Source organism: Schistocerca cancellata, chromosome 2, assembly GCF_023864275.1.
Source record: "Schistocerca cancellata isolate TAMUIC-IGC-003103 chromosome 2, iqSchCanc2.1, whole genome shotgun sequence".
Taxonomy (NCBI): domain Eukaryota; kingdom Metazoa; phylum Arthropoda; class Insecta; order Orthoptera; family Acrididae; genus Schistocerca; species Schistocerca cancellata.
In genome coordinates, this window is record NC_064627.1 from 723,467,162 (window position 1) to 723,611,340 (window position 144,179).

The window sequence follows — 144,179 nt, forward strand, 5'->3', positions numbered from 1 at the left end:
GAAAATATAAGATCTTTTTGTATTCCTTGCTGTGTTCATAGCTTGAAATTGGTTGTTTGCGATCCTCTTAAATAATCTGCAATTGCGCTATATTTTTTTAGTGTAGTTCAAAGATTGTTCACATTCTTTGCTGCATCTCTGAAGTGCTGGGAAATACACAAAAATCACTTAAACCTGACAATGAGGGCGCTGTGTGATATAAGATGGGAGGCCAGGATTGAAAGTGTTCAGGTTGTGAGATCTAAGCTTAATAACATAAGACTTGCATTTTCAGAGTTGAAGAACACTTGCAAAATGGTTCAGTGCCTTTCAGTGAAGTATCTGTTCTCTTTAAAGAAACCACAACGTTTAAGTTTTCTTTGCATGATGTGATATGGCACTGTGTCCTTTGCCATGTTAACAGAGTCAAGAAGGCAGTTCAGCAAGAAGGTATGCAATTAGACACTACAGTAAAATTAATGAAATCAACACTTAGTGTTACTGAAGAATATATACCCAATGGTTTTGAAAAGGATAAGAAAGAAGCAGAGGAATTGTTTGTAGCCTTAAGAACTGTTACTTAGTTAATAAAGTCAAAACCTGCAACTGTTAAATTGGTATCACGCAACCTACCGAAGTGCTTGTACACACTAACATACAAAGTCGAGTGATTCTTCTATCTAGACAATGTCTATAGACAATCGAGCGATTTTGTATATAGACAACTGAGAGACGTTTCGTGTCTATAGACAATAAAAAATACTAGCCATATTGTAGCTGCTTCTGGATACACTGCTTCTGCACAAAAGACTGTGCAGATAAATCTAAGATAAGACAGTGGCCTCTGCTTATTGACCTAGAGATTCCGGTTTTAGTAGTACTCCAACATTTTGATGACATGATGCCAAAAATATTTTCAATTATCCTTCGTGCTCTACACAGTTTTGTAGTTGTAAATCCTCTATGATGCTGATGATTCTGGCTTGTGATCTGTGTAGACCTTCATCATGTAAATATAATTCGAATGCATTATCTGCTACAAAACGGAATGGGACAGGTTGTCTTCTCCTGAGTAACACTTCACATGCTAGCTTATTTAGGGACTGACCTACCCCATTTTTGTAGAAAGAGGTGTGCTTAAATACACTACCATCCAAAATCTGCCTTGGCATCCAAGGTCAGTACTGAAAATTTTATATCAAAAAGTATTATTATTGTTAGCCTGATGACATTATCAAAAATTATTATTATGGCAACAGACGTATGTAAATCTTAAAGCTCTATCTCTGACAATATAATCCTTATTTGTACTTTTTCTCTAAAAATTGCTAGACTCTCTAGTGAAATTTTATTACCATTGTCATAAAATCTGATATGTAGCTGTAAAACTTGTATTATGAAAACCCTTATACCGTCATATTAGTATTCAAACAACTTCTGAAATTTCGTTCTGTTGGTTGTTGGTAAAAAAATCATCACTCTTCCTATAAATGATGAAAAATCATTTCTCTTCCATCTGACTGCGATTTTGAAAATATTCTCAAACATCTCCTAACAATTACACTGTAATGCTCCTGCATGCAGCAGACAACTTACCTCATCTTGCCACTGCAACTGCATAAATATTTTGCATCCAGAAAATAATACAAAACAAAATACTGCAGTCCATGCAGAGTGAAATGCATGGCCACAACTACTGACTCATCTACTCCTCGTTTTCTTTTTTTATAGAAATTAAATAATCAGGAGGTGTTTATTCAACAAGCCTTGAGCAATGTAAAAAAAAGAAAGGAGCCAATAAAAATCTTCAATTTACTACATTCTGAAAGTTGACAATTCACACACTGACAAACTTTACTCAGACCTTTCATTTCTGTGGACAAATTGATTAACAAAAAGTTTAATTATTCCACAATGTCTTTAAGCGGAGGCACGGGTGTAATTTCTACCCAGTCGTGAAAAAAAATCACAGTCGGCTGAAAATACGTTTCATAGCTTATTGTGGCAGCTGAATTAAGTGAATAAACTGAATCTGCTAACCAAAAATTTTTTCATACATTTGAATTATAGAGTTTCTTTTAAAAATTCAATATTTTTTTCAAAGCCATACATGGAGTTGTTGGTTATCATATAATGAACTCACAAAAAAGTTTGAGCCAACAATGTTTTAAATTGATGGAGGAGTGGCATTTTTTATAGCGGCCACTTTGATTTTTTCAAGTAAGTTGAAATGTATTTAATACATCTGTTTATGCACATAATCTGTAAGTACATCTGTAATTGTGTATGTACATTTGTCTAATCTATATGCACATCTGAAATCAATGTAAATAAGTGTAACTATAACTTCATTTTTTTGTAATTTCCAGAGTTGCAGATCTATGTTTTGTGACGGACTCAGTTGTGAACTGGAAAATAAATATTTATAAATGTTTCTGATTTATGATGGGTGGTCATGGATCGTGGGGTGCTTAGGGTGAGCAGGTGATCAACATTCAGAATTAGTTCAGTTACTTTACAAAGCTTCATTCGTACCTGCATACACCCTAGTGGTCAACACCTCCGCAGACCACCAACTCCAACATTATGTGGAAGACATACGATTGATGACAGCACAGCACCTGGTGGCCAGAACATACCCACTTTTATTCCATGTGGGCAGCTATAACTGCGGCCGATGACCCACCTGTGTGGACACAGCAAAGTCAGTAATGCTTTCCGAATTGGAGTGTGATACTTCACATCCACTGCTTTATCGCTCTCTTTCACATTCTTTGATATGATGAAATACCAGTTAGGCCGGTATTACACTATCAAATTTCTTTGTCAAAGATTTGATGAAATATTTGTCAAATTTATTTTACAAAGATCTTTGACATGGTGCTAAAAAGGGGTATTACACTGCCATCATATTTTTCGTCAAAGTTCAAGATGGATGACAACAACAACTTGTTATTAACCACAGCAGTTGTATATACCACAATTGCACTGTGTCCACATGTGGAAGAGAAGCGGGGGGAAAAAAGGAAACGTACCTGGGTGAAGGCATGGGTTTTACGATGAGAAGTTAAAAGCATTCAACAAAACTTGTTGCATGAGCTTGTAGTGGAGGACGTCAAGTTGCACATAAATTACTAAAGTATGGATGAGCATACATTTCAGTATTTGCTCAGTGAAGTGTATATTCATATCACAAAGCACAATACTCACTTAAGAACCACAGTATCTCTAGACGACAGGCTCACTGTAACACTCAGATTCCTTGCTACAGGAGAGAGTTAGGTTAGATTAGGTCTCCAATCTTCTTAATCTATTTTGTATTCAGGGTGCCTGACATTGTAAAGCGCCTCATCAGCTTGATACATTTTTATTAATTTTGTAGTTGTCGGTACACACCAGTTGTAATTACCAGCCATGTTTATAAACACACTACAGATGACAGAATGCTGAATGCTCCATGTGGTAACATGTCACATTGCAGTGAACAGAAGACAAGCGACTTTTGGGATCAAATCTACAGGGAGGCTCTAGATTTGATCAAATTTATTTGATGACAGTTGTGTTTGACAAAGTGCCCTATTACACTATCAAACTTCTTTGACAAAAATATTTGACATATCAACTTTGACAAAGAAATTTGACAGTGTAATACTGGCCTTACCAATAGAATCAAACATGCCTCAATGTAAGAGACACTCAGTAAATCATAGTGAGATAGTGAGGAAGGGATGGAAAAATGCGAAAAGCAAAGAATGCAAACCTGTCAGAGACAGAAGTGAAAGTCTCAATGAAAATACAGGGTTATTACAAATGATTGAAGCGATTTCATAAATTCACTGTAGCTCCATTCATTGACATATGGTCACGACACACTACAGATACGTAGAAAAACTCTAAAAGTTTTGTTCGGCTGAAGCCGCACTTCAGGTTTCTGCCGCCAGAGCGCTCGAGAGCGCAGTGAGACAAAATGGCGACAGGAGCCGAGAAAGCGTATGTCGTGCTTGAAACGCACTCACATCAGTCAGTCATAACAGTGCAACGACACTTCAGGACGAAGGTAAACAAAGATCCACCAACTGCTAAATCCATTCGGCGATGGTATGCGCAGTTTAAAGCATATGGATGCCTCTGTAAGGGGAAATCAATGGGTCAGCCTGCAGTGAGCGAAGAAACGGTTGAACGCGTGCGGGCAAGTTTCACGCGTAGCCCGCGGAAGTCGACGAATAAAGCAAGCAGGGAGCTAAACGTACCACAGCCGACGGTTTGGAAAATCTTACGGAAAAGGCTAAAGCAGAAGCCTTACCGTTTACAATTGCTACAAGCCCTGACACCCGATGACAAAGTCAAACTCTTTGAATTTTCGGCGCGGTTGCAACAGCTCATGGAAGAGGATGCGTTCAGTGCGAAACTTGTTTTCAATGATGGAGCAACATTTTTTCTTAATGGTGAAGTGAACAGACACAATGTGCGAATCTGGGCAGTAGAGAATCCTCACGCGTTCGTGCAGCAAATTCGCAATTCACCAAAAGTTAACGTGTTTTGTGCAATCTCACGGTTTAAAGTTTACGGCCCCTTTTTCTTCTGCGAAAAAAACGTTACAGGACACGTGTATCTGGACATGCTGGAAAATTGGCTCATGCCACAACTGGAGACCGACAGCACCGACTTCATCTTTCAACAGGATGGTGCTCCACCGCACTTCCATCATGATGTTCGGCATTTCTTAAACAGGAGATTGGAAAACCGATGGATCTGTCGTGGTGGAGATCATGATCAGCAATTCATGTCATGGCCTCCACGCTCTTCCGACTTAACCCCATGCGATTTCGTTCTGTGTGGTTATGTGAAAGATTCAGTGTTTAAACCTCCTCTACCAAGAAACGTGCCAGAACTGCGAGCTCGCATCAACGATGCTTTCGAACTCATTGATGGGGACATGCTGCGCCGAGTGTGGGAGGAACTTGATTATCGGCTTGATGTCTGCCGAATCACTAAAGGGGCACATATCGAACATTTGTGAACGCCTAAAAATTTTTTTGAGTTTTGTATGTGTGTGCAAAGCATTGTGAAAATATCTCAAATAATAAAGTTATTGTTGAGCTGTGAAATCGCTTCAATCATTTGTATTAACCCTGTACATCGTATGAGAAAAACATTTGAACACAAATGGAATTTGGGAATATTTCTGGGAACAGCATTGAGAAACACAATGTTACAATTATTAGCGAATGTTTCTAGTACTAGCAATGAAAACAACATTGAAGGAAAGACAGATGATTCAGTATATCGCTACTACTCGCGATAATAATACCTCAGACTCACAGCTTGTGTATGCATGCAACAACCATCAATAGCCAAATTTCCAAAAAAAGGTATGCACGTTCAACTTTCAGTATAAATGAAATTGTAGTTAGTACCTGCAACTCCAAGTAGCACAACGTTGAATGTGCCTTTGTGATTAAAAAAGAAGTTCCCATTATGTTCTGAAGCCAATATTTATGTGTGCTTGCCATCGACACTGCCTAATCAATGAGGGAAATTCCACCTAGTATCAAACAGGTCAGCAATAGCTTTCCAAATGGTTTCTGGTTTTGGCATCTGTAACAAGAACCTAGTATCTTTAGTTAGTACATGTAGGTATGAAGGTATTACGAATTGTCTGTTCAGTGAGTATGTATCCGATGATCACATTAGATTGGTGACTGGTGATAGCAGATAGTGGTAAAAATTTTTGTTTACAGGACGGTTGTAACACATAGCCTCGAAACGAAACGCCATAAATAGCTGCAAGTGATGCATCCCAATTTAAAACACCAAACCGCAAAAATAAACGTAAAAAAAGTGAACGAATTGAAACAAATTGAGAAACTGCAATCGGCCAAAACGGGAGGTATGTATTGCTTGGCACAACATACTCAGCGCTATATTTCGTTCGGAAATGGGATTGTATGCTGGGCACTTACCAAGCATATCTTATACATCGACGTCTCCATGACTAGCGAGTTCACCTGCTCAGGAAGTTATTGCAGTTGTGTTTCCTCACCTGTATCTGAAGGAAATGATGAAAACGACGATCACAGTGTCTGAGAATATTTATACCCACTTAAACACTTCGGCTGACTTGCAATACTCTAGAGTTTGTGTGCCTTTCCTTTTACTTGATTAATTAATAATTAGTTATATGTTGTTGCTGCCATAAGTGAATGTCAGTTATCTATGTTTTTCGTACTCCATTTAGATGTTGTTGCACAAATACGTAGGTTGGAACTTAAATAGTGGCAATACTGCTGTGGAGACACTACGCAATGGAATCTACTAATGTCGCTGATAGCACACGTTGTTGACATACCTACCTTACCTCCAAGCAAATGGACTTGCCCGTCCCACATCGCCAGCGTGCGCACAATCAAGTGAAACACAGTCACTTGTGAGCGAGCGGTCTAACGCAACGGTGTCACTATGTTTTCGAAACAGGAACATCATCCTACGAGCCAAACCTGAAACTCCAGTCCAACGAATGGTGTCATTAAAGAGTCGCCGCGGAAGTCGAAAGCGCATCAGAGCCCCAGTATGGTGAAAGTTACGGTGATTTTCGTGTATGACTGTGATGGTGTTATCCTAACGCATTTAGTTCCTCCACGGCAGACTGTCAATTCACAGTATTACTGTTCGTTTTTGGAGCATCACCTGCGACCAGCTTTGCGAAAGAAACGGCGACACTTTCTGCGAACCCATCCTTCATTTTGCACGACAATGCACGGGCGCATACAGCGCAAGCTGTTGCTGCTCTGTTCAGTCGATGGGACTGGGGAGTACTGTACCATCCACCATACTCCCCGCACTTAAGTCCTTGTGAATTTAATTTGATTCCAAAGATGAAGGAACCACTTCGTGGCATTCGCTTCAGAACAGTTCCAGAGATTCGACAGACAGTAGACCGCTCCATTCACACCATCAACAGAACAGGCTCTGCTAACGATATGCTACGCCTTCCACATCGCTGGCAAGGGGTTCTACACAACATTGGTGACTACTTTTACAGACAGTATCAGGTGCAAACTCTTTTGTATCGGTTGTGAATAAGTAGTTGCCACTATTTAAGTTCCAACCCTCATATAAATGTTTATCTGTAGTTTTTATACATACGTTCACGAATCCCTGCAGAGACTATTTCTTAGTTTCACACACTTCACAGACAATCTGTGACCCAGCTTGCTTCAAGTTGTTAAACGTGTACGTTAGTCTGGTGCAGGATTCTCCACTTGCGAGATAACGCAATATCACTGCCCAACTCAGAGAAATTGTAATAATTTCTTTAAATTTATTTTATTTTTTCTCTTAAAATCTGAAGCAGTTCTTCAAAGTCACTTGGATTACATACATGCGACAGTTCCAGACTGTATACATTCTTTATCTCAATAGTTATAGATAATCCATGTACAGTGTCTATTGACAATCGTTAAATGTTGTAGACAAGTGTACACTTACCTTTAACTTTTACAAGTCAGGTGCTGGCAGTCTGCTGTCTAATAGCAGTATGGGGGAAGCTGTGAATTTAGCGGATTGTTTATTCGCCAAGCAGAAACAGGAACCACATTCTGTTCTGCTATGGATCTGTGCATGAGCTGGCTTTCTGCTTATTATTGTTTTGCTCTGTGGTCAGCAGATGATAAATATGTGAACTCTTGAGGACCCTTTTGGCTATTGTTCGAGATATTCTACACATTTTTCAGTAAGAATTTTTTTTAATAGATGCAGTACTAAAACAAATGAAAACTCTCTTTTTTGTGTTACCATTGAGAAAAGTTGTAATCTAATGTTAGCTCCTTATCATAGAAATGGAACGAAAAAAAAAGGAAGTGTAAGTATGCTTATTGAGGCATACAGCAAGGTAAGGTGCCTATATGATCCTCTAGATATGCTATGCCATAATAAGGTAGATCTACAAATGTTTAATTTTGCCTTTATATGTTTTACATGAATGCACATATAATTTATTTTCGATATGTGTGTGTATAACCTTAACTGGTGAAGGTACTACATATCCTTGATATCATTGCATCTTTGTATTATTTCAGCGTTCGAGAAAACATCATGTTGAAAGAATAGCCTCGAAATTCAGAGAAACTGTGCCGTCTCGACCAGTGAGGACTGTAGAAGCCGTTTTGCATCTTTTCAGTCTCACTACTGTGAAACAGCTTCCCTCATTTCTGTGTCATTTGTGCAAATTCTGTCATTTATAACCAACAGCGCTTGTCAAAACAAGGCATATCCATTCTGATGAAGCTCCTAAATTACTGTGGATCTTCTGATTCATTCAAAGGCAACATGTGTCCCTGCCTTCACCCCTTCTTCCCAGCCAGCGTCGAACCCAGTTCTTACTCCTGGCAGTATGTAATCGTTCTGCCATTTTCCTAACGCCTAAACTGGACACTGTCATGGCAAATGCATTGCGTCCTCCAAGTCTAAAATTCTGTTAAATGTAAACATAGATAACCATTTGCTTGTATAAATAAGACATACAAAGAACACTTCAGTACATAATTTCGTAATATCATAACGTAGTTTTTTTCTTCCTGCACAAGATAATAACCTCTGATTATTAAATACAAACCTAGATCTCTCAAAGCTTCAAAATGAGTAAATACAAGCGTTAGAAAAATATCAACTTTCACACTCAACAATTTAAATGAGTCTGCAGTTCTGAATATGGACCCTTGGGCGGCTGGAGCAGACAAGGTGTGTCAGGTAATAGGAAAACACTGACAATGGCAGTCACAGACTTATACGCTCGGGCCGCTGGTGCAGTCTTGTATGGTATACATGTGTCGTGAATACCGACTTTAAATCCACTTTTATTATGAAAGTTAGGACGAACCCACTCCAGGGGAAGAGATCCACTTAACTGTAAACTTCTTCTAAGTTGTGGTGATGATACAATACTGGCCATTAAAATTGCTACACCAAGAAGATATGCAGATGATAAACGGATATTCATTGGCCAAATATATTATACTAGAACTGACATGTAATTACATTTTCACGCAACTTGGGTGCATAGATCCTGAGAAATCAATACCCAGAACAACCACCTCTGGCCGTTAGTGGCCTTGATATGCCTGGGCATTGAGTCAAGCAGAGCTTGGATGGCGTGTACAGGTACAGCTGCCTATGCAGCTTCAACAGGATACCACAGTTCATCAAGAATAGTGACTGGCGTATTGTGACGATCCAGTTGCTCGGCCACCATTGACCAGACGTTTTCAGTTGTTGAGAGATCTGGAGAATGTGCTGGCCAGGGCAGCAGTCGAACATTTTCTGTATCCAGAAAGGCCCGTACAGAACCTGCAACATGCGGTCGTGCATTATCCTGCTGAAATGTAGGGCTTCGCAGGGATCGAATGAAGGGTAGAGCCACGGATCGTAACACATCTGAAATGTAACGTCCACTGTTCAAAGTGCCGTCAATGCGAACAAGAGGTGACGGAGATGTGTAACCAATGGCACCCCATACCATCACGCCAGGTGATACGCCAGTATGGCGATGACGAATACACGCTTCCAATGTGCGATCACCGCGATGTCGCCAAACACGGATGCGACCATCATGATGCTGTAAACAGAACCTGGATTCATCCGAAAAAATGACGATTTGCCATTCGTGCACACAGGTTCGTCGTTGAGTACACCATCGCAGGCGCTCCTGAGCTGATAGTCCATGCTGCTGCAAGTGTTGTTGAACTGTTCATGCAGATGGTCGTTGTCTTGCAAACGTCCCCATCTGTTGACTCAGGGATCGAGACGTGGCTGCACTATCCGTTACAGCCATCATCTCGACTGCTAGTGATATGAGGCTGTTGGGATCCAGCGCGGCATTCCGTATTACCCTCCTGAACCCACCGACTCCAAATTCAGGTAACAGTCATTGGATCTCGACCAACGCGAGCAGCAATGTCACCGTACGATAAACCGCAACCGCGACAGGCTACAATCCGACCTTTATCAAAGTCGGAAACGTGATGGCACGCATTTCTTCTCCTTACACGAGGCATCACAACAACGTTTCACCAGGCAACGCCGGTCAACTGCTGTTTGTGTATGAGAAATCGGTTGAAAACTTTCCGCATGTCAGCACGTTGTAGGTGTCACCACTGGCGCCAACCTTGTGTGAATGCTCTGAAAAGCTAATCATTTGCATATCACAGCATCTTCTTCCTGTCGGTTAAATTTCGCGTCCTTAGCACGTCATCCTTCGTGGTGTAGCAATTTTAATGGCCAATAGTGTAGTTTTAAGGGAGACGATCAGCATCTGACCATGATTTTATGGGAGGTTTAGGGGAGATTTAGTTGTAATAAATTTCAGTTGCGCAACTATATACCATAGCACTTTATTGGAATTTGTGACAAAGAAGATGTATAAAATGGCATATTTTACTTACTGTTACTGTATTGTGTCATACAGTGTCATATTTAGTGGTAACTTCATAAACTCTGTCACTTTCTTGTGTTAATTGTGCATTAGCTGCTGATCGGCGAGAACAGCCGTGTGTGGCCAATACTGACCGAGAACCTGTAAAGCATTCCCCCCCTCTCGATCCCTTTCGATGTTTAGGCACTGTCATTCTTCCTCAGCTCCCCGCCGTTCCCTTGAGGCAAATCATCATCCATCCATACAAACACGATCAGAAAAAGTTATATGTCAACAAAAACTTCGATTATTATATGAAATTTTTTCGAGATCTGGCTGTGAGGGAATCTGAACCATCGACAATACTTTGCAGTTAATATTTACAACAGTGGCGGTTCTCTGAGTATATTTTGATACAGAGTGCATAATTAATCTGTACTGTTTAGGAAAAAAACTTTTTTTCTTAAGTGGGCTAATATTGCCCTATTATAGGACAACTTTACCCCTTTTGCAGTTTTAGTTTTGCGAAAATATTTGTTGATCAGTTGGTCAATATTGTACATAAGTCATGAAGAAGTTGAACAAAAATATTATACATAGGAGTGTACAGAAACAGGGGAAGTATAGGGTCCAGCAAAAACCCCTGTAATATATATGGAGAGGCTACTGTGTGAGCTGTAGTCCGGATACTGATGTGGAGAGGGTATTGATCGATAACAGTATTCCGTACCTGCCATTTTCAACAGACGCAGTGGCTTGGCTAGATGAGCATCATGCTCTTTTTGTGGAGTAGTATATTTGTATGGTGGTTCTGTGATCGACACTCAGCTAGAATTTCGGATTCGGTTCGACTTGATCGACATGATTCTGTTCCTGATAGTAATGCTATTCGAGTTTGGGTGCTAGGCAATAGAGCACCACGTTCTGCACTGAAAAGAAAATCTCCTGACTTATCTCAGACTGCAATGATGCTCGAAATTGTGGAGCATTTGAGAGCGTCTGCCCAGCAATCTCCCAAGCATTCAGCACTTAAACATGCAGCTGCCCTGGGATTGTCTGATAAGAGTGTAAGTAGCGTCCTGCACAGAGATCTTCACATGCACTCATACAAAATGATGGTTACCCAAGAATTAGGTGACAAAGATTTTGAAACTCGCAAAGCTGTGTGTATGTCACAGTCCTCCTGCCCACAGTCCAGGTCATCACTTGTAAAACCATCAACACTATAGTCAGACTCTTCACTGGAGGAGTTGCTACAGTAGTAATTTTTTCATGGTCTTCCCATCTTCCTCTTCTTCTCATTTACAAATGAGTCAAGCATTTACACTTCCAAGTCTGCAGCAGTGATTCATTTTCCTGGCCACACACTTATCAATTTCTTTTTTATTCTTACAATGGGTGTAGCCGCTGCACTTTTACTAATTACAAATTCAAGAAATATGAGTGAGATTTTCCGTGATTTCCCTAACATGCTCCAGGCTGGGATGGTCCCTTTGGAAAGGGCATGACTAATTTCTTTCCCATCGATAATCCGAGCTTCTGCCCTGTCCCTAATGACCTCACTGTTGATGAGATATTAAACTCTAATCTGCCTTCTTTTTCCTTTTCAAGAGATGCTTCACTGACACATTCGACATTCGCAGACCTTACAACACCACGCAGCCTTGTCAGGACTGAATTTGCATCAAAGGAATGCCAGAACTTTTAAAACCTGATATCATGTTCTCTTCTTTGCATTCTGTCACTAGTTTCTTAAGCAATCTTGGAAACATATCCATATGCAGAGTCTCAAATTTTTTTCATTTGGGTTTTGCCCCATTCATTTAGGATACTGTACAGAACAATTCTCATGTAAGTGTATTTAATTGAAATTGGGTGACTTTGCCCCCAGACAAAGTTGTCCAAGCTAACTTATAATGGAATACCACGTGTAATTTTGAAATGTAAGAAAGAACGCAGAAATTGAACTTTATTAATGGTTGTTAAAGGGGTAATGTTATTTTATATTAAATAACATAAATAACCGATACTTCCTTGAATTTTAATAATGAAATTAAGATCCACAGACAAGAAAGTTGTTGCAAATGATTCATATGGCTCTGAGCACTATGGGACTTAACTTCTGAGCTCATCAGTCCCCTAGAACTTAGAACTACTTAAACCTAACTAACCTAAGGATATCACACACATCCATGCCCAAGGCAGGATTCGAACCTGCGACCGTAGCAGTCTCGCGGTTTCAGACTGTAGTGCCTAGAACTGCTCGGCCACTCCGGCCGGCAAAGTTGTTGCATTACTTTGCCGTGACCTAAGAGGGGAATCCCTGGTAACAATGATTACAACATGAAAAATAGTTGGAAAAAGTGTGACCAACTTACACTGAGACTGTACATACTAGCAAAGTGTATAGAACACCTGGATTTCCTGAATCTGCAGCACAACCTCTGGAGGAAATTAATTTATCTTTTCCTTGTATGTGGGACAAAGTTGCTACCGTAAAATTGACTTTACGCACCACGACGTCCCCATGGCACACAGTCAGCTCTGTTAAAAATAAAGTTTTGCTTCTCATTATGACTTTATAGTCCCTGCAAAAGCTTTACCGTTGCTAGTCTTTTGTTTATGCAGAGAGTTTAGTGATTGTTTGCTAATGTTTGGCGCGAATATTTTGTTTATAGCGAAGTAATTGTGTGTGTGTGTTTCTTATTCCACTTGAAATCAATGGAAGAAATTACGAAGTTCGGTGTTAAACAACGTTAATTTTATGGAAATCGGTTCACGAAACGGATTAACTCTGCTAATACTGAAATACAACGTGATCAACTTCAACTCCTCCAAGTGCTTCGAAGCTAAAACAGAAATATTTGGACAATAGGCTTAGCAGTATTAATGCTGGTAGTATAGAGAGGCCAACTATTGATTCAGGTTGTGTCATTGTTGAACTCTCTGCTCTGTTTGCACTAATAAATAAAGCTTTGCAGTGTAAGGGATGTGGCAGTAATGGTGTGAAGTTAGTTGAGGAGATATGTGGTAGAAGAGGTTGTGCATCAAAATTAAGAACTGTTTATAATTTTTGTGATTTAAGCAAATATGGTTATACATGCATGCAAATATATTCCAGAGAAATGTTAAATTCCCATTGTAAAACATCTCCCTGGAAAGAAAATACAAAAAACACCAGAAATGATGTACCGATATCAGATGAAATCTAGACCTCTGCCTCACAGCCAGGATTTTCTGTGGGGACACAAAATAAAAACTCACAGGTAAAACACAAGAATATGAACTTGATTCTTTTTCACCAAAATGTGGAATCGCTGACTAGTAAAACAATTGAAATCCAAATCCTATTAGAAAATGAATTAAAAAGTACCTCATTATTCTGTCTCACAGAACATTGGCTTGATGAGGACAAGTTACACATTGTGTCCCTACCTAACTTTGTGCTAGGTGGTTATTTCTGTAGAAAAATTCTTAGAGATGGTGGCAGTTGTATATTCATAAGAAATAATATAAACTTTCCAGAATGAGATTTTCACTCTGCAACAGAGTGTGCGCTGATATGAAACTTCCTGCCAGATTAAAACTGTGTGCCAGACCAAGACTCGAACTCAGGACCTTTACCTTTTGCGGGCAAGTGCTCTACCATCTGAGCTACCCAAGCACGACTCACACCCTGTCCTCACAGCTTCACTTCTGCCAGTACCTCGTCTCCTACTTTCCAAACTTTACAGAAGCTCTCCTGCGAACCTTGCAGAACATCCCCCAGGCTGTGGCTACGCCATGTCTCCACAATATCCTTTTTTTCGGGAGTGCTAGTTCTGCAAGGTTCGCAGGAGAGCTTCTGTAAAGTCTGGAAGGTAGGAGATGAGGTACTGGCAGAAGTGTAGCTGTGAGGATGGGGCGTGAGTCGTGCTTGGGTAGCTCAGATGGTAGAGCACTTGCCCACGAAAGGCAAAGGTCCCAAGTTCGAGTCTCAGTCCTGCACACAGTTTTAATCTGCCAGGAAGTTTCAATATAAACTTTGTAAATATAAAATTTTATGTTGAAATAGTGAAGGAAAAAGATATAGAGTTGAGATAGTAGACATTAGTTGAGATGGTAGACATTAAACTAGCTGTTATTTGTTTATACAGAGTTCCAACTGGTGACGTAAATACTCTCCTAAAAAGTTTGGAATATTCACTTAACAGACTAACACAAAGAAACAGAAGAGTTATTCTGTGTGGTGATTTTAATATTGACTTTACAAAGGACACAAAAGAAAAGAATGAATTACTGCATCTCTCGCAAACTTTTAACATGAAACCTACCATAGAAACAGCAACTTGTATCACAAAGACTTCACATACCATGATTAATCAGATTTTTGTAAATGTAGAAATGAACTATACAATAGAAACACTAAACACAGGCTTTGGGGATCACGCAGCTCATAAACTCTGAGTATGGAAGCCGAGCTACAGCTTAAACACTACCTAACAACCACCAATAGAAACTACAGTAATGAAAATGTAAATCATTTTCTCCATTACTTGAGCAAGGAAAGCTGGGAAGAGATTTATAAAAAAAAATACTGCACAGATTGTCCAAACAACTCACATCACCAGAATTTGACTATTATTACAAAACCTATAAGAAGATAATCAAAAATGTTTTTAAACAAGCAAAAATAATGGAAAATGACACATACATAAAAAATTCCACCAATAAGATGAAAGCCATATGGAATATTGCCAAGAAAGAACCTGCAGCAGAAGAGATAGACTTCTATAACATTAACTGCCTAATGGAGAACTCAACTGTGATAACTGAACCTACAAAAATTGCAAATAAATTTAATTCCTACTGTACACAGATAGCTGAACATCTTATAAATCAAAATTTACAATGTACTCCTATAAATCAATCCAGATGTACTATAAATAACAAATCTATTTTTCTATACCCTACCAATGAAAAGGAAATACTTAATATAATCAAAGAACTGAAGCCCAAATTTTCTGTTGGTACTGACAAATCCCTGACTATATCTCGAAGAAATGTGCTCCCCTTATAGCCAGGCCACTTGTCAACATCTGTAACTGGTGTCTATCAGAAAGTGTGTTTCCAGAAAAATTGAAGATAGCGAAAGTAAAACCCTGTTCAAGAAAGGGATAAAAACAGAAGAATCAAACTATAGGCCAATCTCACTATTATCTGGTTTTTCCAAAATAATTGAAAAAATCTAGTATAAAAGAACAATCAGTTTCATAGAAAAAATAATTATTTCTCAAATACTTAAGATGGATTATGAAAATCTAAAACTACTGAAACATCTATCTTTGCGTTCCTAAATGAAGCCTTAAATGCAATAGACAATAAAGAACATATCTCAGATATATTTCTAGACCTCTCTAAGGCATTCGATGTCATCAATCACAACATCTTGCTTCAGAAACTTGAATCTGTAGGTATTAGGGGCCCGGCCTATGAATGGATAAAATCATATCTCCAAAACAGAGAGCAATTAGTTGAGCTTACTATCCAAGAAGGGAACAAGATGAAGTCCTACTGCTCAGAAAAGCACAGCATCAAGTATGGTGTACCACAAGGCTCCATTATATTACCAGTTCTGTTTCTACTCTTTGTAAATGACTTGGAACCAACTAGCCCATGCCATAATTACATAAAATTTGCAGATGACACAAATGTGATAATAAAAGGAAGGATCAAAGAAGAATTACTACAAGAGATTAAAAATTGTACCACACACATTACAGACTGGTTTTCTGGAAACGACTTAGTAATAAACACAGACAAAACAGTTACAATGCATTTACACACAGTGCAAAAGAAATGTCCACTAGCACCTGATGTAGAGTTGTTTACTAGAACTCTCAAAAATATAAGCTCTACAAAATTTCTTGGGATATGGATCGAAGAAGATCTAAGATGGGTCTAATATATCAAATACATTACAAATAAATTAAATACCATTTGCTATACTATCAAAATACTTTCTGATTGCACATTGAAAGAGACACTGCGTTATTCCATAATCTTTTGGGGAAATGTATCTGATAGCAAAAGTTGTTTTATATGCCAGAAGAGAATTGTAAGAGCCATAAAAAATGCTGCATCAAGAAGCTCATACAAGCCCTTATTCAAGAAACTATATATCCTTCCACTACCATGTCTGTACATTTTAGAAGTAATCATATTTGTAAGGAATCTTAGAAAATGGCAACAATCTCATGTCAACTAACCAGAGTATCCACATGTATAACACAAGGAGATAGCAGGACATACATGTTCAACATACTCATACAACACTAACACAGAATGGGCCACTGCAAACAGGAAACAGACTATACAATAAGCTACCTACAAACATTAAAACAATAAATGACACTTCAAAATTTAAAACTGTTGCCCATAAATATTTATTGCAAAAATATTATTATAGTATAGAATAGTATTGAATTACTTGGGTTAAATATAATGTATGGAAGCTGAACCTTCAGTTGTGATAATTTTAAGCCTAAATCAATGTAAATATTGTTGTATGATTTAAAAACGTTTATTGTAAATCACAATGACTTGTTCAATATGATATTTTATACCTTATACAACGAATGATCAAAAGGACTAATAAAAATGTAATGTACTTGTGGTAAAACTAAACAGAGAGTGGATAACCCAGATATTAAACTTGCTTATCCTATGAGGTGTGTGGGCAAAGGGTACAGAAGTGCACAAATTTTCTGTGCTCTTGCAGACTTATCTCCCCCTGCAAGGTTTGACAGGCACAATAAAATTATTCTACAGACTTTAAAAGAAGTATCAAATGATAGTATGAAAAATGCTGTACAGGGAAATGTAGACATGAATGACAGCAATACATGTATGTCTGCAGCCCTGCATGCATCCTGGCAATGAAAAGGCCATAGTTCCCTAAAAAGTGTAGTGACACCTACCTACATACACTATGGTAAAGTCACTGATGTGGAATGTATTACCAAGTATTGTCATGGCTGTACTAGTGGAACTGAAAATCAGAAATGTTTGATTAATGGTAGTGGTTTTAATGAAAGGATGGAATCTGAAGGTGTTGTGAAGATACTTCACAGGTCAGTGGAGAAATATGGTGTGGCTTATAGATCTTACCTGGGAGATGGAGACTCAAAAGGGTACCAGGAAGTTTGTGAATCCAGATCTTAAGCTGACACAAAAATTGAAAAAATGGAATCTGTTGGACATGTCCAGAAAAGGTTAGGTACAAGATTGAGGAATTTGAAGGGAAAGAAATTAACTTATGATAGGTGCGTCAGTGGAAGTAGTCAACTTAAGGAGAGAGACAGGTTGCAGTATTATTTTGGACAAGCCATAGGACAAAATAAAAATGACCTTGAGGGAATTATAAAGGCAGTATGGGCTACCTTCCATATATCCTCCACAGAATGACAACCCATGTCATGCACTCTCTCCACCTGGCAGTGATTCATGGTGTGGCTAGCAGAGGGCTGTCACTCAAGGTGAGACCTACAACCATGAACATTCTTTGCCATTTACTATAATGGAAATTATAAAACCTAGATATATATAGCGATCTTAGCGACACAAGATTGTTAGAGAAATGTTTATATGGTAGTACTCTAAATCCAAATGAAAGTTTCAACAATTGTATATGGGAATGGATACCAAAAATTGTAGTAGTAGGACTAAATACTTTGAAAATGCGTGTGCTAGATGCTGTTCTATGTTTCAGTGATGGTGCAGTGTCAAGGCTTAATGTTATGGAACTGATGGGAGTGACTGGTGTATTAAATATGCGTAGACCTCTAATGGCCATTGACCAAAGGAGACTCTCTGAAGCAGAAAAATCAGTGTTGGAAGCCACCAAAGAAGCAAGAATGAGAAGAAGAAGTGTGAAAAAGAGAAGTGTAGAACAACACAGGAAACAAGATGAATATGGACCTGGTATGCATTAGTGGCATGTGAGTTTAATAGAAAAGCAAGTTTTAATTGTAACTTGAATTTCCCAAAAGTTAAATTATTTCATTTTCTGGTACACTTTGGCCAAAAACTATTAAAGATAGAGAGCTGAGATTTTGTATGGTACTGTCTTAAAACATGCTTAACTGTAGAGTAGGCTACTCTTGTGACTTAACTGTGAAAAAAATGCTTTTTTTGAAGAAGAACTCTGAAGTCATTCCCAAAATTTTTGATAATCATACTTAAAAATGTTTTGTACCACAATTTATGACAACACCACCTTTTCAATAGATTGTGTTAAGGATAATACTGCAAAGAACTTACAGGAAAAAAATAAATCTACTTTGGTTGAATTTTATGTAGTGTGTACCTATGATGAACATAAATAATTAGCATGGTTTATTTCACAGTTAGGTTAAAAAATCGTATTCTTTGAGTTAGGTTAAAAAATCGTATTCTTTGAGTTAGGTTAAAAAATTGTATTCTTTCAGTTACACTGTTTAGAAAACTGATAATTTTTTCAAGGTTTCCCCTGGTATTTATGGACCAGTCACCTTCAACACAGATGTTATGGAACCTCCGCTGTCCGGTATTCTTAAAACTTGAGCTTAACAGGTGATAGTCCACATAAAAAAATCATTGAATTAAAATGTGGTTTTACTCACAAGCCCAAGCGAATTAGTGGGTTTGCTAGTACTTCATAAACTGCTGGCCTTTTTGTACATAGATTAAAAGAAACCTCAGTTCATCACTTCATCAAAACTATAAAACTATTTGAGCTGTACATATACGAGAGAGAGAGAGAGAGAGAGAGAGAGAGAGAGAAGTAATTCATGATAATCATATATAATCATGAAAATCATACAAAGTGTAAACAAAATTACATTCTAGAAAAAAAAAAAAATAGGACATACACACCCACAGATATATATCACAACAATATTAAAATCATTCAGTGTAATAAAAAAACATTCTAAAAACATAGTACTGGTAGGCGATCTGAAAATCAGAGTTCACAGGGGGCTTTGAAATTTCTTAAAACAGCCCTGACTGTTTTCAGTAAAGTTGAATATAATGAATAATTTGTTTTTTGCTGTTGAGCTGCTACTGGGATACAGCTCCAATTGTAAACTTTGATACTTTATCTGATCGTTGTTCTTTTGAGTAAACTGATCTCTGTTGCAAAGTCATGCAAAAAAACTGATTTCTTTGAGATATGAGCACTGCATGTCCTCATGGATATGCTGCATGTAGCAGAGCAACGTATCTCATTATTGCCACAATAGGGTGTTAAGAAAGATGTCCAATCATGACCACATTTAATGTTTCACACTTCATGGTATGCATTATTTTACATTTCACAACTTATCGTTAAGAAATGGAACAAAAACAGTTGACTTTTATATCCAACAGAGTTGGAAGTAATGAAGATTTCTCCACTGAAATGAGACGCTAGTATCTGTCAACAAATGGATTTTCTGGATGCCCGACATACCTGTCAAAATAAAAAAAAGAACAATGTAATTCATCTAATGATTCATTAGATAAACTAATTAAACACTAGCCTGTAAACATCAACTTGTAGGTGAGTTGGTGTAAATATTATAAGACATAAATACATGGTAGCAACACAAGATGAACATAAAAACTGTTCAGAAGTACAGTTGTGAAATAAATAAATATAACTGAATGATTTAGTGAAACAGATTACAAAGTGAAAATCTTAGGCATAAGTATAACTGTGTCCCTGATCACAATGAATACTAACAAGTTTTCACAGGCTATAATGTTGCATCTAGTTCATCTGACCCTGCTGCAATCAGTTCACATTCAGTCTATAGCTACTTATACCTTGTTTCTTCAAATAACATAAAATGCTCTCTTGTAACGATGTGGTAAACTAGTTTTATATTGAGATATGCTAGGAATGGTCAGATTTACTTCTGATCATATATCTCATGGATGGGCTGAAAAACTATCTCTTTTTAATAAACTGAAGCTTTCAGTGAATCCATTATCAAGCTGAGGTGGCGCATCTGGTAGAAAATTGCACACAGAAACAGAGATTTTGGTTTGAATCACAGTCTGTCATACAGTTCACATGTTTAATGGGATAAATTATGACAGATTTTGAAGGAACCTCAAATAGAATAGTAAGAAGTGCATAAATAAATAAAGACAATATATACCATGGAGTTTATACAAGTCCATGCAACAAAATTATCACATTTTCATGAGGAGGTGGGAGACCTTAATTACTAGTTCTTCAAATAGTTCTGCTGTTATAATTGAACCTAGGTAACATACACATTTATTTTTTTCAGTAACTGTTAATATTTTACCATGGGTGAGAAGTGCAAGCTTTGTCGTAGGCTTGTGAGTAGTGGGTTACGGTGTGGGGACTTGTTCAATGTATTTTCTTTGGGGCAATGCAGTGGGGAAGCCAGTGGGTATTCTAGTGAGATCCTCTCCTTGGAATGCAGAATCTATAGTAGCAATAAATTGGTAGAGGACCAGGAGCGTAAGATCTGTGCGCTTCAGGTGCAGTTGCATGATGCAAAGAAGGAACTAGAAAGGTTGAGGAGGGTGAAGGGTGCTGGGGAATGGGAACTGGCAGTTGGTAAGAAGGCAGCTAGGAGGAGGAGATATTCAGACTGTTGTACTTTGCGTATATGCAACAGATTTGACCAACTGTTGGATGTGAGATGATGTTTGGTTTGTGATGATGTTTGGTTTGTGGGGCGCTCAACTGCGCGGTTATCAGTGCCTGTACAAACTCCCAAACTTTGCTCAGTCCAGTCTAGCCACTTTCAGGAATGATGATGAAATGATGAGGAGAACACAAACACCCAGTCATCTCAAGGCAGGTGAAAATCCCTGACCCCACCGGGAATCGACTCCAGGTCCCCGAGACCACAAGCTGCAGACTGTCAGAGGTGAGTGGAGAGGAGCCTCTTGTAAATGTAGGTGTAGGAAACATGCAGCAGTCTTCAGCAGTTAGGAAGCCTAAGTCAGTTGCAAATTCTAACAGAAAGAAGAGGGCTCTGCTGCTTCGTAATCCGCATGGTAGATGTGTGGGCCTTCAGTTGCAGAAAGTGATGGAGAATAAGTACCAGCTCACAAGCATTGTGAAGCCTAGTGTAGGGTTGTCTCAGGGGACTGTTAATGTTGGAGTTATGCAGGAATTTTACGAAAGAGGATCAGGTAGTGATTATGGGTGGAGCTAGGAATAGTCTTGATAGGAACAGAGAATATGATGTAGGTGGTGACCTGGTAAAGACAGCCACTCAAACTGTTGGCATTAATGTTACAGTGCCATGATCGGCCTCATCTTAATGCTGCTGTTAGGCATGTTAGCATGGGGCTGGAGCTGGCATTTATGTTGGAGTGCATGGGTTACATTGCATTAGTGTCAGTTGAGTCTATCAGCAGGTCAGGATTCACTAGGCATGGCCTGCACCTCAATAGGTGGGAAAGCTTGTAGTTGATAGTGTAGTGAGTGGGGGTGGGATCACTCATGGGAAAATTCCTGTAGTATTTGGTGTTAGAGCTGCACCTTTTTTAGATTGGAGTCAGCTGATACGTGTACCTGCTTAAAGGAAGTCCCTCTAACAAAGGAATCACTTTCAGAGGAGATCAGGTAACCAAGTAGAGAAGGAATTAGCATATTTCATCAAAATATAAGAGGTATTAGAGATAAAGTTAGTGAATTGCTTATAGATGTTGATTCTGACATTTTTGATGTATCGGAGCATCACTTAAATAACTTGACAATTCAGAGTCTTTTTGTACCAGGATACAGATTAGCTGGCTGTTTTCCAAGAAGTTCTTTGCGGAGTGGACGAGTGGCCATGTACATAAAATACAGTATTCCATTTGAGTCCGTAGACGTATCACGGCACGGCACTGCACTGAACAGGTATTTTAATGTTGTGCAGGGGTGGCTGAATTTAGTGAAAGTAAAGGTCCAATTGTTGTTGTTTATAGGTCCCCTAACTCTGACTTCAGGCAATTGTGCTCAAACTAGAAAGGTTCTTGGTTCACATTATAGGAAGAACCAAAAATTGGTGGTGACATCGGTAGTAATTTTGTATGTGACTGTGCAAGAAAAAGGATGTTGGTATATCTCCTAAACTCATATGATCTGATGCAGATTGTGTTTTTTTCCAACCAGTGTGCAGGGGAACAGTAGCACAGCCATGGACAATATTTTTATTCATTCTTCATTACTATATGGTTATTCTGTTAGTAACAGAATGAATGGCCTTTCAGACCATGATTCACAAATTTTAACACTAAAAGGTCTTTATACTCAAACAAATGTTTTATATAATTACAAACTATGTAGGAAAGCTAATCCAATGGCAGTAGAGAGTTTATTAAACCTCTTTAAGGAACAAGAGTGGCAGGATGTTTATAGTGCCAATAATGTAGATGACAAATATAACGCTTTCCTGAACACATTTCTCATGCTTATTGGGCATTGCTTTCGATTAGAACATTCTAAATGAGGTACTAGCAGTAAAAGGTAGCCTGGATGGCTGACAAGTGGGATAAGGATTTCATGTAGAACAAAGTGGGAATTATATCAAAATGTTAGAAGAAGTCACAATCAAGCTACAGTAGCCCGGTACAAACAGTATTGCAAGGAGTTTAAAAATGTTATTGGGAAGACAAAGAGCATGTGGTATGAAAATAGAATAGCTACTTCACAGGATAAAATTAAAACCATATGGTAAATTGTGCAGGAAGTGTCTGGTGAACAGCACAAGGTTGACGATACAAAGTCAGTTCGTAGTGATAATATTTCTGTTACTGATAAATCAGTTATACGTACAGTATTTAACAATAATTTTTTGAGCATTACTGGTGAATTAAATAAAAACTTAGTTTCTACAGGGGATCATATAACTCTGTTGGAAAATGTCTTTCTGATATTGGTGTCTGAAATACTCCTTTGTAACACTGGCAAGGGGGAGATTGAGTCAGTAATGAAATCATTGAAGACTCAGTAATTAAATCATTGAAGACTAAGGACTTTCATGGATATGGTGCAGTGCCTAGCAGAATATTAAAGTACTGCACTGCACATGTTAGCCCTGTATTTAGCCATATTCGTAATTTTTCTTTAAGAATGGTCAGTTTGCTGAACGATTAAAGTACTTGGTAGTAAAGCCACTTTATAAAAAGTGAGAGGGGATAATGTAGATAATTTTAGACCTATTTCTATGCCATCATTGTTTGCTTAAGTTATTGAAAAGGCTTTGTATGTAAGGAAGTGATCATTTTATCTCACATAATTTGCTATCAAATGTACAGTTCGGCTTTAGAAGTGGTTTAACAACTGAAAATGCTATATTCTCTTTTCTCTGGATGGATTAAACAAAAGGTTTCGAACGCTAGGCACATTTTTTGATTTGACTAAGGCGTTTGATTGTGTTGATCACAAAATATTGCTGCAGAAGTTTGACCATTATGGAATATGAGGAGTAGCTCTCACTTGGTTCACCTCTTACTTTAACAACAGACAGCAAAAGGTCATTATTCACAGTGTTGAGAATGACTGTGATGTGGAGTCTGAGTGGGGCACAGTCAAATGGGAGGTGCTCCGGGGATCAGTGCTGGGGCCATCCTGTTCCTTATTTATATGAATGATATGCCCTCTGGTATTACAGGTGATTCTAAAACATATCTGTTTGCTGATGACACTAACCTGATAGTAAAGGATGTTGTGTACAACATTGGCTCTGTTTCAAATAGTGCAGTTCATGACATCAGTTCATGGCTTGTAGAAAATAAACAAATGCTAAATCACAGTAAGATCCAGTTTCTGCAGTATGTAACACACAATTCAACAAAACCCAACGTTTTAATTTCACAGAATGGACATATGATTAGTGAAACTGAACAGTTCAGATTTCTAGGTGTTCAGGTAGATAGTAAACTGTCATGGAAAGCCCATGTTCAGGAGCTTGTTCAAAGATTTAACGCTGCCATTTTTACTTTTCATATGGTATCTGAAGTAAGTGATCATTTGACTCAAAAAATAGTGTGCTTTGTGTAATTTCGTTCACTTGTGTCATATGGTATTATATTTTTTGGGGTAACTCTGCCCATTCTCAAAGGTTATTTTTGGCTCAGAAATGGGCAGTTCGGGCAATAAGTGGTGTAAGTTTGCAAATCTCTTGTCGACCCCTGATCACTGGTCTGGGTATTCTGCCAGTGGCCTCTTTACTGTCGTTTCTTATTAATAATATCAGCTTATTCCCAAGAATTAGCAGCTTTCACTCAGTTAATACTAGGTAGAAATCCAATCTGCATTTGGATCACAATTCCTTGACTCTAGTGCAGAAAGGTGTGCAGTATACTACTGCATCCATTTCCAATAAGCTACTGCAAGAATTCAAAAATGTTAGCAGTATTCTGTGGGCTTTCAAACTCAAACTGTAGAGTATGCTCATGGGTCACTTTTATTCTGTTGAGGAGTTTCTTGAAAAATTAAGCTGCTCCTACGTTATATTGTTGATTGCGTTTACTTAAACTTATGCCTAGTCTTTTTTGTGTTCACAAACAATTTATTTTATGTGTTATTACTTTTATATTGTAATTTCATGTATTGACACATTCCATGACCTTGGAGATTTGCTCCTCAATTTGGTCCTATGGAACTAGACAAGTGAAACAAAATAAAAATAAAAATTACAGAAAGCATCACAACAGCAAATACCTGACCATGTTATGATAGGGGATTTTAATGCAAAGATAGAACAAAAATAAACAACAACTCTTCTGTAGGAAATGTTGCTATGATACAGAAATAACAGATGTTACACATGAGTAGTATTTACTAAAATGTAAGAACATATTTTATCTTCAGCACTCTCCTCCAGTGGAGAAACAAATACAAAATTGAGTTTCCAAGATCAAATAATTGACCATGTTATATCAAGGAATAGAAAAAAATGTACGGGGTGTAATGATCCCAAACTGTGTTAGAACTTCAAGTGATAGTGAAACATAGCGAGATGGAGTTCCTCCATCCATTATCATACCACTCTTAGCATAAATTCTGTCTTTTCTGATACATTTTCAGCACATAATGCTACAAGCCATAGGTTTTATATGCAGAAATAGATCAGGGAAAACAAAGGCTAAGTTGAATGACGTGTAGCTGATGAGCGAGGTGGCTGTATAAGGTGAATAAGATGTATGCTAGAAGGGATGTTGGAACAGTCGAGCCATGGTATTTACGAACCAATTAATACCAATATCAGTCATGTTACTAACGTTTATATATTGTTTATAATAAGAAATACTCATGACTTCTCACAAATGACATGTCATGTAAATGAGAATGAAGACAGTCATAGAAATAGCCTATGTGACACACTGTTACACCAAAAGAGAAATTTGTTATAAACAAAAACATTTTACTGCCACAGTCATAAGCCAAATCAAAGTCAGTCACACTTACACAAAAAGACTGGCATTTCCATAAGTAGTAGCTCATAATGTTGCTCGTTGGCGGTAACAACATAATTAGTTCGTATGAAAATGTTTTATTTAAAGAAATATTCGTAAATTAAGAGCTTTGCACACGGTGAGTACTACAAAATACAACCCTACTAATAGCTGTTTGTTTTAGGATTGGCCTACATTGTTTGAAAGTGTTCATTCCTGTCTTTCTAAAGAATGTCTTATCTTTTATGAAAAATGTGTGACTCAAATGTTACTCCTATTCAAAATTATTGTATTTAAGAATTTTCAAATGCAATCATGTCAAAATTACTCTGATAGTTTTGTAACTTCAGTTTTTCTGATTCCAAAAATGTGTAACTTTCCTAGAATAATTTAATTTAATTTGTGAAATATATCGATTAGAAAATTTGACTTTCCAGAACATTTTTGGTGGGCTTTTGTAGAGCCATGTGTGCACCAAAACTTCCACCCCATTAAACAGAACCTTTATTTATACCAGTTTAATAGGATACAATTGATGGTTAAACATAAGTACTTCGCTGCTGAATGTGTTTATATACTTTTTTTACTTCTTCTAAACCTTATGTTAACACTTGGAATGTAATAGCCTTGTGTTTCAACATTTTTGTAATATCTGACCTACTCACTTCTTAATATAAGAATGAGTCAGTCATCACCTATTGTTCATTATGTAAAGTTATGTCAGTCAATGAAATTGCTTTGTTAGTCTTTACCACTTGTAAAATTTTGTTGGACCATTCAAAGCTTATGGAGTTTACCAATCTGTGTTATTAAAGCTATATAATCCATTACAAGCAAACTGTTTATTATGTGTACAATAATAATAAACGCAAACTTGACAATGTTGTGCTAAATCATTACTAATTGTTAAAAGCATCTAATAATCGCCACAGTAACATCAGTGAAGATGAAAATCTATGGGACTTAAGAGGCATTAAAAAAGTTTGGCAAAGTTCCAACTGCAGGCTCATAAGATGAAGAGTAACACTAGACATCAATATTGAAAGAAACAAACTCATCAGACAGGAAGGCTGAAAAACAAATTATGACAATTTATTTAAGACTAGGCAGGTGCACCACTTTAAATAAGTAACAAGTATAGTGTCTCAGAAAATTGAAATTATACAGACATTTTGTACATACAAAGTCAGTTTATAATACAGGTGCTTTTGCAAACAGCAAAAGATGTTTCAGATGTGAAGAAAAGCTAAATAAAAGACAACCTCAAATAAAACAAGGCAATTATTAAACAGAAGACAACCGTTTCAGTCAAATGATAATAGTAACTTGACGGAATATGCTACATTCAATGAAACTATAAAATATCTTTCAGAGGGTGTGAGAAGCTATCATTTAAATCTGCTAAGTGTTTCAACTGAAAATAATGAGACTATGAAGAAGACCCAACAGAATCTTATGTTGGGCGGACTCCACATAGTGTTAATTAAGATAGCAGATGGCACTATAGATAACAACACAGAAAAAGTTTTGCAAAAATTCAAATATTTTTTAAAATGTTTGTGTAGTTCAAGAGATGTATTGGAAACATAGGTAGTTAACAATGAAAATGACAGAATTCCGTTACTGGTGTCCAGTGAGGTGTATGAAGACCTTTGAGGTATGCAAGTCTGGAGATGAGGGTGTTTTAATAGAAATGTTTAAAGTTAAAAGCAGTGCAACATGAATGAAAGTGTAAGAAAGTATTTATGGAATGTCTGCAGTGGAATACAATGCAAAGAAAAGTCATAATTATGGCTGAGACAAGGAATGGTTATGGAAAGTAATTGGTGGAATGTAAATTGGATCCAAGACTGCACAGATAACTGAGAAATACAAGTAATCAAAAACATACCTTTTTACTGAAAACTGCAATTTACTGTATTTACAAAATGTGCTACATGCTACTTGTGAAAGCCCACTGCATTACTTACATATTATGTATTGGAAACTGAAAATTTAATTGCAAAATCACACCACACTCTATTTCAGACCACTTGCTTTGAGTTTATGTTGGGGTAACAATCACCCAATTTTTTCAGTCTCAGCGTTTGATTTAATTTTACCTGAAGATGGTTGTTGTTTACCAGGGAGTCACAACATCAGTACAGTTAAAAAAATTTTGTTTTGCATATTCTAGTAACAGGTCACTGAATTTCAGTACTTCAGTGTGTGTGATAACGTGTTCCTCGATTGCCTTGTCTTCACTCTCTTTTTTCACCATATCCATGGCTCATCACTTAGCTGCACAAATACTGGTTCCTAGGCATCACTATTTAACTATTGTCATCTATAGCTTCACAACCAGAAATTTGTTTACAAGATTGGTCAGACAGGTAGCAGTATCACATTCCTCTCTACTATAGTCTGAAAGTAATTTTTAACAGAGGAAAAGCTGTTGCAATTTTCTTTGAGTAGTGTGCTGTGGCTGTTGCAGTAGCCACCAGAAAGATCGCGGGAGGCGCACATCGGCACGGCGCGTCACAGACAGTAGTTGCCACAAGTAAAGTCCTGTCCACCAGAGGGCATGCGAAAATTCGGCCGCGCCCTCTGCCGGCGGAACAACAACTCAGGCAGCACGGGCCGTGCTCAGTCAGTTTTACATAGGGCATGCCTAGCAGACAGTTCCCGGCCTACACTATGTGAGGTGCGATGAAGTAGCATGCATTTCAGACTGAGAGGCTAAACTTCATGTTGGAATGCGCTTACAGTACAATCCGGTTGCATCAGTATTGTAAATGTGTTCCATGGAAAAATTATTTTGTTTGATGTAACTGAAGAATCCCTCACAAATAATAACAACTACTCCTTTGTTAATTTTATGTTTAGTTTAAGTTGCTCTCCCTGAACAGCAATTTCTTGAATCCTGTAACATTGTTTAAATGAGTCAGCCATCTTGATGAAGCATTAAATTTTTCTTCCAGTCTACACAGTTTCATTAAACTCTCTTTCTCTTTCTGTTAACATCAGACCTTAAACCAGAACCCCTTTTACTCTCTTCTTCTGGAACCATCACTACATTGCTTCATCTAATTTCATCTTAATTGCAGTTTTCAGTTATTAATTCTGTAGTGGTCTGGCATATCTTTTTTTCTTTTAGCTTCTCACAGTTTGAATGCATTTTGTTACGCCCCAGAGTAGTACCCTGGCAGACACTAAAAATTTGTCAAAGTTCTACCTTGGTGCCCCCAGAAGCCGAACCATCTATGTCAATGACCAATAGCTTGCTGGCTATGGGGAAATGTTGAGTGAGTTGCGGCAGACACGGAAGCTTTTGCAACATGGGGAATGACCGAGTGCCCAAGTCTGCAAGCAAAGCATAATATCATGGAAACCATGAGATAGCATCATACTAGTGACAAAGCAGGTGGTCAGGGTACAACTCAACAATATGCATCAAGGTGCTGAACCAGCAGGAAAGAGCCTCTGAAGGGTGAAGTCGTGGAAGTCTGAAGTCGCTAGGAGAACTGACAGTGCGGGAAAACCAAGACACAATGTCACTGCCATTCCCACTGCCACAGAGCAGATAGTGAAGTGCCAAATTAAATACCTCACCCTTCTTAACAAATGCCTTATTGCTGACTGCCCAGTGTGTAGTCTCAGACTCTTAAGACCTTTTGTCAGTTGCAGCTGTCCAGTGAGACGGGATACTGAGGTGGTCGTTCCTCATCATGCCCAGCTGTCTTTGAATGTTTATGAAGCCATGAGTCCAGGTAGAAGGATACTGCTGCTGCCAGCTGCACTGCCAACTTTGAGGCAATGTGCAATGTTGATGGGGCACTGAGGCCGCTGTCACCCTGCAGGCCTGCTGACTGCCCGTAATCTGCCTTTAAGAAGAGGGCCACTGATGCTTCTGATCCTGTTCCTGAGGCTGATGATGATGCTGCCAGCTCCTGTCTCCTAAATGGGGGCTGGGGACTGAACCCAGTGAGTCAGTGAGTGCTTCAGATGAACCAAGGATGCAACTTCTGAGTGAAAATCTATTATGTCGATGACAGCACTTTGGAGATGGAAGCATAGAGCTGGAGGCCTACAGCATCTGTCGGTTGACATTCACCCTATCACATAACCACTGCATCCTGACACTTTGCTGCAGTGGTGGAACCACATTCAAGCACATACCAGCCCTCTTTTGTGGATGAGCCTATTTCTCTGCCAGCCCAGCTGTGACGTAACACTTTGGAAGATCATCCTGTATTACTGTAATAAATGTGTAATCTTCAGTGATGTTATATTGGTGCTCTCAAGCATAGTTAGGTACCCGTCACCACATTCCACCCAACTCCTATTCCTGGTTTCAGCAAGTGTTTGCCAGCAGTAGAGATGTCTACACCTGGTTCGGTACCCAAAAATCTAGGACAACAGCAGCTGACCATCTACACAGATTTGATGTGAGGTCAGCACCTACAAATTGAAGTTCATAACAATGCAGTGTGATGAGTGATTGATATTGCTTTGCTTTCTTATTCAGTATTTTGTTACGGCCTTGTCAAGCCATAGAGACGTTCACAGTATGTTAAAAGTGTCATTTGTTTGATCACGGGAACCTGTATACTTGTCTTAGTTCCATGGGAACAGTAAAAATGTTCAGCTGCAGCCAGTGAGGTGTCTGTACAGTAATTTATCTGGGCATGACAGGCCATGTGTTCAAGCTGTGTTAACTACCTGTAGTATGTGTAGAAGGTGTGTCTCAGAGAATTCTAGTGCACAGAATTTCATTGGGCTATGATACAGTTTAGATATTAAATGTTATTTAATTCATTCTAATTCATTTCTTGCCTATTGTGTGTGCAGTTTCCTTCTTTTCTTGCATAATGAGAGATGGAGTTTACATGAATGCCAGACACTTGAGCATCTACTGTGAATGAAACAGTGGAAGCTTTGAAGGGGCAGATAGCTGCATTGTTACAAACTACAGTGCAGCAGGGGCAAGACAACAAGGCAAGGACTCCACAATCCAGGAGAAAATAAGACCATGTTGAGTTTACATGCCCATTCTTCTGGTTCATCAAGGAGGGTGAGAATGGAGAACCCAAGTGACGTATCTGCTGCCATTAGGATTGCTATGCAACTGGAGGAGATCGACATTGCTACGTGAAGACAGAATGATCAGTGTTTTTTTTTCTTCTGAAGTGAAGCCTTTAGATGTGGCCACATGGACCACATCAGGAAACAATGTCATCAGCCCAAATGTTATGAATGTGGGGGAGTTGGGCCAGTAACCAGTTGATTGTTGGAAGAAAGCATAGGACAAGCAACTTCCTAGTAATTGGTCATTAAAAAACAGGGATGCCTCATCCATCAGATGGCATTCCCAGTAGAACAAGAGACTGCAGAGCTATGTGCAGAGATTGGGTGCTGCGTAGTAAGCAAAGTAAATAACGAGGAACACAAATTTCTGGTTGACACAGGGCCTCGTGTCAGCAGTCAGTCTGTATTATTGGGCAGAAAGAGATTGAGGTCACCACATGAAGTATGTGATAATGAGGTGATGTTATTGGGGACAACACTGTTCAGTTTTAACGTGGGAAATAAGTGATTTCAAAGGCATGTAGAAGTATTGCCGCTTGTTGGTGAGGGGTATTGTGTGATCCTGGGACTCGACTTTCTTGCTAAACAATGCACAAAAATTTACCTTTGACAGCGTACAGTTGAACTTGGTGGGACGTTGTTTCTGCTACGGACAACAGTTATAAGTGTTAAACTGTCCCAAGATTTTCACCTATCATGAAGGTGGTACCAAATAAGTTGCGGACACTAGGCACTAAGATCAATTTGCATGATGCGAAAGTGCAATAGTACAGGGAAGTTGATCTGGATGAGCACAGATACAGACATACCTAATGATTTATTATATGTTGTAGAGTCATTGGAAATTAACAAAAGACTGGGTGTTTAATATGCGTCAGTGACATTGATGGAGATTTTATGGTTCCTTCCAGTCTTGATGATTTTGGCAGAAATGGAGTCTGCCAAAGGGTTTACTAATTCCTAATTTTGGTATTTTGGAGGAAAACAACATGGACAGATCAAGTGAGATCTCTGCCACAAACAAACTGTTAGTGCAGCTGCATTACGTGATAAGGTGAAACATTTACAGGGAAATGAAAGAGAAGTTTTGTTTCTGCAGTTCTGGGATTTGTTTAATCTGTGTGGTTCATTACCAGCAATGCCACACATGCAAAACAGAATGCCATCAGGGAATAATGTTCCAGTGTTCAAGAAACCATGCCAAGTTCCAAGGTATATGCAACGAGTAATTTAAGCATTTATTGACCAGCAGCTAGCTGATGGTACTTTTGAGTGTAGGGATAGTCCCTGGCGAGCACTCGTAATTTTAGTCTCAAAGAAGTCACCAGATTGCTGACTACTGATTCCTCAGCGCATGAATGATTATCGATGCATATCCAATATCAAATATAACAGAGACTCTAGACAACTTGGGTCACTGTAACTATTTCTCCACAATGAATTTAAAGAACGGATATTGTCAACTAGAAGTAGCACCAGGGGATTGACTAAAGACAGGTTTTTCTGTTTCAGGGGATCATTTCCAATATCATCGAATGCCATTCAGACTCAAGAATGCACCTGCCACCTTTGAGAGATTGTTCCATAGTGTATTTATGAGACTGAAACTAAAACAATGTGTGATCTGTCTTGATCAAATTATAGTGTTTTCAAAGGTCATGGGAGAGCATGTATGACGACTGGAGGAAGTATTCAAAAGACTGAACTAGAGCTATGCTAAGCATCAGTAAATGTCATTTTGCAAGAACAGAAGTAAATTATCTTGAGAATGTAATTAGCAAGGAGGGCTTGAGAACAGATCCGTGCTTGGTCTCAGCTGTTCAGAATTTTTCGCCACCAGAAACAATTAAACAGCTTCAGAGTTTCATCACTCTCTGGAATTATTATTGTCAATTTGTAAAGGACTTCGCTGAAATTGCCAGACCTTTGAACTGTTTCTTATGAAAAAGAACAAAATTTGAATGGTTTACTGAATGTCAGATGATGTTAAGTGAGCACCAACATCAGACTCGTTTGTGATATTCCCCAATTTTGAAAAAGAATTTATTCTGTTTTGTGATGCAAGTAATAAGGTTCTTGAGGTTGTCTTAGGGCAGAATGTAGGTGGCAAGGAGTGTCTGTAATGTACACATCCTGATAGTTGAATGAAGGAGAGCAAAATTATTCCACACCTGAGAAGTAGGTGTTAGCAGTAATCTATCATATTACATACTTCTGCTGTTATTTATATGGCCAGAACTTCAACGTACTGCTGCACTCAAATGGTTATTAGAACTGAAGGACTCTTGCAGCAGATTAGCAAGGTGGGCACTTAGTTTTAGTGAATCTGATTATGAGGTAATACACAAGCCAGGGAAAAGGCATACTAATGCTGACAGTTTGTGTAGAAAAATTGCAGTTCTACAAATGCTGGACAGGAGCATTGCTGAATGGCAAAAGGCTCCAACTGCTGATGCTGACTATCAATAGTTCAAGTTTCAACCTCAGTTCGTGGCACAGAATGGCTTGCTTTGCAGAACAACAAAGTGTGGACTAAAAGTGGTAGTACATGCCGTTTTCCAGAATGACATCTTGGGACAAGCGCATGACCATATGTTGTAAGCCATGGTGGGCAAAGTGCAACTGATAGATGAATTGCCAAAAAATTTTGATGGAAAACTAGAACACAAGATACTAAGCAATATGTCAGGAACTGCATATCTTGTGCACAATGAGTTAGCCACCAATTATTTCTGTTACAACATCTACAGGAAGCATCTAAACCATTTGAAATGCTTGAGATGGACATTTTAGGTCCATTTAATAAAATACCAACAAGAAATAAATACATATTGGCTATAATTGAGCAATTATCACATTATATAGTAATGGCTGCAATTCCTTACCATAAAGTGGTTGCTCACATTTTACATTCTGAGGACACTAATTACAGGATACCAATTTCATGTCCAATATTATAAAGCAGTGTGTTAATGCTATGAATTTGCCAGCTGCAGACATGCCCCTTCCACCCTCAAGCCAATGGGAGAACAGAGAGAGTTCATCATGCCATGTCAAAGATGTTGACCTATTACATTAGCTACTGAAAATGGGATGTATGTTTCAATTTTGTAACAACTGTGAAATTCGGCTACCACTCTTACACCATATGAGGTAATATGTACATGGTGTATATGACCCGGGGCAACCGGGAGATGCAGGAAAAACCTGGGAAATTTTTCATCCGGGAGAAAACTGGGAAAAACCCGGGAATTTTTTAGAATTATGGGAGTGTTTCATTATTTTAGTTTTCAGTTAAATTTTTGTAACATTGACTGGTAAGAACCAATACTGTAACAAAGGTTCAAATGGTTCAAATGGCTCTGAGCACTATGGGACTTAACATCTATGGTCATCAGTCCCCTAGAACTTAGAACTACTTAAACCTAACTAACCTAAGGACATCACACAACACCCAGTCATCACGAGTCAGAGAAAATCCCTGACCCCACCGGGAATCGAACCTGGGAACCCGGGCATGGGAAGCGAGAACGCTACCGCACGACCACGAGCTGTGGACTACTGTAACAAAGGATATGACTGTATCTCCCTACTGCAGAATAACACTGCAGCAATAAAACATGAAGGAGAGAAAAAAAATACAAAAATAAATCTAAGTTGACAAGGAAATGCGCCATATACAGCAACAAAACACAGTGCTCACACAAGTGTCTGCCTCCGATGAGCATGATATCACAACTGCTTACATTAAGCCTAGTTTACATGATGACATTCGGTTGCTCCATTTGTTGCGTGGAATGAGTTGCACACAGATGGTTTCATATTTGACTGTAGAATGGCGAAACCAGTATATAATTCAGTATTGTCTGAAATGAAAGTTTTGGCAGCTGCACATCGCACGAGTTGTGATGGAGTTGAAGCTTGTTGCTTGAAATCGCTGCATAAGAAAAACATAAGACATGTGTTTCGATTCGTGACTGGATGAAGAAAACTGGTAGTCACTTTCAATAAAGCAACTTGTGATCATGACACAAAATTTTTGTAATCTAACTTGTAATATGAAGAGAGAACATCTTTTCATCAATCACAAGCAGATGGAAACAAACAGAAAGTTGTAAACTTGCTAGCTTTCAGAAACAGAAGTGTCTTCCGGTATTAGAGAGGAATGAGCTGGAGGAAAAGTTACCAGTATGGCTTAACAATACAGAAAAACTCATAAGAAAAGTAACCCAGGACCATGACTCAAAACACATATAGTAAACATTGTGTTGTTGTTGTTGTTGTTGTTGTGGTGGTGCTGGTCTTCAGTCCAAAGGCTGATTTGATGCAACCTTCCATTCTACTCTATCCTGTTCAAGCCTATTCATCTCTGAGTACGTACTGCAATCTACATCATTCTGAATCTACTTACTGTATTCATCTCGTGGTCTCCCTCTACAATTTTTATATGATCTACCTATCTGATATTCAGCATTCTTCTGTAGCACCACATCTCAAAAGTTTCTATTCTCTTCTTGTCTAAACTGTTTATCATCTATGTTTCATTTCCATACATGGCTACACTCCATGAACATACTTTCAGAAAGGACTTCCTGACTCTTAAATATATACTCCATGTCAGCAAATTTCTCTTCTTCAGCCATTGACAGTCTACATTTAATATCCTCCGTACTTTGACCAACATCAGTTATTCTGCTTCCCAAATAGCAAAATTCATCTAATACATTATGAGAATAATAAAAGAATTATTGTATTAGGCAAGATTTGAGTTTAGCAGACAAGACAAGAAAGAGTTTAAATTTTATTTTTATTTGGCAGTGTAAGCAAAGCTATCTGTGAAGTTCCAAGGAACTGTTATCAAAAGGGGCTCAATATGTAATCCTGTCTGTACTCCCAAACACAGCCATCTTTTCTTCATTTACCAATTTCATTCAAGTAAACTATTTTGAGAAAATTTTGTAGTTATCTGCTCCAGATATTCTCCTTGGTGGTTTATTTGAGGACTGTTTTTAGAAAACTCGCTTTATGCATTTTTAAATAATTTTTTTTTCTTAACAAATACTGATCAGATTCCTCTACAAGCTTATGCAGCAGGTGTTAGCAAAACTAGCTTTGTTCCACGCTTACTGATCGGAGAATAAAGACCGTTTTTGCAAAAGTTGCCTTGTGCATATGTAGGGGTATTTTCAAAACGCACTTTAGGCTACTTAATTTGCCAATGCTGTTAGAGGTATTCCTGAATATATACTCTGAAGACACTGTACAAGTTGTCTTTGACATACAACAAATCAATCTCTGCCAAAGCTCTCTATTGGAGAATTATTTTATGTGTGACAGTTGTGGTTCTATACCATGACCGTGGTGATATATGAACCAAAACAAGGTACTGATAACATTTCTCAATATACTTGGTGTGGAACAACAGCTGGAAGACGTGCAAATGAAATTGGATCTCCACTACAACATTTTCTCCTACATTATTTGGAAGAGAGGTTTAGAGGTATTGGTAAGATAGGATTGAAACATAAGATTTTTTCCAGCCCACTATTTTTCTAGTTGCAAACATAGTTCCTTGCTACCGGATCTTGTATTTGATACAGTTGAGAAGGAATATTAGAAGAAAGGAAATATCATATCATGTTGTGAATACTGGAATATTTTAGCGAAGTTCAGAAAGGTGCTGGTGTGGAGAAAAGTCTGGTTTTCCCATGACTTGTAATGGACTTGCCTTTCAGAATGATGGATGTATAAGCAATAACTCACAGAGAATGGTAAGATTCAATGTACTGTTACAACAATGTATTTATGTGGGTAAGAAGTATGTTATGATGTTTCAAGGAGAGCATTCCTTCATTCACACACATGAAACGTGTTGAGGTTATTCCCAAGATAAACAATGTGAATGCAGAAAAGAATAAGGACATATAGAAGCTCATGCATTTCTTTACCATTCTTAAGGATCCAGCAAGTTTGTACAGTGATATACTCTCTGCAAGGAGTATCAATATCATGAGAGTTCATGGAGAATTCATGAGTATGAAGAGTCACTAGAAGTTGCGTAGAAGAGGAAAAATAAATATTATTTTAAACTTTAATGTAAAAAAACAGACATTTAATATTTATGTCATTGATTTAGTTTGAGCATAAAGCAAGTTTTGAAAAAGAAAACTGTTTTTCTACACCCTGCAGTGGTTAAACTACAAAATTTTGTGTAGGAATAACTATCTTAAAACATGCTCAGAACTGTACAAAATTTGCTAATTGTAAAGAGTTTTTCCCTTAAAGCGAGTTTTGCAAAAATGGCCCACCATTCACAAAGCCAATTACAGAATCAAGCAACAGTCCAAACATCACATCAAAAATTCATCCCACCTCCTCCTTGGCTGTCTCACATCCATGTCTTATTCCAACTCCACTTCCTTATGCATCCACATTGGCAACCACCAACCTTCTCCTATGATCCCAATGTCATCAACCCACCCTATTTGACAAGACTAACTCCCATTCCAATGGCTATCCATCATCACAGGAACAAACAACAAATGACTGATTTGAGTCTCTCACCAATGGTCCTCTAGCCTCGTGAACTAGGTGTAGTGGCAGCCATGTTGCCCAAATGAAGATTTGCTTTCCATACAATACAAACAACTAGTACATTTTAATTACTCTTGCACAAACCTCTTTGGATGTTGAACCCAAACCTCAACCTTGTCTGCCTGTGACTGCAATTTGGTGCACCACTATTTGCATAATGCCGCTTCCTACTTACAAGCCTTACAAAGGTTTTCCAATTGTTTCAACATGCCAATTCTGCTCCGTACAACATGACCACAACCCATATGTCTGCTGCTGAAACCAAGACTCTTATTTCCCTCAAACTAGGACTCAGTTATTATCCTCAAAGCAGAATAGGGGTTTAGCACAGTGATACTTGACCGACAGAAGATCAGGGAAAGGCATGTGCCAGGTCTCACACCTGTATTTATAACATATACCATCAGGATCCCACCCTCTGGTTGAAGCTGATCTCCAATCTCTTCTTGGAAACTCAGGCCCATCCCAGCTTTCACACTTGTACCTACAAAATTTGTCTTAAGGATCACACCCTCAGTTTCAAGCTGATTTTCAGTCTCTGATTTCCCATCCCAAAGACTCACACTTAAACACATAAAGCATATTACCCCTGTAAAGGGACTCATTGCCATCTTCTTCTAAAATTCCACAGTTCTGATTTCATTTGTCATCCCATAGGTTACAAAGCCCTCGCTAAACATATTCGTGCTCTTATGGATCAACATCTGAAATCTATTACATAGATACTGCTCTCTCATATAAAAGACATAAGAAATTTCCTTGAGTCATCATTCATGGCACCTTCCACTATATCAGTATTCCCCTCATAGAAGCTTCCTTTCTTAAGTACATCTTACTTACCAATAATTTTTACATCTATGAAAGACTGATATATAGACAATCAGGAATACAACCGTGCGATCCTGGAGGGCTCCATACTAAGCAAATCTGCTTGGGAAGAGAAATCCATTGACCAGTGGTTCCTATCCTGGGAATAATTATCCCTAGAGAGGAAAAATTAAATATTCTGCCACCAGCTGTGGTACTGCCAAAATCTCTCACAAGCAGCACATGAGTGCACTCATTACCCAGTAAGTATCCTGGCCTAGAGTAGATTAACCATTTTCCTCAGCAATAGTATGATTTGCTGAAATCATACCCTGAAATGAGGCCTATCATATCTCACGTTCTCCAAAATACCACCTGCAGTAATTGTTTGTTCCCCCCCCCCCCCCCCCTTTCACAAAAATAGCACTCTAATATGCATCTTTTTAACATCCAGCACTACTTACACCACTTCCGTTACTGGCAAATCCCTGACCATCAAAGGATGAGTTTGAGCCATCCGTGAAATATTCATGTTCTATACCAGTTTGTGGGCATCCATTGTCCAGCTTTCGGATATTGTTTTAAAAAACCTAAAGTTGGATGAATATTCACAGAAAGAGGGAACACAATCCTTTATTGCAAAGCACATAGTCATGGTATGGCACCTGTTTTCTCCATACATGTTATCTGGAATCTCTCTCTTTGGTAAGTTTCCCTTGACCCATGGTTCTGTCAAACCTTTTTTTTTCCTTGCACATTAGCAGTCCCTTTGTGTGCAATCCTATTACGCCAGAAGAAGGAGTTCCTGATTCTGAAATCTGGTAATCTGAAGTCTTTCTACATTTCCACATGCTTTCACCTGGTTGGACTATTTTCAGCAGGAAAGGTTCTCAACAAGGGAAATTTTCTGCTGAATTATTGTACACCACAGTGACTATATTCAAACAGTGAATCACTATTGGCTGTCCAAAATATTAAAAGTCTGCCTTGTAAAGGTTTCCCACAGTCAACACCACCAGATAAATGCTGCTACCTACAAAACACGATTCATAAGTAATCTGAGAAGAAGTCAACAGATTTATGTACTGCAAAAATTTGGAAATTTGTGGTAAGGTCTTATGGGATCAAACTGCTGAGGTCATCGGTCCCTAAGCTTACGTACTGCTTAATCTAACTGAAGCTAACTTACACTATGGACAGCATACACACCCATGCCCAAGGGAGGACTCGAACTTCCGACGGGGGGAGCTGCCCGGACCGTGACAAGATGCTACCCCATGCGGCATTTATGTACTGCCTTTCTGGAAGTACCTAGGAGTGCTGTATCAGCATAGTCAGTGTATAACCATCTTTTTGTGATCAATTTGCCCTTTAGGCATTGTTTATGAACAACAGTACAAGTACCATGGCACCATGCTTGTAAGATAAACTGGATCAGTGACATTGGGTTCTCTTCACTGATGAGTGCAGTATTTGTCTAACACCTGATGGCTTGTAGAAGAATGTGGAGGTGGCAGGTACCAATTGACGTTTTAGGCATGAACTACTCCTACGCGTTCTTCAGGGAGTTGAATCAGTCATGTTTTGGACCAATACCCTTAACAGATAATGGATACCTCTCATCACAGTAGAGGGTAATCTGATGGCTATGCAACATCAGAACATGATCCTCCCATCTACTGTCCACCCCTGCAGTCAAGATTTCAGAAATGGCTGCCCCTTTGAAGGTAATAATGCATGAGTACACCCTACCACACCTTGTGATCATCTTCTTCTAAGATGTAGGAATCAACCAAATGGAATGGCCTGCACTGTCTGCTAACATTAACCTGATTGTTCATGGGACAATTTGAAACTTTCAATGTGGTGTTGCAGGACTGTCATGTGCTGAATGACTACAGACGTCTTTTCCCTAAGAATGGGACAGGCTTGAGTAACAACATCGTGATCACATTGCGGAGAATATGCCAGGGAGGACTGAAGAATGTTACTGTGCATGGGGTGAGGCAATACAGTTTTGAATGTTAGCCAGCATTGGATTTTGACTACACAGATGTGGAAATGTGCACTTTTGAACAGTCAGTCTTCATTTTGGCTATTGTTTTTTATTACACAATAAATCCAATTTTTGGGTTTCATAAGTGTTCTTCTTAATCTCTTGGATGTTTTATAATGTCTTTCACCAACTTTTCATTACGTTTTCATCTTGGGTTTTCTAGTCTCGTGTATTTCAATGAAGAAGTACCTTCATACATCTGTCATCCATTCATCTGGCTACAAGTTCTGCCCACTATCATTCCTATTACAGGCACAGTTAAATCTTTTGCCTCAGTCTACTTTCTGATCCATTTGTTTGTTTCCCCATTTCTTCCAATAATTCCAACCATGTATCTCCCCATTGCACACCATATCACTGTTAGTCTTTGACTTGGTTTGGAACTGGAAGTACATGCCTCATTGCCACAATCAAAACTGTTAACACACACACATTGCAAATTTTCTTTCTCAGTTTTCCTTCCATACAATCATCATCTCTGATTTCTCTATAAACAAAAACTTATAAATCGTTTTCATGAGTTCATTGTTAATTTGTGATTTTTATTTTGGATGTACTGAGTTTAGATTTTAGCAGCAGCAAGCTATACACCCTGGCCCAGACCGTGTCATCCTCTGCTGATGGCAGCATTCAAGTGCAGTACGGAAGGGCATAGGCCAGCATACAGTTCTTCTGGCCGTTGTCGGCTTTCTTGACCTTGAAGCTGCTACTTTTCACTCAAGTGGTGCTCGGGATGTTATTTCGCTATGAAATCCATCTGATTTGCTATCATGGTGCTTCAAACTGTGTGAAATTTGAAAACTGTGAATAGTTTCCTTCATCAATGGCACAACTCACTCAACAGACAATGCAGACAATGAACTTTGCTGCAATAGTTTCTATGCACCATGGACATTTCCTAGGACATTTTACATATCACATTGCTCTGTCGAGTGGCTCCTCTGTGCATGAATATTCTGTAAGGTCTTGAGATCCATTTGTTACACTTGCTAAGCCTAACCTACAATCCAGGTTGCTGGCTTTCCACCATGATGCCATATTGCCAACATATACATATAACCTTGGCCTATTTGACAACAACAACAAGTGTTCAACCCAGTACAACAGCAACAGGGCATGAACAATGAACTTTTACCACAAACTGCCTCATCCCATGCTCCTACATTAAGGCTACTTAGTGCATCTGAATCTGTAAACAATGTGCAATGCACTAAGTCAGGCATTCCAAAGTTTTGAAGGCTCCAGACATTCCTGCAACACTGCTTGTGTCTGCTACCATGCCTGCAATGCTGGTTCATATGCATGTACCTCAAGGACAGCATAAAGTTGAACACCTAGATACTGCTCCAGCCTCTACAGTTTTAATGCATTTGTCAGTGTTTGCTCCATGTATTCTGCTGTTTTGCTCTGGACATTTACCACAACTTCTACCACTTATTAACAACAGTACAAAGATATGGTTTTCTCTAGTTGACAGAATTCTGAATGTTCATGGTATCCTATCCATCAAAGCATGGTTTGTCACGTTGCTTACAGCTCTACATGAGCATATGGATTTGAAATCTGATCTCATCTTCACATAACTGACAAGGAACTGCTACAAACATGCAAAATACATGATTGTTGATAACGCTGGAAGAGGCAATTCATCACACAGTGCATGGAGTATTGTTCGGTCAGCTCACATCATCTCCACTCTGGCGAAAGATTAGAACATTAATAGACACTGCAAGCCTATCAGATGGAGTGCTATGGTTGCTCTGGATAGTTAAAATACCATCCACCCTCACACTACAACACTTATCCCATAATACTGACATGCTAGTAATGCGTTTATGGCTGGCAGACAATGGCTGCAAAATCATAAGACATTATCAGCTCATCTCTGTGACAAGTTCATCGACACTGCCGATGGTTGGCAGTTCTGTTAACACTTCAGCATGCAGTTTCACGCACAGCTGCAGGAAGTCATGCTAGTTGACAACCTTGACTGTCAAGGTGCTACCTATTGGTGGTGGTAGCAAGCCTGTTACCTTCACCACTCCTGCTCTCATGGCCTCCAGCATTGCCTCAACCACATCCACCACTGCAATGACAGATGTCTCCCCAAGTTCGCAGCTGCACTCTGTGTATCCTCTGTGTTGGTATCACATCAACCATGGGGACGCGGCTCAGGAGTGCTGCCGGCATCACTTGCGGGACCCAAACGGGCTGAATTAGGTGCATCATCTCACGAGCATTCTACAGGGCACCAACATCAACACTTGTCATCACATAATAAACAACTACCACCAGGCAGACTACGTTCATGACCTCATAAGTGATATACTCTTCTCATTTGACACTGGTGCTGATACTATTGCTATACTCCAGCATTGTCTACTACACCACCAATGCCTTCCACTATGACTGTGAGCAGTTAACAACTCATCGGTCACAGTCTGTGGCTCTCCCATTTTGGCTGCACTTCATCCATCATCACAGATCAGGGCCATCACTTCAAATCTTTGCTCTCTGACTGCTTGTGCACTCTGTGTGGTGCCAAATAATTTTGTACAACAGCTTCATCATCTACAAAGTAACAGAGTAGTCAAATGCTGGCACTGAATGCTGAAAGAAGCTTTAATGTGTCACTCAGGCTCATGATCCGACACTTCTGTGGGTTCTATTGGGCATATGCACAGTCTATAAAAATAATTTGAAAGCCTCACTGGTAGAAATCCCCTCGTACTACCTGCTGAATTTGCTGAGACTCTTAATACTACTGTTGACGAGGTACTGCCCTCTTCAGTCAAGGAAGCTTGCTCTCACATTGTGTGCATGTACACACCACAACCCCACGCACACAAATGCTTGCAAATTTTTCTCCACAGAGACCTTAGAAGCTGTGACTTTATTATGTTACAAGATGACACCATTTGTCCAGCCCTAACTCTGCCATATTCAGGGCCTCTTCGGGATTTCAGTTGATCGGAAAATACTGTGATGGTCATGCTAAATGGCAAACCACAAACAGTCTCCCTACAACGGTTCAAACCAGTGTGGGTTCTTGCTAGCCACATCTCAGATGATGAGGACTCAGAACTCAATACAAGTGTAGTTGCATCGGTGAGTGTTCAGTAGGCACCCCCATCTCCCATACCCTCCCTCCTCATACGGGCAGTGTTAATGATAGTGTTCCTAGCACTGAAAGTGTTGCATGTAATGAATTGGTTATACCTTTCCTCTCATTTCCCATGCCTTCTGCTGCCACAGCTCCATTCACTGTCAATGTCTCTGCGTACCCCATTAAGGATATTTCTTTGCAACATCATAAAGGCTATTTGTTTGTTATTCATGCACCACCTCACTCCCTCAGAGACTCTGATTGTAACTAATGCTCATCTGAGTTTTCCAGTTACCTTAACTTTGTAGATGGCTGTCTTTAAGCTTACACTGGTGAGGACATTCTACTCACACCTCATGTCCAATGTGTTCAGCCCCAGTCCTCAAAACCTACGCCTATCAATGTCCCACTCTCCCACGTGGGTCGACCTCTGTGCCAGCCAGCATGGTTAGAAGATTATGTCGTGTCTTTACTTTCCTCCACCTAAGTCCTGTTCCCTTTGTCTAACTGCTCCTACTCTGTGCTCCACCCTCTGAGGGAGGGTTCTGTGGTGGATTGATGTATCGAGTAATGTGAAATATCTGTGCTAAGATATACTTGGTACCAAGGACTCAGGCAGTCTCTTGTTTACGTTTGACTGTGTAAATGTGTTAATTATAATAAAGCATTATTCGTTGAAAGTGGTGTTCGGGATGTTATTTCAGTATGAAATTCACTTGTACCCACAAATGTAAGAAACTACCAACTTTGTAAAAACTTTACAGCTTTTATAGCAAAGAACATTGATAAACATGAAATTTTGTTTTCAAATATTCCAAAGTAGATAAGTGATCATGTGCAAAGAGTCAGATGAAGTCTCAAAAGGAGACATTAGACTTTAATGAAAAAATGGAGCATTAAAACTCAAATGGCCAGTGGTTTATGTAGGTGGGAGATGGGGTCACACATATTACACTGTGACTGATGGTTGATAAACTGATGTCACAGTCATACATATTACACTGTGACTGAAGGCTGATAAAGTGCTGTTATGGGATTACCATTGTTGGTACCAATCATCATTCATTTTTGTATTGTAACAATACATGATGATCCATTATTGGCGTCTCTGTCTTCTCTCTCATGTGAATGTGATGACATATGCTGTCTTGCCCAGCACCTGAATTGTCTTTGTTGTGTAATAATTTCAAATGCTCATTCAGTAATTATTTGAAAGTAGCTAATGTAATGAGTTAAACTAAGAATGTTGCTATGGTAGTACTTGGGGAATAATCAATAATAATTTTGGAGGAAATAGGAGAGAAGTGACTGAATTTCGTAATGTCAACATTAATTATGATTACTAAAACACTGTCTAAAAAAAGAACAAACTATTACTGAATTATTGTGGCATTAAGTAGCATTCTCAGTGATAAGTGCTTATTAAATACACATTAATTTCAAATCTTTAGTCATATAGTTATGTAAATCAACTTCTTATTAATATGGTTTATTCATTACTAACCCCTTCATCACATTTTCAGTGAAAATGCGACCTTTCCCTCCTTTATCTAATGCATCAAGCCTATCTATATCATCTTCTTTCAATTCAAAATCAAGCACCTGAAACAAACAACAGTTTTATATCACATCACAATAACTATACGAGAAATTGTTTGAAATAATGATTGATGAATAATTATAATATTTTTCATACCTGGAAATTTTCTTTTAGGCGTTTAGGATTTGAACTCTTTGGAATTACAGCAATTCCATGTTGAATTAAGTGCCGAAGAAGGATCTGTGCTGGTGTTCTATTGTACTTCTTTGCAATTTCATTCACAACAGGATCTGCCAGTGGTGACAAATTGGGTACACTGAAAAATAAGTGTTATTTTATATCCTGGCTGCTTTTTTTAAAACAACTGTCACCAAAACATATCACTATGAATGTTGATTTTTTAGTTGAATTCGTTAAATTCTGTAACATATTGTCAACATCAGAACACTCCAAATAAGACAATATTATATTGTAACCTTGCATTAGGTATTAACAAAACAGTATCAAGCTGGTCATATTATCACAATATAAAAATACTAAATGTCAATGTGAAAAGGTAATATCTTGGACTAAGTAGTTTCTGAGGAAATTAGCAAGGACATTTCACATCTGATGTCTAGTATGATCATGAATAACCCATGCATTGATCTGATTTGTTAATAGTCATGTGGTTTTTGTAATTTTTCAAATATTTACATCCTAAAATGTATCATTAGTTCCTGTTTTTTGTGGTGTTCTCAGAGTGTTCATTTGCATTTATTCACAGTTCTGTTTTGTCTTTTCCTAATGAGTAGTGATGCTCTGTCATGTGTGGATAGGAATAGGAAAGTCATGATACCATGTCTTTTAAAACAATTTCTGCACAAATCAATCTGCTTTTATCACAAAATAATCATAAGTTAAATTATTTTAATGCTGGTAAAAATTTCTTTTTTCTCGTGAATGTTAGAAATTTCCTACTGCTACAGCAAGTCACATGCATAGTCCCAAGAGCCCACAGTGCGTACAACTTGCATGTCTGTACATTGTAACAGTCACTTCATTAGGATATGTCATAAACACAGTACTTTGTTTTCATTTATGTTCATTATTCACATTCATTCATAGAAATCTCATTGGTCCTAATTTGTGGGGAGTTGGTTCATCTAGTCTGCCAGTCCAGAAATTTTCAAGATTGACTAATAAACAAAATAGAGAAACATTATATGTTTTAATGTTTCAAAAATCAAACAATGGAAAAACCAGGATGGAATGTAACAATATTGTGAAAAGAAAAGTTGCTACTCACCATACAGCAGAGATTTTGAGTTGCAGATAGCCACAACAAAAGGCTGTCACAAATATAGCTTTTGGCTAGTAAGATCTTCATCAAAATTAGACGAAAAACACACACATGCACTTTCATGCAAATGCAGCTCACACACACATGAATGCAGTCTCAGGCAAGTGAGGTCATATTGTGAGCAGCAGCACCAGTGCATGATGGTAGTGGCTACTATGTGGGACTAAGGAGGAGGCTGGGGTGGGGAGGAGGAGGGATAGTAGCATAAGGGTGGCAGACAGTGACGTGCTGTTGGGGAGTATGCCGGAATGAGGTGGAAAGAGGGTAGGGCAGCTATGTGCAGTCAGGAGGTTAGACAGAGGGCAGCAGAGAGATAGGGGGGGGGGGGGGATAGCAGAAAAGGAGAGAAGTAAAAAGGCTGGTGTGATGGAGGAATGAGGGCTGTGTAGTGCTGGAATAGGAACAGAGGAGGGGGTGGATGGGAGAGGACAATGACTAACAAAGGTTGAGGCCAGGAAGGTTATGGGAAAGTAGAATATATTTCAGGGAAAGTTCCTACTGGCAATTCAGAAAAGCTGTGAAGCAGTCATTGAAATGAAGGATGTCATGTTTGGCAACTTGCTCAGCAACATTGTTGTCCACTTGTTTCTTGGCCCCAGTTTGTCGGTGGCCATTCATGCAGCCACTATGCTGCATTCTATGTGGGTATGACAGCTAAGAAGCTGTCTGTCTGCATGAATGGCCACTGAAAAACTATGGCCAAGAAACAACCGGATTTGTGATGACATGCTGTAGTGCTTCTTGCACATGGGTTGGACAGCCATCATGTTGGTACCACAGGTTCCTCCTAGTCTGCAGAGGAACATCTTCTAGCATCTGTGGAAGATGGTCTGTTAGGAGGCTGCAATACTTGTGTGTGTTCAGTGTTCTGTCTGTGAAAAATGAGCCTGTGAGCTGATGGTTCACTATCCCACGCCACATTTATACTTCATGGACACTGACATTCCACCTAACAAAGTCAATGGGGATTGTCAATAGACCAATAGTGCATGTTTTGGCTGTTTATCTGGCCATGACTGATAAATGTGGCTTCATAACTAATAAAGATATACGATACATCTGGAGTATCCTGTCTTAATGTCCATGAACAGAAGTTAACATGATTCTCAGAATCATTTCCATGCAACTCTTGATGGAGAGAGATGTGATGGAAATGGAGCCTCTGTTGATGAAGAATGCATAGGACACTTGCCTGACTTGCCACTCATTGCAATTCCATGGGAACTAACATGTGGATCAACTGAAACAGCACCAGATTATTAATTTTCCCCTCTTCTGTCATCACTTGTTTCCCTCTGTTGTGCTGTCTGGGTGTTACACTACCACTTTCACATAACTGGTTGAAGAGGTTGATGAATAGTTGCTGAGGTGGTTGATATCTATTGGAATATCTTGCCACATACAGTGTACAAGAATGAACTGCATCCCACCTTCACTCTCCATACATTGTGAGCATGTCAGATTTTTCAGCAGTGGGAAACCCCATTTATGATTGTTACAAACTAATGACTCGAAAGTCACAACGCACTCAAGGAACACACTAGCACACTGTAAGCAAATGTAACAACATTGTACGTAGAAACTAAGCAGGTGGAATAGCACAAACAAGTGTCGGTATGGAAACTTTCTGAAACACGATATCTTGTAAACGATTTTTGCTAGAAGACTGCAATAAACACCACTCACATTCTAATTTACCCTACTTTTAATTTTTTTAAGGTCAATAGGCATTGTTCCATTTAAAAACATACATGTTTACACAAGTAATACACTTTCCAAGTATTATTATAATCTAGAATGAAATATTCACTCCGCAGTGGAGTGTGTGCTGATATGAAACTTCCAGGCAGATTAAAACTGTGTGCCAGATCGAGCTCGAACTCGGGACTTTTGCCTTTCTCGGGCAAGTGCTCTACCAAGCACGACTCACGACCTGTCATCACAGCTTCAGTTCTGCCAGTACCTTGTCTCCTACCTTTCAAACTTCAAGAAGCTCTTCTGCAAATGTTGCAGAACTAGTACACATGGAAGAAAGGATATTGCTGAGACATGGCTTAGCCACAGCCTGGGGGATGTTTCCAGATTCAAATTTTCACTCTGCTGTGGAGTGTGTGCCGATATGAAACTTCCTGGCAGATTAAAACTGTGTACCAGACCAAGAATTGAACTTGGGACCTTTGTCTTTTATGGGAAAGTGCTCTACGAAAGCACTTGCCCATGAAAGGCAAAGGTCCCGAGTTCGAGTCTCGGTCTGGCGCACTCTGTCTGCTAAGAAGACCTAAACCATTTATTTACCATCCCCCTTATTCCTATTGGTTCACGTTTATCTAGTCGTATTTTGTGATCAACTGTGTCAAACCTTTACTGAGGTCTAGAAAAATGCCAGTTCCTTGTTCTCCTGCAGCTAGTGCTTCTAAAGCAACTTTTGATAACTTTTATCTGTATAAAAGTTAACAAAAGTTCTGTTCCCTTTCCAGATCTGAAGCCAAGTTGTTCTTTGCAAAGAAGTTGATATTTATCTAAACAATCTATAAGTCTCTTTTCCATAATGGTTCCTATTATTTTTGGAAAGGAAGACAGTCATGAAACTGGTGTGTAATTCTCTACATATTCTGTATCACATATTTTATGTACTGGAAGAAATTATGCATGCTTTAGGTAATCAGGTAAGCAACCTGGTAAGAATGACTCACTTATATTGGCTGTTAGGGGTGCTGTTATGCTGCTAATGCTGTTTTTTAGTGGACACATTGGAACTTCATCTAGACCTGTGGTCATTTTACTTTCCATTGTATGTACAAAGCTACTGATTCCCCACCCCCCACCCCCCACCCCATTGATGGGTACCACCGGCATTGTGTAAGGTAATTACTTAATTGTAGCTGTATGTTGTGTTTATGGAAACTTTTGTTGCAGTTTGGTTGCTATGCTACTAAAGTAGTTGTTTACAAAGTTGGCAAGATCCTTAGAGTTTATCGATTAAACTATCTTTACCAAATACCTTTGCTTTTGTTGTTTTACTGCTGTATGGTCTTGTCATTTTGGATTCTATTTGCTTCCTGAAGCAGTTTTCCATATGTCCATTTGTTTCTGAGAAAGAATTATAGGAAGGCTGGGTCACACTTATTTACTTAATAGATCTGAGATATTTGAGAGTTTCAGAGGATTTTCTGATACCTTTCATTGCCCAGTTCTTTCTACTAGATTCCCCAACAGAATGTACCATCTTAGGCAATGCCTCCTCAAATTTTCATTTGAATAGGTTCATGAACTTATTGATTTTTTTGTTTACAGGTGTTCCTGAATATACTTCTGACCATGTTTAGCTGGTCATCTGCATTGCAAATTCACGCCTTTTTGATTTCAAAAACACCCTCTTGCTTGAGTCGGATCTCAGGCCCTTGTCATATGTTTTTTTTATTAATTGAATGTCAGTGTCTTGTAATTACTTCACATTGTAAATTTGCATTTGATTTTGTTGACTGTGATTAATTAATCTGAAAAACATAGTGTTATCCTATGCTACCCACAATAGTGACTAAACTTGAGACAGGTTTTTTTTCCCTTTATCTGCACTAAACAATTGGTACTTATTTCACTGAGGGTACTATTGCACTAAACTGCATAAAAAGAACTGTAACCAAATGCAGTGCGAAACATTCCTTTACCTGCATCCAAATGAGAACCATGAAGCCTGAACTAACCATCATCTGTTATTATTTCAACAGTGTCAACAGTGGTATTAATCCTCAGCTGACTTTTCTGAACATATACCTTGAGATGGGGTCTCTGAGACCCTTCTGTTTAAACTGAGATTTAAGGTGTAAATCAAATGAAATTTTTAATTTAAGTTTGATAACATTTTATTTTAAAATTATGTAAATGATGTTAAAATACTTGCTGATTTCTTGCACTAAATAAAACCTGCAGTATTTTACTTTTTATCACTCAAAATTTGATTTGATTTGATTTATTATTGGTCCTGTAGATCATACAATTTGTACAGCAAAGAACATCATGATATAGGACAAGTCAATTTGAAAAATTATGTTAAGATGGTATATGATGAGAGATGACAGTAGTTGATCATATAGTTTTGTGCAGTTTTTTCAAAATAATATGTATAAACAAATTGTTAGAGAACCATATTAAATACTGAAAAATTATAAAGTTCTAGAGCTAGTAAATTTTCATATAAAACTAAATTGCAAGGTTTAAATCACACATAACAGTTGCACCTGATACATACAAAAAGAAAATCTGCAGAATTGACATTCAGTGTTAGGCTCTACATTTTTCTTTGTCAGCACTCTGAACAGGTTTAATTTTAACTATAACTTTATGTATTTTATTGAAAAAACAGAAAGGTCCCCATCACAACTGTCCTGAAGTTCTTCCTCTGAATGAGCCTCCACTAGCAGAACTGTGACCACTGGCTATTGTAAAATAATTTTCTTTCTCATCTGTTTCTTGATCTATATCACTGACATCTTCCCCCATACACCACCTAACAATTTCATGACTTAGTATTGTTAATACTGACAGGTTCCAGGGAGCATATTTCACATTATAATGAAGAAACCTCCAAAATAGTGTGTGCAATTAATAAGTCAACAATTAAAAATTTTAGGGAAAGCTTGCAACACTTAGGCTAGGATCTACATTTTTCTTTATCAGCACTCTGAACAGGTTTAATTTTAGCTATAACTTTATGTATTTTATTGAAAAAACAGAAAGGTCCCCATCACAACTGTCCTGAAGTTCTTCCTCTGAATGAGGAACCTGATGCTAATTTAAAATTTCACCTCTTTCATGATATCTTTGTGAGTATATTTGAAAACAGTTTCCTTAAGAAAACTGAAATAAAAGTGTAAGTAAGCATCTAAAAATTGTGGCTTACTAAAGGGATAAAGATATCTTATAAACAGAAAAGGGAAATGTATCTTATAGCTAGAAGGAATAATGATCCAGAAACAGTCAAACATTATAAAAACTACTGCACTGTATTAATAAACGTTATTAAAAAGTACAAAACTACATAATTAAGTCTGAGATTAGCTCTCTGATAATAAAATTAAAATTTTTTGAATATTGTTAAGAGGGAAATAGGGCAACTGAGAGCACAGTCAGTCTGTATTTCTATCAGTTAACAAAATGTCAGAAGTAGAAAATGTTTTTAATAATCACTTTTTAAGTTCTGTAGAGAAAAAATGATCAAGCTGTTCATTAGAAAAAGCAAGGCTGTATATGGAAGAGGCAGTACCTATTCAGTTTGATAAAACTGAAATTCAATTTACCTCTCCAAGTGAAAATAATAAATTCACACAGAAGTAAAAGCTTGCCTGGAATTGATGGCATTTTCAACAGAGTACTTAAAGCTTGTTCCCAACAAATAAATAAGAGTCACACCCGCATATGCAGTAGCTCACTAAAATAGGGCATTTTTCCAGATAGGCTGAAATATTCTGTTGTTAAACCATTGCATAAGAAGGGGGATACATCTGATGCTAACAACTACTACCAAAGCTCACTTCTGACAGACTTATCCAAAATTCTGGAAAAAGTAATGTACTCAAGAGTATCTTCAAATATTTGTAAAAATGGAGTACTAACAAAATGTCAATTTGGATTTCAGAAAGGATTCTAAACATAAAATGCTATATATGCTTTCACTGACCAAATATTAAATGCTCTGAATAACTGAACATTACGCACTGGAATTTTTTGTGATCTCTCAAAGGCCTTTGACTGTTTGAATCATGGATTATGTAGATAAGCTTAAGTATTGTGGTATGTGAGGGACAGTGCACAAACGGTTTAATTCACATTTAACTGGAAGAATGCAGAAGAATGCAGATGGTCTGCAAAAATCTGCAGAACTCTGTGGGAAGGTATCAAGAACAGTGTACAGTGTCCCACAAGGTTCAGTCTTGGTTCCCTTATTTATTTATGCATTTATTTTACCTGGCAAGATTAGGGCCTTCAGGCCCTCTCTTACACCTAACTAGTGCACAATGGCCGCGACCAGTTCGGAAAATTTGAATACTATTTACGAAATAAGTGAGGAAGCGTGGAATAAACCGTGTTCCTGTAACAAAACACCAAGAAAAGGCGTGTGTTGTGTAAAGTGTAACAGGAAATTCCATTACTCGTGTGTAAATTCAACGAATAGAGTGAAAATCTGGAAATGCAGTGATTGTTTTCGTACTGACGGTGACGATACGAACGAAATCAAAACAGACCCGTTAAAAACGTGTGTGTGTGCGAAAAGTTACAGAATGAACTCAGAATAGTAAGAAAGGAACTTAAGTATTTGAAAACAATTATATGTTTGCTAACAAACGAACTACAGAAGTGAGAATCAGGCAAGATAGAAACGTGCAAAAACTACAGATTTGATGCACCCAAGATAAATCACGATTCACAACATAGTGTGCATACCACAACACAGAACGCAGTTCAAAAAGGAAATCAATCTATGGGTGCAGCAATGAAAATGCAAACCTTTGCTCCTGAGAGTCAGTCAGTGAATAGGAGACCCAAAATATTCGTTGCCTCAGATAGCCATGGCAGAGACTGTTCAAGAAACATTTTAAACTTAGCTTCAAATAAATATGATGTTGAAGGGAAGGTGACACCAGGTGCCCCCACTAGTGTAATACTAAAAAAATGCAATGACCTCCATAAGTTGACAAGTGAAGATTTTGCAGTTATCTGGGCAGGGGCTAATGATGTAGCAAAAAATGAAACCAAGTTGGCAATTTGTTCACTACATAAAGCCTTGTCAGCATTACAAAATACAAATACAAAGGTGATTGTAGTTGGGGTACCACATAGACATGACCTGCCTGAATGGTCTTGTGTAAGCCAAGAAATTCAATCTGCAAACAGAAAACTAAAAAAAAAAAAAAAAAATAGTGAAAGGTTCCATAACACTTGTTTTATTGATACTGCTAGTAACAAGGAGTTATACAGCACATGGACAACACCTTAATGCAACTGGTAAAGAACTAATTGCCACAAGGATTTATGAATCAGTGGAAACAAACAGGAAAGTGTACAAAACAGCAATAGAACTTAAATGGAAGGTTACTGAAGCCTCAGATAAAGAATCAGTGAGAATTGTCACTGACACAACTCCAGCACAAATAACAACAGAATCCTTAAAAGTGAACTCTGTTTGGGTGGAGAGGACAATTACTCAAGCAATAAACTTACCCAAGAGGACAGTGCAAAAGTTTGAAGAAGCAGCAAATGAGGTGGCAGGAAAGAAGGCACCATATAAGAAGAGAGACCTACTTGCAAAAAGAAGAACAGCAAATCAAGCTCAAGGGATGATAATACCAACACGTGGAGTATGGCAGTCAACCCGAAAAAAGAAACCACAACCGAGGGACCAGGATTTTTGGTGGGATCAGCAGTGGTTTCATAGACGAAAGCAGTTAACAAAGTGAGTCATCAAGTGGATGAACAGGTATGTGACTATCATAACACATATGATCACAGTGCATCAAGATTAAAGACATTAATGGAACCTACAACTTCAAATATAAAGTCAAATTGCTCTCAGAGGAATATAGACAGTGACAAACTACTTACTTTTCTACAAGTTAACATATGTTGCATTAGAAATAAAATTTTAGAATTAGAACATTTATGCAACACTGAGCATGTAGATGTTATATGTCTATCTGAGCACTGGTTAACACAAGAACAAGTAAATATGTTCATTCCCCAAGGGTATGTTGTGGGAGACATGATATGTAGAAAACAGAGAAAGAATGGTGGGGTGGGAATTTTTGTCAAAGAAGGAATAATGTTTTCCAGAATTGATGTATCTACATACTCCTCAGAGCTAGATGGGGAGTTTAGTTGTGTAAAACTAATGAATGAAAATATAGTGGTAGTTAGTCTATATAGGTCGCCAGATGGTGACGTAAATTTGTTTATTGAAAAATGTGAATTAATAATTAAAAAAATATTGAAGAGTAAAACGAGAATTGCTATATGTGGTGATTTCAACATAGAAATGGTAAACACACAGAGACCAGGTGCCAGGACATTTTTGAATATGCTAAGATCATTAGACCTCTATTGTACAAATAACTGTGCCACGCGTAAGAATGACTGTATAGACAATATTATTGTGAATTTCCATAGGGAGGATTTTACAGTTAGATTTGCAGGAAGTGGACTTGCAGATCATGAGCCACTACTCCTTACTCTCTGTAAGAGGCAGCCAGTTAAAACTGAAGAATCTAAAGTAATAGTGGTACAAAGACAGACGGAAGAGTACATAAATATGTTTGTTGATAGATTTGGAAGTGCAGATTTGGACTTTATATATAATTGTCAATCTGGAAAAAGGGAAGCTGAAATTAGCTTTGGTAACTTCTTTAAAAAGTACACAGATTTATGGTATTCTTGCTCACCAGTAAAAAAAATTAGATATCCAAATGAAATGAAAAAGAAAAGTCTGAACTGGTTCACACAAGAGCTAGTAGGAATTAGAGGAAACTTGCATATGCTGTACCAGATGCATAAACAAGCCTCTGACCAAGGGGCAGAACAGAGTGTGAACATTCATAGGTCATATCTGAAATGCAAAAAACTATAAAGCTAAGCTTCTTCTGCCAAAAAAGCAAGTAGTGGAGAACTATATAGAAATAGCTCCCAATAAATGCAAGGCAGCATGGCAAATAATAAAACAAGAGAATACACCAAAATGCACAGAAACAGCTCTGCTTGATCCTGAAGAATTAAATGAGTACTTTTTAAACTCAGTTAAAGAAATAAGTAACAGTATCAAATCAACAAATTCATCTGCAATGAACCTTGTTGGAACACCACTGCCTGTTAACCTGGCATTTCAATGGAGGGCTGTCACACCTGCTGATGTTATAAAAGCTGTATCGAAATTTTCAGGTTCTACAAGTATGGACTGTCATTGTTTATCAAATAACATAATTAAAAAGACAATACACTCAATCGCCAAACCATTAGCTTATATTTTTAATAAATGTGTAGAATTTGGAGTTTTTCCGGATGCACTCAAGGTATCAAAAGTTGTCCCAGTTTTTAAAAAAGGAGACAAATATCTCCCCCAAACCTACAGACCAGTCTCCATTGTTCCAATATTCTCAAAGGTATTTGAGGCGCTGATACACACACAAATAAGCAACTTCTTTGAAAAACACAATATCCTATGTAACAATCAGTTTGGCTTTCGAAAGTGGAAGAACACAACAGGGGTCATCTTGGAAATCATTGACCAAACCTTAACAGCCTTTGAAAATAACAACATGGTATCACTGGTATTATGTGACCTAAGCAAAGCATTCGATTGCATTCCTGTTGACATACTACTGGGGAAACTAGAATTTTATGGGGTGAGAGGGAGCACTTTATCTGTGATAAATTCTTATTTAAGTAACCGAAAACAATTCGTTTCAGTCAGAAATCAGCACAGGTGTACCACAAGGGTCTATCCTTGGACCCTTCTTCTTCATTGTCGCTATTAATGATTTACCTAAAAATAAAGCTCACCCTGTTGTGTGTTATGCTGACGATACAACACTACTTACCACACATCAGAACATTTCAGATCTGAATAACCTAACAAAAGAAACACTAGATAAGGCCCTCGTCTGGTTTGCAGCCAATAAACTCCTATGCAACCCTGACAAAACACAACAACTTCTAATGGGAACATCAAATGAAGTAGGCAATAAGTCGGTAAAACTCTTAGGTATTCACATTGACTCAAAACTATGTTGGGAGGAACATGACAATCATGTATGTGAAAAAATATCTTGGGTGGCATACCTTCTCTTGAAGCTAAGGGAGGTAGTGAGCTTGGAGTACCTCAGGGTGACATACTTTGGGCTATTCCAGTCACATATTTCATATGGTCTGATTATATGGGGGCACTCCCCTCACATCAAAAACATAAAAAAAAGTCATACGTATAATATGTAAAAGAGGTCATAGGGAGCACTGTCGTCCTCTTTTTTCCAGACTCAGAATACTTACAATTATAAATCTATACATCTATGTGTCTGTACTCTATATTAAAAATAATATTTCAGAATTTATTGCCACAAGGGAAATACACGAACACAAGACCAAGGCTAACGGTAATTTAGACATACTGCGCCACAGATTAGCGAGAACAGGAAATTCCCACAAAGTTAACCCATTCAAAATGTTCAGTAAACTGCCAGTTCATGTTCAGTCTATGGATACAAATTCTTTTAAAATTAAGTGGTACAGCTACTATCAGATCATCCATTCTATGACATTAAAGAATTCTTTGAGATGCCTGAGGAGAATATAAGCATTTAAAAGTTGTCTGTAGTTAAACAATTTATTTTGTGCTGTGGTTATTCGTGTGTAATTACAAAGTTTATACTATAAACAATAAAATACCATATTATATTAGATTATAAGATAGCTTGTCGCGTTAACTTTTAAAAGCTATCCTTTGTTATTTGGTACACTGCCATGCTTCAAATGTATTCTATAATATATTGACAGAAGTTTATTTTATTATTCTGTATGTACTAGTACATCTTGTATGACGAAGCCAATATCATTGTAAAATGATCTAAGGTGAATAAAATTCTTGACTCTTGAACCAGGCATACTCAGATTGAACGAGTTACAGTTTCTACAGAACATTAAGGACATATAATGTGTTATACAGTACTAATGTTAAAAAAAAAAAATAGAGATTATAACAGTAGTACAATGATAATTATAACAATAAAAAATTAAAACAATCAAGAATAATAATGGTAATAATAATAATAATAAAAATAATAATAATAGTAATGACTATGTATATGAAAGTAAACATATTTTTCTTTTATGAATGTCAGTCCTATGGGTAGTTGGGAATTTTCTCGTTATGTTCTTGCAGCTTGTGAGTTATTCTCATCGAGCAGAGACATAAGATGATAGAATGGGGTGAAAGAGATAAAGGAGAGGTAGATAGGTTAGAGGAAAAGAAATAGAATGATAAAATTCGAAGCTGTGATGGAGAGGAGAAAGAAAAAGATGAGAGGGGCACAACAATGGTGGCTATACCGTCCCTAATATGTAAGTTTTGAGTTCCCTCTTGAATGTTGAGTGGTTCTGGCTAAGATGCAGATCACATGGGAGCGCGTTCCGTAGTCGTATGGCTGAGATAGAGAATGACACGGAGAAAGATTTTGTGTTATGTAAAGGTACAGCCAAGATACTAGACGTATCCGATCTGGTATTGCGGTTGTGGAAAGATGATAGGTGTTTAATGTGAGAAGATAAGTATTTGGGACACCAGTGGCTAAGAAATCGATGAAGTAATCACATCATGTGGAGATCGCGTGCCTCATGTGGGCGTGTCCAACCTAGCTGGGAGTATGAAGGACTGAAATGCTCATACAACCGAATATTGCACATGTATCTAACGCAAGCATTCATCACTAGCTCGAGGCATCTCGAATTTTCACTATTTGTGCCGTGTTGAACTACATCACAGTAGTAAAGATTAGGCAAGACTAGTGTTTGGACTAATTTTTGTTTAACATGGGTTGGAAATATTTTTCGAAGTTTTTGAATTGCATGTAGGGAGGAGAGCGATTTCCGGCAAGCTGTGACTGTTTGTTCTTCCCAGTTTAGGTGTTCATCCAAGATTATTCCAAGGTCTTTTACTGTTTTTTGGTATGGTAGTTGGGTACCATTGAGGAGTATTTGAGGGACTGTTTCGCGAAAGTATCGGCTGATTAACTTTGGATGAGATATAAGTATGACCTGGGATTTCTTGGGGTTTAGTTTCAAACCTAGGTTCTGTGCCCATGAGAAACAAAGCAAAGATCTGCGTTCATACTCGCTACTGCGTCAGCAATGTTCTTGGGGCTTGCACTTATGTACAGTTGGATATCGTCGGCATATAGATGGTAGTTGAAGGAGCGAATCACTGAAGAAATATCATTAATGTACAGTGAGAAGAGTAATGGACCAAGGACGGAGCCTTGGGGAACTCCAGAGCGCACGTTTTTCCATGATGACTTTTCCGACCCACAAATGACTTGTTGACTTCTGTTTTTGAGGTAACTGTCAAACCAGTGTATTGCTCTGTTTGAGAAATTCAGCTGTTTCATTTTAATTAGTAATATATCAAAGTCAACTATATCAAAAGCCTTGCTAAAGTTAAGCTTCACGTCTGTCCATAGCATGTTTAATGTCATCAGTTACTTTGATTAATGCAGTTGCTGTACTATGGTGCTTTCGAAAGCCTGACTGATATTTGTCATGGATGTTATGAGTTTTGAGGTAATCCGTCAGCTGTTCATGGACGATGTATTCTAGGGCTTTAGATATTGCAGGTAGTATGCTGATCGGCCTGTAGTCACCTGGCGACTTAGGGTTGTCAGTCTTGGGTATAAGTTGAATTAAACTTTGCTTCCACTCAGTAGGATATGTACTACTGAAAAGAGACAGGTTGAAGATGTCTGTGATAACTGGAATAATAGTGTCTACGACGTTCTTAATCATGCCAATGCTCACTCCAACATTTCCTACTGCCTCGGAAGAGATTCTCATAATTGCCTTGTGTACTGTGCTGGTAGTGACATGTTTTAGGAAAAACGTGTCTCTCGAGAGATTGATATCTTGGGGCTGGTAATTTGTCGCTGCGTGGCAGTTTACAGCTGTTGAGAAGAAATCGTTTAATTCTTCTGCAGAAGCTTCATAAACAGCGTCAGATCTTCGCTTCCCTATACCGAAACTGCGCAGCTTTTTCCACAGTGCAGCAGGTTTTGATATGCCGCATATGACAGAGCGGGCATGTCTGATTTTGGCATTCCTCACGCTTTGCTTGGTTCTGTTACGGAGTTTCCTATAAGCTTCGTATGCCTCGGGAGTTGGGTTACGCTTGAAGGCCCTATGTGCAGCATCACGTTCATTCATTAACTGGCGTAATGCAGTGGTGAGCCACGGAGCGGGAGCTCTCTTTACCTTGACAGTGCGTTGAGGAGCATGTTTATCATACAGTGCAATAATTTTGCGACATAATTCCTGAATTTTTCCGTCTACAGTCGGTTTATTGCTTATATCATGTCAAGGGATGTCTGAGTAATCCTTTACCAGGTGAGATTTTTCTTTGGTAGTATGCATTGAGTAATTTAAGAATATCACGTCATGAGCAGAGAGTCCCGGAGCGGATGTCTGATTGGCGCGAATTATTTTATCTGGTCGGTTTGTTGCTATTAAATCTATGAGTGTGTGGTTGTGTGGTGTGTGATGAGTTGGGTCCAGCGGTGTTAAACTCAAATCATTGGAGTGGAACAGTCTCCTTAGTTTTTCTGCAGAGGGAGATTTTAACTGTAAGTCGATGTTTGTGTCGCCCATAATGATTATGTGTTCATACTGTGTCACGAGCGAGGACAGGGCAAACTGAAAGGAGGACATGGCACCGACGTTTGGAGGTTTATAGATGACTCCAATTAGCAGTTTCTGATTTGATGTATTTATTTCGAAAAACAAGAACTCTGCTTCTCCTTCGCCCTTTGCATCCGATGTGCATAGTACAGTAGGTGTCAGATCAGAGCAAACATAGGCACCCACACCACCCCCGCGTCGTGTTTCACGATCTGCCCTTAGGAGAGAGTAACCAGTGATTCGGATAGTGTCGGAAGAAATGTTGCTTTTACAATATATTAATGAATTGTCAGTCTATATTCATGAGGCTGGAAAGCAAGTTATTTTTGCTGATGTTACAAGTATAGTAATCACACCCAACAAACAAGAATTAGCTGAGAAAAGAGTAAATAATGTCTTTCAGAAAATTATCAAGTGGTTCTCTACATATGGACTCTCACTAAATTCTACATCAATATATACATCAATACTGTGCAAAACACTATGAAGTGCATGGCAGAGGGTATATCCCACTGTACCAGCTATTGAGAAAATACAGTATATACAGTTCTGTACAGTAAATGGCATAACAGCATTGATAAATATAGACTTTGAACAGAAGTTTGTTGCTAACACAGAATATTCAAAATTTCTGGGTGTGTGCATTGATGATAAATTGAATTGGAATAAACACAATGATGATCTACGGAAATGTTTGAATTCTGCTACTTACATTATTAGGGTTATTGCAAATTTTGTTATTAAACATGTCAGAAAATTAGCTTACTATGCCTATTTTCATTTGCTGCTTTCATATGGCATCGTATTTTTGGGTAATTCATCACTATGAGAAAAAGTATACATTGCACAAAAACGTGTAATCAGAATAATAGCTGGGGCCCACCCAACATCACCTTGCAGACATTTATTTAAGGAACTGGGGATATTCACTGTATCCTCACAATAAATATATTAATTTATAAAATTTATTATTAATAAGCCATTCCAATTCAAAAATAATAGCAAAATGCATAGCTAAAACAATGGAAGAAAGTATTACCTTCGCTATTATACGTTAAATCTAACTTTGGCATAGAAAGAGGTGAATTATGCTGCTACGAAAGTGTTTGGTCATTTAACAAATGGCAGTAGAAGTCTGACAGATAGCCAAACAGCACTTAAAAGCAAATTATGAATCAACAAATTTATTAACCTTCGAGCATTTTCCATGTAATTGGTGTAATTATTTACATATAAAGCTAAGATACATAAAGTACATAAAAATGTAATACAATAAGTGGCACCTTTTACAAGTAATGTGAAAATTATCTGTATAGGAAACTTGTAACTAGGAATTTATTACAACATAGTATGACAGTAGTCAGAACTTCAGTTCACTTAAATCTGATTCCTCATTCTCTTTTAAGGAGTAGTATGCTTCCTTCTAGAAGCACTCTGATAGAACATTCTTAAATGTATTATAGGGATGGGCAGCTTTTGAGAGTTTATTGAAAAATCTGGGACCTAAATATTTGTGGCTGTTGTGAAACTTAGCTAGCCTTCTGTAGGGACAATTGATATTTTAGGTTAAAATTATTTAAATTCTCTTTATCACTGAGATGGCAACTATACATATAGAGGCTTGGGACTATCATAATATTGAGCTCTCTGAAGTGATCTTTACATGGTTCTGTTGGAGTCAGTGCTATACATTTGACAGCCTTTTATTGCCACTTGAATACAATTTTTGAGCTGGGGCAGTTATCCCATAGAAGAGTTCCATAGATAAGGTGGGAGTGGAAAATGCAAAATATGCATATATTAGTAGGTTTTTGCTTACATTATTCCTTAGTTTGTAAAGCAGATAAATCACTTGAGAAAGCTTTGAGCACAAATTTTCTGTATGACTCGCCCAGCTGAGGTTCTGATCTATATGGAAACCTAATAGTTTCATTACTTATTGATCTTCATTGGAGCCACTTAAATTGAAAACAGTGTCTTCAGTTTTATTGTTATTAATTTGTAAATAATTTGCCTGGAACCAGTTAGTGCATCTGCTCATTGCTACATTTGCATTGTGTCATACCTCCTCTGGATTGTCAACCTGCATGATTAGACTCATATCATCTGCATACACTACTGCCCAACAAGGCGGAAATGAGGGTAAGTCATTTTATATATACAATGAACAGGAATGGATCCAGTACTGAGTCCTGTGGAACACCATTCATAACTGGTAATGAGTTTGACCTTTGGCTGTTTATAGTTAGGCCTACTGTCAGCTTTCTGTTGCTTAGGTATGACTCAGTAAGATGAAGAGTATCCTCTCCAGCTCCATAGTATTGGGGATTTTTTTATAGGTGTGCTATGGAAAACAGTGTCAAAAGCTTTCCTCAGGTCCAAAAGAGTTGCAAAGGTTGTTTTCTTAGTCTCAAAAGAGTAATATATTTTTGTGATGACAGTCTCAATTGCTTTTACAGTGGAAATATGTGGTATGAAACCATATTGTGAGGAGCTAAATAGATTATTTTGCTCAAAATGCTGGAACATCTGCCTGTGCATACAATATTCTATAATTTTTGATATGATTAGTTTAGCAGTTGCTTTGCCAACCTGTCTGTAGGATACACGAGTCCAGCAGAAGTTGTTATGTTGCTACTATCTAGAGCTGGAAGCAAAACTACAGCTTTATTTGAATCTTCAGTGAGATTATTATTTCTGATAAAGTGTGCATTTAACATGTTTGATTGGACTGAAATGTTGTTTTGTTCATTTTTGGAGCTTATCTCTCTTTTGATAACTTTCCATGCTGCTTTACACTTGTTTATTGAATTGAGTTTGTAAATGTCACTCGCATTCCTCTTGGCTGCTCTAATTTCTGATCTATACAACCTCCTTGCTGCTGTGTAAGCTTCCTTCTCAGCTTGATCCTGATGCAATCTGTCAATGTGCACTATCATTTCTTCCCTACGTTTGCGCAGGTGTAGCGTGTACCAGTTTCTTAGTTCTTGTAGTTTATTACTCCATTTCTGCTTTCGGTGTTTTCTGTAATGCTGCTTTCGGTGTTTTCTGTGATGTTTGGGCCAACGTGAGTTAAGGTTTTTTACTAATAATTCTAAAAGTTTCCATGTTGAATCGATGGCAGGTATGTAATTAGTACATACTGTATCCCAGTTTATGTGATTAGGATTAGTTTTTAACTGATTCAGTTTATGTTCATTGACTGGCCTGATTACTCTTCCTAGATCAGTTGAAGAACTGTCTGTTTTGTTGTTTAGAGGGTGCCTAAGCCCAGCATGACCTGAATGTCAAGGTTTACAGTATTAAATTCAGTTTTATTTGGCTGAAAGTCGCATACTATATTATCTAAGCAAGCAATGAGCCTGGTGGGTTTGTCATTTATACAGTAGAAGTTTAATGATCTTAATATGTTTAATAGATGCTTCACAAGTTTGGTTTTATATCTAATATCTTGTTAATATCACCAGATATCAGAACTGTACAATTTTTGTATTTTAAGAGCATTATTATCAGTTTATTGAGATTTTCTGTGAATTGTTCTGTGTTATTACTAGGAGAATGGTACATTTATACAGCTATTAGTTCATGGCTTGGTACACTATGTGATCAAAAGTATCTGGACACCTGGCTGAAAATGACTTACAAGTGCATGGCACTCACCATCGGTAATGATGGAATTCAATATGATGTTGGCCCAGCCTTAACCTTGATGACAGCTTCCACTCTCACAGGCATACATTCAATCAGGTGCAGCAAGGTTTCTTGCAGAATGGCAACTCATTCTTCACAGTGTGCTGCACTGAGGAGAGGTATTTATGTCAGTTGGTGAGGCCTGGCATGAAGTGGGCATTCCAAAACATCTCAAAGGTATCCTGTAGGATTCAGGTCAGGACTCTGTGCAGGCCAGTCCATTACAGGGATGTTATTGTTGTGTAACCAGTCCGCCACAGGCTGTGCATTATGAACAAGTGGTTGATCATGTTGAAAGATGCAGTCGCCATCCCCAAATTGCTCTTTAACAGTGGGAAGCAAGAAGGTGCGTAAAACATCAATGTAGGCCTGTGCTGTGGTAGTGCTGTGCAAAACAACAAGGGGTGCAAGCCCCCTCCATGAAAAACAATACCACACCACCGCCTCCAAATTTTACTGTTGGCACTACACATGCTGGCAGATGACGTTGAGCAGCCATTCCCACACCCTGCCATTGGATCGCTCATTGTGTACTGTGATTTGTCACTCCACACAATGTTTTTCCACTGTTCAATCGTCCATTGTTTATGCTCCTTACATCAAGCAAGGACTTGTTTGGCATTTACTGGTGTGATGTGTGGCTTATGAGCAGCCGCTTGACGACGAAATCCAAGTTTTCTGAGCTCCTGTCTGTCATTGTACTTGCAGTGGATTGTGATGTAGTTTAGAATTGCTGTGTGGTGGCCTGGGTAGCACAATGCACCTAATATGAAAAACATATGTTTTTGGGGTGTCTGGATACTTTTGATCACATAGTGTATCATTATTGCCGAGACTTCAAAAACTACTTCTATACATAGAGAACTTACATCTATCACTTCATATTCTAAGTTGTTTGTTTCTTTGATGAAGACTGAAACACCACCATGCTTAAAATTTTTTCTACAGTAACAGGTTTTTAATTGGTATCGATAAGGTACACTTAATTCAAGTTCACTATGATTTAATTAGTGCTCATTGATTAGCAGAACATAGCAATTTAATTCTTCCAACCAACATTCCATTTCTGTGAGTTTATTTTTTAATGACTGTATATTAATATGCAAGAAAAATGCACTTTTTGCATTATTGTCTGCTATTGTCATCCGGCTGCCCCAAGTGAGATGCATCAGATGACTTAAGCTGTGCCTCTGTTGTGTGAGTCAAAGAATTTCTGAATGACAACTTGTTGTACTCAGTAGATGAAATCTTATGTTAAACTGACCTGCTCCATATCATTATGAGATGTCATATTCTTGATCTTTGGAACAAGTATTAATGTAATGTAATGAAACCAGGTACATAGCTCAGAAGGTGCAGTCTAAGACACTCCAACACATTATTCAAACTAAAAAAATGAAATAAATGTCGTGTGGCGAGGGCCTCCCGTCGGGTAGACCATTCGCCCGGTGCAAGTCTTTCGATTTGACGCCACTTCGGAGACTTGCGCGTTGATGGGGATGGAAATGATGATGATTAAGACAACACAACACCTAGTCCCTGAGCGGAGAAAATCTCCGACCCAGCCGGGAATCGGAACCGGGCCCTTAGGATTGACAGTCTGTCACGCTGACCACTCAGCTACCGGGAGCGGACATTATTCAAACTATCCTTCCGTCACTGATTGTTTTCAGCACGTTGCAATGATCGAAAGAACAAACACCAGCTACCAAGGGCAAAAAAGCTGATAAAGTGAATTAGTTACAACTCCCTTCTCAACTATGGCTTCTCTTTTATGTCTTTTGATTCTTATAACTGCAATGTGGTTTCTGTACAAGTTGTAAATAACCTTTTGCTCACTATATGTTGTCCCCACTAACTAGAATTCAAGAGAATGTATTCCAGTCAATACTGTCACAACAATGTTTCTCCAAACTTGCAAATGCATAAACGTTTCTTCAGTCAACTTTCACCAGTTTTTCCATTCTTCTGTAAATAATTCCTGTCAGTTTTTTGGAACCATGACTCATTAAACCGGTGGTCCATAGGAGTCAGGACTGTCCTTCTTTGTAATTGAAGTTATTACATTCTTCTTAAACTGTGAGGGTATTTCATATGTCTAAATGAATATTGCAGGTGGAATAATTTTGTCATTTCTGGCTCCTCCAAGGATCTCTATAATTTGGTGGGAATCTTATCCACTCCAGTGGCCTTGTTTCAACTTTGGTTTTTCAGTGCTCTGTCAAATTCTTCTCTTTGTATTGTATCTCCCATCTTACTTTCATTATTTTCTTTGCTATTTCTTTAATGTTGATTAGAAATGCATTTTGCATTTATAACTCCTCTTCATATTTTTTGCATCTTTCAGCCTTCCCAATGCTTAGTATTGGCATATTATAGATGAATAAGTAGTGCTACTGGCAAAATCTCTAAACCACATGAGAATACAATAGAAAGTTGCAAAAGATATAAACATTCAGTCTATTTATTTCATTAATCAGTACATAACTCTCAGGTATGCTGCTGGAGCAAAATCAAAATTGTCAGCTAGAAAGAATCGCCAGTATATTGCAGTGTAACTGTCACTTGAATTTCTTATTTATCTCAGTATGTAAAGGTGGCAAGTACATGGTTCCATTTGACTCTCTAGTAAGTAGCCAAAGTGGTAAAGTTTGTAAATAAATGAAAAATTTGTATAGTGTAGGCTCTGTTCTTTGTTTACATAAACAATACAAAAGTTTTCAATTAATATCCAAACTTTAGGTCTAAACTTTCCAAGATATGGAGATAACCTCTTGAATCCATGGACTGTGCACATCAGCAGGAGACTGTTCAAGCTAGTGGAGGCTCTCTAATGGTGCGAAGCTTGTGCAATTGGAGTGGGGACCCCTGATGCATCTAGATATGACTCTGTCAGGTGACATGAATGTAAGCATCCTGTCTGATCACCTGCATCTATTCATGTCCATTGTGCCTTCAATGGACTTGGGAAATTCCAGCCGGACAATGTTACACCCCACATGTCCAGAATTGCTACAGAGTCGCTCCAGGAACATCAGTCTGATTTTAAAACACTTCTGCTGGCCACGAAACTTCCCAGACATGAACATTATTGAGCATATCTGGGATGCCTTGCAACATTCTGCTCAAAAGAGATCTCTGGAAGGATGTAAGGAACAGGTCTTGCAAGGGTGTGAGCTATGAAGCAAGTGTTTTGGAGCAAGGATGAAAAAGTGATGGACAAAAATATTGCATAGATTGGGTGGGTAGCAGAATAGCACTGTGGGAGGGATGGGGAGGATAGTGGGAAGGATATTTATTATTTCAGAGTACAATAACAGATAGTTGAAACCCTGTCAGGAAATGTATTTCAGTTTCTGCAGTCCTTGGTGATACTGAATCATGACAGTAGTTATATGGGGGATGAAAGTTGACTGGGGAGACATGGCATGAGAGATCTGTTTATGGACTTGGCTGGGAGTGTAATTTCAGTTTGTGAAAGCTCAGTGAGACCTCTGGTACATTTGGACAAGGACTGCTCATCACTAAAGATGCAATGGCTGTGGGTGGTTGTGCGTCTTGGTGTGGAATGAGTGACAGCTGGCAGATTTGATGTGTACAGAAGTACTGGTGAGGCATCCTTGAGGTGGAGTCAGCACTGAGGAAGGTGGCTTGTTGGGCTGAGGAGGACTAGGTGAAAAGAATGGGGGAGAAAATGTTGAAGTTCTGGAAGAATGTGGATAGGTTGTCATCACTGCCTGTCTGTATCATATAGGTGTCGTCAGTGTATGTGAAACACATGAGGGGTTTGAGATTCTGGATCATTGTCAAGGATTTCTGTAGATAGCCCATTTCAGTTAGCATACAGTCATGCCATGGGGTGCCAATTGTTGTACGACAGATTTGTTTGTAGATAATACCTCCCAAGGAGTAGCAATTGTGGATGAGGATGTAGTTGGTCATGGTGATGTGGAAGGAGGTTGTAGGTCTGGAGTCAGTTGGGTGTTGGGAAAGGTAGTGTTTATTAATATCAAGGCATTAGGTATACTAGTGTAGATGGAGGTGGCAGTGACAGTGATGAGTGGATTACCAGATGATCAAGGAACAGGAACTGTGGAGAGTCTATGGAGGAAATGTTTGGTGGCTTATACAGGGTGAGTCACCTAACGTTACCGCTGGATATATTTCGTAAACCACATCAAATACTGACAAACCGATTCCACAGACCGAACGTGAGGAGAGGGGCTAGTGTAATTGTTTAATACAAACCATACAAAAATGCACGGAAGTATGTTTTTTAACACAAACCTACTTTTTTTAAATGGAACCACGTTAGTTTTGTTAGCACATCTGAACATATAAACAAATATGTAACCAGTGCCATTTGTTGCATTGTAAAATGTTAATTACATCCAGAGATATTGTAACCTAAAGTTGACGCTTGAAACCTCCGACGTTCAGTTGCGTGTTGTAACAAACACGGGCCACGGTCGGCGAGCAGCATCTGCAGGGACATGTTTACGATGATGACCGTGTTTACGAGTGTGGCTGTAGTGCACTGTTGTGGCTTGGTCTAGCTGTCGCAGTGTCTGCATGTAGCGCTTGCTGCTATTGTTATTCTGCATTTGTCTCCGCACACAGACCACCTGTAGTACACCGTGTTACCAGACGTCTGTGATAGTGTACTGTTGTAGGAACTGTGACCATGGTGTATTTGAACTCTGAAAAGGCGGAGATGATACTCATCTATGGTGAGTGTCGACGAAATGCAGCTGAAGCCTGCAGGGTGTATGCAGCACGGTACCCGGACAGAGAGCATCCAACGTGCCGCACATTGCAAAACATCTACCACCAACTGTATGCAACAGGTATGGTCGTAGCACGCACACGGGTCCGAAACAAGCCCATCACAGGAGAAGCGGGTGCAGTTGGTGTGTTAGCTGCTGTTACCATGAACCCACACATGAGTACATGGGACATTGCGAGAGCCGGTGGACTGAGTCAAAGTAGTGTCATGTGCATACTGCATCGTCACCGCTTTCACCCGTTTCATGTGTCGCTACATCAGCAATTACATGGTGATGACTTTAATCATCGAGTGCAATTCTGTCAATGTGTTGCAGTTCTACCTGTTTACCGATGAAGCGGGTTTCACAAACCACGGGGCAGTGAATCTACGGAACATGTATTACTGGTCCGTGGACAATCCTCGCTGGCTCAGACAGGTAGAACGACAGCCACCGTGGACTGTAAATGTATGGTGCGGAATCATTGGCGACCACCTCATTGGTCCTCACTTCATTGCAGGGGGCCAAACAGCTACAACATACATCGCGTTTCTAGAGAATGATCTGCCAACGTTCCTCAAAAATGTTCCACTGGAAACGCGTCGACATATGTGGTATCAGCATGATGGTACACCTGCACATTCCGCAATTAACACTAGGCTGACCCTTGACAGGATGTTCGACGGACGTTTCATAGGACGTGGAGGACGCATAAATTGGTCAGACTGTTCTCCTGATCTTACACCTCTGGACTTCTTTCTGTGGGGTACGTTAAAGGAGAATGTGTACCGTGATGTGCCTACAACCCCAGAGGATATGAAACAACGTACTGTGGCAGCCTGCGGCAACATTACACCAGATGTACTCCGGCGTGTACAACATTCCTTACGCCAGAGATTGCAATTGTGTGCAGCAAATGATGGCCACCACATTGAACATTTATTGGCCTGACATGATGGGACACACTCTATTCCACTCCGTAATTGAAAATGGAAACCACGTGTGTACGTGTACCTCACCCCTCATGGTAATGTACATGTGCGTCAGTGAAAAAGACCAATAAAAAGGTGTTAGCATGCGGACATAATGTGCTGTTCCAGTCTCTTCTGTACCTAAGGTCCATCACCGTTCCCTTTGGATCCCTACGTAATTCGGTGCTCTCCGATACACACGATCAAACAGCAGAGGAGTGGTACTCAAGTGTCAACTTTAGGTTACAATATCTCCGGATGTAATTAACATTTTACAATGCAACAAACGGCACTGATTACCAATTTGTTTATATGTTCAGATGTGCTAACAAAAATAACTGGGTCCCATTTAAAAAAAGTAGGTTTGTGTTAAAAAACATACTTCCGCGCATTTTTTTGTGGTATGTATTAACCAGTTACACTAGCCCCTTTCCTCACGTTCGGTCTGTGGAATCGATTCGTCAGTATTTGATGTGGTTTACGAAATATATCCAGCGGTAATGTTAGGTGACTCACCCTGTATATAGGAGGGGACTGCTAAGGAGGTGTGATCATGAGAAACGACTGAATAACCAACAAAAGGATAACACACTACAAGCTGGGGCATGGAATGTCAGACGTTTGAACATGGCAGGGAAGCTAAAAAAATTTGAAAAGGGAAATGCTAAGGCTCAATCTAGATATAGTGGGCATCAGTGAAGTGAAATAGATAGAAGATAATGATTTCTGATCAGACGAGTGTAGGGTAATATCAACAGCAGCAGAAAATAATGTAATGGGAGTAGGATTCATTATGAATAGGAAGGTAGGACAGAGAGTAAACTACTGTGAACAGTTCAGTAGCAGGGTTGTTCTCATCAGAATCAACAAACCAACACTGACAATAATAGTTCAGGTACACATGCTGACATCGCAAGCAGAAAATGAAGAGATAGAAAATACATGAGGATATTGAATGCGTAATTCAGTACATAAGGGCAGAGAAAAATCTAATAGTCGTGGGGGATTGGAGTGTGTTTGTAGTGGAAGGAGTAGAAGAAAAAATCACAGGAGAACTTGGGCTCGGTAGTAGGAATGAGAGAGGAAAAAGACTAATTAAGTTCTGCAACAAATTTCAGATGGTAATATCGAATTCTCTGTTCAAGAGTCACAAGAGGAGGAGGTATACTAGGAAAATGCCAGGAGATACAGGAAGATTTCAGTTAGATTACATCATGGTCAGGCAGAGATTCTGAAGTCGACATTGATTGATTGATTGATTTCTTTATTAATCCATGTAACAATTTACATTGTGTGGATTTCGTCAGCAAAATCATATACAATACAATATACCTACAATTATACACATAAAATTAGTATTTACACACATTTTTGAGGTATCTTAAATTAGTTTTATATCCTTACGTAATCTGTAATTTTCTTATAGTACTGTACAATTTTGGATTTCATATTATAATTATTTCCTCATGTATTACAATGCAGGCTACTTTAATTACACTACATGTTTTAATTCAGATAGTCTGTTACTGCGTAATAACTTTTATTTAATAAAAATTTTTTTAGTTTTGTTTTGAACTGTCCGATTGTGTCAATATCTTTTATTTTTTGGGGTAATTTATTACATAATTTAACGGCATTGTACAACAAGCTCTGCTGAGTTTTAACTTTATTTTTCCTCTCTAGATGCAGATTGTATTGGTTTCTAGTTTCATAGCTGTGTACTAAAGAATTTTTCACATAGCAGTCAATATTTTTTTTTTTTACATACATAATACTTTGAAAAATGTATTCACAGGGGACAGTTAGGATTTCCAGCTTTTGGAAATGTTCAAGGCAGTGAGCCCTACTGCCACTCTTGATTATTATATGAATTACTCTGTTCTGTAATTTGAAAACTATTTGAATATTTTTACTGTTGACTCCCCAAAATATTATTCCATAGTTAATAACAGAGTGAATATAAGAAAAATATACAGATCTGACACATTTAGTATCACACACTGCAGTCAGAATTCTAAGAGCATAGCGAGCATAGCATGCTGTAGCGATTCTGTTACTAAGTATTTTAATATGTTCTTCCCACTTTAACTGACTGTCAACATGCATACCAAGAAATTTTGTGTAGTCTACACATTCTATAGTTTCATCGTTTAACTTAAAGCTGTTATAGTGTGGTTCTTTGCAGACATAGAAATTAACAGCATTTGTTTTTTTAAGATTTAGTGTTAGTTTATTATTGGATGCCCACTCACGTACCCTGTTTAGTGTTTGTTTGGATTTTTCTTTTAGTGCATCTGGTGATTTGTCACTGATTAGAAAATTTGAGTCATCTGCAAACAATATTGTTTGTCCATGCCTGATGCTCTGTGGGAAGTCATTTATGTAAATGAGGAATAGTACTGGGCCAAGGACACTACCCTGTGGGAGACCTATATTTACATAATTTGGATCTGAAGTATACTTTACAATATAGTTTGAGCAACTTGAAATATGTGAGATTTCAGTTATCTGTCTTCTATTTTTTGGATATGACTGGAACCACTTTTTCACAAGTCCCCTTATTCCCAGTTCATCTAACTTATTTAACAATATGTTGTGGTCTACTGTATCAAACGCTTTTGTCAGATCAAGAAATATACCTGTTGTGTAGTTCCCTTTATCTAATGTTTCTAGAATGTGTTTTGTGAGGTGTGCTGTTGCTGATTCTGTGCTTTTCCCTGATCGAAATCCAAACTGGTCAACAGACAGTAAGTTATATTTATTTAAATAATTCATTAGCCTATCTTTCATAATAGTTTCTAATATTTTTGCAAAGCATGATAGTAGAGAAATTGGCCTATAATTTTCAATTTTTCCTGCATCGCCTTTTTTGAAGGGAGGTAGTAATTTCGCATATTTTAAATAGTCTGGAAAGTAGCCCTGCTTGAAAGATTGATTTATAATATCAACTAAAGGTGGAAGTAGGCTCTTGATGCAGTCCTTAATTATAAAAATGGGGACTTCATCCAGACCAGCTGGGTTTTTGTTTTTCAGTTTGCTGACTGCTTTATAGACTTCTTCCTGTGTTTTAGGGAATAACACCATTGAGTGTGATACACCATTATTTGGCTTTTTGACCTGAGGGGCTGTTAGAAAATTTTCCTGTAATTTTATTCCTATGCTACTAAAATAATCATTTATACAGTTTGCCAAATATATTGGGTCTTTTATTAGAGTCCCTTCCTCTTTGATTTTCAAGTTTGACACATTCATTTTCCTGGTACCAGTTTCCTGCTTCACAATCTTCTATACTGCCTTATTTTTGTTTTCAGCAGAGAGCACCAGTTTGGAGTTATGAACTCTCTTTGCTGCAAGCAATATTTTCTTATATGTTTTCCTATATCTTTTATAAAAGAGTGAGAAAGCAGGATTAGTTTGGCTGTGTTTAATGGAGCTCAGGTACTTTAGTGTTTCAGACGATTTTTTGATTCCTTTTGTGACCCACCTGCTTTTTCCTGCTGTTGATAATGGACATAATACTTTAGGAAATGTTTCTTCAAAATTTAGTTTAAACAATGTCATGAAATTTTTGAATTTTTCATTTGCATCTATCTCTGAGTATACTGAGTCCCATGTTTGTCCTGCTATCTGTTTGACAAACTCATGTCTATTTTGTTTAGAAAAAATTCGTCTGTAAATATGCATTTTCTTTGTTTCTTCTGGAACCACTTTTAAATTAATGATTTGACCTGAGTGATCAGATAATCCTAGCTCTGCTACCACCACCTCACGGTTTTCTTTGCCTAAATCTGTTAATACTTGATGAACAGCTGTCTTTGAGTATTTTGTTATTCTGGTTGCACTGTTAACCATTGGAACTAGATTGAAACTTTGAGCAAGACTTTGTAATGAGTCCCATGTAGAATCAGGATTCAGTTTGTCCACATTTAGGTCTCCACATATGAGAATGTGGTTCTTTGGAGTGGATATCTTGTCAAGAACATGATTAAGTTTGGAGAAAAAGATGTTGAAGTCTCCACTAGGAGATCTGTATATACATAAGATAATCAAATTCCTACACCTGTATTGGTCCCTGATTGGATTGTAAGGTGTGCGTAGGGACAAATGCAGACTCAGAATACAATTTGGTAATGATGAAGAGTAGGCTGAAGTTTAAGAGGACAGTCAGAAATAATTAATGCACAAAGAAATGGAACACAGAAGTCCTGATGAAAGAAGGGATACACTTGAAGTTCTCTGAGGCTGCAGAGACTGTGATAATGAATGGCTCAGTAGGTAGTTCGGTTGAAGAGGAATGCATATCTCTAAAAAGGCCAGTAACAGATGTTGGAGAGACAAAATAGGTACAAGGAAGATAACTGTAAAGCAACCATGGGTAATGGAAGAAATAATTCAGTTGATCAAAGAAAGAAGGAAGTACTAAAATGTTCAGGGAAATTTAGGCATATAGAAATACAAGTCATTTTAGATATGAAATAAGTAGAAAATGCAGGCAAGATTAGGTGAAATGGCTGCATGAAAAAGTGAACAAATCAAAGAAGACATGATTGTCAGATGGACCAAATCAGCATATAGAAAAGTGAAAACAACTTTCAGTAAAACTAGAAGCAAGGGTGGTAACATTAAGAGTGCAATGGGAATTCCATTGTTAAATACAGAGGAGAAAGTGGATAGGTGGAAAGTGTACATTGAGGGCCTCTATGAAGGGGAGGACTTATCTGGCAAAGTGACAGATGAAGAAACAAGAGCCAATAGGGAAGAGATAAGGGCTCTAGTACTAGACACAGAATTTAGAAGAGCTTTCAAAGATTTAAAATGAAATAAATCAGAAGAGATAGTCAACATTCCATAAGTAGTGGCAACAAAACAATTGTTCATGCCAATGAGCAGAACGTATGAGACTGGTGATATACCATCGGACTTTTGGAGAAACATCATCCAAGCAATTCCCAAGATTGAAAAATCTGACAAGTGTGAGAATTATTGCACAATCAGCTTAACAGCATATACATCCAAGCTGCTGATAAGAATAACATAAAGAAGAATGGAAAAGAAAATTGAGGATCTGCTAGATGACAATCAGTTTGGCTTTAGGAAAGGTAAAGGAACCAGAGCGGCAGTTCTGACATTGTGGTTGATAATAGAAGCAAGACGGAAGAAAAATCAAGAGACCAGTAATGTGAAATAATGCAAGACCTTCAAAATCCTGAGAAAAATGGGGGCAAGCTATAGGGAAAGCTAGGTAATATACAATATGTACAAGAACCACGAGGTAACAATAAGAGTGGAAGACCAAGAATGGGGTGCGCAGGTCAGAAAGGGTGAAAGTGTGTGAAACAGGAAAGTCTTTTGCCCCTACTGTTCAGTCTAGGCGTTGAAGAAGCAATTATGGAAATAAAAGAATGGTTCAAGAGTGGGATTAAAACTCAAGTTGAGAGGTTATCAGTGTTAAGATTTACTGATGACATTCTTATCCTCAGTGAAAATAAAGAAGAATTACAGTATCTGTTGAAAGGAATGGACAGTCTAATGAGTACAAATATGAAATGGGAGTAAGCTGAATAAAGATGAAAGTAAAGAGAAGTAGCATAAATGAGAACAGTGAGAAACTTAACATCATAATTGGTGATCACTAAGTAAATGAAGTTAAGAAATTCTGCTACATAGTCAGCAAAATAACCCATGATAGATGGAGCAAGGCAGACATGAAAAGCAGACTAACACTGTCAAAAAGAGCATTCGTCGCCAAAAGAAGTCTACTAGTATCAAACAGGGGGTCTTAATTTGAGGTAGAAATTTCTGAGAATGTATGTTTGAAGCACAGCATTGTTTGGCAGTGAGATATGGACTGTGGGAAAACCAGAACAGAAGACAATATGAGCATTTGAGATGTGGTGCTACAGAAGAATGTTGAAAAGTAGTGTATGTTAAGATAAGGAATGAGGAGGTTCTCTGCTCAATCAGCAAGGAAAGGAATATAATATAGAAAACACTGACAAAAAGAAGGGATAGGATAATAAAACATCTGTTAAGACATCAGGGAATAACTTCCATGGTACTAGAGGGAGCTGTACAATATAAAAACTGTAGAGGAAGATAGAGATTGAGACACATCCAGCAAATAACTGAGGACATAGTTTGCAGTTGCTACTCTGAGTTGAAAAGGTGTCACAGACCAGAAAGAAATTTGTGACAGGTTGCATCAAACCAGTCAGAAAACTGTGGGGGCACAGTAACCAGCCACATCAGGGCATCCTATGTGTTTAGGTTTGTGTACTTTAACAAGCATGTAGAAGGTAGGAGTATGATGAGTGCTGGGGTGTGAGGAGAGAGACTTAGGGGAGTGCTTGTGGGATGGATATGAGGATATGGGGAAGGGCCAAAGTTCCTGTGGAATTTGTGGAATGTGACAGAGGTTGTAGGTGAATGTACCTGACAGCTGACTAAGTCTCTCTGCCTGGTAATCTCTGTGGTTCATAACCATGCTGGTGGAACCTTTATCAGAAGATAGGATTATAAGATTGGGATTGGTGTTCATGTGTGATTGGGTTGTTCTTATGTGAATGTGTTTGAGTTTTATACATGTGATGAAGGATATCCAAAGCTAAATAAAGGTTACCCAAAGCTGAATAAAGGCTGTCCAAAAGCCAAATATTCCTACCATCCTTTTTCATTGTGCCTGTGTGCAACTCAATCCTCTGTGTAGTGAGTAGCAATCTATCCTTACCATATTGTTGTTATTACACTGTGGACTTTCCACTGTTTGATTTAATGCTAAGAGTAATAAAACTTGCATTAAAACCTTACTTGGAGGTAAATGGATGAATTCAGACAACAGAAAAGAACAAGAACACGAATCATGCACCATAACTGCAAATATTTCACATTGTGGTAGATAAAAATGTGTAAACTTACTTTGCACCAGTAGTACTTAGAGCTGGTGATCCAATAGGGCCAAAAGCACACACAGTGATATCTAAGGCTTTGCAAAAGGCAGCGAGTTCTTTCTGTTGGCAATACAGTTGTGCCTCAACTTGCAGGTTTGCTGGCTTAATGCGAGCTGAATTTACTATACGCTTTACCTGGCGAGCATTAAAGTTGGAAAGCCCAATTGACAATGCCCTTCCAGCATCTACTTGTGCTTCCATAGCCTGGGAATGAAAAGAATATTTAAATAGATATCTCACAAAAGATGCATGATGGAGTAAAACAATGACTGCAAACCATACCTTCCATACACTAACGTGGTCTGTTGTAACATCAGGTGTTGGATACTTGTGATATGCTTCTACATTGTCACCATCGATTTCAACTAAGCCAACAGCATGGTGAAGCAGATATAAGTCAACGTATGATAACTGCAATGCTGCCAGTGATTCTTTAAGGTATTTCTCAACCTTTTCAGGCTTCATTGCCCAGCTTGGTAGCTAGAACAAAATACAGAACATTTAAAATTACAAGAAGAAAATTACATGCAGTACAACAGGGTATTTATTATATATAAACAAAGGTGTGAGACTCTCTCTCTCTCTCTCTCTCTCTCTCTCTCTCTCTCTCTCTCTCTCTCTCTCTCTCTCTCTCACACACACACACACACACACACACACTATAAAGAAAGATGATGAGACTTACCAAACAAAAGCGCTGGCAGGTCGATAGACACACAAACAAACACGCACATACACACAAAATTCAAGCTTTCACAACAAACGGTTGCTTCGTCAGGAAAGAGGGAAGGAGAGGGAAAGACGAAAGGATGTGGGTTTTAAGGGAGAGGGTAAGGAGTCATTCCAATCCCGGGAGCAGAAAGACTTACCTTAGGGGGAAAAAAGGACAGGTATACATTCGCACACACACACATATCCATCCGCATATACACAGACACAAGCAGACATTTGTAAAGGCAAAGAGTTTGGGCATATATATCTAAAAAGAAAGATGATGAGACTTACCAAACAAAAGCGCTGGCAGGTCGATAGACACACAAACAAACACAAACATACACACAAAATTCAAGCTTTCGCAACAAACGGTTGCTTCGTCAGGAAAAAGGGAAGGAGAGGGAAAGACGAAAGGATGTGGGTTTTAAGGGAGAGGGTAAGGAGTCATTCCAATCCCGGGAGTGGAAAGACTTACCTTAGGGGGAAAAAAGGACAGGTATACACTCGCACACACACACATATCCATCCGCATATATATATATATATATATATATATATATATATATATATATATATATATATATATATAAAAGAAAGATTATGAGACTTACCAAACAAAAGCGCTGGCAGGTCGATAGACACACAAACAAACACAAACATACACACAAAATCTAGCTTTCGCAACCAACGGTTGCCTCGTCAGGAAAGAGGGAAGGAGAAGGAAAGACGAAAGGATATGGGTTTTAAGGGAGAGGGTAAGGAGTCATTCCAATCCCGGGAGCGGAAAGACTTACCTTAGGGGGAAAAAAGGACAGGTATACACTCGCACACACACACATATCCATCCACACATACAAGACACAAGCAGACATATATATATATAAAAACAAAGATGTGAGACTCACCAAACGTAAGTGCTGGCTGGTCGATAGACACACAAACAAACACAAATATACACAAAATTCAAGCTCTCGCAACCAACGGTTGCTTCATCAGGAAAGAGGGAAGGAGAGGGAAAGATGAAAGGATGTGGGTTTTAAGGGAGAGGGTAAGGAGTCATTCCAATCCCGGGAGCAGAGATGGGAACTTGCCCTTCAGTATATCCTCTCTTCTCGTTATCCGCCAGGCCTCAACCTCCGCTAATTTCAAGTTGCCGCCGCTCATACCTCACCTGTCTTTCAACAACATCTTTGCCTCTGTACTTCCACCTCGACTGACATCTCTGCCCAAACTCTTTGCCTTTACAAACGTATGCCATTACAAATATATGCCATTATAACCCCGCAAACCCCTCCTCAAATCGCTTTGGTATTATATGGTATGGTAGCCCTCCATCCTCCACTCATGAACAAGGTTTTGGTTTTGGAACTGTAGGGATTGGATGCAAAGATTAGGGCATTGAATAGGGAATCATGCTAATGGACTTCACATGGGAAGTCAGTGCAACAGCTAGGAAATGAGTGCCAGAGGGGCTGAGGCAGGTCAGAATGTTCATGAATGTTACAGACAGAATCTTTGAGATTGTTGATGAATGTTGTTGAATGTTCCAAAATGTTACATTTTTTAACCTTCTGGAAGGTTAAAAAATCTTCTAGAATTTTCCAGAATGTTTCATGTTGTTTGAAAATGTTCTCAAGTGTTGCATTATCCTGTTGTGGTGGAAATATGTTCCTACTCACAGGTGTTGTGTTGTGTTGTGTTGTGTGTGTGTGTGTGTGTGTGTGTGTGTGTGTGTGTGTGTGTGTGTGTGTGTACACATGAGATGCATGAGGCTGTATAATCTTGGAAACTGATTAGAGTGCATCAAGTAAAAGTGAAAATGATAGAAAGTGAAATAAATTTAAGTGAAAATAAACTGCCTAAGGCAGTGAACAATGTATTATGTCTGATTTAAGAGGATGCTGAATTGTGAAAGGCGCAGAGATCATTCCTGTGCTGAAAGAAGAAGGAAACAGAAAGAACTGTGGAGAAGTGAAGCAGGTAAGTGAGAAGCATATTTTGATTCGCAGTGGAAGAAAATGAATAGATTGAGAGAAAATGTAACAGATGAAGAGTGAGACGAAATTAGAGACACTCAACAAGCAAACTTACAGAAACTGCTGAAGAAACAAGATTACAAAGAAATTTCTCAGAAAAAAATGAAAATAAAAGCCAGATTGTAATCTCAGTTAAGTGAAAGTTGTCTTTTTAAGCTATTCATAGCCTGAAATAAAAAAAATTCTTTTCCCTAATGAAAGATTAGCTTCTAGCCTCCACCAAAAGAAGTACTGCTTAAGCACTACGGTCCTCTTTAGTGTATTCTGTTTCCCCACAGCACAGAATTCAGATAAAATTTGTGAATCATACCTGCAATGGAAACTGTAAAACTGGGATGCCTGTTGGCATTGTCAGATACTGGGCTGGGAAGCAGTCACCTTCATGAATTTTATCTGCTCTATCAGCACTTCTTGAATGTTTGTACATGACTATACGAGGCAGTTACTTGATTTTGATGGTTTTTGGAGGCATTCAGGATTTAAAAATCTGATGGCGGTATCTGAGGTGAATATTCTTAAATAAACTAGGAATAATGCTTTGGAAATGGTATGAACTGGTACGTTTTTTTAAGTAAGCAAGTTCAACATGATGTACAAAACTAATTGGAGTGTAAAATGTAGGTTTCATGAGGTGTGACAAATGCTCATAAGTAATGTGCTTCAAGAGATGCAAGGTCACAGAAACTTTATTTCTAAGAAGATAAACTTCTGGGACCTACAAAAGTGCCATGTTTCATAGGCCACTATAACTGAAAGGTGTTTCAGAATCATGGCAAATATGACTGAGAGAAGGGATGTTCTCTAAACTCGTACTATGACAGGTTGGTGAATGTGAATAACCACCTGAGAATGAGTTAGTAATAGTACCAGGGGCAAGAGTTCACTATTTGTGGTTTCTTACATTGGACAACACATTTCTGGAGAATGAAGTTTGTCTCTAAACTTTGTGCATTTCATTATTTACCTAAGTTTTTCTCTGGACTTCATGCATGGAATTATTTTACTGAGAGTAAACTATCATTATAGGAATTTAAATGATAATCACTTCATTTAAATTGCACATTTGAAATGCAAATATTTCATTTCATTTTATAGCTCTTTTTCTGAAATCTGTCACTATTAGTTCAACTCAAGGTGGCAACTTTAGCTGGAAATTTCACCTGTTTCCATGCTTTTTCAGAACCTTAACATGACTGGGTTCTCTGTGTCACCTTGGGACAAAACAATACATACCACGATATCTCAGACATCATCACCACTTAACTGTCTGTGGTTAAGTGTGATAGTGTATATTTTGATGTACAAGTAATGGATCTATCATTTCTTACAAATGCATGAACAGCAAGAAAATTTAGAAACTAAGCTACACTGTAGTCAAGTGAATAGTGGAATCTATTTAGTGGTTATTGATGTTTTCGAAACTATAAAGTTTAATTAAATTAAGAACAGGCCTTTATGTAATTAATGGTACACTTACAGGTGTTCTGCTGAGTTGTTGTGCATTCAATGGAAATAACAACATGACAGAACACCTGGAAGCACATCGTTAATCTATCATGTCAAGGAAATCCATCAGTTGTGTAAGTATTTATTGGAATACCACACAATGTGTTCATAATGATACCATGTATTTTTTAAGGAGCTACTTTGCGTGTCACAACTCAACACAAATTTAAAAATATGTTACACAACTTCTCCCTTACCTTAGTTGTAATAAATAAGTCCTCTCTCTTAATTTTTCCAGAGCTGGTCCATTTCTTCAAAACTTTTCCAATAGCTTTCTCTGTGCAATAAAGGTAAGCTGTGTCAATGTGTCTATAACCAATTTCAAGTGCAGCATCTATTGCGTTGACTAATTCTTTGTCATCAACTTCATCCTTTGACAGTATTTGAACCTAGAAAATTAAGATCACACTATGAAGTTTGCAAGAAGTATATATTATAAAACATGGCAGATATTTTAAATAGATATGTCCATTGAATTTAAAATAGAATAGGTTATTGAATGAAAGCCTTGCTCCACATCAGGCTCTAGCACATATTTAGTGCAAAGATTGTAACACAGCTGAAACAAAATGTACTTTCATAAAGGATGATTTTACATGATTTATTAGTGTCCACAAAAAACATTTGTGACTCATAGGTAATTCTGCATACTAAGCATCTGTGATGAATGTTGCCTGTTTTTAGTGTTGACATTATTATGGAAGATAACAGTAAAGAATTAGAAAGGCAGTTGAAACATGCCATTGGCACACTGCTTACCCATGTCTAAAGCTCCTATGACTTCAATATCAGCTAATACTTCAAAATATAAAACCCTTTCAAATTAAAACATGTAGACAGCAGCCATACTAGATTCTTGTTAATTCTTACAGTAGCATAGATAAATATTTGGAGATTAAATTCAAAGCGTATTTGTAAGAAAAGTAACTGTCTAAAGATTAATCTATATTATAACATCCATATTAGATAACTGATCCACAAGTTACTATAGTCTTTCTTTATATCAAGTTTTTATTTTTTAAGAAACTATAAAAAAGATTTATATGTTTCACAGGACATTGACACTAAAATAAATTGTTACAAAATTCAGAAATACACAAAAATGTATACATTAACTGACTCAAACCTCTGCTGTACTAGTTGGAGAGATGTGACAGTAAACATCACATGCAGATTGCTACATGCAATTCATGTAGTTAGGTTCCACAAAAATTAGTATTTACTGAACAGAGAGAGGCATAATGAGCTTATTGTTATTCACAAGAAATAAAATGGAAAATGTAACAGGGCTTAAGGTAAACTGCAGGAAAAATTATAAAATGAAGCAGAAGAAAAATGTTAAAAAGGTAGAGAGCAACCAAGTAAACAAAATTAAAGAGTGCAAGCAAATTTCATTAATGTGAGACTGAAGTCTTTTGTGGCAGACATCTTGCAGAAAAATTTCTCATGTGTCATGCTGGATGGGGGTGTCACAGAGGCATGATGCTTTGACAGCAAACTGAGATGCTGTCATTAGATGATGTGATGTACTGAGATGTTACTGAGTTATCTGTTCTGTGTATGTCTACTACTCCTCTCCTGGACAATGTGGTGGGGTGGCAGTCACCTCTCACTTTTAACAAGTACCCATAGGTGTTCTGCCCAGCCTTGATAATTGATGGTGACCGCTAGTTAGAAGCATGGTGGCATGAAGTACATAACAGTTTCAGTGCTGAGCCCCATGCTTTTCTGCTGTACCTCTTATCAAGGTCATCTGTTATTCCAACCACTTTTTGACTCATGATACCAAAGAATTTTTCTACAAATTTCATTATATTCAGCACAGAGTTATGAACTGTGAATTCACAGTAAATGGATTTTTTGCTTGTATATACATTTTAAGGCAATAAAAGAGGTCAATGCACACTCCATTGTTTCACATTATATGATGAGCTCAAGTTCCTTGACAGTAGCTGCAGCTGAAAATCTTTGTTAATTCAAGAAATCTTTAGACTTAACAATAGCATTCAACAGGACTTTGAGTACTTATCTTTGTAATTGGAAATAAGTCATCTATACTTAATCTCTCACATCGCTCCCAACATGATACTTCACCACCCACCCAATCTATAAGCTATCCTAGCCCATCCTTATGCCATACCTACTCTCAACCACTTGCCCAATACATCCATGCAGGACGTCCTACTGCTTTCCCAGCACAGACATATTGTATCCTGCCAGAGGCTAGGCAAATTGTGAAGGGTATCATATCACATACCAACTCTTCTATAATTTGTGCACAGCAATTTATGTGGGCCTGACTGCAAGTCAGCTTTTCACCTCAAGTGGCCACTCCCAAACTGTAGCAAAGAGCAAGGTTAACCATCCAAAGCAAAAAGTGCCATTGAGCATAATAAACATAATTTCAATGGCTGATATCTGCTTCATCACTCATGCCATCTGTATGCATCCTCCCAACACCAGCTTCTTTGAATTACATGAATGCAACACATCCTTCCATCCCATAATCCTTCTGGGACTCAATCCCTGCTACCTACCTCCCCACCTGCCCCATGACCCTAAGGCTGTCCTCACATGGGATGAGTATGAGTTTTTTGACATCACTTCCAATTATTTCACATTGAGGAGGCATTACTGCACTTGAAACACAAAATAAGTTCTGTGATATTTCAACAACATGCTACAAAACATTGAACCAATTAGAGGCAAGAACACTCTAAGCAGAACTTGGGAGATCCTATATTGGATTTTGTTATTTTCAGCTGAAGTCCATATTTGATGGGTTTTATATTAGAACTCATATCCTATGAATATCTGCTGCTTCAAAGCACCAGCACATTGGGAATCTCTCAAAAATGCCTCACTGGTGGTACAATTTGCTGTAATAATATGATGGAAATGTCATATTGGTGGTTAAAGAATTTTGTGTTAATTATTTTAATATCATAACTTGTGTGTTTTGAAAGTATACCATTTTAAGGCAATGGTATCAATGATTCATCAAAAACCCATTTTATGTGGTAGGCTCTATTATGATTAAATATCAGGTAGTAATAGATTCTTAATTAAAACCTTCAGTACTTCATAACATAAAATACAAGCCATTTGTTACAGAAGTTCAGCATATCACAGTTGATTGAGGCGCTGAGAGAAGTAATGTGTAACAGGCTTGTTCCTTGCTATATCAAAATGTATTTTATTCACTTTCACATTTTTTTAAAGTGTGGGGCTCTTTCTTATAAAAATAGTAGAAATAATGTGTGTAATATTCGATACTATTTAAATGTAAGTGTTCTGTCTAGCAGGAGTGAGTTTGTTCAGTTTCGTAACTTTTATAAGTCGATGTCCTTGGAAATTGGACATGGAACTTGCCTTCTGGTCTTGTAATGTGTTCATGGATATTTCCACCCTATGCCAACCTATTCAGGGACATTTGGAGGAATCCTTCCCAACCACCCAGAATCCCAAACCACTTAGCTGGTTCAGATTTATTAATGACATCTTCACAATCTGAATCAAGGGTGAGGACATCTATACACATTCCTCCAGAACCTCAACACTTTTGCTTTATCTGGTCCTCCTCAACCCAAAAGCTACCTTCTGCAATATTGACTTCTACCTCAAAGATGGTTACATTAGTGCCTCTGTCCATATCAAACCTACCAACCACCAGCAATACTTCCACTTTGACAGCTGCCACCCATTCCATACAAAGAAGTCCCTTCCATACAGCCTAGCCACCTGTGGCCATTGCATCTGTAGTGATGAGCAGTTGTTCTTCAACTATATCAAGAGTATCACAGAAGCCTTTACAGACCAAAATTATTCTCCCAACCTTGTATAGAAGCAAATATTCCAAGCCTTCTCTCTCCAGTCACCCACAGTATCCCAAAGTCCCAGGCTGTAGTTACTGAATTGTATTCTCCACTAGAATTTTGTCTTCTTCTTGTTGTGTCCAGAAATGAGAAATATCCTACTTTTATCCTTTCCACTGCTCCCACAGTTGTAGTCTGCACCCACCAAACCTACACAATATCCTCATCGATTCTTACTTCACCCCTGCTTTGAACACCTTGCCTCATGGCTCATATCCATGTAATATATCTAGATGCAAGACCTGTTCCATTCAGATTCCCACCACCACCTACACCAGTCTGGTCACAAGCATCACTTACCCCTTCAAAGCAGTCATGTGATCTACAAGCGAAGCTGCAACTACTGTTTGTGTTCTGCATGGGCATGAAAACCAACGAGCTATCTGTCCAGATGAATGGATACTGAGAAACTGTGAATGGTTACTGACAAACTGTGGCTAAGAGACAGCTGGATCACACAGCTGCTGTGCATGCTGACCAAGAAAATATTCTTCATTTTGATGAAAGCTTCACAGCTTGTGTCGTCTGAATCCATCCTGCCAGCACCAGCTTCTCTGAGTTTTCCAGGTGGGAACTTTCCCTGCAATATATCCCTCATTCCTGTAACTCTTCTGGCCTCAATATTCATTAGTTACTGTCCTTCACCTACCTACCACCTTCCCTGCTCCCACTTCAGCACATCACAGCCTTCTCTTCTACCAATGCACCCACAGTCTTTTTACTTCTCTCCTTTTCTGCTCCCTTCCCCCCTCCTTCCCCTACCCATCTAACCTTCCCTCTGCACTTAGCTATCATACCCTGTCCCCACCACATCCCTGTATGCCCCCACAAGCAGCATTTTCCCATTCCCCATCCCTACCCTCCAATCTCTCCCCCTCCCCAACCCAGCCTCTTCCTTCTTGCCACCGCCCAGATTGTTTCTCCCACCATGCACAGGTGCTCATGGTCAGGCCTTGGTGGCTAGAGATAGTGGTCGCGTTTGTGAGTTGCACTTGTGTGAATGTGTGTGTTGTCTTCTTTTGAAGAAGGTCTTTTGGTCAAAACTTTACTTGTGTAGCAGCCTTTTTGTTGTGTCTGTCTGCGACTCAACATCTCCAATGTATGGTGAGCAGGACCTATCCTTTTTGTGCTGTTGTCAAATTCTTTATTTAGTGTGCTACAGACAGAGCAACATTACTAGCACATGGAAGAAGGAGGAAATTTGCGTTTTAATAGAGCTAGCATAGGAATTTTATGCTACTCCATTTTTGTAAACAAATTGTGTGGTTTTCAAGCCACATAGAACTGAGAGCTGATGCTGGAGAACACTACAGTCACAAATCACATTAACCAGCATGTGTCATATAACATTGGCACTGTATCTCATGCAGTTGGATTTCCTGTCACCTTTACACGTTCTGCACCCATGCTGCCCTCTCTGCAGTCACACTCTTTCTCTGCTCTATCTTCTCTCCAAACTCACTGTGCCTTTTCCCAACCCTTTATCTCACTTCCTGCCTCCTTTCTCCCCTTCGCGTTCCACCTGACACAACCCCTCATCCGTGCTTAGCTGCAGTGCTGGCACAATGTAGTCAGTTGTGACAATGTAGCTGAGCAGATGTAAATATGTGTATGTGTATTCTGCCACCTTTAAGATATTCTCATTTGTTTGCTAATGCATAATGTGAGAGTTTGTAAGATTTTGGGTTAAGCTGTTTACTGTGAACCAATTGCCAGCTTGTTTCATTATTTTTCTGGCTGTCTCTCCTGTGTCTGGGCCCTTTATCAGTATACTTACATCGTTAGTAAACAGCACAGGTTTTGAAGAGTCTTCCAACGTCCATGTTAATCACAAATTTAATTGTAGTCCTCTAAAATAATTTTTAATGGAATCCTCCATTCTTTACTGTTGAGATATGACTCCATCCTTTTAAGGAGAATGCATTTAACATCATACCGTATTAATTTTTGAAGCAGCATTTTATAATCTACTCAATCAAAGGCCTTGGTAAGATTACAGAAAATAGGAAAAGGTAATTTTTCATGTTTAAGTCTAACATAGCTGAGTTTGAGAGATCAGATATTATTTTCTTTGAAGAGAAGCATTTACAGAAGCCAATTTCAGCTGTTGTCAAAGGTTATTATCACATAAGGTTTTGATATTTAGAAGCTCCCTTCTCAAACATTTTTGAGAAAACTGGAAGGAGAAAGATGAGACTATAATTATCGGAGGTCAACTGCTTATCTCTACGGTCATACATTGGTGGTATTACTGCATATTTCAGTCTTTCAGGAAACACCCATTTATTCATCAACTCACTGTCAAGTGAGCAGAAGAATTTAACAGTTTGACTGATGTTTCATTACAACAGAAGTGTTGCTGCTATTTAGAGATCAAATGTTTTTAGGGCCTCCAGAAATTAAAAAAAAGGAAATATAGTAACAGTATTTCCTACTAGTGATTCATATCTACAGTGCCTTATATCGTCTATTGACAGGTGTCACTATGTTTATAAATAATTATCTTGATGATAAAAATACTTGTTTTGGCAGAAAATATATGTATTGTGTTCAACATTGATAATTTGTGTGCAACAATTGCTGTTTGCTATTGTAGAGAATTATCCTGCAATATTCTAAACAACAATCTGTGTACTTGCTTATGAAGAAAGGGCAATATGACAGTGCACCCCCACTTTTAGTGAGGGAAGTGAAGCTTTACTAGCTGAAGCTAGTATATTCTACAGTCAAGGTGTGTAAGATACTTCAATACTTCAAGATCAGGAGTATTGAAGATGGTGATATATGTGTGCATAGTGGGGAGAGGGGAGCGGGGGGTGTGGGGCGGGGGGGGGGGGGGGGGGGACTTCATTCCATCAAAATTTTCCCTGTGATAGTCAGGTTGATGACCCCTATTTCCTTGAACTAATTTTTGGTGTGTGGGAGAAAAAGTTTTTTTTGTCTAATTTTTCATGGTCACATTTGATTTATCTTATGAATTGGTGCCTCACTAATTATGGATTATTCTGAGCTCAAGTAGGACTGAAAATAAGATATAAATGAAAGAGTCAATTTGTTCAAAAAATACTCTTGAGCTGTAAAAATGTTTAGGAAAGTCACTACAGGATATTTAGAGTCTTTTTTGTATAAATTATTTCAACTGAGAAAAGCAAAACTTTATATGACGGCATCATAGACTGCTTGACGTTTAATTATTGATTCATCTGTCATACTCTCAAACATCTGCTCTGATTTCACACAGAATATCCACTCCTCATCCAGACTTGTTTTATCAAACTTGTTCATTACAGCAATAGCTACATAACTAAAAAGTCAATTCTTTTCAATCAAAACTGGTTGATTAAAAGAATGATTAGTGTTAATCAGGCTGCAGTGAAGACTCCTTATAGCTTTTGGTGATAAGTAAGTCAATGATGATCATCAGAGGAATACTTTGCAGACAAATATTTGAGGGAACACTTTAAAGTCTTTTTGAAGTTGAAGCAATCCTTCCTCCTAAATGTTTTCAGTTCTCTTCAGTTACTTGTGGATACCAGATCTGACAGAAGCATCTTGAAATGTTAGCTGTATGGTATTCTTCCACATTCAAGGCCACATTATGGCTCCATTGAACTTCTCAAAATCTAGGTCAGAGAAGTGTGTAAAAATGAAGCTAATGGAGCATCTGAATGAAATGTTGGGAGGAATGAGTAAAATAAAAACATGAATTCATCATATAGCAGCTGATCTTTGACAAGATTGTCCTCTTTCATCCTCTCAATAATTTTCTTGGCTTATGGATTAATTGCCAATGCCCTTTCTGAGACACTTGAATTCCCCAATCATGAACAGGGAAAAAAATTGAGAAGAAAAATAGCACAGCTAGAATATACAGAGCTTTTTGGACAAGTATGTCTCTGAATATGCTATGGAGGACTCTCAAGCAAGAGATTGTACTTGCAGCACACAGAAATAATAACAACAAATCACTAGAAACATTTCTCAAAATAACATGAGGCAGCTTCTAATTCTGGTACAGCATTTTTTTCCATTCTGATTGATGAGATCAACATTATTCAGACAGAACAAAATGCCTTTAGGGGCGAGATGGAGAATGTTGTGACTGTATCATAATCTACACATAAACAATGAAAAATAGACATTAGATCACATATTTACAGTTTTATCAATAATTCTGTGAGTTATAAGCTATTCACACTCCCACCACTCTTAAGAAGAAGTTTTAATGAGACCTGTTAACATTCTGTACCACATGTCACAGTTGTGTTCTGAAATGCCTTTGCTTTACATGATATTAAAAGAGTATGTTAACAAATGTCAAACTTGATTAAAAATGAACATTCATTCCAATATGAACATTATTTACTTGAAGTGCAGCACAGAGATAAAGTCAGTAAAATTTGTTCAAATATATCTGTGTTTATAAAACTTGTAAACAAAAGACCTTTGCTTTTGTGTAATCTAGGAAATCATGGATATATTTGCATTAATTTTCTGTAAATTACTATGAAGTGCATGTCATATGGTACTTCTCATTGTTGTATCAGTTATTAGGACTTCTTCTTGTAATGTTTGGGTATCGAGTGTTGGGAGAATGAGTGCTTAAGCACATCTGTGAGCGCTGTAATTAGTGTAATCTTGTCTTTGTGGTCTCTATGAGAACAATAAATAGTGTGTTGTAGTACACACAACCAAAAAAAAGTTTTCCATCACCCCAGTTCCCAGAACTTCTGAAGATAGACATTGACTGTGGATATTGTATCACAGACACAGTCTCTTTGACTGTTCAGAGATGTCAGTACACCAACCAAAGATGTAAACAACCATGCATGAGTAGTGCCTATTAGATGGAGGGGGTCCAACAGAAGATCAGTTCAAGTCATTCCACCAGGAAGGAGGTACATGGCTCCTGTTGTCTGTAGTTCAACTGTGCTGAGACGGTCAATACCATGGTTTGATCATGTCTGCATTGTTACTTTGTGCCAGGAAGGGCTGTCAACAAGGGAAGTGTCCAGGTTTCTCAGAGTGAACCAAACCGATGTTGTTTGGACATGGAGGAGATACAGAGAAACAGGAACTGTTGATGACATGCCTCACTCAGGCCACCCAAGGGCTACTATTGCAATGGATGACCACTATGGATTATGGCTCGAAGGAACCCTGACAGCAATGCCACCATGTTGAATAATGCTTTTCCTGCAGCCACAGGACATTGTGTTATGACTCAAACTGTGCGCAATAGGCTGCATGATGCGCAACGTTACTCCTGATGTCCAGGGTGGGGTACATCTTTGCAACCACAACACCATGCAGCATGGTACAGATGGGCCCAACAACATGCTGAATGGACTGCTCAGGATTGGCATCATGTTCTCTTCACTGACAAGTGTCGCATAAGCCTTCAACCAGACAATCGTCTGGTCAGGCTGAACACCTTAGACACACTGTCCAGCAAGTGCAGCTAGTTGGAGGTTCCCTGCTGTTTTGGGGTGGCCTTATGTGGGGCTGACGTACACCGATGGTGGTCATGGAAGGTACCATAACGACTGTACGATACGTGAATTCTATCCTCCGACCAATAGTGAAACCGTATCGGCAACATATTGGTGAGGCATTCATCTTCATGGACGACAATTCGTGCCCCCATCGTGCACATCTTGTAACTTGCTTCAGGATAATGACATCGCTCGACTAGAGTGGCCAGCCAGCCTGTTCTCCAGACGTGAACCCTATTGAACGTGCCTGGGATAGATTTAAAAGGGCTGTTTATGGATGACATGACCCACCAACCACTCTGAGTTGTCTATGCTGAATCGCCATTGAAGAGTGGGACAATCTGGGCCAATAGTGCTGTGATAGACTTGTGTATAGTATTCCACAACAACTACAGGCATGCATCAATGCAAGTGGAGATGCTGCCGGGTATTAGAGGTACTGGTGTGTACAGCAATCTAGACCACCATCTCTTTTGTGTTGATGTCGATTCCAATTTTCTGTCAGCAGCTCATGGACTCGCAGTCCCATTCTTGCTTCCTGAGGAAGGGGTCCCAGGTTTGATTCCCGGCAGGGTCAGGGATTTTCACCTGCCTCGAAATGACTGGGTGTTTGTGTTGTTCTCATCATTTCATCATCATTCCTGAAAGTGGCAAGATTGGACTGAGCAAAGGTTGGAATTTTGTACAGACACTGATAACTGTGCAATTGAGTGCCCCACAAACCAAACCAAACATCATCATCATCATCATCATCATCATTATCATCATCATCATCCAAATTTCTGTATAGATTCCGGAACTCTTGGAACCAAGGTGATGCAAAACTTCAACACCTTACCGTACACCATGGCATCATTGGCAAACAACCATACATTGTTGCCCACCCTGTCTACCAAATCATGTATGTACATAGAGAACAACAGCAGTCCTATCACACTTTCCTGGGGCACTCCTGACGATACCCTTGTCTCTGATGAACACTTGCCGTCGAGAACAACATACTGGATTCTATTATTTAGAGAAGTCTTGAAGCCACTCACATGTCTGTGAACTTATTCTATATGCTTGTACCTTCATTAACAACTGGCAATGGGGTACTGTGTCCAATGCTTTCCAGAAACCTGGAAATATGGAATCTGCCTGTTACCCTTCATACATTATTTGCAGTATATCATGTGAGAAAAATGAAAGCAGAGTTTCACATGAGGGATGCTTTCTAAAACTATTCTGATTCATGGGTATAAACTTCATAGTCTCAAGAAAGTTTATTATACTCAAACTGAGAATATTTTCAAGGATCATGCAGCAAACAGAAGTGAGGGATATTGGTCTGTAATTTCATGGGTCTGTTTCATGATAAATTCAAGCTAAGTTAGGGGCACTCTTTGTAAAATCGAACTGTGGTTCCAGCTGGACCTGGTGATTTATTTGCTTCCAAATCTTTCAGTTGTTTCTCTATGCCAGGTATGCTTATTGCTATGTTGTCCATACAGGAATCTGTCTGATGGTCAAATGGTGGTATGTTTGTATGATTCTCCTGTGCAAATGATTTATTGAACATAAAATTTAAAACTTCAGCTTTTGTTTTGCTATCTTCAACTGCCACATCAGACTGGTCAACAGGGGACTGAATGAAAGCCTTAGACCTGTTTTGCTTAGCAATTTTACTTACAACCAACATTTTCTCTGGTTCTCTGCCAGATTTTTTGGTAAAGTGTGACAATGGTAGTTGTATGCTTTGTGCGTAGATCTTTCCAGAGACGCGAATCTCTACTAACCTTTGCTTGTCATCATTTGTGCTTTACCTTTTAACCAACAATACAACAGCCTTTTCTTCCTCAAATTCTGCCAAATTTCATTTTTAAACCATGGTTGGTCTTTTCCATCCTTTATCTACTTGCTAGGCACATAACTCTCCAGACCACGAGTTACAATCTGCTTAAACTTTGCTAATAATTCCTCTACATTCACCTTACTGGAAGTAAGTGATGCCAATTCACTGTCTAAGTGAGATGCTAATAACTGCTTATCTGCTCTGTCTAGCAGAAACACTCTACTAGCGTTCTTGACTGATTTACTAACTTTCATGATCATAGTTGCTATAATGATATCATGATCGCTAAGCCCCATTTCTATACTGACATTGTTGATAAGGCCCAGCCTATTCATAGCTTTAAGGTCTAAGACATTTCCATTGCATATTAGCTGTCGAGCTAGTTGCTCACGATAATTTTGAGAAAACTTATTCGAAAGTATTTCACATGACTGTCTGTCAGTGCCCCCCACAATGAATTCATAGACACCCCAGACTATACTCAGCAGGTTAAAGTTGCCTCCAACTAGTATTGCATGATCTGGGTATTTACCATAGACTTACTTTCAATTACTCTAGAACTGTCACAGCAGAATTGGGTGGCCAGTAAAAATGTCCAATAATTAACTTGGTTTCACGTGCACCTGTTATTTGCAACCTGATGATTTCACTGTCACTCTCAACTTTGACCTCAATAGAGACAGTACTTTTGTCAACTGCAATGAACACCCACCCTCCTATGGCCTCTAATCTCTCTTTCCGATATACGTTCCATGACTTGCTAAATATATCAGAGCTTCCCACTTTTCAGTTAGCTCTCAGACCCAAGAATAGTTTGAACATGAGAACTGTCCTAAAGGGTAGGAATTCAGGAACTTTATTATGAATACTTCAACAGTTTACTGATAAAATTGTGACGGTCGAACTGTCTCTATTCTGAATGCCATTTGACTTCACTTGCTGCATATTGACTGGTGAGTGTTCATTAAGCACCTCAAATTACTGCCTATCCTAAAAAACCCTCATGTGCACTCCACAAATACTCTGCTATCTAGGCAGCTGCTTCCTTTGTGTAGTGCTCCCCTGACCTATCAAGGGGAGTCCTACAAATCCTCACATGATAATGCAGGTGTAGAAACCTGCAGCCAATACCATCACAAAGGTGACGAAGCCTTTGGTTGAGACCCTCCACTAGGCTCCAAACTAAAGGACCCCAGTCAACTCTGGGAATGATGCTACAAATTGCAAACTCTGCTTGCACCCTGTGTGTGAGGCCAGCAGTCTTCACTACCTCCACTAGCCGCCCGTAAGAACTGAGGATTGCCTCAAAACCCATGCCACAGGTGCCGTTGGTGCCGGCGTGAGCCACAAAATGCAGATGACTGCACCCTGCCTGCTTGATATTCGCAGGCAAGGCTGTCTCCACATCTCAGATGAGGCCCCCTGGCAGACATACCGAGTGCAGACATACTGACTGCACATTGGTTTTCTTTCCAGCCCTGAACACTATCTGCATAACGGGGCTCCATAGTGCGCCTAACATTGTAGATTCCAAAAACTAGCAAACCCCTACCCGTGTGTGCCTGCTCAGACCCTGCCACATGTCTACTCACAGGGTGAATGGGTGACGTCAGGTGGCCAGTCTCCACATTGGCCGTCTGCCTTGAGTGACACAAACATATTGCCACCCACCACTCACCCTGCTGTGAGGGCGGATCCACTGCATTGAGTGCACTAGGAGGAGCCTTGGAAGCAGAGCCCATGGGCAAAACAAGTGACACTTGAGGTGTCCCATGCAATGCACCAGATTCTCTGCCACTGCTGCACCACAAGGCAGCAGCCTGAAGGTGACTATCTGTAGTCAAAAGCACATTCAGTTGTTTTCAAACTGCAGCCAACTCCTCCTTCGTCTTCACACAGTAAGCACACACACTAGCCATCCTAGCAAGACTACTTGAAGAAGTGAACTATAAAAACAGACAATTTTAGATATGTGACTTGCTACCCTCCTGATGTGTCAATGGACACTGATGTGTTAATAAGCTACGTAGTGGGCAACTATTGTGCTAGAGACTGAATGAATATACACTTACAAAAACATGGGATTAATCCTCTTAAACAGAGAAAAACAAAATTTAATAAATATACTACAAGGAAAACACAGGAAAGATAAACACTTAGCTTGCCACTCTGTAATTGTACTTGTGTATCAGATGAGAGCTGGAGCCTGACTGACTGGCTTACAGAACAACTGGACAGTTGCTTTCAAAACAAAACAAATAAGTAACTACTGTGCTACAGGCTGAATGAATTTACACTTACAAAAAATGCAAGATTAAATCTCTTACATAGAGAAACACACACATCATGCAGTTAATTTAAGAACTATAACAGCAATGAAGTCTGACACTGTCATGATTTACACAATACAAAACTGAGGTGTCTACTCATAGTTATCAGTATTTCACTAAGCACTATGACTGTGAACACTGGTCTGAAATATAAAGCTGTGTGAGCATGTAAATGAGGGTAATTGTGTTTCTTTCAGTTGCTTCTATCTAAATATGGAAAATCAGTTTTTCTAGACAATTTTTCCTTTCTTTTGTAGTGGAAGGTCTGCTTTTCTTTCTTCCCATACTCATCTTCCTGTGGTTTGCCAATTCTACCCACAGATTCTTGTGCCATGCCAGAATTGTTATTGACAGCAAGTAGGTCAGCTTGTGTATTTGTGTCTTTAGCTGGTTTGAATGTTACTGGCCAGGCTGCAAACACATCCACATGAGATTGCCTGAAAACTATCCTGTGTTAGAGCTACCTTGTAAGTTTAGAATCCCTTTCCATTTACCAGATGCTTAGTTTTCATGCTATTTTATTCTCCAATAGTTAGCTATGATACTTCGAATGAATATAGATAAAAATATAAATGCTTCCAGTAAACATTTTTCTGGTATGTGGCTAATTCCATTATCCATCATCTGGGATCCACACCTATCATCTTCAGTAATAACTATAGAAGAGGGAGAGCAACTAAACTGAAGACAATGGACAACTTACAGGTCACTTAAAAACTTAAGGAATAGTGAAAAGCCAGGAAATTGTTTCTGTCTAAGAGCGACAAGTAAGATAGGATGGAAAAATCGGCCATGAAACTCCTTTGCAGGATTATGTTTCTGTCTAAGAGCGACAAGTAAGATAGGATGGAAAAATCGGCCATGAAACTCCTTTGCAGGATTATAAAAGCATTGGAGGACACTTTAGGGAAGTTAACACCCACAAATGTTTTGGTAGATCAAAATTCTACACCATTATGACTTAACTGAATCATCATGTATAAGCCTGGAAGTTACACAGGTTAATAAGATACACAATTCAGTTTGCAGATCATTTAAAAATGTAACAGTGATAGACTGAAATCTTTTCTGATAGATGACTTTTAAGCAGCAAGATTGTTAATTTATTTTCACTGGGTGTGAAGCAACTCATATTTCTGTGCAGAGTTAATTTCTTAAAAATGTATGATTTTTTAAGTAAGACTGTTTTATTATTAATATTATTATATTTATGCAAGTGCAAGGCCATTATTAGATGCAAGTTATTTGTTGTTATTGTCATCACAATATTCCAATTTAGCAGATTAAGCTTATTCTGCAACTAATTGTAGGTATGATATCTGAAAAAGCCATCAGTTTGATGAGTGTGTGAAAAAATAATTGTAAATAAAATAGGAAAAAACAATAGTGATCACTTTCAGGTGGATTGGCTGGATAGAGGTAATAATTTTGAGAAATTTCAAGTGACATAAACATAGTAATTACAACTATTAATTAATACTTAAACTATAAAACAGCTTTTGAATTAGCTGTTGGGGTGTTTTATTGCTGTTGATGCATGCATATGGATAAAACTGCAAAGCTATGAACCATTTAACAGCAGCATCTAAATGACTGTCTTAACATACCTTTAGCTGTACTGATCTTTAAGAACGAAAGATCTTCTCTTTTGATAGAACAATTACTCTTTCAAATTTGTGTTTTGTAATCCTTACCTCCCAGGTGCCCAACCCTATAATAGGCATCTTCCTTCCATTGTGCAGTTCAAGAAAATTCACTTTTCCCGACATCTCCTTTACCACAGGCACCACAGCAGAACAGCAAGTGAGCCTTCACCGTATAGTAACTCTGTGATAATATGCCACTTATGTAACTTGCCCTTGGAAGAAAGTTTCCTTTTATAGCACAAGTTGTTCAGATTAGCTGTAATGAAGAAGATAAGGTTACCCTTGATGTGCCTCAGTTACATGTTGCTCCAGGGAAAATATCTGAAAGTAATATTTCATAACTGCAGGCAATAAATGCTTTTCCGAATCTGATAACAGAATACGTAACTCCAGTGTTGATGCTGAAATGGGAAAGGCTGTACACCTTAAGAACATTCTTAAGTGTTTAAAAAAAAAAAAATAATACATTAAATATCGTATCCAATGGCAGTCCAACTGTGTTTGATGAAACACACTTTTCGCTTTCTAATTATAAACATTATTAATTTACATACTCAGTGTGCGCAAGTTTATGAGTCAAAATATACTTTATAGCAGAAAATTATCTACAATAACCTGTTTCTCCAGATGAACTACAGGATAAACTGATTTGATATATTCACCCATTGTGTAATTGTTGTCAAAATAAACAAATTTCTTGTCAAATAAAAATCAGAAAATATCCAGAGATGCCTATTACATATAAATATATATATTAAAGACTTGTGTGCACCTAGAAAAGCACTTAATACAAGATACAGTCCTATATTTTGACACAAATGTCTTGCACAAGCTATGGATCAGACCTAAATTGTATAAATTCAAAGAAAAATAAAAACAATTTCTATAGCCACTACCTCCATGAGATTATCTGTTTATCAGGCTCAGTATTATTTGTACTTATACCAACTAAATGCTACTTACCAAATATGAAAGAAAGCTGCTGCTTCCTCAGTTATTTTAATTAGCTGCTGTTTATCTTCCATTGGTACCTTAATTATTTTGGTATCTTGGAAATGAAATCATTACCTTCATCTGTAACAAGAGAGGCCTGTTTACAATACATTATTAGTCATCATGAATACTGCTACTTGCTATATGGGTAACAGGAATTTTCAGTTCTTAGATCAAGTTAATATCATTTGTAGGCAGAGTGTTTTAACGAGGTATGTAATTTTCTTTTGAATTGGTAGGGATTCCCAATTTCTTAGTTTAGTAGGGAATCCCAAATTCTTTGCTTATGTCAGGTATGATTGTATTGATCACAATCCAGCTGAAACTAATTTTTATTTTCAGCAACAAAAGCCATTAAAGAGTAAATTCAAAGTGCTTTGAAGTGACCTCTGAAGCTCTACATTTATTTACAAAATTCTCATTGCTCCTGATTAATTGTCGGAGAAGATATTTCTATAAGAAAATAGGGAATGAAAATATGCAAAATAAGTCAATAATCTCATCTTTCTTTTAATTTTCTTTCGAAGTAGCAGGTCTTCCCATTTTCTTCATTTAGTAGTTATTCAAAATTTCTTGATGTATGTTAGATTAGTGGTCTTCAGGCCTAAGTGAAAACCTGTCCAAACAGAGATTCCTGTTTAGTTTATCTATGTGTTGACTCAATTTTAACTTATTATCCATCTGCATCCTAAGGAATCTTGTAAAAAGTTTAAAAATTTATATTTATTTGCTATAGTAACTGGGTTTGGTCAGAATATGACCATCTTCAGACCATTTATACCATGATGGTAGGCGGTGGTAGTGAACTGAGGAGGTGTAGTGGTTCCATAAACATCAGCTGCTCCCAGCAGTTGCTGCTCCACTGCTACTGCCTATCATCACAATGTAAATGATCTGAAGATGGTCACATTCTGACTGAAACTGGTTACTGTTGCAAATAAACATTGTATTGTGGCCAAGACTGTTTTTAATACATTTTTTTAGCATTTTAGCTAGACTGCTGATTTTCTAGACAAGAACTGCTCTAAAACATTACTTGCACAAAGTATTTGATTTAATGTGTACTAGTAGGCCATTTTTGCTTGTTTGAAATTGCTTGAAAAGAATCTTGTTTGATGAAGACTTAAATTGTTTGCTAGCCTCTCCAGCAATTATCTGAGCTGTGTGTGGCAAGACTAAGTTTGGGCCCTTAGTAAGCATGTTCCATTGGCCAAAATTACAGTCTCTGAACTATTCATTGAAGTCAGTGGATCCAGTATCAAACTTTTTGGTATCTACATTTATATCTACATAGATACTCTGCAAGCCACCATACAGTGCGTGGTACAAGGTACCCTGTACCACTACTAGTGATTTCCTTTCCTGTTCCACTTGAAAATAGAGTGAGGGAAAAATGACTGTAATGTGGACATTTGTACTCACTGATACAAAATACCGTACCCGAGATTCTCGCCCTCTCTCTCTACCTGCTCCCTGCTACCCCCTCTAGAGTCTTACAGTATTAAGTGTATTTTCTTTGGGCTACAATCCAACCGGAATTCCTGCAGATAGGTCCTGTATTTTTCACTCTGCTCATATAGTCTTGTGTTAATCTAGTGAACTTTCACTTCCTCTGAATTTTGTACAGAGCTCCTCTCAATACTTCACTTTTTTTTCTTTGACATTTTCACCTCTGCAGGTTCTTGAGTATGCACTAGTGACCAAAACAAGCAGAGTACCACAAAAGCTACTATTACATTCTTGAATAAAAACATGCTAAATGCATTCCTTCACTTATAAAAAACTGTGATGTTTGCTGATGACACAAGTATACTGACAAGGGCCTAAAAATTCATACCAGACACAGCCAGGAAAATAGTGGAACAGGCTTACATCCAGTAGACATCAATGAGTGTACACTGCCTGCTTTGCATCTCTCTAATTGTGTTTAGCTGCATTCCTTGGGTACTTTCACTCATTAGTATACTACTGCAAAATCTTCTGGGGCAATGCAGCTAAGACAGAAAGTACTTACCCTACATAAGTATGTAGTAGCAATGTTTTGTATGGTTAATAACTGAAAAACTTTTAGATGCCTTTCAGGAACCTAGGGAATCTTGCAGTTACGTGCCAATACTTGCACTCCTTATTGGTATTAGTGATTAATAACAAGAGTGAATTTAAGATGACCTGTTTAGTTCAATAACCCTATATTGTCAAGACAGTATTATGTTTAAGGAAAAATAACTTTCATATAGACTATGCATCCCTAACTGGGATTCAGAATGAAGTTTTATATTCTAGTTCAAAGGTCTATAACAGGTTGCTGGTAGATGAAGCAGAAAATTTAAAATTACCTAATGTTCAAAAACAAAGGAAAAGAATATTTCATGATCCATTCCTTCTATTATTTTCAGAATATAGGGACTCAGGCATGCAAACCTGGAAAGCATAAATACATCCCAGTCTGAATTGTGTGAGTTCACATAATGACTAAATGTCTTCAGAATTGTGCATGCACTCATTTCACTTTTCCATTACATTGCAGGTAAATTTTTTCACCTTTAGTTACTTACATAACTCTTTCATCAGGTCTGACATGAAGTTTGTTCCCTGGTCCATTATTATCATCTCTGGCACCACAAAGTTCGACAGCCACCTGTTCACTAACATTGTGGTCAGCACAAAATGGTTACCTGTTGGTGTTCGATTGAAAGGGATTAACATTCCGCCCCCCCCCCCCCCCAAATGAAACCGAACATTTCCATTGCTTCCAGCAGTCTCTGTAACAGTAACTGCTTTTGACTCAAATCACCTCTCTGAGCACAATCCACACAGTTCCTGGCATGTCGATTGACATTACCTTTGCTTTCCTCCCATTAATACTTTTCTCACACTCTCAGATTCATTGCCTGACATCCCCCATGGGCTGATAAAATGTGATCATGCATCTCATGTAGCAATTCTAGTTTCAGCTTGGCCCCAGTTTCATCTCTCTATGTAACAATCTGCTGTGCATGCTAAATCATTGTTGTTTGCCAAGCTGCTTACACCTCAGCCAGTGTTCTGCACTGTTTGTCATTCCCCAACGTCTTGACCTAGTGCCTGTACTATAGCTATTTTCCTGCTAAGCCCATCTGCATTCCCATGTTTCCTTCCTGCTTTGTGGACTACTTCATACTCAACTGAGTTTGAAAGCCCACCTCATCCTTCAAACCAAGTAAACACTTCCAAGTATCCGTCTCTATCACTACCCTGAATTACTTTCCTTAAAGGCAACTCCAGAAGTATATCACTCTGTATTTCAAGCTAAGCATTTCCCTATCTGTTGTAGAATAATTTTTCTGTGCTGTGTTCAACTGTCTTGAGGCATAAGTGACAGGATTTTCTTGCCCCCTGATCTCCTGGTTAAAAACACACCCCAGAGCATGATTCAACATTCACATTATAAAGAAGAACTCCTTCTGAAAGTCTAGAAACACCACACCAGATTTGATGTAAAACTCTCTTCAACTTGATGAATACTTTCTGGCATATCTGGCATTCTTCTGATCATACAAATGTAATTCCTTCTTTAGCAACTGCTTAAGTCACCTGGAAATGCCTGAGAACCCCTTGAAGAATTTTCTACAGTAACTAATGAGACTGAGAAAAGATTGTGATTTCTTGGTTGTTTGCAGTATTAGAAACTCTTGCACTGATTGTATTAACATCCTTACTAATAATATGGCCCAGATAGCTAACCTCTTCCACTGCAAAGTGACATTTTTCTGTGCTGTGTGTCAAATGGGCTGCTTGTAATCTTTTGAACATGTTCCTCAGTCATTGTCTGTGATCTTGCATATCCCTTGAAAAGAGACAATTATATCATCAAGATACACGAGACATTGATGCAGTTTCAGACCCTTCAGAACTCCATCCAGCAGCCATTGGAATGTTGTTGATGCATTCTTAAATCCAAAAGGCATCCTAATGTAGTGGTAGTGTCCCCAAGGTGTTGAAAACACTGTTTTCTGTCTGTCTTTTGCAGCAACTTCTAACTGATGGTACTCACTCCTTATGTCTGTTGTCTAAAAGTACCATCTGTGCTCTATGTTATCTATCGTCTCCATAATGTTTGAAAATGAGCAGGCATCTGTCACAGTCTTACTATTCAGGTGGCAGTAATCGCAACAAAATTGATTCTTCTTTGAGATGTCAATAGACTTTTTCAGCATAATCACAATTCCTGCCTCCCCAGGAACTAGTACTCTCTTCTGTAATTCCATCAACCAACTGTTTGTTTATAAATTCCTCCAAAACTTGTTGCAGAAATTGTGGGATTCTGCTCTGCCTCTGATACGCTGGTGCTTTGTTTCCTATTGCAATCCTGTGTTGTGTTACTGGCATAGCACACAATTGATCTTGAGGAAAAAACAAACCTTTAAATTCTAGCAACATGTCTTCCATTTGCATCCTATCCATTCCCCTCAAATACTTCAGTTTACCACGAAATGCAGTCGTAGCAGCAGCCTATGCCTCATCATAATCAGCATCCCTTGGGTGGCTGTCTTCCTTGTCTGGAATCTCCACTGTAGCTAATAACATTCCCTTCAACAATTTAATTTCTTCTGTGGCAAAATCATCCACACTGACAGATACTACTTTGCCTCTGTCCCTGTCTTGTATGCATACAATAATATGTTTCACCAAACAGCACTCTGTATTTAATATTTCACTGCCCTCTAGTGGCCCTATCATACACAGCGTAACAGCTGGTAATTCAGGCTCCACATTCACCATTCCTGGTGCCTCCCCCCCCCTCCCCCTTCTTCCCCGCAGCTCATTGTCTGAGCCATAGCCCTCAGTATTATCATTAGGGTGAGTGAGACTGTTTTTGATCTTGGTGGTGATAGTTACGAGGCTGGCACTTAGGAGATGTAATTATATGAAGATTACATTTACAAAGCCTAAGGAGCCGCCTCACTTGTTGCAATTTAAGGGGAATTTTAGAAATGAGTAATTGGTGCCCATGTTTTGTATTCAATATAATTTGCTTGGGCACTCTGCCCCTTGTGCTGAATTGGTAGTAGAGAACTGCTTTACATGTAATCGGTTGGTTGGCTGGTTGGTTTGGGGAAGGAGACCAGACAGCGCGGTCATTGGTCTCATCGGATTAGGGAAGGATTGGGAAGGAAGTCGGCTGTGCCCTTTCAGAGGAACCATCCCGGCATTTGCCTGGAGTGATTTAGGGAAATCACGGAAAACCTAAATCAGGATGGCCGGACCCGGGATTGAACTGTCGTCCTCCCGAATGCGAGTCCAGTGTCTAACCACTGCGCCACCCCGCTCGGTAATCGGTTTGAGCACACAAACAGACAGTGTAGGAAGTCCAAGTGGCTTATAAATAAAAAGAAAAGTGGTTTGATCGATTACTCTGTGACTACCTGTTCTATCTATATTAGTTTTGTTATCTCTTTATATTTGTCTGAATCAGACAGAGGCAGAGGCGAAGTCAGAGACACAAGGTGTCACCAGTGGGAACCCTTGCATCGTCAGTGAATCAAATAGCTCAGCTGAGAGCAGACAGTGTGGTTGTAAATAATGCATTCATGGAGAAAGATCACAAAATAAAATTTTTGAGATCACAGGTTCTAGGGATGGGTCTAGCTATTGCTAACCTTGTTTTTCTCTTCTCTGTCAGGGCATCTGAGGTTGTAGTAGCATTTGTGGAAGATCTCAAGTAATTTCCTTAATTAGGGAGTTGTTCAGACAACCAGTCATTGCAGATTGTGAGGTTAAGTTCGACTGGGGAAGCAAAGCTGATCGTAAGATTCACAGAAGTATTGCATAAAGCAGTGACTTTTGATCAACTGAGACAGGGGTTGCAACGACGGACGTGGAAAGAGAATAGTGTTTAATTTTTTCAGGAGCAGTTGAGTACTGTGTCCAGAAGATACAATGAAGCAGTGGAGGACTTCATAGCTAGGATTATGAAGTGTAATGTTTAAACCTGTGAGTTATCGCAGAACATAGACATGAAAAATGTGGTGCTGCAGGAGGCCAAGAAGGAATCACTCGATGCTTTTCTGAGAGGTTTGGCACCAGCGATGTCTAGGAGGGTGTGTACGGGGGCACCTAAAGGTCTCCTTGTTGGTGTTAGGTTAGCTCCAGATACAACAAAATTGATAGGTATGCAGGGATGAGAGATTGAAAACATGTATGTGCATCAAAAGTGAAGTGTTTTAATTGTGAATGAACAGGTCATATGCAGAGGCTGTGCCCACCAACCATGAAGGAGTGATGGAGTTAATAGAGGTGTCCAGTGATTTAGTGCGAATGGTAGTGGGGAAGGAGCAGGTCACCAGCAAGGATACAAGGGTGGTAACAGAGATGGTCCAGATGCAAGAAAGCGTCTTGTATGCTGTTGAGGAAGCCACAGGGCCACTGACAGAAGTTTCCCATAGACGTAAATGCAGTAAGGCGAATGCAGAGGCAGAATGTGCTATAAAGGGTGTCTCAGACAGTAAGCTTATGTCATAGATGGTAAAAAGATATAATATTTTGGTGGACACAGGAGTGCATATGGCAGTGGCCTTAAGAGAGTTAGTAGGAAGGAGGTGTTGGAACCAGTCATGTTATAATTTGTGTGGGGTAGAGGAAAGTGATATATGGCCATTGGGGTCGTTAATGATGCTTTTTTGTTCGAAGCAACCAGATTTAAGAAATGTGTAAAAGCGATGTCTCATGTAAGTGAGGGGTACAGCATGATCCTAGGGTTGGACTTTCTGCATCAACATCATGCCATAATTGACTTTTGATGACGTGTAGTAGAACTTACTGGGAAAACATTCCAACTAGGCGAAACTGTTGTCAATATTGATATGTCATGAAGAATGTTTAATGTACAAAACAGTCCAGTTAAGCTGCGAGCAATGACATTAAGGCTTCATTCGCATGAGTGGGTGTCAGGAGGCATCAGAAAGCCGCTATGGATGAATGTGGAGCCTGAATTACCAGTTGATATTTTGTGTATGATCGAGCTGCTGTAGTAACATATTGGATGTGGTGTCTTGTTTGGTGAAACGTAATATTGTACACATACAAGAGAGGGTTAGAGGCAAAGTAGTACCTGTCAGTGTGGATAATTTTGCTGCCGAAGAAGTTTTGTTGTTAAAGGGAATGTTATTAGCAACACTGGGTTCTGGCTGTGAAGGGGCAGAGGCTGCTGCTGGGAGTGCATTACGTGAGAAATTGGAGAACTTTGAGGGGAGTGGATAGGGTACAACTGGAGGACTTCTGCGAGAGCCATTGCGTGCTACGCCACTAACACAACACAGGATTGCAACAGGAAACAAAGCACCAGGTATCAGAGGCAGAGCAGAATCTCACAATTGCTGCAACAATTTTGGAAGAATTTATAAACTAAGGGTTGGCTGATGGAATTATAGAAGAGGGTACTAGTTCCTGGGGAGGCAGGAATTATGATCATGCGACTGTTCAAGCTTCCCCGGCGGATATGTTGTAAATAGTCTTCACGGGTTTGCCGCCGGATGACGTTGTGCAAATTCCACAATGTTTCCTCGGATTAACTGTCCGACACATTCAGGTGGTCGAACCTTGCTGTTGGTTAGGTACGACTGACGGTATCTGCACCTCGACGGCACAAGCACAAAGAACGCACAGGTGCAGAAAACATGCATGCTCAATGATTTGCAGATAGATGGCGCCATACTCAAATGCCCTTTAGAGAGCCTGGCCCTTCAGTGCGTGCACTGTACGCTATGTTTACGAACAGTGCGGCCAGACGTAATTCGCTAAAAAAAAAAAAAAAAAAAAAAAAAAACAAAACCATAATAGACCAATGTTATGACGGATCTGTTATCGACATATCTTGATTTTATTGTCATGATTTAACAGCAGCCAATGCATGGTTCCAGGCTGTGCTCAGTTGAAATCTCGCATCCCTGTTGATGAGATTATCAGCTCTATGGATATGTATTGTTTCCTTAATGACTCAATCCGAGAAAGGTGATGCCAGGGGTAAAACTTACGTCTTTTCATAAATCATGCGATGTCCTGTATTCAGACAGCGTTCTGCAATTGCCAAATTCTCCGGTTGGGGTAGACGTGTATGACGCTGATGTTCATCACAATGTTCTTGTGCTGGGCGACATGTCTGGCCTATATCCTCTATATACCATGTTTTCCAGGCGGAGATCATCCTTAACCGTTTTTGTAGCGCACATATTTCTGAAGAGTTTGACGAATAAAGCATATATGTTCGAGGAAATGTAAGACATGCTATTTGCTGAGTTAAAAGTTTTCTGGTTATGGTACCCCGTTATAATGTATAAAACTACTGCTGCTGGAGAGAAACCAACGTTTCGGTCACGGTTGCAGCGGCCTTCTTCTGGGCCTTCTTGTTTGGTAGAACGAGGAAGGAGAAGAAACGGCGACATCACACAAATTATATAGAAGAATATGACGATTTAAAATTTAAATAAAAATTTCGTGCTACATCTTTTCAAACTCTTGCTTGAGAAACTGGAGTGTGTGAATGACATGTGAAACTATTTCCTAACATAAAACTTTCTGCTTGTAGTAGGCATTTGATTTTAGTACTTAGTGAATTATATTCTGTCGTGTTATTTATGTAAGTGAGGTACATAAAATGACCATTTGTGCCAAAACAGTCTTTCTTATTTGGCGTGTGTTACAACTGCTGGAATATGAGAAAGGCCTATTTCGTTTTACCTTAGCATTCAGTGACAAAACAGTCTTGGGTAGTATACGTATTAACAGCTGCTTCACTAATAGACTACGACATTCCGATTTTTCATGTAGCTAAACGTTTGACGAACTTTGATGAGGTAACAGATTCTTTCACAGAAAGAAAAGCACGCCGTGTAAAGCTGTAGCAAGAAACGAGAGAAAAAAATGCTAGGACCTAATGATTAAAGAAATGTATACTGTTTTGCTTAACTCTTGTCTTTACGGGTTTTAGTTTCCTATATTAGCAAAAATATTGCGGGGGGGGGGGGGCATACCAGGGGTCTTGTCCCGGGAAATTTTCCAAATTTTAGATGAAAAATAGTGAGTTTTAAAGTTTTTTAAGCAATTTAGAGTCATATGATCAACATTAGAACCCTGAAAACTGGACTCTCGATAACTCGACACTCCGGGAAACTCTACAAGCCTGACACAATTTTTGGCCTTGAAAAAAAGAAACGAAACATAAACACGCTCGGTATTTTCTTATAAAGCTAATTAATTTACAGTAATAATCACTCTCGTAGACTATTACAGAGCAGTGAATGTATTGCTCTGAAAAGACTGAAATTATATTTAAATAAATCCTACACTATCATTAAAATAATAAAACATAAAATATTGCTGTCGCACAGTAATAGCACTTCGATTAATACGTGAAATAGCTAATTTAAGCTTACTTTGAAGAAGGCTCAGGGTTCATTAAATAAAAACAATATCTCAAAGTTAATGCTTTAATACAGTTACAAAGTTAATACAGTATGCCTAATACTTTCAGTCAAAAAGAATGTAAATAGCGGGTTTTAATTGGGTCTTACACCCAAAAAATATTTAAGTATTTGAAAATAACAACTGTAATAGTAATACAGTACCAAACTATTACTAATATTTTGAAACAGAAAATTTAACCTTATGTATGTGTTTAATTCTCTATTTTATAAAGATTTTTAATATTGCTCTAATTGCCATTATTAAGGCTAGGTTGTCTTTAGAAAGATGCAAATGTCGAAGCGCTTCTGTCCCATTGTTGATCGGAGATATGACTTCAGACGTCTAAGAGCGCTAAATGGCCGTTCTGCTGTTGCTGTCGTGATTGGAACTACTTGGAGAAACTTGATGCACTTCACTACTTCACATGACATTTCTCCAACTGCAGGCTCTTGTGTGATGTATTTTCTTACATCACGCATGTTTTTTAAGACCAGTTGTTTTTTTATTAGCAATATCGGCTAAGATATTCAAGTGTAAGTGCAGTCTGTCAATGTCTAGATCATTTTTGAAAAACTCAGTTGATTTTTCCAAATTTATTTACCCTCTGTTTACTAAAAGCAAGCACTCTTGTTCAACTGCAATAAACTCTCTGAGTCTAGTTGAAGCAAACCGCTCAGGAACGCAAGATGAAGCAAACCGCTGAGTAATGCAAGATAGCACCATTTCACAAACTTCAATGTAAATAGCTTTGTACTATTGCTTTGGGATTTTGAAAATGTGCGGTGAGCTGGCTTCGTTGTTTTCATACTTCTTTGGTATACTTCGATTCCGAGGAAGCGAAGGATTAACAACTTGTGAAGGTTTTTCTTTCAAACACAATTCCCAAAAGTGTTCAAAACTGTCACGCCTTCCATTCAATATACAAATCAAGACCTCATATATTTTTTCCAGTTCAGCAACATGAAGGCATTAAATTTTTTCATTGACATCCTCTACTGGGTTCATTGCATGACAATAAAGACGTAAAAAGAAATAATTCTTGAATTATAACATCGACTGAAGGTAGCCTGCACATTTGTGACCTGCCTCTGTTTTGTCCTTTGCATAAAATGATTCAAAAAACTCTAGAAGTTCTTCAAAGTTTTTCAATATTCTCAAGATACTAGAAGCTCAATAGTCCATCGAGTAGGGCAAAGGGGTCGTAGACTAGCTTGGTCGTTGGCGCTATCACAGCGTATGCTTCTGAAAAGTCCCATCCTTTTTTTGCCTTCCCTTACAAGTCCTTGGCTAAAGCCATAATATCCCTCATAGACGTAAGATGGCGGAGACTGTCTACAACTGCCAAGTCTAAACTGTGAGCAGTGCAGTGCACATAACGTGCTTTTGGTTGTACATCCAAAACTAACTTTTTTAGTCCTTTGAACGTACTTCTCATATTCGAGGCACCATGTCGTCCTAATTTATCCATTGACAAATCAAGACGAACAAACACGTCTTTTAAAATACTAAACAGAGTTTGTGATTCCGTGTTGGAGTCTCATATAACCCACAAAAGTCTTCGTTGATGATTAAGGAATCATTGACAGTACGAATACAAAATGACACTTGTTCGTGAATCGAAGAATCACTTGTTTTGTCATTTTGCGCAAAAAGAAAAACGTTCAATCTTCTTGATTGAAGCCAATACCTTTTTCAACACAGACTTTCCTAGTAGATCAATGATCTCGTTTTAAACATCGTGCGACGCCCACTATACCCCGAACGCCCCATCCAATCTTTAAATTCAGGTATGTCATTCTTTCAGAGTTCCAACAACTGAAAAAAAAATGAATTTACATCTTCGTGACCTGTAATTGCTAGTCCTTGTCGACATAGATATTGCACAGTAGTAAATAGTGTCTAAAGAACTAAACGGTCTTTCTTCATATCACTATCTAACTGTTCATTCAATTGGGAGGCCACACTTCGGTTGTTGATAGAATTTAGTTTTAGGAAACTTTCTTTATGCGTAGCCTAAACGTATTTTCATGAAGACGGAACTTTTCCAAAGCCTTTTTACAGTTAGAAAACCCTACGGAAGTAAATGCATCTTCTTTTTTTTTTGAAGAAAATTGTAATAGGTTTTTAGCATCTACCTCTTTGCAGGTTTTGCAAAAAACTTTTTCGGTAGATGCTTCATATTGTACCCATGTATATTTGATCAAACAAGACTTCTGAAATGATCTTCCCTTACCGGATTGTCCAGGTTTCGGCTGTGAACGTTTCTCGCCTGAAGACGACGAAGCAGTTGACGACACAATAATTGTTGGAGGTTGTCTTGCAGTGTCGTCAGCTTCCAAGTGCGCCTTTTTGGTAACAAATTTATCCACTGCAAACTTAATTCACAATACACTAAGAGACTAAAGTAAACGAATAAAATATAATCATATAAAAGTAGCAAGAATCAGCTAAGGAAATTGCAAATAATGTCTTTCAGAAAATTATTAAGTGGTTCTCTGCAAATGCACTCTCACTAAATTTTGAGAAAACACAGTTTATACAATTCTGTAGAGTAAATGGCATAACACCATTGATAAATATAGACAATGAACGGAAGTCTGTTCCTGAGGTAGAATACTCAAAACTTGTGGTTGTGTGAATTGATGACAAATTGAATTGGAAGAAACACATCGATGATCTGCTGAAACGGTTAGGTTCAGATACTTATGCTATTAGGGTTATTGCAAATTTTAGTGAATAAAATATCAGTAAATTAGCCTATTATGCAAATTTTCATTCATTACTTTCATATGGCATCATATTTTGGGGCAATTCGTCACTAAGAGAGAAAGTATTCATTGCACAAAAGCGTGTAATCAAAATAATAGCTGGAGCCCACCCAAGGTCACCTTGTTTAAGGAACTCGGGATATTCGCAGTACCTTCGCAATACATATATTCACTTACGAAAGTTTTTGTTAATAACCCATCCAAATTCAAAAATAACAGCGAAGTGCATAGCCACAACACTAGAAGAAAGGATGATATTCACTATTCTGGATTAAATCTCACTTTGGCACAGAAAGGGGTGAATTATGCTGCCACAAAAATCTTTGGTCATTTGCCAAATAGTATTAAAAGTCTGACAGATAGCCAACCAACATTTAAAAGCAAATTAAAAGAATTTCTGAATAACATCTCCTTTTACTCATTAGATGAATTCTTAGATATGAAGTAGTAACTGTAAAAAAAAATTAACGAAATAATTATTTTGTGCAAAGAAAACTTGTAAATTAAAGTGTCACGATCCACGTTATTACGAAATGTCGTATTCATGATGTATGGAACAAGGATTAATGTATGTATGTATGTCGACCAGACACTAAAGTCACTAAACACGTCTGCAGCATGTACTGAACGAAACTACCCACACTGAATGACTGCAGCAGCAGGGTGAGCTTTAAAATAGCTGCGGCGTCGTAATGTCTGGAAGCGTTAAGGCGACTCGAGGCGGAGGGTTCCAGGCGAATCTGCTCCAGTCCTTTTGATGTCGCCGCGGCCGCAGCGCTGGCCCACCGGCGCCAGATTTTACCCGAAGGTTCGCGCACCGGGGACATTCTAACACTAAGTGTGCCCGCAGCACCGTAACACTATCATGATTCACACCACTCGTTTTCAGCGAACCTGCTTACTACCGTAATAATTATTTGTTTTAACTTATTACTGATGTATTTTAAAAGGTAACTATCGTCAAACAAGGAAAATAAAAAAATCCACCATAATTTTGTGATTTTACAAAGCATAATATAACTAATAATTTTCTTAAATTATGGGGGGGGGGGGAAGAGCTCCGCCCCACCCCACCAAACGAATTTTTCGAATTTTTGAGGGGGCTCGGTTCCCCGCAGGCCCCATGGAGTCGGCACATTTCACACAAAAGAGAAAGTTATTAGCTAATAGGCAATAAAGAGTGCAAATTTTCTGAAGAGTTCTTATTCTCCCGGTCACAACTAATCGAACCCAGTATTAATTGAGAGTTTCTTTTTAAGGGGCGTAGGATGTCAAACTGGCCGACTGGGAGCAGGAGAAGCACCACACGACATTTTAATTTCCACTGTCCTGAACGTAGGCTTGATGGCTTTCGCTGCCAAACATAAACGCTTGAATTCCACAGAGCGAAATATAGTGACGTGCGATAGAAGAATGCCATGCGAAGAGGCGTGGCACTGCACTTTTTCACACTTAATACCAAATAACATATAATTGCATAGGCTTCCGTGGCCAGAGTCAGTCGACATAAGAGTTTTCTGGGTATGGTACCACGTCAAAATGTATATAACTAGTGCTGCCGGAGAAAAACCGTTTCGGCCACAGTTGCAGAGGCCTTCTTCTGGGTCTACGCTATTCCGAGAATAGAACTTAAGTGGGTGCTAATCGGGGACTGTACAACTGGCCCTTAGGAGTGTAGCGATCTGGCAAACATTTTCTTTCAAAATTAAATTTTCTTGGATACATCGAGAAGATGACATGTAATCTTTCTTACCTGTTAGTCGTTTATTTCCACCCTGGTAGTTTGAATGTATGGATTTCACTAATGATGACAACACTTATCAATTATCATTCACTCACGCAATTTGTTAAAGCTGCCAATTGCTTGAAATATATTTGCCAATCATTTCCTGATCTCAGTAACTTTGGAATTTCCAAAAACTAGGAGCTAATATGAGCGTCAAATTGCATTTTTTGCACAATCATTTAGATAAATTTCCTGGAGTCATTACAGCGAAGAACAAGGGGAACCGTTCCACCAGGACATCAAGATTATGGAGGAAAATACCAAGACCTTTGGGATCGCCATCTGGTAGCAGACTACAGCTGGAACTTGCAGAGAGATTGTCCAGACCAAAAACACCGAAGAAAATCTCATACAAAACGTTTTTCTTAATTCTTATTGATATGCTTTTGTTGTTATGATTAATTTTATTATTCTTTGTATCATTTATAGGACTTTGTTTGAAACCATCAGATAACTCTAAAACGTTTTAAAAAATATTGCCCTCTTTTTTTCATAGTTTTATTTCCAGTATAAATGGATTGACTTTATCTAAAAAAGTAGAGTCAATCGATAAAAATATTGTTATTTTCTTATTCATCAGACCAAAATTACCTGAAATTGATTAATAAATCGCATGCCGCAGATGAGTATTACCAGATGAGTACGTGTAATCATCACACCTACAAGCAACTACAGAAACGAGTTAGTCAATCTGGGAGGTATACAACGCTCAGGTATATCCACTAGCTGAAAATTTTCACAGATCTGCCGTCCTGTGGAAAAATCTATGTGGTCTAGGAATGGCAAACCAAAATTTATAGCTGAACCTTTAGTTCCAATTGAGGGTCTAAATGAGTAATTTGCCATGCTTACATCTTTACTTGATCAACACACAAGGGCGGAAACCATTCAGTTCCTTAAAATATCAGTGGTTGGTAGAAACAAAACTGGTTTTTTTTTTTTTTTTTTTTTTTTTTTTTTGCAGCTGGTAAGCCCTAACATTGTCCGGAGGGGAGGATAATATGACAGCACAAATGGTCAGTTTACACATCGATCTTCTACTACCCAAAAAACGGACACTTTTAATCATTCTCTGGCCTCTAGCGTATTGCATACAGCCAGGATGCAGGGAATCGTAAAACCATTACCCAAGTAGGAACTAACAAACAGCCTTCTGGCTACAGGCCTATGTACATTCTACCACCATTATTTAAGGATTTAGAATACATAGTTCACCAACAGTTTACTAAATGTTTAACATCAAATAAACTATTAGATGAATATCAGCTCAGTTCCTGTCAAAATCACAGCACAACAGCTCTTATAAAAATGACTGGCGAACTGAAACAAGCTGTGAACAAAAAGCGGCGACTGTTCAGTGTTTTTTTGGATTTCAGTAAAACTTTCGACAGTGTCAACTTTGACATTCTACTTGCTGAACTCACAAATCAAAATTTTTTCTCAAGTGTTGTACAGTGGTTCCATTAAGTTCTTACATACTGCCAACAGTGTCTAATGCTTGGAACAACGGAGGGCTGTGGTATTAGGGGCCCCACAAGGATCAGTATTGAGTCAATTACTCTTCTCATTATATGTTAATGACGTGTCAACCGTTGACTCCCATTCAAACATCACCTATGAGCTGGTGACATACAGTTACACGTAAGTGCAAGTCCAACAAACTGGTGCACAACTATCCACCTAGTAAATGTCGATTTAATTGCCACAGAGAAAGGCTTTGAAACTTAACCCAAATAAAACGCAAGCAATCTTAGTAGCTCACAAAAGGCTTATTGCCTCTGAGTTGAGAGAATCTCTTCCACCATTAATCTCAAATGGCACGGAAATGACCTTTTCTGCTTCTGTAAAGAACTTCGGGGAAATTTTGGACCATCACTTAGACTGTACGAAACATACAACTGCGATCCGTAAGAAGGTGTCAGCATATCTTCATTCACTACAGAAATATAAAAAAGTATTTCCTCCCGAGCTTATAAAGAAGCTCGTAGGGATACCAATACTCTTTGTAATAGGCTATGGTGATGACATTCTCCAAGAATTCTTGCATAAAAGTTCACGCAAGCTGGAACTGGTGGCGAATGCTTGTGTGTGTGATAAATTTGTCACGTACACTTTTTCGACCATATCACACCAACCTATGAACAATTATTATAGCTACGTGCCAATAAACGTAGATACTACCATACTGTATGTTTACTATATCTCTTCTCAGTCTCTGCACTTCCCCTTATTTGTCATTTCAATCTTCTCCTCTTCCTTTATCCATTCCATTTCTGGTAATAGTAATTGTGGGCTCAAATGTGCTAAGCTAATCTATATAATTCTAAATGCCCTTTACTATTATTGTTGTTATTAGTCTCAGTTATGATTACTATCATCACTATTATTGGGAATGTTTTGTAAGATGTTTGCTATGTGGAGTGCCGGGACAGATGTAAGACAGGGCCTTAAGGTCGTAATCTGTTCTGGTTAAATAAGCAATAAAATAAAAGAAATAAAATACATGCCTAACAGATAGAAGAATTTGACAGAGCTAAATTCATGGGATTACATTTTGATAATAAATTCATCTCGGAGGAGCATACCACAGAACTGATGAAACATCTACACAAATCTGAATTTGCAGTGCGAATGCTGTCAGACATAGGAAATATAAAAATAAATACGGTAACATATTCCACTTACTCTCATTCTCTAATGTCATATGAAATCATTTTTTGGGCGGAAACACATCAAGCCAAGCTAAAGTTTTCCAAACACAAAAATGAGTAATAAAAACTATTTGTGATATGAACCCAGGAACATCCTGCAGGGGACTGTTAAGGGAATTAGGAATATTAACAACTGTTCCCCAATATATTTATTCCTTAATGAAATTTGTCATTAAAAATATATCTCTTTTCAAATCAACAGCTCAGTTCGTAGAATAAAAACATTTTCATAAATTTTTAAAGGCACTTACTCAAGTCAAGAAAGCTGTCCATTGTTAAGGGAAAACACATTTTAAATAACATTCTACTAACCATAGACAGTTTTGTTACAATGAATTCCAGTTAAAGAGGAGCCTAAAGGATTTAGTGGTGGTCAGCCCTTTCTACTCCTGTACTCCGTTGGTGAATTTCTTAGCAGAACCAACTGATATGTATATGTTACTAATAATATCAAATAATCCGAGTATTATGTAAAATGGTTTTTCTAATTGAGAAGGCGGGGCTACAATAGTCTATCGAACATTTACACGTTTTGTGACAAGTTTGCTGCTACTTTGTAAATGAAAAAAGTTTAAGATTTTGTGACTTATTTTACACCATGAGGATCAGTTCACTTGATATCCATGGAAGGTACATTAGTATATTTGTTTTTATTTGTAAATATTTGTTGTGTGTATTTCTTTTCTAATGTTCTACATTCTGGAGGTTCCAACAGTATGGATCTAATGGAACGAAAAGCAAATCCAATTTAATCTAATTCTCCTTTTCTCCAAGCAAACGGTTTCGTTTGGACTGTCTGGCATTGCGTCTTTAAACTGGTCCCATCCTTGACAGTTCTCTTAAAAAAGCTCATCTTAAAAAAATTTTTTTTGCTCGTCTGTCTCTGTATCAAATTTTACAGTATAGGTCACATTTTTAGTCTGCTGTGCTCTTAATAGAGTTTTGGCCTTAATTTTGGAAACAAAAAATAATCTGAATCTAAAGATTGCACCCTAAGGATTTTGACGTGATTAATATCCTTCTGCACGTGTCTAGAGATAGCCACATGATAAATTTGGAACTCTCTTAACAGAACATTAGGAGATACCCACGTTTTCTGATTTCTTGAAAGATGTTTAACTGCTGTTGATTTCATTATCAGATGAAAATTCTTACGAACTTTTATCAGTCGCCTGGTGTGCTGATTAGTCTTATCATGGGCTGTATAATTCCCAATGATCTTCCTGAATTTTCTTTCTTTCCGAGTTGAGCAGTAAAGTGTCCAAGAAGTATGATAACATTCTTGGGTTAGTGTCTTGGATATTATGTCTTCCAGGTCTTCCCAAAATTATTCTACTTTCTCTGTCTGTTAATCTCATTTGTGGGGTCATGTGCACTGAACATATTGTATACAGCACTGCTCATTAACTTCAATAAACCATGACTGTTATCTGATATTTCAAATATGAACATGAAGAAATTTTTATTTATCTAAAAATATAGTTATATATGTATAATAAAAATATATAATGCAAACTGAAAACTTATATTTTACTTTCATCAAACTATCATCTCTTGGACTTAGTGACTGCCTCACAAACTCGAGGCATGTCGTCAATATCTTTTTTTAGGTACTGCGACTGTACATCGTTCTACACATACTGAACGACATTCCAGAGATGTTCCATGCTTATTATGTGAACTTTCTATATACATGTGTCCACTCATCCTAGACCATTTCAACAGGATTGCAAGCAGCGCATTGGGACAGCTACCCCATATCTTTCAACACCATCTGTTTTTCCTCTGAAGAAATTTACTTCGTGCAGGACGCCGACCAATGTTTTTGGTCATTGTTGTAATGTGAACCCTTTCCCTATTAAGTGCAGTCCACATGGTATGGTACCATACTGAAGTACGCGTTGGTAGTGCTTCTGGTCCACACACTCTTTTATTTTCACAATGTTGCCAAACTCTGTCTCCTGCAAATCATCCTTATCATAATACAGCCCCCTTTCTCCGCCCCGCGTTAAGCCTTTAGCCGTAGGTGAAATGCTGAACCATCCCTTCACCTGCTGGTAGATAAACAAATGTCCTCCTCCTGGTACCAAAAATCACGAATTTCGATTCATCTGTGAATAACAGTTTCTTCCATTCTTCAGTGTCCACTTACTATGTTTCCTAGTCCATTCGAGTCTGTTCTTTTTATTTACGGGCTTCAGAAGTGGTTTCCTCGCTCTCACATGTCGTTTCAAGCCAGCATCAATCACTCGGCTTGTTCATTTCTACAAATCCTGCTCGGATTTATGTTGCTGTTTTGAACATATTTCTCGAACCAGTAACTGTGATGAATTCTTCACCACTTTTAGTTGTTTTACGAAGTCATTCTGGTCATGGTAGGTCCTCATTACTACCTGGCGGTGAAGGGTATATTTCACTCCCCCTGTAGGTACGCCAAATTGTTTCGCTATTTGGGGCATAGATAAACCTGCTTCTCTGAATGCTGCAGCTGCAGAAGGTTTGTCTTTGGACATGTTCACTCTTCGAGTCATAATAACGAAGTGCACACTATCATTAAGGAACTGAAATTCAGTAAACATGTAGTACGTATCGTAGCATTGCTTGAAGCACAGCTACAGACATCACAACACTGTAGTGAACAAAAGGGCAATATGGAATGGGAATTCATTCGTCATGCAGGTAAACAAACATATCAGTTCAGGTAACTAGTTTGTGTGTAAACAACACTGTCCCTGCGAATCGTTTTGTACACGTCTCCCGTACTCACATTGTAAAAATTGTGTAAGTGGTGGTTAATAATAAAATCAACATTATTCTTTTCTCATTTGGTTGACCTTTTCTGCCAACATCCCATTCCTAAAAGAAACACTTAAAAAATGGCTCTAAGCACTATGGGACTTAAAATCTGAGTTCATCAGTCCCCTAGAACTTAGAACTACTTAAATCTAACCTAAGGACATCACACACATCCATGCCCGAGGCAGGATTCAAACCTGCGGCCGTGGCAGTCGTTCGGTTCCGGACTGAAGCGCCTAGAACCGCTCGGTCACCGCGGCCGGCAGAAACACTTCTATACATCCTTTTTGCTTCCACAGTGCCAGATTTGCACCTGGTGGCCAAAATTGGAACTTTCTTCCATTGTAAATCAGTTCCGCAGAACTCTGCGAGTAACTGCACTTTAATATCGTCCAATATTTATGTTTTACAGAGAAAAAGCCTACACTATGCATAAATAAAAACGTAAATAGACGAAATTTATTCCAACCTCGAAAAAATCAGATTTATTTGACGAGAAAAATAATTTTCGATGATATTTGGATATTAGAGCAAGAAAACAAGATACAAAGGATAAATTTAATAGGTGCTGTTTACTGCGTTCTAGATATTGTTTCATGTATTTGCAAGTGTATATTTTCTCGAACAAATAACTGTATATGTTTTCAAATGTGTAAATGTCACTTTTCCTATTCCATTTAGTTCTGGGGAGTGTTCTTGTTGACAAGAACATCCACTATGAGTATTGCTTTGGTCGTTAATATACTCCATTTTGCTTTTTCTACATTTTGTTACTATAGTTTGATTTTTTCGTGAACTTTCGCCGTGGAGGCGCCAAACTGCACAGGAGAGAGCTCGAACAACACACGCAGTTTTGGCGCTGACGTGTAGCGAGAACGACCACTCGGGACATACGAGACTCAGTACAGGAAAAAAACGCCAGAGGCGCTGCAGTAGGCTCACTTGTCTTGAGTTGTCAACAGAGACAAGAACGTCGATCATGTAAAATCGGCTTTACATCAAAACACTCAGGAAATGTCCTGGAACAACCTCAAATTCGGTTTCACTCCGTACGCCAGTCAATTTTTCAACATTAATACTGTCAATTAATTAAATGGACACCCTCTCTGCAAACAGGCGTTGATGTACTTCATTGGGGACATGTTGAAAATGTGTGCCCCGACCGGGACTCGAATCCGGGATCGCCAGCTTACATGGTAGACGTTCTATCCATCTGAGCTACAGAGGGCACAGACGATAGTGTGACTCAGATGAATAGAACGTCTGCCATGTAAGCAGGCGATCCCGGGTTCGAGTCCCGGTCGGGGCACACATTTTCAACATGTCCCCAATGAAGTACATCAACGCCTGTTTGCAGCTAGGGTGTCCATTTAATAAATTATCATTTCATTTTTAGCAAAGCTGCATGGTCGTCTACGGTAACTGTTCTTTCGGGAACAGATACTACTACCGTCACATATAATTAATACTGTTGCTTGAAACTTAGAGCTGCAAATATGAGAGAACTTTTATGCTAACCGTTATCTGCCTGGTAAAAAAAAGACAAAACAACCGCACTCCTTCGCTTCGAATTAACTGTCGTTTCGACTCAGTCCCTGAACGACGGCTGCGGTGCCAGTTCGCCCAGCTTCTTACCGGCCCTTCCTCGGAGGCGACTCCCGAGGATATCCGAGCAGCGCCTATCGAAGTCGGCGCAGTTTTTCCGGCGTTCGGATCTGGCTGCTCTCCGCTTGCCAGCAAACGCGTCGCATTATTCTTTTAACAAGGAAGACAAGCCCTGGCCCCACTCCCGTCTCGCCCGCTTCAGAGTTCCATCAGGAAGAGAGCAGGCCAGCTCGTGTCCTGCCCTGCCTTTGCCGAAACGCCAGGACAATTTGACGCTGGCAAATGCAATTAGGGGCTGGTTGGTAAGGGAATTGGGGAGGGTGATGGGGGGAGGGGAGGGGAGCAGGCAGCGAAAGTGGTGGCGTGGCAGCAGCGGCCGCCGCCTCCCCTTCATCCCTGCGGCCGCCAGCCGAGCGCCACTTGGCTGTTGGAGCTCCGCTGCAGTCTACATCTGCATTTATACTCCGCAAGCCACCCAACGGTGTGTGGCGGAGGGCATTTTACCTGCCACTGTCATTACCTCCCTTTCCTGTTCCAGTCGCGTATGGTTCGCGGGAAGAACGACTGTCGGAAAGCCTCAGTGCGCGCTCGAATCTCTCTAATTTTACATTCGTGATCTCCTCGGGAGGTATAAGCAGGGGGAAGCAATATATTCGATACCTCATCCAGAAACGCACCCTCTAGAAACCTGGACAGCAAGCTACACCGCGATGCAGAGCGCCTCTCTTGCAGAGTCTGCCACTAAACATCTCCGTAACGCTATCACGCTTACCCTGTGACGAAACGCGCCGCTCTTCTTTGGATCTTCTCTATCTCGTCTGTCAACCCGACCTGGTACGGATCCCACACTGATGAGCAATACTCAAGTATAGGTCCAACGAGTGTTTTGTAAGCCACCTCCTTTGTTGATGGACTACATTTTCTAAGGGCTCTCCCAATGAATCTCAACCTGGCACACGCCTTACCAACAATTAATTTTATATGATCATTCCACTTCAAATCGTTCCGCGTGCATACTCCCTGATATTTTAAAGAAGTAACTGCTACCAGTGTTTGTTCTGCTATCATATAATCATACAATAAAGGATCCTTCTTTCTATGTATTCGCTATACATTACATTTGTCTATGTTAAGGGTCAGTTGCCACTCCCTGCACCAAGTGCCTATCCGCTGCAGATCTTCCTGCATTTCGCTGCAGTTTTCTAATGTTGCAACTTCTCTGTATACTACAGCATCATCCGCGGAAAGCCGCATGGAACCCGATACGTAATTAGTTTCAGAAGTCGCTGTCTGCTCGCACGGGCGTGAATTACTGTCATCGTGACCTACCTGAAGGTCAACCAGCTACCACCCTCATGAATTGCGTGGCTTTCTTTTTTTTTTCGCGGAAACCTCTTTCTCAGTAGTCTTTTGACCACGTAAAATGACTACGGACAGGGTGTACGAGTGGCCACGTACAAGATTGGCTGGAGAAACGACGTGTCCCTAGTGATTGTAAAAGAGGAGAGGTCACTCCCGTCTTCAAGAAGGGTCGTCGAACAGACACTCGAAACTATAGGCCTACAGCGATTCCAAAATGTATTCGTCCGACCACAGCGCATAGAACATAACAAGCACGACATAAAAAATAGCTAGGACGCGATCAATAGCTATGAGTGGCAGACAAATCAAACCGGAGACCCGCCACATCGGGACCATGATATATTTCCGTTCAAAAGTAATCACGACACTCTTTAAGACATTTACGCCATTGGGAGACGAGACTATCAGTTCCAGTTTCGTAGGATGCGGTCGACCACTGACGGATCCATAACCGCACCCACTCCTGTACTTCATTGTCCAACTGAAACCGACGTCCACGCATGTCTTTCTCCAGGTCACCGAAGATGTAAAATCACATGGTAAAAAATCCAGGCTGTAAGGAGGTTGCACCGTTTCCCAACTAAACCGCTCAAGTGTAGCCTTCACCCGATTACCAGTGTGGGGGAGGGCATTATCGTGCAACAGAATGATTCCGACCGACAGTTATCCGAAAGCCCGAGAGCAAATGACAAAGCCAACAGTGGAAACATCGCACACCTCCCTTGTTAAAAAAATTCAAAGTTGTTCACAGAAGTTCCGTTAAGGTAGTGATAATCTTTTTCTTCTCCTGCAGAGACGCTCTGCTCGTCGAGTTCCTCGATCGTGGAACCACAGTCAATGCGCAGCACTGTGAAGATACTTTGCACAAATTGCGACGCGCCATTAAGTCAAAACGTTTGACGGAACCATTCTGTTACACTATAACGCCCGTTCCCACACTGCCAATCCGCCGAAGGCTAGGCTTCAGCGATTTGATGGGAAACGTTTCAGCATCCTCCATACAGCCCAGATCCTTCGCCGCGTGATCTTCACATCTTTGGTGACGTGAAGAAAGACATACACGAACGCCAGTTTCAGTTGGACGAGAAAGTGCAAGAAGTGGTGCGGTTGTGGATCCGTTAGCAGCCGACGGCGTTCTTCGAAACAGGTTCAAAATGGTTCAAATGGGTCTGAGCACTATGGGACTCAACATCTTAGGTCATAAGTCCCCTAGAACTTAGAACTACTTAAACGTAACTAACCTAAGGACATCACACACACCCATGCCCGAGGCAGGATTCGAACCTGCGACCGTAGTAGTCCCGCGGTTCCGGACTGCAGCGCCAGAACCGCTAGACCACCGCGGCCGGCCTCTTCGAAACAGGAACTAATCGTCTCGTCTCCCAGTGGATAAATTTCTTAACTCGTGTGGTGATTACTTTTGGATGGAACCATTCCATGCTTCGATTGAGGCGGGTGTTCTGTTCTCATCTGACTCTCTCTTATACTTCTTTATCTTGGTTAAAACCTACATTTGGGTTCATATGTTGCTTAATATGTGATCAAATGCACGTTATTTAAAATCGTTGTTCAGTTGATGTCAAATAAGTATTCGTCTAGTAAACAGGATCCTAGATATGGTGCCGCACTGACACACATTTCTCTTCCTTTCCTTAAAAAGTTGTGTTACGGATAGTTCCCTCTCTATTTTCATAGCCATTAGTGACATTTAAGTAATATGAGTCGAAAACATCGCTTCAAGTTGTTTCGAAAAGGTAAATTTTTTAAGGAAATCGGAGACTTTGATATTATGATACACAGATTTAATCAGAACAAAACGTACGGAAATCAGTCACGAAGCGGTCTTCACGCTGTTCTCTCTGAGATCGAAAAAGACGGCTACGTTGAGAAGTCAAGAAAAAGCAAAATCTAAGTGCTCCATAACTTTCTGCTGCAGTTCAGATGCATACAGGAAAATCTGTTTCAGATCGGTTGGTAAAAAATTTGCTTTACGTATGGAGACATATCAACCTGTAGAAGACTATGCATCAATAAAATCAACAGAAAGAAGCGAGTTGCATTTGCGAGAGAACAAAGATCTGATGGGTGTGATTTCTGGAAGAAAGTTGTATTTAATGACGAGAGTCGATTTAAGCCGTCGAAGTCAAATGGGCAAGTAACAGTATGAAGAAAAAGGAATTGTGAACATGAAGTGAGAAATATAACAGCCTCAATTAAACATGGAGGAGGTTCAGTACTTGTCTGAGGCTGCATCGCGGAATTGGTGTGAGGGATGTATGTTTTATTGATTGAATTATGTGCCATAAGGTTTATATGAGCAACGTAAAAACATCTCTATCCAGAAGTGTGAATAAAATGGGTCTTTCTGGGATTTCCACACAAGATAAAGATCCAAAACGTGAAGCTCTAGATGCAAGGCTGTGGCTGCTGTATAACACTCCCCTCTGGATGCCGACACCATCGTAAGACATTAATCTAATTGAGGATTTGTGGAATATACTCGACAAAAATATGAGGAATCAACAGATGCCTAATAGAAATGGTCTAAAGAACGCTCTACTAAACGAATGACGTAAAATTACAGTACAAACAGCAGAATATTTGGAGAAACCCATGCAAAGGAAAATGCAATCGATTATAAAGAGGAATGGAGGCCCTACTAAGTACGAGGGCTAGTCGGAAGGTAAGTAACGATAGGTCGCGAAGTGGAAACCACAATGAAAATCAAATCTGTTTTATTTGCAACAGTTAGTTACACATTCCCACGAAGTTTCTACATAGTCGCCGCTACGACTTAGGCGTCTGTCGTAGCGTTGTACCAACTTTCCAATACCCTCATCATAGAATGCAGCCTACTGTGCTTCCCGACAATTTCTACACTGAACTCCATCTTGTTGTCTGTGCCAGTTTGTCTTTATAACCAGCGGTTCATCTGAGCAGAGATGGTAACCAGAGGGAGCCAGATCTGGACTGAATGGTGGGTACTCAAACACTTCCCACTGAAGATGCTACAGGAGCGTCCTTGCTGGTCCTGTGCAGTGCGGCTGAGAAGTGTCACGAAGAAAGAAATGCACGACAGTTACGTTATGTGGGGTTGCATGAAATCAGGCGAAATCTTGCGGAAGGCGCCAATGCTTGGCGGGAGACATTATTTTCTTGACATCCATATGCACTCACTGTGCACTCAAAACTGAGAGGAGCAATGTGACGCTGTCTACAGGCATGCCGGCCGATGTGGCCGAGCGGTTCTAGGCGCTTCAGTCTGGACTTTGCACTGCTACGGTCGCAGGTTAGAATCCTGCCTCGGGCATGGATGTGTGTGATGTCCTTAGGTTAGTTAGGTTTAAGTAGTTCTAAGTTCCAGGGGACTGATGACCTCAGATGTTAAGGCCCATAGTGCTCAGAGCCATTTGAACCATTTTTTCTGCAGGCATACTAGAGACACTTCCCAACATTCTCACTGTGGTTTCCATTTCGTGACCGTTTCTTACTTCCAAATAACCCTCATACTAGCCATGACATGCTGTGTTCAGTGCCGTTTTCACTATTGCAAACGAATACTTATTTTGGATCCTAAATATCCTATCTTTACTTTTAGATATTTAACTATATTTATGTAAACAGTGATCTGTATTTCGTTATTGTATTCTCCTTTTTACTGATTAGTAAGAAGTCTATGTTGCTGCTGTACTTCATTCTGACAATTTTCCACTATCTAAACATGCTTAAACATAAGCAAATGTATTAGACAAATATTTTCTGGAGAAATTTCCATCTTGATTTGTTTATCATAGGTCGCTGGAGGAGCGAAGGGTCCCTAATGACCGCAATAACGCATAAGTCATTGCCGTTTTCAATAAAGGTCATCAAACTAAAGCACAAACTATATACCTATATCTCTGACGTCAGTCTGTTGTAGATTTTTGGAACAAGTTTTATGCTCGCGTATTATGACCTTTCTGGAGCCTGCAGATCTTCTTCTTGTAAATCAACATGGATTCCGGAAATAATGATCGCGAGAGATCGCCCTCGCTCTGTTCGTCCATGAGACACAGAAAGCAGTAGATATCGGTGCCCACTATGCCACGTTCCTTGACTTCCGGATACGGTTACACACTGCCCCCTAATTAAAAAAATACGAGGGTACGGAATATCATACCAGATTTAAGAGTTCCTTGCACGTCGTTATTAACAGAGAGAAATCTTCAGATATACACTCCTGGAAATTGAAATAAGAACACCGTGAATTCATTGTCCCAGGAAGGGGAAACTTTATTGACACATTCCTGGGGTCAGATACATCACATGATCACACTGACAGAACCACAGGCACATAGACACAGACAACAGAGCATGCACAATGTCGGCACTAGTACAGTGTATATCCACCTTTCGCAGCAATGCAGGCTGCTATTCTCCCATGGAGACGATCGTAGAGATGCTGGATGTAGTCCTGTGGAACGGCTTGCCATGCCATTTCCACCTGGCGCCTCAGTTGGACCAGCGTTCGTGCTGGACGTGCAGACCGCGTGAGACGACGCTTCATCCAGTCCCAAACATGCTCAATGGGGGACAGATCCGGAGATCTTGCTGGCCAGGGTAGTTGACTTACACCTTCTAGAGCACGTTGGGTGGCACGGGATACATGCGGACGTGCATTGTCCTGTTGGAACAGCAAGTTTCCTTGCCGGTCTAGGAATGGTAGAACGATGGGTTCGATGACGGTTTGGATGTACCGTGCACTATTCAGTGTCCCCTCGACGATCACCAGTGGTGTACGGCCAGTGTAGGAGATCGCTCCCCACACCATGATGCCGGGTGTTGGCCCTGTGTGCCTCGGTCGTATGCAGTCCTGATTGTGGCGCTCACCTGCACGGCGCCAAACACGCATACGACCATCATACGGTTCACGTCCACGCTGTCGCGGCATGCTACCAGTGTTAAAGACTGCGATGGAGCTCCGTATGCCACGGCAAACTGGCTGACACTGACGGCGGCGGTGCACAAATGCTGCGCAGCTAGCGCCATTCGACGGCCAACACCGCGGTTCCTGGTGTGTCCGCTGTGCCGTGCGTGTGATCATTGCTTGTACAGCCCTCTCGCAGTGTCCGGAGCAAGTATGGTGGGTCTGACACACCGGTGTCAATGTGTTCTTTTTTCCATTTCCAGGAGTGTATAAGTAACTTGTGACGCGTCCCAAGGGAGTGTTACAGGACCTTTACTTTTGACGATACATATAAATGCCTAGTAAAAAAGCCGCACGTTCCACGAGGATTTTCGCTGACGATGCTGTTTTATGCAGACAAGTTGTAAGAGGTCCATGACTAAGGAATTTAAAAAATCTTATAATAATATATTTTTTTTATAAAATTAACTTTTTTGACTCATTCATTTGAATATAAAGAATTTACTAATTACTGCAATCCATGGTCATCCCGATTATCGTAAAGAAAAATCAGTTGTTTCTTTTTTTATACATGACAAATCTAGCGGCCAGCATTGCACTGGGCTGTGCCAGAAAAATTTCTTGTAGGAGCAGGTATATACGCATTATCCGGCGACTTCATTGAGGTAAGATTTTTGAATTTATTCAGAATTAATTTTCAGGGCCATGACGCAGCGCTGCTGAGGTCCAAAATTTACAAATTTAAATTCACAGTCAATTATTGAAAGTTTATAAGTGAGCCACAATTTTATTGAGAGATTAGTCACATTTTATTATTGGTACGTTACGGAATTTATCTGTTGGTAGGTTATACTAAATGTGAATGCTATACATATTATTTTTACTGTTGGGAGGTTACAAAGTCATACCAGATAGGATTGATAGAGGAATTAGAGAAGATACGAAAACAGCACGTTTCGTTACAGTTTCATTTCGTAAGCTTGGAAGTGTCACCTAGATGCACAACCAGCTCGGTGGGAGACGCTAAAAGAGAGGCGTTGTGCATCATTGTGTAGATTACTGTTAAAATTCCAAGAGCGTACGTTCCTAGAAGAGTCAGCCAATATGTTGCTTCCTACTTATACGAGTATATCATGGCAAGACCACGAAGGTAAAGTTCGAGAGTTTCTGGCTCACACTAAGTACGCAAATGATAAGGAAAAGGCATACAAACTGCAGGCGCGTCTCCGCTTGTGTCTGCGGCAAGTAGTCGCACGGCAACTTGGCGCAAGGCGTACTGGTGTAAGCGCACCTTTTAAGGCTTACCTTCACAACTGGCGAAATAAACAGTTTTTACCTTCGCTTTCAGATCGACGAAAAGTATTTTTCGCGGTATTGGGTTTTTCGTTTCAGTATTGTATTGTTTCGGTAGTGAAGCCAGAGGATGTGTGTGGACACAGTCTCACTGCTGAGGGGCTGATAGTGGACTGTAAGTGAGTGATCTAACATGCACAGTCCGGGAAAACAATGACAGAAATAATGAAGGAGATCAGAGATCGCTCTGGTAACGCTCCACCTCGGAAAGCAACAAACCTTGATATAGAGAAATGTGGTTTTGTTTCAGTTAGCCTACAGTCAAAGACAAGCCACAAAGTTGACTTAAGAAAACGCGAAGCGAATGTGTGCCGCCGATGCTCAATCAGCTGAGCTGTCTCCAGTGACATCAATTTGCAAAAGAATAGCTCAACTTGTATCGTGGTCGACAATGCATGACCACATGAACAAATTTTGGAAAGAAAGGGATTTAGACCAACGTTTCTGAATTGTCTGAGAACGATATGGAGAGGAGAGTAGCAGCCTGCCGTGGTTTTTTGACAATTTTTCATATGTCACGCTTGCTCAAGAGATAATATAAGCCTACAAGCAGTCGCAAACATGCAGAAGTTGCTAAGGTTTTTTTAAAGTATTTTATGATGAATGTGCGATATATAGATGTTGATACAGGAGGGATGTGATTTTCTGATAGAAGAATTCTCATCATCTTCGAGAGGTGGAAATGAATAGGGAAGAATTGCTTAGGAAGCAAACATGTCGAAGAGGACACGGAGACGCATTAATCTATGAGTGTGGCTCGATGGTGCACGTGCAGATGCGCTGCAGCACTCCATTATACAATATACTGTCTTAAGCCAGGAGTACAGAACTTTCCGGACACACTGTACAGCCACTTGTGTAGCGCAGGTGCAGTTCAGTAGAGCGCTTTGTATCTCCAGTCATTAACGAGACAATGCGACTTGTGTGTACTGTTTATTCTGTCAACATGCCCCATAGGGTCCTTTCGGAATAAGACTGTGCGCGCATTGTCGCTTTACGGCGAGAATGGGAAATTGCCTGCTGAACTGGTATACACCACAGAGGCGTAATTGAGACGAAAATATTGAGAATCTTCCTTGTACTAGTCACCCGTGAACAGCAACACCGCCTGATCATTGCATCTTGCAAATTATGATTCGTGGGTACTCCAAGGAGAATGTAACTGAACTGCGCAGTGCGTTTTTGAAGACAACTGGAAGGACTGTGGGAATCCAGACACCTGTAGGTGCCCACTAGTTGGTGCAAGCGTATTACAACGCGCGAGGTGGAGGAACTCCGTATTAGAAACTGCAAAGTACCTTATTCCGATTCCACGGATGGTCAAAGACGTGCACTTTGCACAGACAGCCTTTATTTTGGTTAGTGTTGCGTTTGCATTTCACAGTACTCGTAAAGCTATTGCTTATTGTTTCATTCCCTGCCCACCTTGAATCCCGGTCTACAGACGCTCACAGACTGCATGCCGTCGCTCACTTTAATCTTAAATATATGTCTGAGTGAAGCTACTCAGTGCCCCCACAATTAAATAAAAACAGTGAATAGTAGAGGGAGTAAGAATGAGAACAGGGCCGTATTTAAGTTTACAAAATAATGACAAGTTTTTAAACCTCCAGTAACTACAACTAGCTCATAAATCTTACACAAAAAATGAAAAACCAAAATCAGATAAGGAATTGTGTTTGATAGGCAAAGCACGCATTGGGGTGGAAGCTATACAAATTCTTCCCTGAATTAATCCCTTTTATAACGCAATCTGACTTTGCCTACATGGCCGGCTGAGGTGGCCGAGCGGTTCTAGGCGCTACAGTCTGGAATCGCGCCAGCGCTACGGTCGCAGGTTCGAATCCTGCTTCGGGCATGGATGCGTGTGGTGTCCTTTGGTTAGTTAGGTTGACGTAGTTCTAAGTTCTAGGGGACTGATGACCTCAGAAGTTAAGTCCCATAGTGCTCAGAGCCATTTCTTTTTTTTTTTTTTTTTGCCTACATGAATACAATGTGAGGCCCAACTCTGTTCACATGGAATAAACTACGATCAATTACACCACAAACTATGGTTCACCCGAGAACAGGGAATAGTGAATATCATTTAAAAACTATACGCCAGTGCAGCAGGACTTCACCCTTTCACCCTGATTCAGGCGGCAGCAGAAAATGGCGCGCTGAGGGCGAGGAGCGGTCGCAGCGGCAGATGTAATGTTTTGACGCGTCCACGAAAATCTGCGAACTACGTTGTCTGGCGTTCTGATTATCAGAAAGCTGATAACTTCCCTTTCAGATCCCTGACATCTTAGTAGATTTCAGTGTGAGGTTCACCCGTTCACTAGATTGTCCAAAAAAAATTTTGACTCACAGGCATGAGGGTATGTATTGGAATTGTCAAACGTCACGCTTCCAACTCAGGACGAATAAGTTCACCTCCATGAGACACGACATGTCCGAGATGCTACGCAGTTCCACTGTCGGTACAGTTCTTAGTCCACCACAAGATACAGACCACAAGTCTCACCAACTACGGAAAGACCTGAAATTCTCCACCAGGGAAGGACCAGAAGACGAAGAAGCCAAAGAATCACAACCATTTTTCAGCAAGACTCGGTACGGCAGCCGAATTAGCAGAATAAGACCGTCCCCACATCCACATTGCACAAACCAATCGAAGTATCCTAAATGGTTCAAATGGCTCTGAGCTCTATGGGACTTAACTTCTGAGGTCATCAGTCCCTAGATCTTAGAACTACTTAAACCTAACTAACCTAAGGACATCGCAGACATCCATGCCCGAGGCAGGATTCGAACCTGCGACCGTAGCGGCCATGCGGTTCCAGACTGTAGCGCCTAGAACCGCTCGGACACCTTTCGGCCGGCCTGAAGTATCCTCTCCACATTGAATCTCCCTTCATGACTCTTCTGTTGGCCTGGTAGCCAATCCAGTCACAGAACCGGGGTTCCCACGCTGGGGAGGTGGCCTCTATTTTGCATATCTCGAGAGGAACAAATCATCGACCCCAAATCTCTCTTGTCTGAAAAAAGAACATTTTAGGCCAGGGAGGCGTCGTTCTCATGGTAAACATGACCATGATTTGACAAAAAATATCTACCTAAATGGGACCACAGTCCCTCATTTACAGAGTGATTTAATCTTTCCATGCCAACTATTTCCAATTCCTAAAAAAAGGCTGTTAAGCTTCCCAGACAGCGGTGCCAGTGAAATATATGTTTTTGAAGCTCACTACAAGAACTTGGCGACTTTCCCTCCTTTAAACACGAGAATGCATGGAGTGTTATGACCTTCCCACTGGTTGCACAAAACTCAGTTTACAGCAGTCTCTCTTAAATGGCTTTCGTCACCTACTTTCAGCCATCTGGCCATCTTCCTTGAAAGGCTGGCGCCTGGCCCAGGTGAAATGTTTTGTGAACTGCACCCTTCTGTCCGACCCTAAGTGAGTGGAGGAGATGCTTCGTCCAGAAGTTCAAAATGGTTCAAATGGCTCTGAGCACTATGGGACTTAACATCTATGGTCATCAGTCCCCTAGAACTTAGAACTACTTAAACCTAACTAACCTAAGGACAGCACACAACACCCAGCCATCACGAGGCAGAGAAAATCCCTGACACGCCGGGAATGGAACCCGGGAACCCGGGCGTGGGAAGCGAGAACGCTACCGCACGACCACGAGATGCGGGTTCGTCCAGAAGTCCCTCTGAAGGTAAGAACCACAGAACACCGTTTCCCAGAATCACTTGTGCGGCCAGGTCGCTGCGCTCAGCATTTATGGCCCCTAATTCATCTTGTTCCCTGTTCTCAGTCGCCTCTGCCATGGCCCCTTGGGTGCAAGCTCTTTAAGGGTTACGCATGCAGTTACAAGACAATTCTACCCACAATTTCTTCGCATAGAAAAGGTCATTAATCAGACATAGCAAATGAAGTACCGGGCAAGACCGAGATCATGCCCTAACATACGAGTGTTAATCTGACTGAGAATGTTGTTAAAGTGAAAGAGTGGAGTGCCACCTCTCAAGACAAACAGTTATTGCGAAGCCTTGTGTATGCAATTTATTTTCAAGATTTGACTTAACACCTCCATCATAACTTAGCTGAAAATATCTAAAAACGAGTAAAGCTGTGAAAGCTGTATGGAACATAAATATTATTGACTGTAGTACATTAGCCGTGCGGGATTATCCGAGCGGTCTAAGGCGCTGCAGTCATGGGCTGTGCGGCTGGTCCCGGCGGAGGTTCGATTCCTCCCTCGGGCATGGGTGTGAGTGTTTGTCCCTAGGATAATTTAGGTTAAGTAGTGTGTAAGCTTAGGGACTGATGACCTTAGCAGTTAAGTCCCATAAGATTTCACACAATTTTTTTGTAGTACAGTACTGATTATTAAAAAAAGTAAATTGTACTAGTAACAGAGAATTAACTTGATGCAAACTAGGACATTTATTTATTTATTTGCTGTTTTAGTCTGCTTTCTAGATTTATATAGTTTAATACATACTAATACATTTCTACATTATGGTGTTATACAAACGCAAGTATACGCTAGCTGATCAAAAATATGCAGACACCTCTATGTAATGTGGAGTTTACCACTAGAGTCACGAGAGGCGGGCCCACCGATGGAGAAGGAGGCGGGGAGTATTGTGTTGTCAGTACAGCAGCAGCAACAGCAGAATGGGTTAGTTAGGAGAGCGCAGTGACTTTGAACATGGACTACCCGTTGGATGTCGCCTGAGTAACAAATCGATCAGGGACATTTCAGCTCTTCTAAGGCGGCCCAGATACACTGTTGGTGATGTGACTGCGAATTGGAAATGCGAAAGAACAGCCACAGCTAAACAAGGCGAGGCAGATATCACGTATTGGGGAAAAGGACTGTCTAGCAGCAGATGGTGGGTGTAAGAAAACTCTATAGGATGAAGGAATTACTCGTGAGTCAAAGTGCTACTATCGATCCAGCTAGCACAATGACTGTGGATAGGGCATTAAAAAAAATGGGGTACCTTGGTCAATCAGCTGTAGTCAGCGCTGAGTTACACTCGAAATGGTGTAAAGAGCTATGCCAGTCGACTGTGGTTGATCAGAAACGATTGATTTTGAAAGATGAATCACTTTATACCCTGTGGCAATCGGAGGAATGATTTGGGTTTGGCAAATATCTGGAGAACGTTAACTGTCAACAGTGAAGAGCAGGGGAGGTGGTGTTCTTGCATAGGAATGTTCTTCATGGTTCCGGTGTGCTCCTGTTATGGCTGTTAAGAAAACGCTAAATATGGAAGGATATGAATACATTTTACAGCATTGTGTACTGTCTTCAGTGGAGGAACAGTTCGGGATGATAATAATTGTTTCAGCATGACAATGCACCCTGTCATAAAGCGACATCTGTGAGACAATGGTCTGTGGACAACAACATTCTTGAAATGGGCTTGCTTGCCCGGAATCCCAATCTGAACCCAACGGAACACCTTTACCGTGAGTTAGGTCGACTTCATTCCACATACCAGCATCTAACATCACTGGTTTCGGCTCTTGAAGAAGAATAGGCTGCTATTCCTCTACAGATACTCAGACATATCATTAAAAGTGTCCCCAGCAGATTCAAGTCACCATAAAGGTGAAAGGTAGGCACACACCGTAATGATGTCCACTAATAGGTGTCTGTATATCTTTAATGAGATAGTGTATTAGGTAGGAGAGAAGTGGAAACGAGAGAAAGAGAGAAAAGAAGAAAAGAAAGCTACTTATTACCGTTTGTCTCTCTAGCGCGCAGGTACATACTAATCGAGAATCCAGATGACGCTCTACTGTACTATACCTGTTGCTAAAACGGAGTGAGGGGGCGCAATGCACACTGGACACGCATTCGGCAGGACGATATTTCAGATCCGCATCCGGCCATCCAGATTTACGTTCTTTGTGGTGTCACTTCATCGCTCCAGGCAAATACTGGGACGGTTTCTTCGTCTCTAATGACCTCGATGTCGACGGGGCGTTAAACCCTAATCTTCCTTCCTTCCTTCTTCCCATTGCTAAACTATAGATTTTGAAATTTATAGTTCTGTTCTACAGCAAACTAGATAGCACAGCACTACACAGCTATACTGTAAGTTAGAAACGAAACTCTATTTTTTTTTCATTGTTTCTGATGCTTAGCCTCCACCTCGCAGTGGCACAGGTCAAGAATTACAGATATTTTTCTGCCATGGCAGGTCTATTGCTATGCCCCATTACGAGGCCATGGAGACTGAAAATGGGAGGACTTTTAGAATCTGAGGAAGTCCTTTTTGGTACTCCCTAATGCTCATTTCCTCGATACTTCCGGAAGAACATTTCTTATTACGATGCCAGTGTCACGATCAGGTAAGTTTTCAGTTTGTAGTCAACTTCCACCACTGCTTCTAATTCTTTATTATGCTTTAGATTACATATTACTAAATATGTTTCTGGACAATTTTAACATCTCGCATATTAGCACTCTTCCCGACAATGTGGTTCAGCGTGACAGTTTCTCAGCATTCATGGGTACCTAAGGTGCGATGCATATTCTTAGAAAGTGAGTTGCATATGGCCCATCAGGTAGCCTATTGCTTTGCTACCTCCTCGGTTGAAAAGTATCATATTTTTGATGTTTTCCAGAAACGAACTGTAAGGTTCTCCATCCCCTCCCATCTCAGTTTCTGCTCTTTTCTAGCTTTCCTATAGTATCTTCTAGCGAGGCATTCCTTTATTTCCTTCTTCGCTGAGGGTCTTGTGCCCAGTATTTCTTCCAACTTTTCATATTCGTTATTTTTGAAACAATACTGTGCGCATATCTTTCTGCCTGTTAGGTATAGTGATCGTACGCGTCAGTCAGTACAGTTCTGTACCTGTGAGGTACAGTGTAAACGTCCCTGTGCTCCCCGAAAGGTATGTCATGGCTCTCAGAGTCCAGAGACTCGCCCCACAGCCGTTAATAGCGATGAGGACTAGTATATTAATTATGAGGGTGAGGAGGGGTGGTCTCTATAGCATTATTTTATATGAGCACTTTTGATCTATAGACTTTCATCAGACAAATTTGAGACAGCAGTACTGTGATCATAGAGGTGGTATCAAATGGTATGTGTCAAGTTCTAAGTAGACCTCTGCTCAGTATCTGAAAGGAACCTTTCGGTATTACCTCGACGTCCATGTCGTTGTTGGCACAAATCTATCTGATAGTGGTCTACTGACCGGAAGTCCTCACGCTATTGAGACTCCGTTTTCCAATCTACACTACTGGCCGTTAAAATTGCTACACCACGAAGATGACGTGCTACAGACGCGAAATTTAACCGACAGGTAGAAGATGCTGCGATATGCAAATGATTAGCTTTTCAGAGCATTCACACAAGGCTGGCGCCGGTGGCGACACCTACAATGTGCTGACATGAGGAAAGTTTCCAACCGATTTCTCTTAACTGCAGTTGACCGGCGTTGCCTGGCGAAACGTTGTTGTGATGCCTCGTGTAAGGAGGAGATATGCGTACCATCACGTTTCCCACTTTGATAAAGGTCGGATTGTAGCCTACCGCGATTGCGGTTTATCATATCGCGACATTGCTGTTCGCGTTGGTCGAGAGCCAATGACTGTTAGCAGAATATGGAATCGGTGCGTTCAGGAGGGTAATACGGAACGCCGTGCTGGATTCCAACGGCCTCGTATCACTAGCAGTCGAGATAATAGGCATCTTATCCGCATGGCTTAACGGATCGTGCAGCCACGTCTCGATCTCTGAGTCAACATCTGCACGAACAGTTCCACGACGTTTGCAGCAGCATGGACTATCAACTCGGAGACCATGGCTGCGGTTACCCGTGACGCTGCATCACAGACAGGAGCGCCTGCGATGGTGTACTCAATGACGAACCTGGGTGCACGAATTGCAAAACGTCATTTTTTCGGATGAATCCAGGTTCAGTTTACAGCATCATGATGATCGCATCCGTGTTTGGCGACATCGCGGTGAACGCACATTGGAAGCGTGAATTCGTCATCGCCATACTGGCGTATCACCCGACGTGATGGTATGGGGTGCCACTGGTTACACATCGCGGGCACCTGTTGTTCGTATTGACGGCACTTTGAACAGTGGACGTTACATTTCAGATGTGTTATGACCCATGGCTCTACCCTTCATTCGATCCCTGAGAAACCCTACATTTCAGCAGGATAATGCACGACCGCATGTTGCAGGTCCTTTACGGTCCTTTCTGGATATAGTAAATGTTCGACTGCTGCCGTGGCCAGCACATTCTCCAGATCTCTCACCAATTGAAAAGGTCTGGTCAATGGTGGCCGAGCAACTGGCTCGTCACAATACGCCAGTCACTACTCTTGATGAACTGTGGTACCGTGTTGAAGCTGCATGGGCAGCTGTACCTGTACGCGCCATCCAAGCTCTGTTTGACTCAATGCCCAGGCGTATCAAGGCCGTTATTACGGCCAGAGGTGGTTGTTCTGGGTGCTGATTTCTCAGGATCTATGCACCCAAATTGCGTGAAAATGTAATCACATGTCAGTTCTAGTGTAATATATTTGTCCAATGAATACCCGTTTATCATCTGCATTTCTTCGTGGTTTAGCATATTTAATGGCCAGTTGTGTACTTTCATATTATACACAAAAAAGACGATACACCATGAAGGAATTATCGAATAGGACGGAAGTCACTAGATGTGATGCACATTCACAGACAAATAAATTATTACAATTTCAGAAAAATTGGATGACTTATTAAAGAGAAAGTGCTTCACAAATTGAGCAAGTCAGTAACCCGTTGGTCCACCTCTGGCCCTTATGCAAGCAATTATTTGGTTTGGTATTGACTGATAGATTTGTTGGATGTCCTCCTAAGGGATATCATGATAAGTTCTGTCCAATTGGCGCATTAGATCCTCAGAATCCCGAGATGGTTTAAGGGCCATCCGCATAATGCTCCAAAAGTTCACATTTGGGGATAGATCCGGCTCCGTCGCTGTCCAAGGCTGGGTTTGGAAAGACCGAAAACAAGCAGTGAAAACTCTTACCGTGCGCGGGTAGGCATTATCTTCCTGTCGGGATGGCTTGCCATGATGGGCAACATATGGGGCGTAGAATATCGTCGGTGTACCGCTGTGCAGCGAAGCACGGGAAAGCTAAGGCGAAATGGCTATATGGGAAATGTGAAGAAAAAAAAAAGAATGTCGAAAGGACTGACTCAGCATATAGAAAAATCAAAACACCCTTAGATGAACTTAAATCATGGATGGTAACATTAAGAGTGGAATGGGAATTCCACTGTTAAATGTAGTGGAGAGAGCGGGTAGGTGGAAAGAGTAGGTGAAAGACTACATTGAAGGCTTCTATGAGGGGGAAGATTTTGCCTGATGCGATAGAAGAAGAAACAGAAGTCGATATAGAACAGAGAGGGGAGCCAATATTAGAATTATAATTTAAAAGAGCTTTGGAAGACTTAAGACCACATAAGGCGGAAGGGATAAATAACATTCCACCAGAACCTCCAAAATCTTTGGGGTAGTGGCAACAAAATGACTATTCATGTTGGTTTGTAGAGTGTGTGACACAGTTGATATACCATCTGGCTTCTGAAAAAGTATCAACCACACAAATCTGAAGACTATAAGAATTGACAAACGCGAGAATTATCGCACAGTCAGCTTAACAGCTCATGTAGACAAGTTCCTAACAAGAATAGCGCACAGAAGAATGGAAAAGAAAAGTGAGGATGTGCTAGACGACGATCGGATTGGTTTTAGGAAAGGTAAAGGCACCAAGACGGCAGTTCTGACGTTGCAGTTGACAATGGAAGCAACACTAGACACATCAAGACACACTCATGCGATTTGTCCACTTGGAAGAAACATTCGACAGTATCAAATGGTGCAAGATGTACGAAATTCAGAGTATAATAGGGGTAAGCTAAGGGTAATATACAACTGGTACAAGGACCAAGAGAGAATAATAACTGTGGAAGACCAATACCGAAATACTCGGGTTAAAAAGAGTCTAAGACAAGGATGTCGTTATCGCTCCTACTACTCACCCTGTACATCGAAGAAGCAATGATGGAAATAAAAGAACGGTTCAAGAGTAGAATTAAAATTCATAGTGAAAGGATATCAGTGATAATATTCGCTGATGGCATAGCTATCCTCAGTGAAAGTGATGAAGAATTACTGGATCTACTGAATAGAATGAACAGTCTACTGAGTACCGAATATGGCCTGAGAGTTAACCGAAGAAAGACGAAAGTTATGAGAAGTAGCAGATATAAGAACTGCAAGAAATTTAACATTAGGATTGATGGTCACGACGCAGATGAAGTTAAGGAATTCTGCTACCATAGGTAGCAAAGTAACTCATGACGCACGGACCAGAGATGACACCAAAAGCAGACTAGCAATGGCAAAAAGGGGATTCCTGGCCAAGAGAAATCTACAAAAAAAAAAAAAAAAAAAAAAAAAAAAAAAAAAAAAAAAAAACTGGCTTTAATTTGGGAAACAAATTTATGAGAATGTACGTTTGGAGCACAGAATTCTATAGTAGCGAAACATGGACTGTGGGGAAACTGGAAAAGAAGAGCATCGAAGCACAGCGTAGCCTGTTTCCACATGGGTTTGCAGAAGGTGGTAGACATAGTTTTCTCCGACGTCTGCCCAGTTCCAACTTAAATTGGAACGATCACATGTGTAAAGCTGCAGAAATGGCAGCTGTTGGAAGATGCATAAGGACTACCTAAAACGACATTGGAATTTTGCTGTAGCAGATAGGTTCGAGAAAGGTGACTCGTTTCGAGATATGAGAGTGCCAGAAATATGATTCACTAGTCGCTGTAATCATTAAAGGACATCTCCATAGGATCCAACGCATGTATGTGCTTGAATGGGGAGACTTGATTCCAAATCCCAGACAGCATTTCTAGCAGATAGCGTACCATTAGAGATCTGAAAAGCTAGTGTACATTTCTTACAACCTCAATCAGCACACCATCTACTGTTTGTGATCCTTCTCAATCAATCATCACCTATAAACCAGTCATATATCACCGAACCTCTGGCATGGCACTGAGATAGAGTGCGTTACAAATACTGGAGAAATATCTAGCGGCAGTGGTGTGAGGGAGTTGCAAATACCGGTTTCAGACCACATTCCTTAGCCGAATCACTTTCTAAATTCGGTAAATTTTATTACGTGGTTGCACCGTCGGCGACGTGTAACTGCACAGTTGGTCTGATATTATTGACTCCGGCGATCACCGTCTATATGTCATGGTGTTTGTCTGAAAAAAAAACCATTTCATTCGGAGGGAATGCCATACCTCGATTTATAAAGCCAGTATAACTTTTAACATGAATACTTCTATGCGCCTGTAGAACCAAGACCGTTTGTGGTGGTAATATGGTTGTGTTTTTCTAACATCTGACGGTTTGTAAGAAGATTACGCCTCTCTTTCTAAGACACAGTGGTACCACTCGCAAGAAAAACTTATGAGATATGTCCACCCATCGTTGATTTTCGGTCAGTATTATTTCGTATCGCCAGCAATCAGTTATTGACAAAGTATTATACTTAGCAGTAGGGGATGCATGATAGGTTCGCCATGAGCATCGGGTTTATAAAGTACGTAGGTAGGAGACGAGGTACTGGCAGAAGTAAAGCTGTGAGTACCGGGCGTGAGTCGTGCTTCGGTAGCTCAGATGGTAGAGCACTTGCCCGCGAAAGGCAAAGGTCCCGAGTTCGAGTCCCGCACACAGTTTTAATGGTTCAAATGGCTCTGAGCACTATGGGACTCAGCATCTTAGGTCATAAGTCCCCTAGAACTTAGAACTACTTAAACCTAACTAACATAAGGACATCACACACACCCATGCCCGAGGCAGGATTCGAACCTGCGACCATAGCAGTCCCGCGGTTCCGGACTGCAGCGCCAGAACCGCTAGACCACCGCGGCCGGCACACAGTTTTAATCTGCCAGCAAGTTTCTTATAAAGTACGTGTTTGTGGTCTGACATGTGCAAAGGAAATGACTGTGGAATACTGTGATAAGAGAGGAGAGAGTATGTGAAGTCATAAGAATGGTACAGATATTTCTATTTCCAGAGCCACTGCTGTCAGCAGGGTGTATTTCCGATGCTTGGCTCACTGTCGAATGTCGTTCAACTGAGACTGTAATTGTAACATTTAATTATAAGTATAGCGATCAAATATATGTGTGACCGATTTCTTAGGATGATGAATCTACCTATGCGTGCTTGGCGTGCAGTGCCGGTGGCCTGTGGCAGGAATGTAGTTGGCTTAACCGTGTAGTGCTCTAGACGGCCGAATAACGAAGTAATACTTAGTATGTGTTGGACAGGTTTCGTGATCAAGTGGAAATTTGAGAAGATTCAATATGGAAGTGTGTTTGCGCTGGGCCATTAATCCCTCCAATTTAAATTGTTCTGTTGACTGCTTGTTCACATTTCACGTCTTTATTTAGTTGAGAGAAAATCGATTGTCGTGTGTGTATCTAGCAGGTGGAAGACATGTTCGCTGGTTCTCTAGATATGATGAACACTTTATTTGACTTTGTAAATTATACGGGTGATTTGGAATCTGTTACATCACCGACATCAGTATTCAAGAGTGGAAATATGAGTTTCCTCTGTTTTCTTTTTCCAGTTTCCACGTAAAGGTCTTCGCAGAAGGAGTAAGCTTCCCAGTTGAACGTAAAAAACTATACCGATTTTGCTTATAAAACTAAACGATACTGGACTTCGTCTATTTTCGTGGAAAGATAACATTTATTATCATCACGAATGTTTTTTCCCCTTTTTGTTAATAGTTGGTTTATATAGGATCCAAATTGAAGTTAAATAATAAATCGCAAAACGGCGGGTGAGTTCTCTATGAGATTGTGGCTCTTGTCTGGTCGCTGCTGGAGCGACCTACGTGACATTAAACAAAAGTGTTTTCCATCCCAGAACGAGAGGCGTTGGAGACCTGTCTAGTCTGTGACAGCAGCGCCTCCTAGCCATTAGGGACAGCTGTGCCACTATACTTTAGACGACCAAAATGCATTTGAGAAGGCTACCCCTTTATCTCCTAGTTACCTCTTGTGTTGGCAAAGGGCGATCGTAACAAGGTGGGCGGTGGCCAGCACATCTAGTGAGGCTGCTAGTGTAGTATCTCCCTTAGTCCTTCCATCCCGTAGGTGAATGTTCGACAGTTTGTGATCGTACGTTGAGGAGAATGCAAGTTCAACTGCAGTCTTTTAGGACGACGATTTTCCCCCAGTACATGTGTTGTATTATGACCCTTTCAATACGAGTGCTGGTTTTTCTCACGACAATTTCGAGGTGTAGTTAGAACTGTGACGTATTTTTTCGATCAGCTGTGATAGCGTGTATTGGCTTCGGTTAGCTGGGCTGTAGGGTGATTTTTAGTAGGCGTGTATAGTGCACTATGATGTCAAACAGCGATAGATGCTATATGCTTGCAGTTAATATACTTTTTTAACTCCTCTCTGCCCAACAGCAACATCTAGTCAGTTAAACATATTTCCCACCAAAAAGAATAAAGATTGTACCTTACTCCCCAGCTCTCCCCCCCCCCCCCTAGATTATAGGTGTAGGGTAGAGTTTGAGTGTTTCTGTCGCTGGTTTCGTGTGGTATAGCGAATTTTTTCCCTGCAGGATGACACCAGTGGTATGGTATCAGTTTTTGCGGAGTATTGCTGTCCTTGCGTAGCGCTATGCATTTAGTTGTGTAATTAGGAAATTAGGACCGATCTTTGTGATTAATTACGTAATTAGGATCAATATTTGAGTCTGTTTCCCGACTAAAATAAATAAAGTACACTAACCTTCCTGTCCCGCATCTGGACAGTTTCCATTTGTTAGGGGGTGCACTTAGGCAACAAACTACAGAATTCCGGGAGGGTCTGTCGACTGGTCAGCGCTAAGGAATAAGGTAGCGCACCTGGAAGCACAAGATAGAACGTTAATGGAAACACTATTGAGTGTGAATTTGGAATTATTTAATCCGCCGTGTCCATTACCCGCAACACCTCTTGTTCAGCACCAAATTCCTACTGGAAGTGAAGCACTCATCTACAAACGACCGTGTCAAGTTCCAAGGCATTTACAGCCGATTATGGAAAGTTTATAGATCAGCAACTTATAGATGGCACCATAGAACATAGGTTTAGTCTCTGATCTGCTCCCATTGTAACTGTGAGCAAAATATCACCAGAACATGGCAAAGCATATTGTATCTGTAATGACTACCAATTCCTCAACCAGAAAACGGTGTCGGTTGCGTATCCTATGCTGAATATAACAGAGACGTTGGACAACTTGGGTCAGCGTCGGTACCTTACAACACTGGATTTGTGTAGTGGTTACCATCAGTTGGAAGTAATACCGGAGGACCGAGCGAAAACTACATTCTCAAAGCCCACTGGGCATTTCCAGTTTCGCAGCATGCCTTTTGGACTTAAAAAAGCGCTGGCAACTTTTCAGTGGTTGTTTGGATAGTGTGTTCCATGGATTTGATCGTTTGCGCGCAGCACGGTTAACGTTGAGTTTAGAGAAATGTCATTTTGTATTGCAAGAAGTTCGGTATTTGGGTCACATTGTAGAGCAGGAAGGAATTCGTACCGGTCTAAGGCTTTCTGATGCCATTCAAAATTTTCAACCTCCACCACTGCAAAGCAATTGCATTCTTATTTGGGGCTCGAGAATTTTTACTGTAGATATGTTCCGAAATTTGCAGAAATTGCAAGATCTCGCACGCAATTGCTTTGGAAGGGAGTGAAATTTCATTGGTCAGCTGAGTGTGAGACGGCGTTCTAGAAGTTAAAAGATCTGTTGACCTCTAGTCCCGTCTTAGTCTATCCGGATTTTGAAAAACCGTTAATTCTTTCTTGTCATTCGAGTAACTTTGCGCCAGGAGTTATTTTTAGTCTTGAAGTACATGGACAGGAGCACACTACGCACCTTACTTCACGGCAACCCAATAATGCTGAACGCAATTATTCCACTATATAGAAGGAAATGCTCGCACTAATTTTTGGAATTGGGTACTTTCATTGTTACCTCTATGGTAGACTACTTCAAGTGGTGACTGGTCACGCAGCACTAAAGTGGCTTTTAGGACTTAAAGATCCAACGAGTAGACTGTCGAGATGGGCCTAGCTGTTCAGTTCGATTGTGATGTAGTACATCGGCCGGGAAGGTCGCAAGCTAACGCAGACGGACTCAGCCATAACGTACGCGCTATGTAATGTGCAGGCATTGATGTAAGTGAACGGAGGGCAGCACGTAGTGCTGACCCGGACTGTCAGCAATTTGCTACACAACAGCAGTTCTGCACGGAGGATGGAGTACTGTATCGCACAACGCAGAATGGGCCGCGATTAATAGTACCACAGGGCTTGTGTTGAGACAAACACATGATTCGATTTTAGCGAGACATTCGGGTCGAAGAGCAATGGAGACAGGGGTAGCGCAGGATTATTGGCGGATGACACTTAGGCAGGACGTGAGCTGTTGCGTGGAAAATTGTGTTCCTTGTGCTCAAAGAGCAGAGCTTAACCATCACAAAATTAAACTGCAGAGGTTACTGGAAGCTGATAAACCCTTCCAAATGGTAGGACCAGACATCCTAGCACCCCTAGCACAAACAGGGAATCATTACGAATTAATGATTTTTTTTTTTCGGAACGTTTACTGGGCCACCACGCCACGACGGTGGCTCAGGCACTAGTCAGCCGGTGGATACTTCAATTTGGGACACCTGAAACCATTATCACGGATCAGGGCGCAAATTTTATGTCGGAATTAATGCAGCAGCTATGCAGACTCCTGCGCATTAAAAAATTACGGACGAGCGCTCTGCATCCTCAAGCTAACGGTCGCACAGAACGAGTCCACAGGACAATTGCGAGAATGTTGAGTTTTTACATAAACTCCCAGCATTACAATTCGGACATCCTACTGGCCTACGTCGTCGCTGCATATACCTCTAAAGTTCACCAAAGCACAGGATTGCCCCCATATGAAGTAATTTTTGGGCGCAAGATGCCATCGCCGTTTGAGTTTTGCAAAGCCCCGCCGCAAGGAGACATCTCATCAGTGAAGGATTTCGCGAGGAGAGTGAAACTTATTTGGTGACAAGTACAAAAAACGATTACGAAGGCTTTAGGGAAACAGAAAAGGGCGCATGATGCGAAGGCAGTGTTACCTGAGTACCATGTGGGCCAGTGGGTTATGCTAACGAATCCTTATGTACCGAAGGGGAAAACGAAGTTTGAGTCACGGTATGATTGCCCTTACCAGGTAATAGAGACGACGTCGCCTGTTAACGTTAAACTGCAGCTCCCACCCACCCTTCGATAGTCCACGTAAGCCGAATTCGGCCGTTTAAGGGAGTTACAGATAATCTTCCTTACGTGTCCCCAGTTTCCGTAGAAGAGGCGGGAGGAACGGCTGAGGAAAAGGAGAAAAAGGGAAAACCAAAGCAAAAGAGACAGGATAATATGGCAAAGCATCAGTATATGCTAAGACCTAGAGCAGGGATGTGATACTAACATTAGGATTTTCTATTCGCATTCCTCATGTTGCAGTCATGTACGCGATATCTGTTTCGGTGCTAGCCATCGCGGGAAGGTGTTGCCCCTCCACAAAACTCTTTCTCCAACTCAAACAAGCGATGTCAGTCAATCATTATGTGGTAACCAACAGCGTGCCAGTGGACAGATGGGATGGAAAAGACACCGTCGATGTACTCAAATAATAAGCATCACAGTTGATAGTGCGAACAATTTTAGCAATTTTACAGTAATTTCAACACCGACCAATGATGAGACAACACCTTTCCCAATTGCAGTATCATAGCTAAACAAACCCTTCTCCACTTTGCGAGTATCATTGCGAATGTAGATAGATGACTGTGCAGTACGTTCATTCATAGTTAATTCTCGAACACATACATCATCAAAAATGGTTCAAATGGCTCTGAGCACTATGGGACTTAACTTCTAAGGTCATCAGTCCCCTAGAACTTAGAACTACTTAAACCTAACTAACCTAAGGACATCACACACATCCATGCTCGAGACAGGATTCGAACCTGCGACCGTAGCGGTCGCGCGGTTCCAGACTGTAGCGCCTAGAGCCGCTCGGCCACCCCGGCCGGCCATACATCATCAAAGTATACCAGACAGCACTCTACGTATTTCTTATATCTCGACCATAGTGCTTAATTTACGATCTATCTCTATGCTGACGGGAGTCACAGAGCATTCTCGCAGTCTTAGGATAAAATTAGAGACTCAAATACCCCTCATACTGTCATTAACCAACCCGCCCTGCAGCACCATTACCGATTCAATCTGCAACCGACCAGAAGTAGACCGTTATATTCCACGTCCTGTGAATGAATGGAGCCTGGCGAGTCATCGCCCATCCAAGTACACAATATTTCTCGAGGTGCTCCCAACTCGAGGAGATTAACACTCCTTATCAGTGTATAGTAACAGATTTGAATGTGTTGTGATGCAATAGCTGATAGTTAAGAACAAGAAACGGGTGATTTTATGCGTGAAGGAGCTCCAGACAGATGGAGTTCGAAGCATTTTTACGTAAATCAACCACGCTATCAATGTTGAAGTATTGTTGTAGAGTCTAAGATCAGTACCTGGAAGGCTTTGGTAAGAGAGAACATAAACAGACGCACTCCTAAGGCTACAACTTTCCTCCCTTAAAACTGGCTATAATATTAGATCGCTTGAGTTTCTGACCTATCAGTCATATGGAATGCAGCACTGTTGATATTCCAATGTAAGAAATATCTTTCAAGCGCATTTCATACATCCTTCTTTCATCCTTTCCAGAGATGTATAGGGTCCACTGTTCACATCCAATCATGATTCAGAAATTATACTATGCCCGCATCAGTCCTATATAAAATGATCGTTAGTAATGGAGAATACCTCTTACAAGAAAGCAGATAAACGTATAGTAGCAACAGCATCTGACATGTGAAATTACTCGTCATTCCTCCACTAACTATGTAAACAACATATCTGTCAGGCAAATGTATACACAGGGACAGCAGTGCCTCACAAACACCTATCGCTAAATGGTAGAATACTTGCCCGCGAAAGACAAAGGTCTCGAGTTCGAGTCTCGGTCCGGCACACAGTTTTAATCTGCCAGGAAGTTTCATATCAGCGCACACGCCTCTGCAGAGTGAAAATCTCGTTCTGGAAACATCCCCCAGGCTGTGGCTAAGCCATGTCTCCGCAATATCCTTTCTTTCAGGAGTGCTAATTCTGCAAGGTTCGCAGGAGAGCTTCTACAAAGTTTCGAAGGTGCGAGACAAGGTACTGGCAGAAGTAAAGCTGTGAGGACGGAGGGTGAGTCGTGCTTGGGTAGCTCAGGTGGTAGAGCACTTGACTGCGAAAGGCAAAGGTACCGAGTTCGACTCTCAGTCCGGCACACAATTTTAATCTGCCACGAAGTTTCACCTGTCGCTAACTTAGAATCATCTTGGTTATGAAGCTGAAGTCTCGAATTTACACCCAAGATGCGACAGGGTACATCACGTAAATCATAGTTCGTTTAGAGGAATGTGTCACGTTTCATCACAGTCCTCTGGTGACCAACAGGTTTGCCATTAACGATCGCAAGTAGACGGTGCTCTAAATCGCATACAGAACACGTGGTTGTATACGAATTGAATGCAGGCTCTGTCACACGACTGATGCATCCTGACGGAACAGCGGAAAAATTGACCTGCAGAAACTTCTCCCTCACTAGAATGCATCATCAGTCTACCATTACATCGTAGCACGTTACAACTCCATCTCAATCGATCACCC

General features: G+C 39.6%; 1 protein-coding gene across 1 annotated transcript; it reads right to left on the reverse strand.

Moving 5' to 3' along the window:
• Positions 1 to 19,666: 19,666 nt before the first annotated feature.
• LOC126162521 (dihydrodiol dehydrogenase 3-like) lies at positions 19,667 to 95,776 on the reverse strand. The gene is made up of 7 exons (XM_049919091.1): positions 95,618 to 95,776; positions 80,587 to 80,778; positions 76,416 to 76,613; positions 76,102 to 76,337; positions 45,152 to 45,311; positions 44,960 to 45,057; positions 19,667 to 19,859 (listed from the first exon to the last, which is right to left on the reverse strand). Exons 1-7 carry the CDS (start codon positions 95,690 to 95,692, stop codon positions 19,817 to 19,819), a joined length of 1,002 nt encoding a protein of 333 aa, XP_049775048.1. The 5' UTR covers positions 95,693 to 95,776; the 3' UTR covers positions 19,667 to 19,816.
• Positions 95,777 to 144,179: the final 48,403 nt, after the last annotated feature.

What these genes read in the sequence shown, in the direction of transcription:
- LOC126162521 (XM_049919091.1), bottom strand. Translation starts at nt 95,692, where the DNA reads ATGTCGGGAAAAGTGAATTTTCTTGAACTGCACAATGGAAGGAAGATG. An exon ending in TAGGGTTGGGCACCTGGGAG is followed by an intron (nt 80,779 to 95,617) that starts GTAAGGATTACA and finishes TTAATTTTCTAG; the next exon opens with GTTCAAATACTGTCAAAGGA. An exon ending in ACTTATTTATTACAACTAAG is followed by an intron (nt 76,614 to 80,586) that starts GTAAGGGAGAAG and finishes ATTTTGTTCTAG; the next exon opens with CTACCAAGCTGGGCAATGAA.